This window comes from Vanellus vanellus (genome assembly GCF_965231255.1).
Source record: "Vanellus vanellus genome assembly, chromosome: 4".
Classification (NCBI taxonomy): Eukaryota; Metazoa; Chordata; class Aves; order Charadriiformes; family Charadriidae; genus Vanellus; species Vanellus vanellus.
In genome coordinates, this window is record NC_138909.1 from 52525422 (window position 1) to 52669600 (window position 144179).

The 144179-nt window shown below is 41.2% G+C and overlaps 2 protein-coding genes and 1 long non-coding RNA gene across 3 annotated transcripts; 1 reads left to right on the plus strand and 2 right to left on the minus strand.

The window, feature by feature from the left end:
- The first annotated feature begins 3587 nt into the window (after positions 1-3587).
- NSD2 (nuclear receptor binding SET domain protein 2) lies at positions 3588-78632 on the plus strand. The gene is made up of 23 exons (XM_082482220.1): positions 3588-3663; positions 18042-18667; positions 34260-34425; positions 39893-40059; positions 40434-40925; positions 45730-45874; positions 46886-46963; positions 48427-48545; positions 51683-51764; positions 52792-52916; positions 65738-65869; positions 66935-67058; positions 68097-68297; positions 69024-69203; positions 70268-70424; positions 71180-71385; positions 71833-71936; positions 72189-72458; positions 72554-72670; positions 74579-74720; positions 75444-75550; positions 77166-77370; positions 78305-78632. Exons 2-23 carry the CDS (start codon positions 18071-18073, stop codon positions 78571-78573), a joined length of 4185 nt encoding a protein of 1394 aa, XP_082338346.1. The 5' UTR covers positions 3588-3663; positions 18042-18070; the 3' UTR covers positions 78574-78632.
- An 11294-nt stretch (positions 78633-89926) lies between these two features.
- On the minus strand, positions 89927-94223 carry LOC309671559. Its single transcript, XR_014269159.1, has 3 exons — positions 94154-94223; positions 91701-91789; positions 89927-89961 (listed from the first exon to the last, which is right to left on the minus strand). It is a non-coding gene; the product is annotated as an uncharacterized lncRNA (long non-coding RNA).
- A 17587-nt stretch (positions 94224-111810) lies between these two features.
- Positions 111811-135120, minus strand: NELFA (negative elongation factor complex member A; the record flags this gene model as incomplete). Its single annotated transcript, XM_082482022.1, has 11 exons — positions 111811-112584; positions 114141-114240; positions 115339-115595; positions 117907-118018; positions 121600-121688; positions 122575-122644; positions 122831-122961; positions 124796-124885; positions 125831-125992; positions 127152-127323; positions 134869-135120. The coding sequence occupies 11 exons, from the start codon at positions 135118-135120 to the stop codon at positions 112400-112402; spliced, it is 1620 nt and encodes a 539-aa protein (XP_082338148.1). The 3' UTR covers positions 111811-112399.
- Between the last annotated feature and the right edge of the window lie 9059 nt (positions 135121-144179).

The window sequence follows — 144179 nt, forward strand, 5'->3', positions numbered from 1 at the left end:
ATTCAGAAAGCAATCAATCCTTAGGATCCATATAGGAAAGAAGTGTAAACACGAAGCTCCTGCCACAAAGATCTACAATGAGATTAAAAGTGCTTGGTAACTGCAGCATCGTTACAGGAGAAAGGCAACGCTTTAGTATAGGGACTGCTGATCTCCATTATTTCTAATAGCAAGTACCCCAAAATGTGCCCCATCCCCTTGTTAACAGGGCTGACCAAACTCTCAGGGGAGAGTGTTCTGCACTGTTGCATGAAGTAGCGCCACGCATGTAGACTTTGTTTCTGAGCTCTTCCTAACACAATGGAACTACAGCAGCTGCAATGTGGGCCTTACCCTTTCTGGCACTGTCTGTCCCTGTGGTGGCACCAAAAAAAAAAAGAATAATAAAAAAAAATCTTCCTTCAGCTTCAGAATTTCTGCATATCCTAACATATGCCTTAAGTCAGGAGGTTGTCACTGACAACCACTATTGCTGAATAAATGATCTCGAAAAAGTGTTTTAATTGTAAATTATCTTTCAGCCTAGTAACTCTTTGATAATCTCTAAAATATTTAAATACTTCTAGAACAATATGTCACCACTACATTTATTTAAATTCCTTTGAGTTGAACAGAGGGATATTGATCTCAATACTATTTCTTAATACAATATATCCATAAAAGTTGAAAGTAAGGAGCAATAAAATTTTAGATACCAAATGAAACAGGAATCATTAATAAATGAATACTATTATCTGCTCTAGTTGTACATCTTTTGGTTTCAATGACCTGTTTGGCTATCCAAGAAACATCAAACTGTTAAAAAATATTGGCTAATTCAAAATCACATGAAAATGTAATGAAAAAGAATAAAACCTCCAGGAGGTTGAGTCTGGAAATTTGCAACGACTAGAAATAGATTAGAGGACATTTACCTCAACTGCTTTGAAGCCATCTCTCAAGTATAATGCAGCGTGCCTGTTATTTGTCAGCACAAGCTCGTTCTGCACTGCATGTGCATTTACACTGTCAGAAGTTAAAACTTTTTTGGCACTCGGTTTTCAGAAGTGGAATATAACTATATCCACTTTCAACGAATCAGCCTCTTTGTGTCCTGCAGTGGAAAAACCGAGAGATTTTTATTACCATGATACGAGCTCAAGAAAACAGACCATTGTGTTTGAAATTAAAAAAAAAACTGCATGTGCAATTTCTATTTAAAAGTGTCATGACATCGGAGAAGTTTGCACCAATGTCTATGTACAGTATAAACTGGTGCTATTCCAGTTAAAGGTGTTAACTCCCAGCATAAGTTTTCCTGGAAATTTGCATGGTGGGTCTATCAGGAGGCAATTACATGGCTGCAAATCTTAGTCGCATAGACAAGGCCAGTGATCTATAGGAGTTGAAAGGACTAAGGAAGATTTGTTGTCACCTTGACCACGATAGCAAAATCCTACCACTTAAATCTTAAACAACTGACACAGAAGGCAAACATGAGAACTGCATTATCTGGAGGATCTTATGCATTAGTAATAAGTACGGAATAAAAATCTGTTTCTCTTTTATAACTCATACATTTATATCATTGAGCCTGAACACAGAATTTATTCCCAAGAGAAAGTAGATAATGCATTCGCAGCATGCCAATTATTGATAACTAACCTGGTTTCTTATGCAAGTTTTTTTTGGGGGGGGGGGGGGGGGGGAAACAGCAAGCACCCTTGCAAACGTGTCATGCTTTGTACTTTTAATACTTTAGTGTTACTGTTGAACTACAGAAGAAAAGCACACCTGTATATGCCCTTATGTAGCAAAAAAAACAGGATTCACATTTGTACTTCTATTTATTTGTATTGATAATAGTGCCTCTTTTTAATTAGAAAACATCTTTTTTTCTGTAAATGAATATAACAACTCTAGAAAGGAAGCTGAAAGATAAAGTTGTCATGACACTTAATTCAAATTAGCTGTTTTAAAATGTGATGACAGTATCTTTCTCTTTAATGCTGTAAATATTCAAAAGCTAAATCTTGTTTGTCTAACACCTTAAAGATAGTGTATTTTTTTTTTTTACAGAAAGGCTGTAAAACAAGTTAAGGTACCTTTATCACTACAGAGAGGTTTCCTTCAGCCACCTTGAGATTAGTTTTAATCAGTTGATGATTAAGTTTTGCATTACTAAGTAATTAAGTTTGCACTGTTCAACTGTTAACTGCCAGACTAAAAAAGGTGCACCCACCATTAAACACACACATAAAAACATTGACAAACTTTAGCATATAAAAGTAAATCAAGGATTATGTAAAAAAAAAAAATAGCTGAACCTTTCTGTAACAAATGGCCTAATTTCACCACTATCCAGAAAGCATGATGCTGGTGTGTTCCCCTCTTCCATTATCGTCTATTTACCTTTCACAGGAGTTGTGTTAGGCTCTTAGCTACCAGGTTAACACAGTATCCATAGCATCAGGAACTATATTCTCGGCCTTGTACAGAAAACACAGGCTCTCAGTGTTTCATCGAAAGCTTGGAAAAGTTGGCCATTACCTGCTTTACATTATCTGGTGCAAAGGGTCGTGAGAATATTTGTTCCTATCATAATAGGACAGATATTTAACGATTTGGCCTAAAAGAGAGCTGTGCTTTCAATTGGCAAATTGCAAGCACATGTACTTATTATGATGCAAGCTTTTTTTTAAAAAAAAAAAAAAAGAATATATATATATATAAAAAAAATAAACCAGGCTATACTTCGAGAAGAGACAGCTGGGGTAGTTCACAGCCAGGCACACTCGGGTTCTTACAACTACAAGACAGCCTCAAAATTGTGTGCAGTTGTAGGGAAAGTCAAAACATTTGGCTTAAATCAGGGTTTGCAGAGAGCGCACGTGTAGGGCTGCTGAGGCCAGCGGGTGAGGAGGGCACGATCACCAGGCGGGGCGGCCTGCGCCCAGCGCCCCTGTGCCCAAGGGGGAAAAAAATAGTTTTATATATATATATATTAAAAAAAAAAAAAAAACCAACAACAACCAACCAACAACAAAGTTTAAAAAATAATAAAAAAAATATTAGCTTTTCACCGACCTCTGCGGGGCCGGCGGGCCCTCAACGCGCTGTGGCCCACCTGGGGACGCCGCCGCGGAGAGCCCCCCCCCCCCCCCCCCCCCCCCCCCCCCCCACCCTCACCGCCGGAGCGGGCCGGGCCCCACACAGCTCCCGCCTTCGGCCCCACCTCGCCCCCCGCGGCTTTCCCTCCCCTGGCACCCGGCCCGCCCTCCTCTTCCTCCCCGGCGGCGGCGGTAGCGGCCCTGTCAGGGCGGGCGGCCCCGCTCCCGCCGTCCCGCGGCGCGGCTGGCGCTGCTCCCGGCGCTGCTGCTGCCGCGGCCGCCGCCGCCGCCGCTGGGCCGCGCGTGCGGGCGGCTCCGTGCGGGGGGATTTGAAACAGCCTGCTCCAGGGGACCAGCGCAGAGGCCGGCGGCGCGGCCGGGATTTTTCGCGCTGGTTCTGGCCGGAGGAGGGGGCGGGGCCGCCGCGCAGGATCGCCGGAGCCGCCGCCGTTGCCGCCGCCGTCGCTGTTGCCGTGTCGCTTCAGCTCCCGCCGCTGCCGCCTGTTCCCCGGCACCGAGCTACTGCCGCCGCCTCCACCCGGCTCTCGGGGGAGAAGGATGCGCTAGGGCACAGGTCAGTAGGCCGGGAGCGCGGCTGGCTCTATCCCCCCCCTCCCCCTCCGTCGCCCTCCCCCGCCTCCCCGGGGAAGGGAGGAGGCACCCGGGGCACGTTCCCGCAGGCCCCGGGCGGGAGGCGGGAGCGGCGGCGGCGAGGGGCTCCCTCTCCCGCGGGGATGCTGCCGCCCGGCCCCGCGCCTCGCCGCGGTCGACCGGCAGCTCCCTCCCCGGGCTGGGACCGCGGGCCCTGCCCGGCAAAGCGCTGTGGAGGCGGCGTGGGGGGGCCGGGGGTCCCGTCGCGGGGCATCCGCTCCCCCTCTCCGCTCCGGCCTTTTCCCCGAGGACACCCCTTTCCTCCCCCCCGCCTTCACCGGGGCTCCGCTCCCCTCAAACTTACCGCCGGCGCCCCGCCGTCTCCATCGCCCGCCCCTGCCCGGGCAGTCCTCAGCTCCCGTTTCCCCCTTCCCCTGAGGAGGGTTTTTTTTGTTCGCTCCCCTCCGCCTCCCCCCCCCTCCCCCCCCCATCCACTACCTGGCCCTCTCTGAGGGGTCGCGGCCCCCCCCCGCCGTCCTCGCCCCCCCCCCCCCCCCCCCCCCCTTTCCCCGGGAGGCTGCCGCAGGATTGCTGCCGCTGGCTGGGCCTGACTCTTGGGTGGCGGAGGAGCGGAAAGGAGCGATGCCGAGCCGGAGTCCCGGCTGTTGCAGCTTCATCCTCCCCCCCCCGCCCTCCTCCTCCTCGGCGCTGCGGGAGGTCGGGGGTAGCATAAAGGGGTGGAGGGCGAGGTGCCCACCCGTCCCACCTCCCTCCCCCCCGGAGGAGGATGAGGATGGGGGGGGAGGAATCAATCAGTGCAAATCAGAAAGAAAACGGGGGGGGGGGGGGGGGGAAGATCCGATGGGAAGGAGGGGGGAGGGAGGGAAGGCTCCTCCAGGGTTCAAACCGCCTCCTGAAGGGATGGGGTGGCTGCAAATGTCCCCCCCGTGGCGGTGAGGGTGTGGGGAGGTGGAGGCTGCTCCTGCCCCTTCCCTGCGGGTAGGACTGGGATTGGTACGGCAGCAGGAGTGAATGTAACTCTGGAAATGTATGGAGGGGGAAGCCATGTTTGATTTATTCCTCCACTAAACACTGGTGTGATGATCCTTCTACTTACACCCTTCTGCAGTCCATCCTGGACCTGTACGGGAGGAGAGCCTTGTTAGGAAAAACGGGAAGAAAACATTCCTGCGAAGGCGTACGGGGCTCGTTGGCTCAATCTTCATTAAGTATAAGAGGATAGGGCTCTTGTAACTTGAATTGATATTTGTGTGGTAAAAGAGCCTGGGGAACTTGTATTCCCAAGGCCATAGTTACAGCTCATCCGCTGTGGCTTTACCGCTCTGGGGGTGGAGAAGGGAATTTGCCACACTTCTTGAACATTATTTATACTTTGCTTTTTGGTTTTGTTTCTTTAAAATATGTCGGCTGAAAGGAGGAGTAAATACTAGTAGAAGTACAGAGACAGTAAACACCGTATTTAAACAGATTTCAGAGAAAACGGGCCTCTTGCTAGCAGGCATTAAAGAGGCGAGAGGCTGGTATCAGTCATTGCCTGTGTATTTTGTGTGCGTGAATAGTTTCCTTATTGGCATTTGCATTAAAATTGGTTTATAATGATTCTTAAATTTAGGAGCTAGTGCTGCCCGAGCTGAGTAAGCTAAACGAGGTCTGCTTAAAAAAAAAAAAAAATCAACAAACACCCAAACAAGGAAGATATGTTTGGCGTTTAGCCTTTTCAAACATCCAAGGAAGGTAACTGTAAACACTGTAGGGTGGCAATGAAGTTTGTAATAGATTTTGCAAAGAGTCCTTGCTGGTGGTTTGTGCGGACGTATATGGTTGCTAAAATTCCTTAAACACAGAATGTGTGGTTTCAGCTGCAAGAATAAATTGGTTCTTCACCAAAACGTTTGTATGTTAGTAGAATCTCTGTAAATTTGTCACCGAAGCTATGATTTGCTTGTTTTGCTGTGGGAATTTTACTCAGGAAATGCAGCATATCAACCTTAATAAACTCCTCAATTTCACAGTGTGGTATTATTTGACTGTTGGATGTAATCATTGAATAAAACCACTGTTTTGCAGGACTACTCAGGGTTCAATACTTACAGACTATGCAATTTTTGATTGTTTCAGTAAGCATCTATGTCCCATATTATGAAAGCAAGCTGAGATTTCCATCTAGTATGCAGCCACCAGAAAATGTGACATTTTTTTCAGTATTTGAATATAAAAGCTTTGGATGTTCCTAGAGACTATATGGCTAGTTCTTCTGTTAGTTATAGGAGTATCCACCCTCATACATGCCCAGAAAAATTCAGATATTAAAAGTATAGTAACACCTACTAATTTATCAAATAGTATTTGAAACTGTCAGAAGAAACTAGGTCATTATACTTTAAGGGTGTAGATTTAAAGTAGTTTAGAAAATGGAAATTAAATATAAAATATATTTTATTTTAGTTCAATACGAATCCAACAAATGCCTAGTAAGAATGAAAAAAAAAGTGGTTTTATATCTGTAACGCTACGTGCTTTCTCTGAAGCCAGTGGTTGTTTTGTAGATGAGACTATTGCATTTAAATTGCTGCCTGCATGCAATAGACTGGATATTATAACAAAAACAACCTTACTTTGTTTTAGTCTGGAAGCAAAAATGATTGTTGAGGGGGTTGCTTTCTAATATTTGGGTGGTGAAATTGATGTGTATGGGTATACACACTTGTATGTATATGTGTGTGTGTGTGTATATTTTTATACACACGAGTTTGTGCACAAAACATTGCGCTAACAAAATGGCAAAGGAATGGAAAGAAGGGATTTTTTTTCTGTGTCCTATTGTTTGTGGCCCATTCACCTCTCACTTTTGCACTGAGCCTGCTTTTTGTTCCACCGGTGTCAGTGTGTTTCCCAAGCAAGGCCTTATTTCTACAGACTGATAAATGTGTGTCTTTCCTTGTGGTCGATCAAAGCCTATTGACTGCATTGGGACTCCATGCCTATGTAAAGGTTCATCTGCTCTGGTCAGATTAGTGGATCAAGGTTGTAGTTCATGATTAGGAGAAGATACAAGCACAATTCTGCAGCATTTCGGTCACCTCTGGTCACTTCTGCTTACATTACTACAAGACATCTTTTAGGTTTTAGGCATAGAAGCTGGTTGAGTGCATGAAAATTGCGAGTGTTTTCTGTGTAGAACAAGGTAAAGCACCTAGCCTTTTCTGGGAAAAAAATGTTCACCTCTCCTCGAGAGCACTGTGCTGCACAATGGGAAGCGTCCACTAAGTGGTATTGCTGAAAACAACAGATAGGCTAACATTCAGTAATTGAACATCAATAAAGAAATGCTTGATGGGACTAACAGTAATGCAGTAGATGATGATGGCTGCGTATTTCAATACTAGGTTTGTGGCTCTACTATTTGAGCTCTTTCATTACTTTTCTGCAAAGACAAATGAAATGGCCTTACAGTTGAATAAATATGATAGATCTAGTATAATTTTTGAATCTAGCCTTTGGATGAAGGAAGAATGGAGATACTGAAGTGGACCTAAGTGGATAAGTAAGTCCGTGTTTCTAGGAGGCGTCGCTTTCCAGTTAGGATGTAGCTTTGAGAAATGTCTTCACTGAGGATGTGCTGGCGTCTCAGTGAAGTAAATGAGAAGGTGGATATGGAGTATGGCACCAGGATAAGCAGTTGGGAGGTAAAGTGGAGAGAGAAAATAATTTCCCATCAGAACTTGCTGTGGGAGTCTAAATTTTCTTTGGTGCATAGTTGTGGAGGACTTGGGAGAAAGGGGATGGGTGAGGAGAGCTTTGTTGACATGCCAGTAGTCTCCCTGCAGCTTGCAAATTCCTGCAGCTGGTTGAATGGGTCAGCTATTTTATAAAATTAATGGTTACTTGGAAGGCTTTGGTTCTGAGAACATTTTTGAAGGAAAAGAGAGAAACTACCTAAATTCACCCTTCACTGCACCTTCAATTTAGCTTCTCTATGAGCTGCAGTCATTGGAGGTAGTAAGACAGCTGTATAAATGTGTTTACTTTTTTCCTGTCAGTTTACACTGACAGAAATTACAAAAGCGATAAATCAAGTGCTATTTTTAATGTTTTTATCCAGTTGACGGTGTCCAGCATAGTTATTTTATATTTCCTAACATCAGCAGGAAGGGGAGTTTTTGGAATGTGTTATAAGGGAAACTTAGACCATACTCTATTCTGCTGCCCTTGTGGTGAATAGCAGGCTACAAAAATATGCAAGATTCCTGGAGAACAGATCATATATACTAATACCTTGTGTATAGTGATGATGGGTTAACGCATAGTCCATCCTGCATTACTTTGCTCATGAGCAACTCTCAACTTTGTTGACTCTCTGGTACATTTGGAAAGCTGCTTCTGTCCAAAGCATATAATAGATTATACCATAAACTGAATTTTTTAAACGCATTCTGTGTGCAATAAAGAAATACCTTAATCGTGGTTGAACGAAAAGCAAGGTTTCTACTATCCTTCTTGCTAATGTTAAGAAATATTGCCATTACATGGAAATGGTTCTGATAGTACAATAGTGTGATGAGCTACATGTGGAAAGTAGATGTTTGAAAATCTTTCTGAACGTTTCATAGCAATCAGATTAACTTGACTAAGTATGGAAAAGTAAAGTGCCATACGTACTTCAGAGTATTCTTATTTTGGGCAAAATTACTTTGCCCTGGGGCACCGTTGATCTAGGTTCTCAGATTTGACATAATCTGAAACTAATAAAATGTATAAATGACTTAAAGCATGTGTTAAATTGCAAGGGCTACTCAACAGGTGATGGCTCAGTTTCTAGTTTTGTCCCCATCCTTTTAACTTGTCCTATTTTTATCTTGGTGCAAGATAGCAATTTGATCTTGTTTTGAACTTTGGTATTCAGCTCCCCAGCACAAATTGGAGCTATTTTATCCATATTTGGGGTAAGGACACATATGTGGCAAATGATTGGAAAACTATAGCATGATGTGCTGTTGAAACAGACTTTCATAGGAGCTTTAACATTTTTCTTCTGCTGCCTGTGAAGGATACTGTCAGTTTTTTGTGTGGCTCTTCCAAGGAGCACAGGGTGGTCTTGTTCTGTTGGCTGTTAGAGATGGCCATTGAACTGTCTTTGTGAAACCTCTTCTGGCCCATGCCTTGTATCGAAATACTAAAATACTAACATCTCATGTCTGTGCTAAAACACACATAACAAATTAGAAAATACCAGTTTTAAAATAATAGTAATCCTCATATGTATTTGTCCTTGAGGGCTAACATCAGAATTCCACGTTTTCTTTGCCATGGTCAAAAACGTAACAGAGAGTGAATGTTGTGCTGTTCTCTGAGCTCTGCCTTACTAAATAAGAGATACACCAAGGAGCAGAAGATGAAATATTTTGTAACAAAAATATTTTCAAGAAGTCTGAGGCTAGGGGAGATTTTATTAGAAATGTGATCTAAACACCTTTTGAAATATTTTTGAAAAGCTACCGATAAAAGAAGCAATAGGAAGGAGATGCAGTAATGCATCCTTCTGTCATAATGTTCAGGACCCATTTCATTTATTTATTCATTACAAGTTGAAATGTAACTGTTCCGGCTGTGGCATGAGTTAGTCTGTGGAGCTGAGGTTCCCGAGATCGTGTATCAGATAAATCAATTGTGGAACTTGCCAGCCTTGGTGGGATGCCATTGGAGCAAGGAACCTGACTGCACTGGCACTCAGAAACATCTAAATTGGGGAGTTATCTCGGTAGTAAAGAATGCCCAGATTCTACTCTGATAATAAAGCCAGAGGGATTTAAGCCAAAGTATGAACCTTGGAGAGCAGTGTAGGATGAAAGATACGAATATGGATCATTTCGCCATATGGAGTAGTTGCCAAGAACTTTCAATCAGATACTTCAGAATGAAATTAATATTGTGATTTTTCAGTGGATGCAAAATGCAGACCATCAGAAGTTGTTTTATAGTAGTGCTCCTGAACAAACCGGAAACAAATGCTGTGATTAAATGTGGAACATGACTGAAATTCAGCAATAGTGCAAAAACCCAAGTAGTAGGCTTAAAATGTGTAGTAGAAGGGGCATGTACAGTATCTATTCATCAGGTGAATGCTTGTCTTAAAAGTGGTAGTGATAGTTGAGTCTTCAGAAATTCTGCAAGTAAGGGTAGCAACTACAATTGCTTAACACAACTTATTTCTACGGTCAAAACTTTTTAGATGTTCCCATAAGAAGTAGGTACCAACAGAGTTTGCCTCAAGAATGGAATTTGATAAGGCTGTGAAGTAATCCACAGAACTAATGCTGTGCTGAGAGAAAGGACAGCAAAAATGAGAAGGGATACCCTTTGCAAACCTCTCAACACGAAAGTTCTAGAAAGTGGACAAGAAGGATTTGGTTTGTTGGACAGGAAAGTGTTTAACCTCTCTGTTTCCAAGTTGAATGGGTAAGCTACACTGTATCTGCAGAAACATAAATCTTGCCTCAAATTCCAGACCTTTCACAGGTAACAGTCACTGTAATCTCTCTTCTGAAGAGATTCTTGATGTAGACATAGCAAAAGAAATAGGGAATTAAGAACCCTGTGAGTGGTAGTAATGCATTTTGGCAAGAGCATGTTAATGCCCCAGCACAGGAGGATACTTCAAATAATGTCTGAACCAGAAAGGCCACTTATTAGCAAGGATTTGGATTTGTTTGGAGAGGGTGTACTGTTCCAGGTCTCCTGTGAGCTCAGCCCTTGTTGGAGTGTTCCTGGCATAAGTCTGCCAGTTCCGTGTGTGGTTTTTGCTTCGAAGTAATACATCGATAAAATAATTAACATAATCACATGTGTATAGTTACAGTCTGTGTGTAAAGTAGGCCAGAATTAGTCAGTATGGCCAGGATTACATTAGAGGCAGTTACATTGATCACATATGGATATATAGAGTTCTTGATGAAGGGTGCAAGTCTGTAAATAAAATTCCATAGTACCGTTGCATCATTATTAACTACCTCTGAACTTTACCTTCCAGTTCTTTACTTAATGTTATGGGATGTGGAATTGAATGTACCGGGTGAAGGAATTCATATATATTTTCACGTGATACCTGTCTGCATTAGAGAGGGGCGTGATCAGTGCAACGTATTGCTGTTTTTATAAGCAACAGAAGACATGGCCAGCTCTATGATAAAGATGATGATGCTCTCCTGTGTGTGCGTATATATATATATATATAGCTAGGCTTTCATACTGTTGACAAGGCCTCATATATCACCAGTGTCACAGCGCTGCTTTTTAGAATTATTCCAATGTACCAAGTGTGCTTCTGGTATCTAAATCCACCCACTTGGGTGAAGAGATTTTAATGCCATGGCAGAGCAAGATAGCAGAGTTTTAAGGGTCTATGCAACACGATTGTATATTCTGTATTACAATTAGTTGCTGTCTGGTCTGGTGTGGGCAACATTGTTTATTTCTGTAGAGGTGTAGCAGATGAGGTTTTGTTAATCCTCCAATTTGATTCATTACTTATACTGATAACTTATCTTGTGGTGTCATAGATTTTATCTTCCCTTCTCAGAATTTGCACCATCAGAAATTTTCGTGATACTTGCAGTCAAGCTTCAGGTAATTGCTATGCTGTCATGACCGCGTATGGGAATAAGGGCAGAATCATTGCCCACAGTGAAGAGGAAACAGATTATATAGCATGTTTATTTACTGCAGTGAGTATTATGTAGAACCAGAGGATCCAGGTCCCGAAGTTATGGTGCAAGGAGCAGAGGTAGGATGCTGAAAAGAAAAAACAGTGGGATTAAAGAAGAGGTAGGCTTGAACCAGGTGAAAAAGCAGTGTAAATAAGGAAGGAACTCTGCACTCAAGTGCTGAGCTATTTGAGATTGCATTTGGTTCTTCATTCCCAAGCTAAGTAGAAGCCACATGCACAACTCTGGTCCACTTGAGAGGCAGAGCGAGACGTAATTTCATTGTTGAATAAAGACCTGGACTGAATGAGAGTGTTCTGGCTGTATTGAATTGTTGAGTCTGTTTTGCTAGAGAGGGGCCATTCCCTTCAGCTGAACCATTTGGAACTCTCCAGGAGACAGAAAAGTCTCAACTTTGCACTTGAAAACATAACCTTTTTTTTTTTTTTTTTTTTTTTTTTTTTTTTTTTTTTTTACTTTTAGCCATTTGTTAAGCAACTGTTGAGGGCTACCTTTTAGTGTTGTTTAAGTACGGTGGTAAATCCAGTAGTTCGTACCATTTTAGGCACCAATGTTCCTCTCTGCTTATCTGCAGAGGAGAAGCAATTCACTTCTGTTTGATTTGTGGTCCCACCAGAGTAGTATCTGTATTCTCTCTTCAGACAGAAATACAATGTTTTACAAGAATTTGAATTTACCCAAATCTATGTCCTTGCTTACAGCAGTGAAACTGACAAAATTCAATTTCTGCAGCAGTGAAAAAGTATTTCTTCCGATTTTGAAGAAAACAAATTAATGGGGAGGAATCCTGTTAGAGAATCTTCTAACCTTATCCTCAGCAGCAAGGGTTGGTTGCAAAAGCTTTTCCTGAGGAGGAACAAAAAGTCAGGTTCATCAGTTTTGTAAGCTTGCTTTCTGTGGTAGCAAGTAACATTTAAAGCGAAGAAATTCTTTGCTTCCCATTCTACAGTTCTTAACTGTGTAAGCTGGTGAGAAGGCAATAAATACTTTCAGTGGATGAAAAAAGACTGTAACAATTAAGTTCTGAAATTTTATCCATTGTGGGGGGGAGCAAACCCAAAACAAATTAGAAAATATCCATACTTTTTTTTTTTACCCCAAATATATTTGGTGGCAAATAAGTGTAAGCGCAACTGTAAGTACACTAACCTTTTTACACAATTTTCAAAATATGCTTGATATTTTTGTGTAAATGTAGATTACATCTCTATATAAACATTGTTATGTACTGTAAGTGTAAGGAAGTTTTCATGTATTCATTTAAAAATACTTTGTAGGTCAGCCTTAGCAGTTGACTGGTTAACTGAAATCATTGTATATCTACTGCAAGACTAATGAAGGCACTCTTAAACTTAAAATTGGCTCCTTTGGACTGAAGTTTCCTTTTTTTTTTTTTTTTCTTTTCTAAGACTAGTGGCAAATTGTTAAAAAGTTTTGGTGTAATTACTTTCAGTTCTCGATCAGCTACTTAGTTAATGGTTTTCTTCATGAGAGATAGTGCTTTTGAATTTGCTGGATAAAGCTGGTTTGTAACAATTTTTTTTTTTTTTTTTTTGGCAAACCCATAATTCAGTTTTCATTTGTGTATCTTCTAAAGGTAAATTCTGTTTAGATCATCTAGTAATTTTTCATTGTTTTAATATAGCAAAGAACAGTCACAATGTAAATGTGTCTCTACTCAAATTTGATATTTTAGGGTTTTTATACAAGATAATGTGAGTAGGCATACTCAAGTTTTCAAAGGTATTAGCAAGAATGCATTGTAACTTTACTAATGTCTTTAAGTGTTTTGTCTCATTCTGATCTGAAAATAGGAATAACCTTTGGTATTAAAATTGATGAGAGAATGGAGAAGACTTATCAGAAAGCTGTCTTTACAGGAAAAAGCAGCAGTCATCTATTAGCTTTTTCAGTGTCAGCTGAAAGCCTGATTTGTAGGTAACAAAAAAAGCTTTTGTGGATGCAGTTCTCTTACTGTGAATGTGTGTTTAGGTGTGTCATCTTCCCATCTTCTCCCCCCCCCCCCCCACCCCCAGCCCCCCCACCCTCCCAAGAAATTCACCTGAAAAATGGCTTTAAGAAAACCCTTAGACAAAACAAAAGTGTTATTTAATAATGATGCATGTTGTTGCTTACTTACTCTGTTCACTCCCTTTGGCAGAATTGGAAGGAATGTACTACTCCATTATTTCTGACACACAAGAAATGCATCTCTGAAATTGCAGCAGATGTGGAAGAAATGAATGATAAATATCACATAAATGATAGTGGGCTGGACAGTGAAGGAAGAATCTGACATGCAGACTAACTGTATTTGACTCAACTCCTATCAGATGATGGACCTTCATGTAATTAATAACATTTTTTAAAACATCTGCAAAATAATTTGCCTTATGTAGAACCAGCTTTTTTAGTATGAAAATGTGTACAAAGCTATTGCAAGGATTGTCCAATTGTCATTGTCCAATTAAAATACCTAGAGAACTTTCTCTCAAGTCAAATCTTCATTTTTACTGCAAGCTATTTTTTCACAAGCCAAAATATCATGTTTCTTCAGCAGACTCCTTGGCTATCATGTTTTTTCGTCTTTGTTAGTGACAATGGTACTTGTTGGGTCACCACACAGTCCATATGGGACAATACAAGCTTAAGCTCGTTAACTGCTACCAGTGTGTGGTGCTTTTGTCCCCTTCCTTTTCCTACCCTCCCCCCAGTTTCCTTTTCTATAGATACAGAGTCATCTAGAAAAAGATAAGGGATTGCTTTTGCTTCTGTGTGATATGGTGGTCCAGCATGAGTGCACTTAATTTAACTACCAAATCTAATCATATGCTTAGCTGCTTCAGGACTTCACTCTTACAACTCTGATCAACCAGATCTTGTCTGTGATCTATCTCACTTCATTCTTTCATGTCCTGTCTTCTAGATCTCCTTGCATTAATTCTGAGCTCGCATTACGGCTTGGTTATCTGTGGCTGATCATTTTCTTTCCTCGCCCTTTTTCTTTTCTGCTCTATTGTCCTCTTCTCACAAAGAGCCTAGTCCTTTTTCTTGCTTGTGGTTTTGTGCTACCATGAGTTTTAGATAGTAAGGTGATGCAAAATTTAACTAGCTTCTCTTTTGCCCTTCTTTCTTAAAAACCCTTCGTTATTCCTGTGTGTAGATTTGCTAGCTTCTTCCATTTAACTGGATCCCACAACGTAGGGTTTTTTTACGAGTAGGACTGAGATGCATAACGCCAATTTCCCTCCATCGGTTGTCCCAGAGATGGTGACTAACCTGCAAGTTGCTCTCTACAAGTCTCACCTCCCCAGTGGGACTATATTTGCTTATAGGTATTCACACCTATTATCTTTGCCCATTATTCTGCTTCTCACTTTAAGCCTCTTCTCATCTACTTCCATTAAATCTTTGTGCAAACATGGCCTGTTTTCCGTATTCTATAATCTGTATCTACGGATTCTGATAATCTTACTATTTCAAATTCCTGCTTCTTTCCTCATCTTCCCACATACTATTGGCCTGGGTGCATTGACTTGCTTTTACCAGTTATACTTCTGGATTTGCTGTCTGTCTAGGCTCCCGCAATGTGAGGGGCATTTTTTAGTGCTTTCAGCTGGTGTTAGTGTCCTGTATAAGTGAGAATCATTAGCTGAACCTTAACTCACTGAAATTCTAAAAATCTGCACGCTGTGTATCTTCAGATGTATTAGGCAAATCAAAGTAACCCCTAAAAGTTCAGGGTCTTTTACTGCATGATATTACTGGTTTTCATATTTTTATGACAAGGAATTACTAGCCTTAGGTTTATTAGCTAGGTAGAGAGTAACTTGATTTCTTTAAGCCGTGTCTTTTTACTTAGTATTTACTGGTCATTGTCCACACAAGGCCCTGAGCAGCTTGATCTGCATTGGCCCTGATTTAAGCAGGGGGTTGGAATAGATGATTTCAGGAATTCCCTTCCAGCCCAGGTTTTCTGTGACTCTGTGGCGATTTTTATGTTTTGAAACTCTTAAGCTATCACTTTTTTAATGCATCCAGTGTTTTGAGATAGAGCACACCAGTAATGTAGTCTAATTTGATTATTTGTGGCTTTTTTTTGCGTTGTCCTGGTCTGCCTCAAGCTTGATGGCTTACTAGTTTAAAGAAAGAAGTGAGGAGAGTAAGAGTTATTATTAAGCAGGGCAAAAACATACTAGTACAATTATGGATTAAAACAGAGTTACAAAATGCAGATGTCTCGATCCAGAAATCCAGGCCCCGGTAAGAAGGTAATAGAGCCATATTAAAAAATGTTTTTCAACTTCACCGTGCATTTGATGGAGAGGAGGAAGTCGCACAAGGCGGTTGCGGTGCTGGTCCTCTTGTGAGAAGCAGTGATTAGCAGCAGTCTGTCAGGCAGGCAAGCGGGGAGCTGCGGTGTTTGCTGCTCTGGCTGGGTCATGCAACCGCTGGAGGGCGTCTGCAGCCGCAGAAAAGCTGCTCACTTGAAGGCTTGTTTTTTAGGTAGAGGGAATTTAGATGCCCAAATCAAGTCTCTGTTTTGCATTCTGGTTTACTCTGTTAAGAATCTGTGGGAAGGAAGTACAGATTTTGCAACAATTCAGTGTTTTGGGGTTTTTTTTTAAGGAATTTTGCTGTAGTCTCCGTAACCGTAAGCGTCACATGTTCCGTAGCGAGTTTGCCTTTTGCCTGGTGATTTATAGAATTTGTCATCAGTTGTTTCTTAAAATAAATATGATTTCAGTTAAATTTGCTGAATCACAGCTTGAAACATTGTCATATTATTAATTGGGTTGAGAGTCTGTCTCATGTCCATGTTTTCAGGGAAGATCTTGTGAAAGTACATAAGTTCTCTTTCGGTTTAGTGAGTTCTTTGTTCTGTTCTGGTGGCATTTTGAGTTTTCTTTTACCTCTGATTCCTCTTCAAAAGGGTTAATAACAGCTGGCTGGTTTCCACTCATTTTTATCAGAAATTTTATTGGTAATTTAGACTCCATCTGTCTAAAGAAAGGTTAGAGCCTTTCCTGTTGCAGATTCACTTGGAGTTCAGGTATACTTGCTCTTCTTACCTTGATTAATGCCAGCTTTTCAGGCTGCTGTTTGTCCCTGGAGAATGGTTTTCATCTCTCAAATAAGTCTATATAGCTTGTATGGAGAGAGCAGCACTTTAGGGAGATGGGAGCATTTGCTAAGGAGTGATGGAGTTTTGATTTTTAGATCGATATTTTTCTGCATCTTTGTGTGTGAAAAGGTTTCATGTTGGCTAGTTGCTTTGAGTTCAGACTTGACCCCCTTAAGAAGCTTTGCTTAGTTACAAGCATTTGTACATTGTTACTCCTGATGTAGAGGTAGCAAATATGCAAGTTTCAGGAATATGCCGGTTGTAAGCGTTATAACCATGTACATTAATAAACAAGGCGATGAGATTCAGAAGAGATTTATTCCGTAGCAACTGACAATTCAATAGTTATTCATCGTGGGTTTTGCTGCACTTTTTTGGAAGCATGTGAGACTAGATTTGATGAATTTTTGATTCGATGTGGCAGTTCTTAGACTTAATCATATATGAAATCGGTTACCTTGAACATGGATGTGATGATTATTGTGCTGAGCTTTCATAATATTTATGATGGTGTATTTCTCTATATCATGTATACACTAGACCTGGTAATATGAAGAGACTATGCATATGAGTTTTAAAAATGAAAACCTATCGTCTTACCTGGTCTAGGAGCACAAAGGAGCCATTCTGCCAGATTCATTTCTTTGCTACAATAGTATAATGTTGAAATGGACAGGGTTAGCTTTCAGAACCCTCGGAAAACCTGTCTAGGGCAGATGATAGTGCAGTTTTAGTTTGTTGGATGTTTCCAAACTTCTGTATGAAATATGAAAAATGGGTGTGAGATGATGTTGTTGTCATTAACAAGCTGAAACTCCAGCAGTTGCTTGGACCACACTGGCCTGCAGGATCAGCTGTTTCCCAGTGGGCTCGTGTTCGTGATGCAAAATGCTCAGCTTTTATTTGTTCTCATAGCCAGAATGCTTTGGGATATGGCTGAAGACTGAGCTGTGGTGTTGCCTCTGGAGGTGTGCTCAGATGGAAGGTTGAGGGCCTCTTTGTAGAGCGAGGCAGAGAAGCTCGTGATGCTGCTGTCCATGGTGTAGGTGCTACAGTAACACAGCCTGTGGGGTTTTTATGCTGGCACGACCTCTTAGAAATAAACTCATCTGTTTTACATTGTTATTAATGATATTATCTTAGGTCTAACTCTTACTTGTTTTAAACAGTGCAATACCTTAAAGTAATTAGTGTGGGTAAGACTTATCCTGTAGATTGTTAACAGATTGTTAAAATGAAAGCCGTGATTTGAGCTCTGCTTTTGTTTTAATAAAATTGAAGATTCATCAGTCTATTTTTCTTGGTCTTTTTCGTAATGCGTATTAACAGATATTGAAGTATTTTGATTATGAAGATTGTAAGCAACGTTTTCTTTAGTAAACCTTGATTGAAGTACATTGAGTGTTACATTAGTGCGAACGTATCTGAATATTTGGTAGCTTTTGACATCTCTGTATTATTAATAATGTTCTCTATCCTTTTGTCTTAATATAGCAGTGTAAGACTGGAAACATCTGGGCTGAATGGACTTTAGCATCAAAAGAAGTTCTCAACTGTTAACTCGAAAAATTAACTACATCAAAATGAAGCAGGTACCAGAGATCCTTGGAAATACCAATGGGAAACCTCAGAATTGTGAAGTGAATCGTGAGTGTTCTGTCTACTTGGGCAAAGCACAACTTTCTGCCACTCTACAAGAAGGTGTCATGCAAAAATATAATGGCCATGAGGCTCTTCCGTTTATTCCAGCTGATAAATTGAAAGATCTGACCTCTCGTGTGTTTAATGGCGAGTCTGGGGCCCAAGATGCCAAGCTGCGCTTTGAACCCCAGGAAATAAAGGGAGTTGGAACACCACCCAACACTACTCCTATCAAGAATGGCTCTCCAGAAATTAAGCTGAAAATCACTAAAACCTACATGAATGGAAAACCTCTTTTTGAATCTTCCATTTGTGGAGACAATGGTGCAGATGTGTCTCAGTCAGAGGAAAATGAACAAAAGCCAGCAAACAAGGAGAGGAGAAACAGAAAAAGAAGCATAAAATATGACTCCTTACTTGAGCAGGGTCTTGTTGAAGCAGCATTAGTATCAAAGACTTCAAGCCCCACTGAGAAGAAGGTAGTACTTTTTTTGCATTCTTTCTTTTGTTACGTTTGTTAATCATACTGAGATTTCATTTGTTCATATGCTAATCTTCATTACAGGTATTTAAATAGATGCTTCCCACAAACAAGTCACTTCTTATGATACTCTCTCTGTCTCAGCAAAGGACAGATGCACTCTAGTTCTGGTCTCTGTTTCTTGCCTAGGCTAGGACTACCCTATAAATTCTGTTCCTATATAAGCAAAATAAGTCTCCAGAGCAAATCAGGGCATGTGGTAGTATGGGATGTATGAAACAGAAGCTTCATCCAGACATGGAGCCAAGACCTAGCCAGGATATGCACCTGGGCAAGGGAGCTGGGGAGGCCTCTGAATTTAGAGATGGCCTTTGACTGTTGGAGCATGAGGTATCCTGGCTTCCTAATAAACAGATGTTTCAGAAAAAAATAACTATTTCTCTATTCCTGGTTCTTAATTAAAAGAAAAATGTACTCAGCTGTCAGTTGGCTGATAAGCTAGGCTCTTTACCTTCAGATTTTGGCAGCTGGAATGTAGTCCTGACCCTTATTTGTCATTGAAAAGGGCTGGTTTTGCTTGCTATAACATAGTGAATTGTATTCATTGAAAAGGTCTAGATATTTGTATTAAGTGTCGTTAACTTTTTTGATCAAGCTCATCTGTTTTTTACTTCTTTTAAACATGGCAGAAGCGGGAATTTCACTTTTTTAATTTGCTTTACCAAGTTGTAAATAAGAATGCTGCTGGCAGCCCTTTTCCCCTTTTATTTAGTTTTTGTTGCTGGACTCTGTTTAAAGGAATGTGGTTTGCAATCATTTTATCTTGGAGGAAGAAACCTATATAGCAGGGATACTCTCAGTGAGTAATTCAGAATAGTGTTGTATAACAATGGTAAACATCGATGAATGCTTTGGCTAGTGAACAGGTCCTGGGCTCGCACACCTGAAACGCAATATGTATGTTACAGTTTTCTGTCAACTGGAGGTTTACTAGTTGATGTTGATTCTTACTTTCTGCCAAGGTCACACGTGCAGAGAAGAACCACACACATATCTGCTGTATTACTGATTTTATTTACCCATATTTTCATTGAAAGTGCTTAATGAATGAGTTTACAGAACTGTAAACTTTCTTCAAAGTATCAGAAATTTATCATTTATTTGTGATTTCAATATGTTATTCATCCCAGAATGATCAATACTGATTTTTTCAGGAATTTTATTAAAGAGCTTGTTTATTTTAATTTTTGTTAAGGAGAATGTTTTAGCACTATTTGGTTCAGACTTTTCTGAATCATTACTCAGAGGTAAAAAGTATGGGCACAGTCCATAGTTGGAGTAATTCTTTGTCCTGTTCGTTGTTAATGAGGATAAATTGGACTAAAAGATGGTATATTTATTAGCATCAACAACTCTAGCATAGTTGTGTGGCTTTTTTTTTTTTTTTTTTTTTTTTAAGAAAGAGGGGGCAATATTTAATATCTACACAGTTTATTCCGAGGCCTTTCGCCTCCGTTGTCGATTAAGGGTGGCCTTTAATTTTTCCTGGTGAGTGCTTCATTTAAGATTAAAAGGAAGGTTGGATTGGCTTCTCTGAGTTGTCTTTTGGCCAGAAATGGTCAGGAGAAAACCATGTCAAGACTTTCCCAGAGTGCTTGAGACCTCATGGCTGGAGAGCGATAGGGTTATTTGCTCCTGTGCCAAAGCAGTGAGCTACCAAATCAGGACATCACCTACTTGATCTCAGACTTTGCAATATTATAACGCTATTCTTCTAGAGCACTTGAAACAGAGGGTCACGCTTCTGGCTTTTTTTTTTCTTGCGTAGTGCACTTTAAAGCACAAAGGGCAAAAGCATTTGAAGGTCACGAGATGTTGTTTTATGATATAGCTCCTTGATTGTAAAAGGTCTGGGGCTTTTCTTTCTCTCACGGGGAGGGTTTTGCCAACTGTGCAGGTTTAAAATAAAGGAAGAAAAACATAATACTAGGGAACATGCTGAAGGAGATTTTTCAAATATTTGTCCACATGTAGACTAGTGATACACGTGTTCTCTGTGATCATAACTGTAATATCTTAATATCAATGGTTTTGGTTTCAGGCCCCTGCTCTAGGGTTATTTTATCATCAACATCCGAAGCCTTAATGTTAGCACATCATACTGTGTGGTTTTGTGTAGCTGATTGTGGCTGCAAAGTGGAAGTTAATAAAATATCCTTGGAGTAAAAGCTGATTACTTTTGCACTTGGATACCTGTTTATTGTGGGCTACAAGTTAATGCAGAACCTGTTTATCTGGTTTTATTTCTGGGCTGGTTTCTCACTCAATTTCTCGTTGTCCAACCTCTTACTCTTTTGATTTAGCAAAAATCACCACAGTTCAAATACTGCCTTTTGTGTAAGGTAGTTATAACTCTATTTGGTGGACATGGCAGATTACTGTCTTGCTGAGGTGAGAGGCATATCGTTTAACAAATGTTCCAGTCCTCTGTTTGTTGCGTTTTCTTGTTGTTGGGGCTTTTTTTTTTTTTTTTAACATAAAGGAAGGCTGTTTAAAGCTTAATCTGCCAAGTCACTTTTCAATTGGGAATAAACATGATCTGCCCAGCTCTGACGTGAGTTAGATTGCTGTCGGTAACCACCACCTTCTCCAGTCCTCTTGAGAAACAGCTGTACGGCTTTCGCTTTCCCGAGGTAAAGGAGAGCAAGCGGGAGAGGCCATGGCTCTTCCCTCCCTCCTCTCCCGCCTCTCACCCTTCTCCCCCCACAACCCCCGTATCTCTCCACCTGAGGAGTTTACTTTAAAATCCAGGTCTCTGCTGATAAGGCCTGGTTTAGCAACTTTTGCGCCAAGGCGCTACGCTGGTAGGGGTCTGACACCACCTCCCAGCGTTCAGCGTTATTGGCGGTAGGTGTCACGTGTTAGATGTTTGAGTCCGCGCCAAACCCATGGACTCCGATAGTCGCCCACTGGCGCACGGGAGCGGCAGTGTGCTTCAGTGCCAGATGTTGCGGTGGCTGCTTTTTGAGTCATTGCTTTTGTCGGTTCTTGCAACGCCACCAGTTAGGAATGAGGACTTTCCTAGGTTTTTCTCACGGAATGCTTTTGTTAGCAGTGAAACAGTCCCGTTTGGAGGAGAACGGCAGAGGTTTACTTTGTATACTAATACGAAGTAATCCAAGTCTGGTCCCTGGAGCAATCCAGAGTTTCTGCATGGGAGATGGAGAGAGTACGCATACCTGCAGCTCTCATGCTGGTGGTCTCAAAGTAGGTCTGTGCTCTCTAACCCTAAGAACAGCTCAGTGTGTGATACTGGCACATTGGAGCTTGTTCTGCATAAGCCGTTTTGGGCCTACAAGTGGCAGTTTGCCCTTTTGGCACGGCTTCCTGGCGTGACTCCCGAGCAGGGGTGCAGTAGCTCAGAAAAGCAGCAGCCCTGTGTCCAAGAACAAACCTGGAAATCCACACACTGCTATACTTGCTAGTTTAGGGATTCCAGATGTGTAAGATGTACGTGATCCAAAAGCTGTACCTTCCACACAGCTTCCTATCCAATTTTCTTGTAGCCCTCCTTTAGTATTATACCAGAAACTTGGCGGTTTGTTGCTCTTTCTGCCTGGTGCAGCCTATAATGAATTTGCAGTAGCTATGTGGGGGGAAATTGTGATTTACTGGAGAAATTCCACTAGTCCTTGTCATGTGTTTATGTTGCCATTTCATCTTCACAGAGAAAAACTGTTCTGGCCAGTTCCATTATATCTGCTATCTACTTAATGTTATAGTGCCTTTCCCAGTAAATGACAAAGATTTAGAAACCCAGTAAGGGTAGAACAGAAGCAGTCTGAGGATTATCTGCTGCTTTTTATGCTTCTGTGCTAACTAAATACGGGAAGGTGGGGACCACTGCAGGTGGTGATGTTGCCCTGATGCTTGCATCTAATCAGTAGAGATGAGCAGAAACCAACAAGTTCCCTCTGTAAGACTGGAAAGCTGTGCTCATCAAATATTTGATTATCCTGTTGCAGCCAGATCCTGAGGTGACTTGTTTTGTTTTAATTAAAAAAAAAAAAAGGAATAAAAAAAAAAAATAGAGTCAAATAAATGTGCCTTTTTCAGAAGGAAGACTTGCTTGATTGTTTTTCATCATCAGTTATTGGGAATTCCTGGTCAAGCATGATTACTGAACTTGTCATAAAATGTGCAGCTAAACTACCATGGGAGTCAGGGAGTAGGGTAAAATGAACTCAATTACCTTTTCAATAGGCTGTTCTTCAGGTATCAGACCCTGTCTTCAGGCAAGTGATAGCACAGGCTGTCTGGCTGATGTCATCAGAATCCCAAAGGAGCAGGAGTAACCCTAAAAATCTCTTGTGGGTGATCCTTTCAGGAACAAGAGAAGTAACTTCTTATCCTTTTTGGGAGGGTTCCTGAGCTACTGTTTTGCTGTTTTACTTTAGTAAAGGATTATGTTTAGCTACGCCTTGAAAACTTGTTTGTGCTAAGCAACTCGCAATGTGCAGCAGTAATTGTTACTTTGGAATTTTAAATTGTTTGTTCTTAACGCCTCTTTGGAAAAGTATCTTAAAGAACCACTTGTAGGTTAAGAAGCACCAAAAAGCATACAGTGTCAAGAGTATACTGGGTTGGGGGGAGATTAGAAGCTATAAGTAGTCTCAGAGTGGCTACAAAATTAATTACAGAAAGCTTAAATATTTTTTCAAGGCGCTTCATAACAAACTTCTGTTCTTGTATGTAAAAGTGGCTGAATTAAGTACACTTTCTCCGTAAAACTGTTGTCTCAATATGTAATGTGTAAATGCTTTTTTTTTTTTTTCCTCATGAACACGTTGGTGGAAGAATCCAAATCAAATATGAAATAATATCTTGAAGTGATGACAAAAATGCTATTTAAGAATAGCTCTACCAAGTTGGATGAAGGAGCCCTTTAATTCAGCGTCTCAGCTCGGGGCTGAGGTTCAGCAGAGGGTGCATAATGGAGACTGTAGACATGGCAAATCACAGAGCGACGCTTTCTTTGAATATGCTCAGCCTCCAGCAGTTTGTGACTCAGAGGATTCTAGAGATGGTGACTTTGTATTTAATAGCTGTAGATGGCTAAATTCATGGAAGAAAACCTCAGTTTCTTTTTGAGCCAGTGTGAGCTTTTTACATCCATGGCATTAAGTAATAGAGCAGTAGAGCAGCACTTCCTTTTCAATTTGCCACCTGCTTGTTTCACTTGATGCTCTCATATAACTAGAAGTAGGAATCATTGACGAACTTGTCTATTACTTAGAGTTTTATAGAATTCTCACAAACCTCCTCAATTTTTAATTTCAGCTTGAAGAGTCCTAGTGTGTAGTTCCACATGCAGGAGCCACAGGAGCCATTCCAGAATGTTACTTCTTGTTACTTTCCTTTTCTGAGCTATGATGCCCTTTGGGTTCTGCTGTCTCTATATTTTTTTTTTTTTTTTTTTTTTTTTTTTGAGAGTGAGGGACCAGAACAGTACAGGATGTTCAAGACACAGATGTCTTGTGGATGCATACAGTGGCATGTTCATGATTTTCTATATTGTTCTCAATTTCATTCTTTTTCATTATAAATAATCCTTAGCATTTGATTGATTCTTGACCGCTTCTGAACACTGAGGCGGTTTTCTGTGGAAAAGAGTTGACCAGATGCAGTCAAAAAATCAAAATCTGAAGCACGTCAGCAACTGTTGCATTCTTTTTTACTCATCTTTGGTTTCTGCATTCCAGGGCTTTTTTTTATTTTGGTCTTTTGGGCACTCTGGTGGAAATGACAGATCAAATAAAGTGGTGAGCAGGCCATCTTCTGGAAGAACTAACTTCCCTTTACATCTCAACAGCAGATTGTGTGCCGTAACACAGTTGAGAGGTTGATGACACTTTTTTGGTTTATTTTTTAAGTTGACCAGACTTATTCTCAGTTGATGCACTGGTAGTGTCATGATTTAAATGAATGCTGTCATCCCAGGATCTCCTCTTCACATTGTATTAACCATTACTGGTTGGCGCGGCAAGGAGTTTGCTTGTTTTCACTTCATTTCTGTCCAAGAGATGTTGAAGCCTTTCCTTTGCTCTGCTCGGTGTTCTGTTTAACCAAAATAACGCATGTCTAACTTCTGTATTTAACAGAGAGTTATATCTGCAGTTCAGGGTTATGTTACTTGGACGGATTTACAGGCAGATTTTTGGGAAACTTTAGTGATCCATACCAGATGTCATTTCTGGTCCTTAAAGCCTCTTTTTGTTAACAAAGAAAGATGCTTTGTAGTAACTCTTAGGCAAAGGAGCGAAGGCAAAATATTTTGATCTGTCTTGGAACAGTGATATTGGCCTCCTTCGCAAGTTTCCTTGTTCCGGAGTGGATTTCATGTAGGGCACATGGACTTTAAGATCTCCAAAAGAGGTCTTTGTTCACAGACACTATTTTTATGTTTGGCTATTACTATGTTTCGTTATCCTCCTATTATAAATAAATAGGTCCAACCACTCTAATGTTTATATTTCTGCTTTTTGTGAATACTTGAAGTACCTACAGGAGTTGTTCTCTTGGGCATCATAAAATAGGCAGTGACTAAAACTATAATTTGTCAATAATAAGGAACTAATGCCTTTCTCACAAAGAGAGTTTATAGAAATGCTTTACTTTGGAAGCCCAGTGCAAGAGCGAAAACTGGATCCTGCACAGGCAGTTGTTAAACAAGCACTGCTGCACACGTGTGGAGAAGGAAAGTGAGTCTGTGGGCTCCTAGCGGTGACTAATGCTAGAAAAGATTGATTTTGTTGTTGTTTTCTCTGTTTGTTTTGGCGAATGAATGTCAACTCAAGTGTTGAGCATGCTGGTGATGAAGTAAGATTTGGGATCTTAGTTCTTGTAGAATTGATAGCACTTTGATCGTGTGCTTCATGATGTTTTACTGCAACAACCGCTCTACTTCAGTATTCATATGGGGTTGAGGCATTTCTGGTTGGGGCTTCCCCAGGTTTTCTGTACATCTTTATTCCTGAAAATAAGGAACGTTTCAGGAATATGGTTCGGTATTTCCAAATCAAGGTAATATCTGTATGTTTAGGGTTTTGGGGTGGTTTTTCACCCACTTGCCCCTAGGCTGATTAACAACAGACATTTTCTTGCATTTCATCTCTAGAAGAGGAGGACCTACTAGGTATATGTAACAACACAAACTGGAGGGAAACCTGGTATATCTGCTTTTACGTCTGGGGATTAATTTTAAAGGTTTAATCTCAAAGGCAAAGTAGTACTTGGACTATGTCAAATTGTTAGTTAACTAACAGAGCCCCTTTGTGCCACATATTTGTTCTATTTCAGCCTAGACAGCTTCTTTCAGAAGCGTTCTTGTTGCAAAAAAGTGTAGAGATAACTACTGCCTTCACCAGAAAGCAAAGTTTTGTATATCTAGTCGCCTGTTGGCAGTATTATCTGGGCTTGGGTTTCTCTGTTTTCTACCACGAATATTAGGATTCAGAACATCTACCCATGCTGCCTTGGATGTTTTTGAGCTACTATGAGTCAAAAATCTGTTAAGAAAGTGTTTTGGGAAAACTCTTTCCTACTGAATTCTGTAAGGGCATAGGAGAGTGCTAAGGGTAAGGCTCTGATACAGATTCTGATCTTGAAAGTATGTGAAACCATTGTACATGCAGGTAACAAAATACATATGGATATGGCATTCTGAAAATCTGTAGGTACGCTGAGATGATGTAGCGTTCATTCTGTTATCCTATGTGAAATAACTTTTTCCCGTGCCAAACTTCCTCATGGCTCGACAGTCATGCTTTTCCATGCATCTCATATACCCCATCAACAGTTTAAAGTTTTGAGGGTGGGTGAAGGTTACAGGAGTTGGATGTAAGCAGAAATCCTTTCCTAATACTTAGTATAAAATAAGGTTTCATTCATTCCGATCAAGCCTTACATAATTTGAATACCTATTTCTGAAACATGGAACCTTTCAATAATAAGCCAGTAACTTACAATTTAAGAGGTCATCTAAATGTAAATGCAGAAATTCAGTAAAGCAGCTGAAAGAAACTGCTCTCCACGTTTTTAAGAAAGATTGAGGGTTGGGAAGTGTTCCAGAACTTGCATCTTACTCAATCTATCTATGAATGATTGAATCTGTTTCTCTTCAACTCTTTACTCTGCAAAAAGGGTTGTATCCTAGTTACTCAAATACTGTGTTAAGTTTATTTCTAAAATACTTGCTCATATAGTGTTTGTGTAAAGGAAGATTGTTGATTTGGATAGACAGATTTGGGTTTAAATGTAAAAGCATCTTAAAAAAATTTCCCATCTGCCGGAGACTTGCTAATGAGGGAACCAAAGCCAGAAAAAAGAACTGAAGTGTAACCAGGAGTTTAGTGGTTGATTTGAAATACAAATTTGAGGGTTTATCTCGTTTTCAAATCCATAATCTACATTATGAATCCCTGTCAAAACTTAAATGAATTTTTATTTTATTCTGCTTGCTTTCCCTCTTGGATGGGATGGTCCCATGTGGTGATATTTATTCAACATGCTGTCCGTGAACTGCTTTAGGTGGGTTTGTGAAAAGAAATGGAGGAAATAAACCTATTGTCACAAAACTTATATGTGTTTTCAAAGAGCCTCAGCCAGCACAGAAAAGTTTTCAGGGTATCTGCAAGTAGAGCAGTGATTTTTCTTCAGCCTTTTTTGTCCTCTTGTTCTATAGCTTTACCATCTAAGCACATTGAAGAAAAATAAACAAATCCTGTGGCAAGAAGGTTCAAACTTAGTGTCTTCTGCAAATGTAATTCTTCACACTGCTAGATTTGAGCCCCTTTTAGTAATAGAAGAAAAGAAGTTATTAGTAATAGAAGAAAAGAAGATTAACTTGAAGAAATACATTTAATTTAATACATTTTAATTAAATCTCTGGCTTGGTATAAAACAATTAAAAATCTGAAAGATTAACAAAGCAACCCCCAGTATAGTTTGTTCTTTTCTTTGCTTTGATCTGGCCTTTTTGTGTCCTCTTCCCCCGCAGTCTTTACCTTACTGCACAATATAATGCATGTGTTACGAGGGTGTTGCAGATTAAATAGCGTAGATGTTGATGCAGTGGCCTTTTGAGGGCTGCAGTCTTTGGATGCTCTACTGAAGTGTCCCTTTCTGTTTGACTAAAAATGGAACACAATATTTTGCCAACTCATTGCCTCTTTCTTCATGTTTCCTCACCCTTCACCATTTTGTAGTAATAACTCAGCATTTTCTCTTACCTTCTTGCGCGGGTCTGGTTTACTCTTTAGCCTTCCTCCTGAAATGTTCTCTCTGTAGGCAGTGGTTTGCTGAATGTGGATTTACACAGCATTCTTCCATTAGATAATAAACAGAATATAACAAGGCAAAGTGAAAAAACTTATTTTCATTCTTAATACAGTCAGTTACTTGTGGTTTACTATCTAAATATACTGCCTTATATCGCAGAAGGTGGGAGCTATTTGGATAAACATAGGGCCTCTGAGAACTTGTCCTTGTGGAATAAACAGATTTACTGTGATGTGTGAATTACAATCTTAGAGAGAGAGAAAAAAAAAAGAACAAAACACTAAGGCAGTTATGTTTGTGAGGATACAGTATTTTTGTAGGCAGAATCATGTGTAATGAGCACTGGCCAATTCTTAACAGACTTAAGTTGCCACCCTTTTCATTTGAAGCAATAGTATATATTGAGGCATTTGCGTCAATTTTACTCAGCTGTAGTTGTAATTTTTGGGTCTGAAGTGATTTGACTTTGAGATTTGTGTCCTCAGTCACAGAGTAAGAAGCCATTTTCTTTTCCTGAATGACAGAACATCACTCATTGGGAGATGAGCTGCATCCCTCCATTCCTTTGCCTGAAGACGGAATGCTGATTTGTCTTTTGTCAGATTCCTGATTTTTTCAGGAAGCAAGAGCTTTCCTAAGAACATAACTGTGATGGTAGATTTTCAAGGAAGAAATGTTTGGAATCGTCCTATTATATAGTTTGTTTGTTTGCTTGTTTATGGTGTCTTTAATCATTAGTGAATTCAAGTGACAGAACAATGTTACAAAAATAATCTTTTCTGTTCTGCTGCTCCCTTTTTCTCCAGACTAGGACAACCTCTCCTGAGCCTATGAAAGGAATGGAGATTGTTCTACAACCACTTCCTTAGTTCACTATCTTTCCTGATAGAGAGGCAAGAGAAGACAAAACATTTTTACTTTTCTTTTTATTACAGGAGTCCATGATAGGAGTATTAGTGAATGAAACCCAGCACAAGTAGATAGCAGGGCCAGAAAAATACATGGTCTCGGTCAGCAAGCGAGGTTATCTTTTCCATAGTAAAGAAACACGTTTGACTGTCTAAGTTTGTGTGTTCTATCTTTGATTCAAAGTACATTCTAATTGCATGTATTCTGTTCAGAGACCTTGATTATTTTGTTTTAGTTTCTTTGTAACACTAGTAGATTTATTTTTTTTTTTTAAGTCTGGAGTGTGAGCAGTCCGTGTTTGTAGCATGGCCTTCTGTTATAGTGCAGTGGACGTTCTTTGATACAGGATGGAACTGAATTGAAAATGAAAACGGAAAGGGAGATAGCAGATATCTGCAAGTTGTTCAATATGTACTTCCCCGATATGTTACACAGAGAGCATTTACTGTCCTCACTTGTTTTAATTGTTCTCTTCTTTTTTCTTGTCCAATATTAAAATCTGGTGGTGTATTCTTCACCAGTTCTCAACACTGTGCTTTGTCTAACCCCGTTTGATAATTTACAGTTAGATTAAATTTGGTTTTAGTCATTTCTATAGCACTCCAAGTTTGTATAGTGAAACACTAGCTTTTTGATGCTTTGAGTAATTTGCATTAATTTTGAGGGGTTATAATTCCTTGCACGTGTATGCACACATGCATATATACACAAAATAGGTAATATTAGTATCTCTACTGTACCACTGATCATTTTTAAAAGGATAGTTTTCTCAGTCTGACACCACCTAGTAAGCCTTCTAGGTGTTTTTTTTAAAGAAAAATATTACCTTTGTCCCTTGTTTACTAAACACTCGTGGTGTTTTCTCAACAGCCTACAAACAAACCTAAAGCTCTCAGTACAGTAAAGATGCTGCCCTTAAATGCATTTTGCTTTGGTCATTTTAGGATTGTTTTAAACTTTTGAAATTACACATCTCTCATGGTATGTTCTTGTCTCGTCATATTGATTAGTCAGACCACAACTAAATGGAAACCGATTTGATTCTTTTGATCAGATGAAGGTAAAGTTAATTGAATATCAGTGTTTTCTATGGCTGAGGCGCTTATTTGGGCTGGTAGAATGCTGACAGCAGTGTCATAAATTCTTGTCAATCTGCCTGTCACTCGTCGCTTATGAAAGTGCTGAGAGAAATGACAAACAAATCTGTGAAATTTTAAGGGAAGAAGAAAGGCATGTTAAATTTTCTTTTCTTTTTTTTTTTGGTCCTTCTCAGCCTATTGCAGCTGCTGGCCCAGATGAGTTTCTCAGGATGCTGGTACTCTTCAAGGCATAATTTCTCACTCAAAAACTCAATTGCAGTAAGGGAATTACTCCATTCCACACTCCATGCCCCCCTGGACAAAATAAACTTAAAATCTGTCTAGCTGCCTTTCAGAGCTAGTCTTTCACTAGGATACTAATCTAGAAAGTCGGGAATTTCAATGTCTGCCATACGGAGTAGTGCAGAGCCTGTCAAATGGTGTGCGTTTTCAGTGTTAGGACTGATCCGTGTGCGAGTCATCACCTCCTCTGCCCGATTCTGTGACTTCTCTTCAGCCTAATGTTTTAAAGGGGAAAAAACAAACAAACAAAAAAACAAACAAACAAACAAACAAAAAAAAAAAAAAAACAAAGACCAAACAAGAATTCATTCCCAAAGTAGAAAAGAAATGTGATCACAGCCTTTTTCCTTCTTCTGTTTAGAATAACTGGTTTAAATTATCACTGGAAGGTGATTGAGGTGGTAGCTGTCTCGGAGACTGCAGAGCTTGCCTATAATCAAGGAAGGAGAGGGAGGGGAAATTCTGTAGTTAGATGCGTATGTGTTTACTTTTGTCAAAACTGCAGTAAAAGGTAAGGGGATGGGGCATCCACGGAGCAGTCCAGGCTTACGTAGCACTGATGGCAAGCAAAGGCTGTTCTGTCCTCCTCTGCAGCACAGAAAGCCCAACAGGCTTTACTTTGTTGACATTTACGAGTAGGAGATCTAATTAGAAATGAGAACAATTTCAAGAAATAAAAAGTCATCAAAAAGAGGCAAAGAGCCAAAAATTGAGAGGAAGGTATTTTAAAATAGTTTGATTTTGTGTGAGCTCCCCTTGCTTTACAGTTGCACTCTAAACCAGGAGTCTCCCATCTTAATTTGCTTGCTTAAGTATCGTCGCGTAAAGAACTGATGAGGTGTTGCAGGAGGGGGTATTGCCTGTCTTCTGGTGCATTCACACTGACCGCCAAAAGTGCGCTTCCAGTCCTGCCTCTCCATGTTCCGCGGGTGCACAGTCAGATGCCCTGTTCTGTCTGACTACGTATTGTTGGGAATCAAAATTTGCCTAAGCAACAGTTCTGTTTTCTTCTGGAGGAACAAAACCTGCAAGCCACATGACGTTTTTCTATACCGCTTTGTAACTTGAGTGGTGGCTTCCTATACTTAAAAACTGCAGAGAGGACAAGTGCCTCATAAAGAAGCCCCAGCTCTCATCGTATGAGAACACAGATGCCATCAGCGGACTGGGTGGCAAATTTGTTTAGAAATGCTGCCTTCCTCCCATCCATTCCCATCAATAATTAAAAGAACCCCACCTGGATACTGAAGTAAAATTGATGCATGTGACTGACTTCCAGTATGTAGCATTTTCTGATGTTTTTAAACAATTCAAATACTTAAGCATTTAACGCTAAGCTGTCAGTTCGCAAAAATATTTTTGAGAGGAAATATTGAAAAGACTGTTGATGTCCTACAACTGCTTGTCTCGGAAGAATATGCCAGGAATTTCACCTCGCTGTTTACTCTTGAGATACCTATTAAATAGATCAGAGTAATTCCCAGAATGAGAACATCAAACTAAACCAGAATGATGTGGGAAAGTAAGATGGAAATGAGCGATTTCATGGTTATATTTTCCATAGGTTTTTAAATAACCTCACATGAGAGCTCTTAAAAAAAGTTATAGTATTCTGTGCTGTATTTTGCCATTCTTTTAAAGTATGCGCATTTTATCAATGAAAGAAAAAATAATACTGCAAGTGGTGTATAGGTAAACCTTGCAGGTTTTGTCAGAGCCTGTCATTTTCACTTTTTTTTTGTCACGATCCAGTAGAGTAAAAGAAGTCTGGGCATTTTTAAAATTTGTGAAGTGCTTGTAGATATATTGAAATGTGATGTTCACCCCTGTACTGACTGCCACCCATTTTTGATTATGCTGCAATAAGAAGCACTGCTAGAGCCTTTTCATTATTCCAGCCAGCTCCTTCTCAGACTGTAGTCATAAATCTTTGCAGCTTAGTTGCACTTTCTGAAAAATACAGGGACTCAAATTAAAAATTAGCTTCAGAATCCTGAGTAACTTTTACATTTCTGAAAAGTTAACTCATTGAAAAATATTTTCATCCCACCTATTTAGTTTAACTGAAGTCAGTTTGTGTGTGTGTTAGGATGAATGTTTTTCTGGATCTGTTCTTGGCATATGTATTTCTTAATTTTTAGCTTTTAAGCATAACTCTTCATGTCATGTTTAACTGCTAGAAGGAGCATTTGATTTTTCACATCTGCTTGGAATCTTTTAGGTCTATTGAGAGTGCTGGACTTGAGGCAAGCTCAGCGGGAGGGGTTTTCTGACAGTCTTACAAAATCCTTAGAGAGCCAAAAACCTTGAGACATGGGAACATGGTTCTAGCTGGAGGCACATGAACCAAGTCTGAATTAATCAGAAAAGCTGAATCACTGGATGACTAACTGTCCCTAACAATCAGATGACATAGCATCATGTGTGTTTACCAGGCATAGCTTTAAAAGCTTTGAGGAAAGGAGTTTCTGAGTGCATTAAGCTTTAGGTTTTTTGATTGGATGCACCTCTATGTCTGAGTTGCAAAAAAATCTCTATGCTGTTGCAACACATCAAAGATTTTTGTTGGCAGTGGTTGGCAAATAAAGTGTAATTAGTAGTGTCTGGATTTAAAAATCTGTATAAGGTAACGTGGTCTACTCTGATTCGACATAATGCTCCAAATACTTGTTTCTGCATTCTAGATTTCCAGTTTCTTAGCAGTGTTCTTTCTTTCCTTATGCCACTTTTAATCAATTAAAACAGAATTTTGCTCCAGCTCTAACATTAAATCCCCTGAAAGCCTGAAGCTCCAATCCCCCCTCTGTGTGTCGAGCTGGTACTACGCAACATGAACGATATAACGTATTGCGCATACATTTAGTGCTAGAAAAAAAACAAAAAAGCAAATTAAAAATATATGCTTTTTTTTTTTTAACAGATACATGTAACGAGACACGTTCTGTGCTTTCTTACATCCAGAGTTAGTGCTTACCTAGATAAAGGCGTTCATTATTTATATCAAGTAGAACAAACAGATGAAGCCAAAAAGACAAAATGTAACTAACTTTGTGAAATGGTTTTTGTTGGTGAATAAATGTCTATTGCTGAACTTTGTTATGATGTAGTAAAAATGTGTGTCTATCATAGGGGAACACAAAACTCCCTTGTAGTTAAATCTATCCCTTGAAGTGGAAATGGTTCTGTAATTGTTTTCCAATAGCTAAAGTAGCTTTAGAGCACCAGCTGAGCACTTGTAGACTTTTACTGCTAGAACTGGAACAGAAGAAAAGTCTGGCAAAAGGGTGTGGGGAGGGGTTCGTGTCGCAAATTCTCAGTGTGCAAAATGACAGCTGAAAGATGCAGAGTTTGGGGTTCTTAAACTTCTTATTTATGTAGCTTCTATTCAGACAAAAAGACAGTATTTCAGTCTATCCTAGTTTGGGATTTTTTTTACTTTTATTTTTTTAAATCTAGGAAGACAGTTGTGTGTATAGAGCTTAACTTGATTAATAAAATTCAATACAGAGGGAGGTTGGCTCTTCCACATTGACATCCAGTGCTCAGTTAATGTGTTTGAAATTAAAGTAAGCCTTCCTGATGGTTTCTCAGCAGTTATTCAAAAAGATAAAGGCAAACCGCAGCTTACTTGCCAATATTTCTAACTAAAAACAAAAGCATAAATGGAACTTGGGATTTTTTTTTGCTGTGAGGGAACAAAAATTGTAACGTAAAGTTTTTATTATGCGTGAAATATAATTATTGTTTGTTAGCTAACATGATAGCTCTTTATTCTGATGAACTGTTTCTTATTTCCCTCCTTCCATTACCACTCTGTGTTTTTACATATCATGAGAATGTTTAAACAACAAACTATAGTTCATATTCTGTTTATTTTTGTGTGCTATTTAGTAATCCTAGTGCATATTTGAAGATATATGATCATAGTTGTGGGTTTTTTTTTCTTTTTTATCTTTTAAGGCTCCGGCTAAGAGAGATCCAACTCAAAGTACCGTCAAAGAAGACAAAGTCCATATGTTGAAGTATAATATAGGAGATCTAGTGTGGTCAAAAGTGTCTGGTTTTCCATGGTGGCCATGTATGGTGTCTGCTGATCCTGTTCTCCATTCCTACACTAAACTAAAAGGTATGTCAGTGATGCTACAAACATCCAGATTTCTTCAAGTATACATAACCATTATTTTGGGAAAATTCTGTTCTTCACTTTATTTATCAGTTGTATCAGTAACTGAATCAGCTCTGTGTTGTCAAGAGGAATGTTAAAATCATGTAAACACTATTCTTGAGCACATAGCGGACAGAGCTGTTTTTCCACTGGGTCTTTTTAAGTCTGAACGTTCTCCAAAAGATATCAAAATTGTGATCTGTGAAACTGTGTGGAGTCTTATTGAAAAAATTATCTAATGGTATTTTCCATTGTTTTTATGGAGATGCTTGAAGAAGTGATATGGGCTGAAAACTTTATTGAAAGCTAATAGGAATTGAATATTCCTGATGATTAGGCTTTACTAAAAGCAATCTGTAATGCATGCAGCTAAATTTTCTGTGACTCATAGAATCAATACTGTTATCTACAGACAATGTTAGTTGATATTAATGCAGCAGCTACAAAGTGTTAATGAAATTTTTAAGTAGGAATCTCTACGATTTCATAATCCCTTTTGCAGCTTTGTTCTCTGTTCTGATACCTGAAACTCTTGAGGCTTATCTGTGCTGGTTGTAGAATGATAAAATAATACAGGTTGGAAAAGACCTCTACAAGTGATGCGGTCTTCAAGTTAGAACAAGTTGCTCAGGGCCTTGTCTAGTCAAATATTTAATGTCTTTGAGGATGGAGACCACAGCTTTTCTGGGCAACTTGTTCCAGTGACTGGCAGCCATTATGGCAGGACGACACTTCCCTTTATCTAGTTGAAATTGCCTTTGTTTCAACCACTGCCCATTGCCTTTTGTATTAGCACTGTGTGAATCAGATTGATTGGGCACAATTTGCCCTTGGTGAGTCTGTGCTGGCTCTTCCCAGACACCTTCTTGTCTTTCATGTGCTTGGACATGTCTTTTAGGAGGATTTGCCCCATAATCTTGTAGGCACTGAGAGTAAGCTAGTCAGCCTAGCTTGCAGTTCCCCACGTTGTTCTTGTTTTTCTTGAAGATAGGTGTGATGTTTGCAATGTTTGCCTTTTTCCAGTCATTGGGTATCTCCCCTGATGGTTGTGACCTTTCGAAAATTATAGAGCTCAGCCTTGCAATCACATTGGCCAACACATTCAGCTCCTTGTGAGGCATCCTGTCTGATCCCGTAATCCCATAGATGTCCAATTTGATTCAGTGCTCCCTGACTTTTTCTTAATATGCTGTGGGTAGTATCTCAATCTTGCAGCCTTTACTACTAGACTAAGGGACCAGAAGGCTTGGGGCCAGATGTTACAGTTTAAAAAACAAACAAGCAAAACCCTGAGACAAAGAAAACATAGAGTACCGCAGACTTCTCTGTGTCCTTTCTCACTCAGTCTCCTGCCTCAGCGAGCGTTCCTTAGCCTTTCTTTTGCTGCTGTTGTATTCGCAGAAAATCTTCTTGCTGCACGTTGCATCCCTAGTTTTAAATCCAGCTGAGCATTGTAAACTATTTTTACTACGTTTATGCCAAAGTGTACTGAAAGTTTAGAAAACCTGAAAACTCCAGCAGTCTTGCAAATTAAGGAGAAAAGCAAGAAGGTAATAGGAATATCAAACCAAAGTAGCAGCACATAACTTTGTTTTGATAGTTATGCTTCTAAATGCTTTCATGTATTTTATTAGATCAGTGAAAGTGTTCGCTTCCGTTGTTATGAAGGGAGTAGGGCATTCACTTGTCACTAGAGATTTCAGTAACTTTGAACAATGTATTTCCAAGTCTGGGAAAGGAGCGTTTTTGTGGTTTTGTATTTATGTAGTTTTCAAGGGTTGCATTGAGAACTTAGATGCATATTCTAGTCCATTTTCCAAAATTTGCATTGGAATTACAAGTTTCCAATGTGGAAGGACTGTAAACATGTAGGATTGGAAGTCAGAATAATCTTGACACTTTGGAGGTGTGGTCTGGAAAAATAATGCAGTTCAGTTAGGAGTAAGTGTTGGATTGTTACAGTGGTAGGTGATCAAGGTGGGAAATGAGTTGAAAGCTGCATTTTCACAGAAAGGAATGTGAGAGTCGTAATAACCTGTTGTAGTTTTCTCTGCAGAAGGACCAAAGTCACACTGACGTAAATTAATAGTGCTGCATATAAAAAGCATGAAGTAGATCCTTTCCTTTTCTGGTGGTAGCATGACCTTAGCGGGAATAATTTTTACATTTCATCCTGTTTGGGCCATCTCATTTCAAGAAACATGGACCAAACAGAGAAGGTTCTGAGGACAGCATGAACAGAAATCTAGACGTCTACCTGCATGGACAGACTGAAGGAACTAGGCCTATTTAATATGACAAGGAGGAGCTAAAGGGGAACCCAGTAACTGGCCTTAAATAACTTCAGTTACATGTGAAGAAGAAAAGGCATAAACTCTTCTTGTTCTGGGAAGAAGAGAGCTTACTGGCAATGAATATTTAGACTACGTATTAAGAAGAACTTGGAAGGGATAAAGATAGCTAAGCATTGGGGTGGATTGCCTGGAGAAGTAGTGTGATCTCATTTGTAGGAGGTATTTAAGAAGAAACTGAATGAAGATCTTTAGGGTTATAGCTAGACTCGATGTTGGTGGTAAACTAAATGGTTTCTTGAAAACCCTTTCAAGCATTCATGCAATTGCTGGAATGGTTATTATAGACTCCTCAGACAAATTTCTCTTGTAGCAATCTTTCAGAGTTTTGATCAGGCAGTCCCTGTGACTTTAGTCTTTGGGTTGTGATGTCTATTATGAGATGACGAGCTGGATTTTGAAAGAAATAAAGCTGCTTATTTATTCCTAACTGAATTACTGTGCTCCTTGAATGAAGCAAGGTTTATCCTTTGTTACCAAGAATCTCTGTGGTAGCTTTTTATAAGAAACTATAGAAGTAAATCTAGCAAATACCAATGTCATATGTCTGAACGCAACCTGTGGAGTACTAACCAAGAGAGGGGCCAACGTACTTTGAGATGATAACTTCCATCTCTTTGAAGTAACATGGATGATGGACATTTCTGATATTTGCTCTAGAGTTGGCTTGGGGCCTGCCTTTTCCTTCAGGAGTTTTGACTCGGTCTGAGCAGCCATCATAACTGATAAATGCACGCTGATGTGCATATTTCCATCAGTACACATTTCCAGTCTTGTATTATCTTCCACCTATCGTTTACTATTGAGGCACTATCAAAAGTCTCCTGTTCCAAACAGCAGGGTTCTTGTATCTGGGAGTTGTAGAAATACTCAGCTAGGTCTCTATTTCTCATTTCTAGGATTAGGATCAACAGTGTTTATAAACAGTCTGAATTTCTGGATGCCAATACTTGATTTCATCATTCCAGCTGGTTATTGAGAAAAGTTTGCAACTTTCAACTTGCGGGAAGTACACTGTCATGTAAGAAGGCCCATACTGACTCAGACTAAAGCTCCATCTCATTCAGTATCCTCTCTCTGACTGTGGTCAACCACAGATGCTAGGATACAGAAAAAGGAAAATAATAGTGTTGGGTCCCCAGAACACTCTCCCAAACCTTCAACAACTAGTGGTCCAGGATTCTGTGAGCCAAAGATTATGTCTTTGTATATACCAACCCTTAATGAATTCCATTATTTTATCCAGGAGCATTGATATGAATTCAGCCCACAGAAGATGCCTGAAGATTCACAAAGAGGTTGAATGATTCTAGTGGTAGTTACTGTTCTTTAGACTCCGTAATTAGGCAGTTATAGCTGTCCCGTGTTACACTGTAAAAGGAATAGAGCGTCTATGTCTGATTGGAACTGTGCTGTTGGCTGCTCAGAGACACATCTTTACAGGTGGTTGTAGATGTAGTCTGTGCTATCTCTCTGTCTGCAGCTAGGACATCCTGGAAAATACAAAAATTATCCTTTATTTCATCATAGACAGATTAAGTCACTGGAGCTCTGTAGTCCCTAATTAAGCAACATTTTCTTGATGAGGACAAAGTAATTACTGTGTGGGAGAATTGCTCCTGACTGCATTACTGGAACATGTATTAGACTACTAGATTGGATGTGTGATGAATACAGCCCCAAGACCTTTCCCTATGCCATTCCTCTAGATTCTCATATCTGATGTCAAATGAGTCATTATTGTTCTTGTCGCTCTCATGGGTAGTTTTTTTAAATATATGTATGTAATGGTTAATATATACATATGTAATGGTTAATAAAACTGCACATACCATTAATTAGGTTGATTTCATATTACCGTTCCTGATGCCACATCTTGGGACAAGATAAGCCCCTTTGAAAATAACTATTGGCTGTGTAATTACAAAAAGAAAGCTCTTGCTAAGTCTAGAAACCCCGGGAATAATAGTACATGAAGCAATCAGCTAGATGTATTTGCTGATTAAGGTAGAAGACATGCAGTGTATGAATAACCTAGCAAAATCTAGACCTAGATTGAAGACGTCTGTAATGGAGAACTGTGACTGTTACTTGTTCTTACTGGGTACACATCTTTACCTGATTTCCTCTTCCTCCCAGAGTATACATTAGTGTATCTAATGTGGTGAGACCTTGAAGAACCATAGATACCATAGGGGGGTAACGGATCCTTTTTTAGCAGGATTGAATTTAGGAACACAAAAGTATAGGTCATCCCAGTTAAAGCCTTTTCTGTTTTTAAATAAGAGCCTAATTTGAACACTTAGATAACAAATATGTGAGTTTTAATGAAGGAGGTGCTAGAGGATGTCTTAAGTCTGATTCTCTTGCCTCTGCCTTCAAAATTGGAGAATTTTGAAGGTGTTGTCTTCCCCATTCACTGTAGAATAGCTGAGATGTTTAGAAGGGGAAGGTTATATGCCTATATCTTACTACATGAGACAGTATTCCTCTTTACAATCTTAGAAGAATCAATGTTTCTTGACTAGGTTTCAGAATTCTTCTCTTATCCTCCCGCTCTCCCTTCTTTCCCTTCCACCAGCCCAAATCCTTTTCATTTGTTGTTTTGATTTCCTTAAAAGCTTGGTTAAGATAAAGTTGTGATTGCTAGTGTTAAAAATAGCTCAAGTATGTGTTTCTGTTCAAGAATATTAAAAGATAAAGTTTAGGCAAATCAGAGATGGGGCTGAGTGCACAGGCTATCCAAGCTTTGGAAACCTTTTCAAATGTAGCGTTTTCAGAAACATCTGGGCCTACATGTAAGCTAATATACAGGGAAAGCACTGACAAATGATTGTAACCTGAAGTTAATTTAGCAAGGCATATTCTTGCTTGAAATTAAACTATTGGGCTTTTGTGTCAAACTTCATAGATTAGAGCTCAGAGACTTTCAAGCCGGTTAAGTGGGTTTTTGAAAGGTTAACCGGTTGTACTGTACTTTTGTCATGGTAACTATAGCAGCCTACAAAAGACTTCAGTCTGAAAGTGCAGAGAACAACCTAAGTTGTACCTTAAATACATTCATTTTTAATTTTCAGGACAGAAAAAGAGTTTTCGTCAGTATCATGTTCAGTTTTTTGGAGATGCCCCAGAGCGAGCCTGGATATTTGAGAAGAGCCTTGTGCCCTTCAAAGAAAAAGACCAGTTTGAACAATTATGCCAGGAAAGTGCAAAACAAGCTCTCACTAAAGCAGAGAAAATAAAGGTAAGAGGCTACCAAGTCAGACAAGATTTGCAGCTCTTTATTTTACTGTTACAGGTATGTACAGATGTAAATAGATACTCTAGAAAGCTTTAAAGACAGCTTGTTTTACAGAGGCTTGTAGTCATATTTCGCTTACAGGTGCAAAGAATGGCATGATTTACCACTGTTTGTTATTTATTAAAAACCAGTATTCTTCTGCTTTGTCATTGATTTCATGCATGGTATCAGTACTATCAAGTACAATTCCATTTGAATGTTTGAATTAGAATTAGACATTACAGTATACAGTACAGTCTTGAAATTGTTTTGTGTTAATGCTGGCATTTTGAAATAAAAAGAGGGCAAATTTCCCACTCTGTTGTCTTATTTTGCAGATGTTAAAGCCTGTTTCAGGGAAGCTGCGGCCACAGTGGGAGATGGGTGTTAAGCAAGCAAGTGATGCAGTAGGCATGACAGTGGAAGAACGGAAGGCCAAGTACACCTTCATCTATGTTAGGGACAGACCTCATCTTAATCCTCGAGTGGCAAAGGAAGTTGGCATTGCTGTGGAACCATTAGAGGAGATAGACGAGTCATCTTACTCAAATGAAGAAACCACTCAAAATCTGAAATCGATGAAGGAGTCTGGCATTCCTACCAAGAGGAGGAGAAGGACATCAAAATTGTCTGCCACTGATGATACGCAAGAAGGCAGTCAGTCGGGGACTAAGAATACTACTCCTCAAAAGTCATCCGAACAGGCAGAATCCAAAAGAGGGATAGGCTCCCCTCTCAGTAGAAAGAAAACTCCAGCATCTACTCCACGAAGCAGAAAGGGCGATGCAGTATCTCAGTTTTTGGTCTTTTGTCAGAAGCACAGAGATGAGGTTAGTCTCTTCCAGCTGTTACTGTTGTTGTTTGCCTCTTCTCATTTCTGTACTTAAAGAAACTTTACTTTAGTTGACAAAAAATAGTTATTACTGTAGAATCCATAATACTCTGCGCTTGACAAGGTATGCCTGCATCAAATCTTAGTGTAGACAGGAACATAGAAAGAAGGGAATGTAGATGAGCAATATAAACAAGATAGTCATAATGCCATTGTACTTCTAGCCTGAGTTGTGTTAGTATCTTCCTACATAATCTAGTAGTCCTTTGCATTAGCCATATTTATTTTTTAATGTGTGTAAAATGTAGTAGATGTGCATACATATGCTCAGGCAAATATAACAAAGGTTATGCTGTTTGTGGCAATCTCCTTGTAGTTAGTGTGTGCATTCTTTCTGAAGATGTGGCTCAATTCCTTTGGTATGTTTCCTTGCCTTTGAACTCCTCAAAAACTCAATTTCCCTACCTAGAATGTTTTGCTGAGCTTCAAAAGAAGGTAGTTACCAAAGCTTGTGAAAATCACTGTCAGTGTGCAATCTGCTGGGACAGAAACTGGGTCCTCTTGAGAGGATTACACTCAAGGTAGAATATCGTATTCCTTGTATTCGACAAGGTAGAATAAATAAATACCTTAGTATCAACATTTCTGAGGAAGACTCTTGAAAGTATAAAAGCAGTACTGCTGTTCTAGCTCATTATTTTAAAATCATGACCGTCATTTTTCTTCCTTACAACCCTCTGCTCCATTTGCAGTACAATTCCATGCAGTGAAAGAAGCATGCCTTCTCATATTTTCTTGTAGTTATACTGTTCCATAATACCTACTAAAGGACCAGTAAGTCAATGATGACTTTGCCAAACTCTTTAGCTACTGAGTAGTTGACTTCATTATAGGATATTTGTGATAGAAAGCATTAATAGATATGAACTTTTTATAAAGAAAATTTTTTTCTTTTTATAAAGAAAAATTGAAAGGCAGATTCTGTTGTATGGAAGCCAATTAGTTGTGGTTCAACTTAGGATCTTTTTAGATCCTTGCAACTTAAGCTAATACTGAGAATGAAAACACAGTGTTACATATAGCTTTTACTGGCTGTGGTTAAATTGAGAAAAGCAGTGGCAGTTCAGTTTGCTGGCTCTTGAAATGGAAGGGGTTTGTAGCCAGACGACTAAATATAGATTTTCACATGGTCATTATGAAAATCTGTATGGGTATATCATGTCTCATATATGAGAGACCTGAGTTCTATTTCCAGTTCTTCTATAAGTAGCCTTGTGTCTTGTATAGTGGCAAGGGGGAATTTCCTTGACCTTTAACATAGGTAACAAGAAGTCTTGTGCAATATTGAGGGATGTGAAATTGCTTCTGTGGAAGAAATGAGATTATTATGACTGGTTTCATGGACTCTGAGCCAAACATATCTTACCACAGAAGAGACATGCTGAGTCTCTGATGTTATATTTCTATTTTCTGTGCCAGTTATCAAGCTTCATTCCCTACTATGGTTACACTGCAATTCTCAAATTAATAGATGGAAAATATGAAGGCTATTACAATATTTGACATTGAGGAATTGCTTTGTCTTCGGTGCCATTTTGGGAAACCGAAAAACTTGCATAAATTTGAAAATCCCTCTGATGATAGTGGCTAATGTTGCACGTAGCTTTAAGTAGAAGGAAGCTAGTTTCAAATATTATATATATTTAGAGAGAGGATATCCTGCCATATCTGCCTAGAATACCTTTTAATAACATCAGTCATGAAAACCCAAATCCACCTGATTGTGTGATCCATTCTAATAGGTACAGAAGCACTTCTCTGCATGGAACAGAAGTAGGTTACAAAAACTGCAGATAACAGGTAACTGCAGATAACAGTCCCTCTAACCGATCAGGGCAGTAGAACCTGTCTTTCCTTTCTCTTGATTCAGAGTTAACTGGCAAAGTGGAGAAATAACATTTTAGATCTTCATGTTTCTTGCGCAGAACCTAAGTTACCTGAGTTTAGTTAGCACTTCCAGCCTATCATGTTGCTTCTAAACTGGCAGGTCTGTGCCTTTGGTGGAAGGCGGAGATTGTATCCAGACTAGTATTCGGAGTTTCCACGTCTGTTGGGCTTATCTGGTTCAACTTGCATGGTTTGCTTTCCATCTAAGAGTTTGTTTTGTTGCTGTTGTAGATGTCTGATGCTTTAGGAGGAGTGATAGCATTGTCTAAAAAACAAACGTGGTTTTGAGCTACTTGTATTCCTGGCGTCTGAGAGTTTAGTGTATGGCTGCTTTAGTATTTGCGTGTAGAAACCTAGAAGAAAGGAAGACTGTGGATCCAGAAGAGGCTGTCTGGCCCCCAGACTTGGGAAGGGATGGAAGTGAATGGAAAGAAATGACTATAGACTTCTCTTATGGGGCCTCTAATTATCATGGCCCCTCTGCTAATCATGGGCTCTTTTAAAAGTAGAGCCGTTTCTGCTGTGTCTTGCTTGGAGCCTGGCTTTGTACGGTACTAGGATTCAGGTATCGGTTTGGGTTTATTAATCACCACTTTTTGTGTTGCTTTTTCTGGGGGTAGGAGGGTGAAGAATAGTTGAAATTTTTAGAAATGAATGATGGCTGCAGGAAGACTGGATGAACTGCTGGAAAACGTTTTTAATGATTTAAGAGGCATGCTTCCCCAAGGGAGGTGTTGAAAGCTTAGAGCACTTTAAAGGTTGTAGTGACGCATTAAGTATTTTCTGCTGTTACCAAAGGAGTAAAGATGTATTTTGTACTATTGGCATTCCTATGCGCTTCCTCAGTGAACTATAACCATAGTAATTATTAGAAGGGAGTGTCTGACTTGAGATGAAGGTATCGTTCAGTGAGAGGCACACAGGCCCTCCTTGAGTCCGTTTTGAAGTAAATTAAGAAATAATTTCACTAGTAGGGTTTAGAATTGAAGATTCTTGGATGTGTAAGGAGTTGTTGAACATCAAGACAAAGTAAGAGCAAAGGTAATGTACTTGCTTGGATGGGCTGGGATGGTCCTGGTCAAAGTACCGTGTTTTCCACACCTATAGTGATATTAATTTCCAGATCCAAGAAAAGATCTTCCATGAGTTCTGTAGCATAGTTAGACTTAGATGTAGCTGGGAGAAGTGCGTGATTTTCGTGTACATCAACGTACTCGATACATCATTTCCAGTACGTATGCCAGGATTGAGTATCACGGTATGAAGACTTTGGAGAAGACTGCCAGGCTTTCTCCTTGGAGGCTGCTTTTTGCAAGGATCCCTTAACCATTAAGAACCATGAGTGTCTTTTGTTTGTCATTTCACAGCGCTCCTAGTCAGTTGAAAGTTGTTTTTATTAGTATTTCAGTGGGACTGGAGGTCATATTAAAGTGTATCTCATTTGGGCGAGCAAAGCTCATTTTTTCTTAGAGAAGTAAATAACTCTGTGCCCTAGTTGAGCGCAATGAACTATGCACTTAGCAGCTAATTTCTTTTTCTAAAGAAGTGAGATTTGTGGGAGGAGTATCTTGTGGGTCTGTCTACATTCCCCCCTCTCAATAACTTTTCTGACATTGTTGGATTTTAATCAAACTTTGAGTAGAGGCTTCCGAAGGTAGCTGTGTTCTCCAAGCTTTACCTGGTGGGGTTATGCCAGATAGAAGCAAGAGAACTCATACTACTCTACTAGGAGAAAAACCACAGCATTAATTTCCCTAGACATTGAATAGTCCCAATGGAAGGAAGGTACTACAACTGTTCTAACACCTGGAGAATTTCAGTCACACTTATATCTTGTTTGACAACAGGAAATGCAATTTGAATACACTAAGTTCTAAGAAATTAGGTTTAATCATTTACACTTATCACAGAAAATTTGTATTTCTATTCTGTTGAATGGTGTTACTGTTTGAACGCCTGGCTTTGTTGCCCTAGTATTTATTTTGCTCTATGATATTTGGGTATTGGTTGCATCACTCCAGTTACAGGATTTTGGACAATGCTGAGTGGTGAGATGAGAGGAGTTGTTTTTAAAGCTACTGTTTAATTTCTGCAGTTCGTAAAGTCTTAGAGCTTTCTGACTTCTATGATTAATCAGATCTGGTTTTCCTTAAGTAGAAGTATGGGAATACTGAAGGAGTTCAGCGGGATTTTTTCTTTGTTTTTAATACTGGATTTTCTGTTTGTGTTGAACAAACTTCTAGAAACTCTTAAATTCCACATTGATAGCTGTTATGTGTCATGCTTATATTATTAAGAAAAGATGCACAGCTTTTTGAGTTCCTAATATTCAAACCCATAGTATAAAATGATGAATGAAGACAGGAAAATGTTGCATCAAATGCTAGCTTGTGTAAATCTCTCTGCTAAGATAGGTGTAATGAGTTCTATGTTTAATGACTTCTCCTATGAATTGATGGATCTCTTTGTAGGCAAACATATATTCCAATATTGCTTGTCTGTCTTTTGCGGTATAGATTTAAACTTCATCAAGAAAAAATACAAATTTTTTTGACTGACCACAAGACAAGTTTTACACTTACTCCATTTTTTGAATGTTAAAAGGCAAATCGATACTTCCAAAATTATTCTTAATACTTCTGAATATGCTAATAGATTTGTTTTTTGAGAGAGACAGAGAGAGAAGTGGTTATTCAAAGAAAAACTGGATACAGAAGGCTTTAATCTAGTTCTGTCTACAGCGAAAACATTAGGTAACTTGTTTGTATCTAGTTTTCCAAAGCAATAGAAGTACGTACGCCATTCTTTTCAATGGTCACCTGTTTTTTAATACAACCCTGTTTCTGTATGTGTAGGTGGTTGCTGAACATCCAGATGCGTCAAGTGAGGAGATTGAAGAATTGCTCGAATCGCAGTGGAACATGCTTAGTGAAAAACAGAAAGCTCGCTATAACACAAAGTTTGCCATAGTGACCTCTCCCAAATCTGAAGAAGACTCTGGTAAACGTAAAACTGTGCTAGTGTACTCTAACTAAATTTGATATACATAGTGGTGTTAACTAAGCACATATTTGAGACCTGTAGGGAAAACAGCTTTCACTGTTTTCCGGTTTTAATTCTTGGTGTTTGTGCCAATAGCAAAGGAATGCCAATGGTTACAATAAACGCAACCCATGAAGTCTACATTTCTTGCTCATTGTTCTGAAAAGTTGTTATATGTAAACCTTCTACTGTTTAGAGATTGCTGATTTCTCATTCTTCTTCTGCCCATAAGCAGCTGCCATTGCATCCACTGCCTGTTACGAGTGGATGGTGGGAAGGGAAGACGAAGTGTTACTATTAGTAAAATTTGAGTTGTTTTTTTTATGGAATAGTTAGGAAGTGGTTTTAAAAGTTGAATCAGTGCTACACCTGTTCTTCATATATACCTAAAGTTTATTACCTCGTGTCATCATCAACTCAGGAAGAAGTATTCCAAACTTTATTCTGAAACTTTCATCCGTTTGGCATTTTATTGTGCTACTCAAAAGTTTTTAGGACATTGTACAAGATTGCAAATACTTTTTTTTTTTCTCCTTTTATTTTTTGTTGCTGTTGTCTAGCTTTTGGTTTTGATAAACGGTCACAATTATTTTGCAAAATATTGAGGGGTTTTGGAGTCGCTTATTTGAGAAAGAAGGAGGAAGATAGTTATGCATTTGCACGAAGTTTATCAAATTTAACTAGCTATCACTTTTCAAATTTAAATAGTTTTACAGCACTGTAATAAGACTTATGAAAGTATTAGAAGCCAACAGGTGCTGCTTTGGGCAATGACAAGAATGAGAGGGAGTGTTTGAAAGTTTGTGAGACTTGGAAAAACTTGTATAAAAATGGCAGTCAGTTTTGTTAACTGTGTGTGTGTGAAATAACATCATTTTGTGGAAAATTGAAAAGTTTTTAACTTTAAAATTTAAGTGTCAAATATTTGGATATCAGTTTTAAAAAAAAACACATTCTGTATCTCTCAAGGTTCATCATTGAAGAATATTGGAGAGGCCAAACGTAAAGTGTTTCAAGACTCACCTAAAAGGAGATCAAGATCCAGAAGTAATTGAAATTTGTGTTGTGTGCAAATAGTTCATCATTATAAGTAGCTATTGAGTGTATTTTTTTATGTAATCACCCACGTATCATAATCTCTTTATTTTATCTCAGATGTTGTCTTCCTTGACGTTAGAGTTTTAATGGTTCCCAAATTAAATATCTAAACACTGTAGTGCTGAATTTTGTTCACCTTCCTCAGTGTCATATTGCAAGAAATGTAATTGAAATTGTACCTGTACCAGGTGTTTCTAGTACATATATTGTGTACATTTATAGTTATCTACAGATGAAAACATGTCAGTTCAATCGCTCCCCTACCCAAATCCTCTTATCTTAACTTGGAAGAATATTGTGGGATTTCTTTTGCTGGCTTTTTGTAAGTAGCAGGTTCTCCTGGAGCCATTTCAGTCTGCTTTGTGGATTCAGAGTATGATAATAGAATATGTCCTAGATTGTTTAGATGAGAACATTAATTTGAAAATTACCCATATTTTCAAGTTGCTATATTTTTAATATTTGCAGCTATTTGTTCCCACTGGAATAGAACGCTTGTAGCTGTAGGGCAATTTTCAGTTAACGTATTTGTGCCCCTGGAGCTTGCAGTCTTCATACTAATAATACTCGGTAGCTTCATAAACTAGAGAGTACTGGAGAGTGTAATAATGTTGTCCTTTCATCCCGATGAAGCAGACCACTTCCTAAACCTTCGTCTATCTTCTCGAGGTAGAGTGAGTGCAAACAATAGCTGAACCTGTGGAAGGGGTGTGTAGGTTAGTCACTGACCTTTTGTAATTTAGCAGCTGCTTGAACTTTACAGTGAACGATCATCTAAATATGTGAATAACTCCGTTGGTTTAAAATGGCCAACGTGATTCTGTTCTTAGGATTTTGGTTCACAAAGGAAGGGGATCTTACGGTCTCCTGTAAAACACAAGTAAGCTTGTTAGAGAGTCTGGAACTGCCATACCAGAAAGAGAAAATTAATCTGTACAGTCGGTGATATCTTGTCTTTTCCAGAGGCCCCTTAATAGATGTCACCAGTATCTTCATCTGTATCATTTGGAGAACTTAAAGGAGACTTAAGGAGGGGACTTAAAAATTCATTTCAGTGATAAGACACTGTTACAAAGTGGCAGGAGAGTTAAAAGCTGTATAGATCAATCGTGCAGTCTGACGATATGAAACAGTGATATTCAAATCTTAAACTAGCACTTAAACAAGTAGACTCCTCTTTCGAAAACAACTCGAGTATGAAGCCGTTGATTTGGACATGTTCTAGAGTTAGTCTTCAGCACCAGAAACCAGACCTTAAGTGTTAAGAAGGCACCGAACTGTGTTAATGTTTAACCATGTTTTAAAAATAATGACTGAAAGAAAAGTAACAAATAACTAGATCAGTTCAAAATAATTTGAAAGTGGGTTTTAGATTATTTTTCATGTAAGTTTCCCCCATCCCCCATCCCAAGGTAACTTACATGGAAATAAAAGAAACCAAAAAAAGAGGACAAAGGAGCCTACAGAAGATTTTGAAGTTCAGGAGGCACCTAGGAAAAGACTCAGGATGGATAAGCAGAATAATCGGAAGGTAATTATGTTGTTGGTTTGTTTGGGTTGATTTATAGCAGCACCAATCACATTGCTGTAGTTAAGTTTGTCAGCATTTCCGTTTTCAGGATTAAAAAAATAATGTCTGTATATCAAATCAAACTGTTGTAAATATTCAGAGATACACGTGAGCTTGTTGCTTTGGGTTTTTTTTCTTTCTTTGGTTTTGAGGATGGAGGTACGACAAGTTGCACTTGCTACTTAAACTGTGGTGAAAATGTATGCTGAGAAAAATCGGTTTCCTAAAGGAATGTGCAGAGGCGTGACCTTTCCATGTTGTCATGCTTTGTAGTTCTTTTTCTTTCCTCCTGAATTGGAGTTCAGAGATGTATACAAGAATGTAAAAAAAAAAAATATATTTTTAGTCAATGCTTAATTTAGACAAAAGTGGGGGGAGAGAAGAAAGCCAGTAAAGCGCACCGGAAAAACTACTTTTCGAGAACTGGAAGCCTATAGAACATTTTAGAGTGGCATGCTGACCCATTTCTTAAGTTAGGAAACTGCAGTAAATATTACAGTATATTTATTACACAAATCACAGGCTTCTTTTCAGTTTAGCTTGCCTGGTAGAATGAGATTTTTCCTTACATAGGTCACTAAAACTATGTATATACAGCCCAAATTTTGTAGAGACTTAAGCACAGATTCATTCAGTCATGCATGTAGACCAGTGAACTTCATGGATTTTACTTGTGTGGAAGGCTTAGCTCACAAGTGTTTTCAGGTATGTCATTACAGTATCATACTGTAGTGTGAGAATCGCAGACCTCATCTCAGGACTTTAGAGGTACAGCAATTAAATGAAACAACCTAATATAAGGAAATTTAATGGATTTATTTTTTAAATGAAATATTGAGGTCACATTCGTAGACGTCAGTTTGTTTGGTAGGCTGGTTATTTTAGTACCTCTGTTGATCTTGTGGATATTCAGACAACTTGTTTAGAGTTCAGTATAAAAAATAATGGCTTAATGAGCTCATCGCTTAATGAGCCAGGCTTAATGAGCTTATTGCAAGGGACAGATAATTCTGAGATAAATGTTGTTACCTTTGCAGACAGAAGGGCCAAAACTGGTTTTTGTACTTGCTCTAACGGGTTAGTCGTTGAATATTTGTCTTATATTTTAGAAGGTTTTTGGACCCTTTTTGAACTTGCCTAATTGATTTGAATTCACTGTAATATGCTAGATCCACGGAATAATTAAGTTTACTTATTGTAATTAATTCCTGCTATGAAGTCCTTGTTTTGACTGTCCCTAAAGTTACTTCTTTACTGTCCCACTGGCATTGGTACACTGCAATTAGTCTACATTATCACAAGTAGAACGGAAGGTGGTTGCAGTATAGTTCATGCAGAGGAGATTCTGGTATCTTGGATGCTGTGATGCAGATGTGAATATTAACAGGAAAATAAATAAATAAACGAGACGAATGATTCCCATCAGATACGTACCAGTAGTAATGCTGACTTAGTAATGTGCATTTAAAAAGTGTTGTCCTCTGTCCGATCTGTTTATCAGAACTAGTTAGGAGGAATCTGGTGTGTGTAAATATTTGGTAATTTGGAAACTAAATGCATATAGCAGCGTTTGTGCTTCTGTCCGCAGAAGGGTCAGATACTGTAGACTGGTTGCTTTGCGGTTTCTTTTATGAATTATCTTGTAGTCTTTTTCCTGCCTTCACCAGCCCGGGGTACTTCTAGCTGTATATGCTGCTGCATACATTTAGTGGATGACAGTGGAAGCGTCTATGTAACTATTCAAAAAAGCAAACACTAACCATACACCTTCCTTCTGCTGTTCCCAGTTTACCTGCAGGCTTTTGTTCCAATCGTTTTGGATAGGAGAAGCTTTAAGGACTTTTTTTCATGATGTTTTACTTCTTGCATGAGAGTTGTGCATTATCCTCTCCTTTTTGTTGGTAATTCTTACTTACCAAATCTGGATGTTTCCGCACAAAGTAATAAGCACCCATATGGAAGTTTTGAAAAGCTAATTCATTCATTGGTGCTCTCACGATGTATATAAAATGCACATTAACCAAATGGGGGTTCTGTAAAGGATGCTTTAAATTTAAGAGTGAACTATGCTGTACATTTTCTTTCATTTTTACACGGAAGTGTAACAGTAATCTTACAAAAGTGACTTTGTGAGCCTCCGGTGGCGTTAGCGGTAGGGTGTCTTCATCTACTTAGGAGTCAGAAAAAGCACAGTGTAGCACATCTGTCGTGCAGTAGCCATTCATATTTATTTTTACAAAGGAAGCCAGTTCTCTGGCCTTTGGGGCGTTCACCTGCACATCTTCTGTAGAACTGAATGCCAGATGAAGAATATGAAAAAGTGTGTAAAACCTTCTGTTTAGTAGAATTACTCTTATGGATCAGGTGAGCATTTGTCAGGGTTAAGCATTCTTGGCTACAATTTTAGTGGCTTATTACTTGAATGAATTTGTAACCTACAAAAAGAAAAAATAGTGGCGTGTGTAAGGAACGGTGTCTAATTTTGACAAAGCTTTGACAAAAACTTCCCCAGTTTTCGGCCTAAGCTTCTAATGATGAATCCTCAACCCGGAGCAAATTTATGTGTTGTTTATGCTCCTGTGAAAATAGTGCTTTTATTTTGGAAATGCTGAAACAATCTTAACCATAGTAATTTAAAAAATGGCACTGCTATAAGTTCTGGAGTTGAAAGCAAGCCTCTCTGAGACTTAAAATTCTGCACAGGGTTTATTCTCAAATTTATATACTAATTCTGCAGTTTACCTTTAATAATTGAAAGTTTTTATTTGACCAGCTTAGACGAAGAATAGTAAGGATAATTTACATGTTTTGTGTTCATTTTGAGCTCCCCTTTTTGATATGCTGAGTTTGGGATGGATAAGTGGGATGCTGGAATACTGTGTTCTTTATTTTTTCTCATTTGTTTCCGGGTTTGTACCCTGTGCTGTAAATGAGTTTTAAAAATCACTTAAATGGGGCTAGCTTAACTACATTACCATTCAGATATTTGTAAAGACACTTTCTTTTTAATAACTTAAATCCAGAAGTAATTGCCAGTTTTATCCAACCACTCATAAATTAGGAGTTTTTTTATTTTTTCATATTTTTTTTTGTGACAGAGGGAGACAAGCAATGACAAAACAGCAAAAACAAACTCTTCTAAGGTCACAGAAACCTCCTCTTCACAAAAGAACCAGTCAGGTAATGTGGTCAGAATAAGTTTTAATGTAACTTTTTCAATTAAATAATTTTAAAATAAACAGGTTGTCTGAGGCAGCCGGCTAAATTTTGCTAACGCAATAACCAGTTACAGCCACTATGCCACAGATGGGGGGGGGCGTGCCCTCTTCCTTCACTACCACCATTTTGCAACATTATACTCGACTGAAATTGTGTATTGCTGATTTAGAGCAGCAGTTCACAAGTTCACCATTTGATGGCACCAAATTAAAGCTATTGCCCTGTGATCTTGGCGAGCAGTGATAGAAATCCTACTGCTCCAATTCGTCATTGTGCATTAGCCCAATAAAACAAGTGCAGTGACCATCAATGTAATCAGTTACTATGCGATTTTAGTCCTTTTAAAATGATGCTTGATGGGAGGCAGTGTGGAACGCGAGAGGGAATTCTAAATAACCTTGGACCAAAAGCCGAAAGTCGGACTTGTTAATGATGCTCAAGTTTAAGGTAACTCCTGTAAGAGCATGTCTCTTTAGGTATTATAATGATATGCCAAAGACAAGTAATCTTCAGTAAGTTCTGCGCAATGTAGAAGTGGTGACGTGCCATAGATCATGTCTGGTACCTGGCTCTCCTGTGTATAACCTTTCTCTTAACGAAGTGTTAGTGGCACTCGGAGTGTGATGAGATCACGTAGGCCTTCTAATGTTTCTCTGAGGAGATAACTGTTACCTCTGCTTTAAAGAGGTCATAAGTCACAAGATATTTTGATTATAATAGAGATGAGCCAAAAAAAAAATAAATGGGGAAAACGTTTCTTAGCCATTTGTAGTACATATTTGATTAACAGAAACCTCTTTATTTTTAAAATCAAGCCAAAACACATGGTTTCAGAAACTTACTCTGTGTTCTCTCAGCCCTACGTAGGTGCCCAGAAGACCTACCTAAATCGTTCCTTCCTTTATCTGAAGGAATATTTTAAATGGCTTCAGGGAGATAAGGTTTTAAAGTTCCAAACTTCACTTTGTAAACCAAAATTATTTTACAGCAACGAAAAATCTGTCTGATGCATGTAAACCTCTGAAGAAGCGAAATCGGGCTTCAGCAGCAGAATCTTCAACTCTTGCTTTTAGCAAGAGTTCATCTCCTTCAGCTTCCTTAACTGAGAATGAGGTAAAAAAAAAGTGGTGTTTGCACACAGCCATTTAATTACAGAAATTTTCAGGTGTGATTCTTGTTTAAAAACAAAAAATCAAAGGCGAATTCTCTAACGTTGGTGCTCTAGACAAGTTACACTTTTGGCCTCTGTGAAACCTGTTAATGTGTGCATTGCAAATTCATTTATTGTAATACGAACGTCTGATTTGGGGACGTCGAGATGATATTGTGGTTTTTAATGTATTTACCAACAAAGTTTTAGAATTGTAACCTTCTATTAGAGGCAAAGTAAAATGCCAGTGTGTTCTGTATTTTCTTCTACAGACTTTATGTAAGTGTACTACATTAGTTACATTATGTAACTCAATATTGTCATGTTGCCATAGCTTTTATATTGAAGCAAGTTTCCTAATCCTCTGTTTGATCTAGAACTGGACAGTTTTCTGAGCAGAGCCCCCTTTAAGCTCAAATTAGTTTTCAGGCTCTTTCAGTGCTATTTCTCTGTGATGCAAATAGCTTCATCCCCAGTAGAGTTCAACAGGCAGTGAAGGATGTATCTTTTTGATACTTACTAATCATAGTCTTAGCTCGGCGTATTTGGAACTGTAATTCTTCTCAATTGACATACAATAAATGAAACGTATGTACCAGAAGTGTATTCATACAATCCATGAAACCATTCCCCAAGACATCTGTGCTATTAAAACCAATTAGCCAAAGAGTGGCAGCATGAGGGTGAAGTATGCATGCTGTTTTGCAGGTGGATTCAGAAGTGTAGTGGGTAGGATTTAGTAAAACATCCGTAGACAAACAGCTCCAAGCAGTTTGTATTACAAAAGCTGTAGAGAAAATACTTGCCTGCTAACAAGGGAGCAGGGCTTCCAGCTATCCGAGAGACTCTTTCATCTCCCCTAACAAACGCATGAGGTGCTTAGACACCGTAAGGAATGCAGTTAAAATATCTAGACGATGCTCAGTAAATGCTTTACCTTTGGGTGGGGAAAAAAGTTTGCATGTTGATGGCTGTATATCTTGCTGTAACTGGAAAAACATTGTGACACCAAAACCCAACAAATTCTCCCTCCTGTACCCCAATAAAACAAGCGAAGGCGGTCCCACGGGAAATAATGTCCCTAGCAGCAGTCCAGTAAAGTAATGCTTGTTCTCATTTTGTTCTCCCAGTTGAGAGACTCTCGTCTATTGGTTTACCAGTTTCTGCCGGTTTGGCTTTACTGCTGGGACTTGCTGCGTGATGGCTGTTTGTGTTTGGGACCATCTATTCAGCCAGAGCAGATTAAGGAACATACTGCCTTTTTGGCTCTAAAGACGCATCTCTAAATATTGTAATCTCAGGAGAAAGATTCTTCTATCTCTAGATGGGGTCTTTATAAAATGAAATCTCCAGAAATCTTTCTCGACAAAAGGCTCGTTTTTGTAGGATTTTGGGTTGTGACTTAACGGTTCACATGTAAAAAAGGATATGGTTAAATAGGCCGAGATGGAAATTTTAAAACTTAGCTCTTAGTTTACTCAGCTACTGCTAAACAGCAAAATGTGAGAAAAAATAATATCATACACTGATCACAAAACACAGATACACAAACTAGAAAGTGAATTAACTGCTTCCAAGTGTTGAAAAGACTTTATTAAAACAATCACAATCAACACAACAGAAAATACACCCTGACAAATAACAGATTTTGCGGAGCTGGGTGCAGGGGGGAGCAGACAAGTGGGCTAGATCCTTGGACGGTTTAAAGCTACACTGACCTGAACTTGTACCAACTGAGGATTGGACCCAGTTTATTTCCCATGATATTAGATATATTTTGCCTTTAAATGCAAGAAAAACATCAGGCATGTATTTCTGAACGTACTATTAATCTGTTCTACAAAACAAGGAAAGATATAAATTTTGGATTGTGTGGGTGGCTTTACAAACTTTTTCCCCTTTTGTATTATTATTTAGCACTTATCTAAATGGCTAAATATGTGTGCCCTGAGACCATTCATCCAGAGAGAAACCTTCCGAATGTTAAGGGAAAGAGTTTAAAAACCAAACACAATCATGCAATGATGAAAGCCTTGCACAGCTAATTGAATAGGATGTAATTCTTCTCAACATTAAATACATTTACTGATTAACTTTTATATTTCTGTGTTCACTATAATACTTTTAAGTGTTGGCTTAGATGCTCTCTTAACAAAGGTAGAAAAAAACTCTGCATACTCCACAAGCACATACGTCTCCCCAAGCAATACTAAGTGGATTCCGGCTTTTTTTTCCCCTCGCTTCTTTTCCTCCAACACTATTTGTGACAGCTGGTTCCAGAATGGAAGTTGGATATGACTGTTATATGTCAAGGACTGTTGCTAGCTGCACACCTCTTAAAATATCAGTCTATTGCAACTCAATTCTAGGAAAGAATGTAGGAAGGGTGTATTCAGTTTTTTCTTGTTTGAAAAATTATTTGGCATTTTTAAAAAAGATATTGGATGCTTTTTGTTGTTATTGGCGGTATTTTTTTAGTGGGGTTTACTTGAAATACTATAAAATTAGTCAAGGCCAAATTTTCAATTGATAAGTTACTTTGGGTATGTAATTTACAGGGGAGAGAGACAGGGGTGGGGGTGTGGACATCTGCCTTAAGAACAATGTCATAGACCTGACATATCAGAGTTTAAAAGGTAGGCTTTCGCTCCCTTCAAAAAAATTGGGCTTTGAAGTTGTTTTAAGGTGGATGGATAGTAGCAGTAAGGTGTTTATACATGAATAAATAAACCTACATTTAATCTTGAAACAAAATACTTGATTTACTTCGAGGCACTTGACGTCATTTGCTCAAGTACTTCATGTGAAATATGATTTTGTTTTTAAATCTAATTCTTAATGAGCAAGAGATAGGGCCAAATGTAAGAAAGAAACTCTCAACACTTCGGAGTCTGCAAAAGCTCGGAGCAGTTTATAACTGCCTATGTAAGACTTGGTGTAACCATCCAAAAGCTCATGATATTTGTGAGAAGAGATACAGGTGGTGTATTCTCGTTTCTTTTTTTTTTACCTTGGCCCTCCACCCCCCAATAATGTAGTAGGTGCCAGTAGAATGTAACCAGTATTTTTTTAATAAATAAAAAGGCTTTACATTACCATTACTGCTGGATTATTGGCACACTTTGTGTGTTTGCATGAAACGTACTTGCTTTAGCTTTTCAAACAATTTGTGGTTATTGGCTGGCTTCATTAAATTGGATGGATTTGTTGACAGCAGATAAGTGTCATAGTATCCTGCAGAGTCTAGATACTACTTCTGAAATTTTTCAAAGAAATTGTATTTTTTTTCTGAGAGAGGACAAAATAAAGAACATGTAATACTCTAAATTCTTAGCTAGCCTGTCATTCATCATATCCTCATGAAGTATGAGCTGACCAGCAGATGGCAGTTTAAAGAAGCCCATGAAAGATTTTGACGGTGTTGCTCTTATTGTAAGTTCCTTATATCTTCCCTAGACGGAGTTCTTTCTTCTTTCTGTAACATCCAGTGTCAAAACAAGCTCGGTTGCTGCTTATAGCTACAACTTCTTGTGTTTCCAAGGCCTAATAATGCAAGTTATAGTAATGCAAGCCTTAAGTTTTGCTCTTTTTCTGCATATTAAACAGTATATTTTTTTTGTCATTACGGATTTGAGGCAGATTTGTTTTATCTGCATGTTTTGATGGGTATTGGGATGTGTACACAATGGAGAAAACACAATTCTTAAAAGGTAAGGTATTTGATTGAGAAGGCAGTCATGAGATATGTACAACTTGCAACTAAAAAAGTACATCAGCCCTATCGACCCTGGAGACTAGTTGTCCTACAGTATACAACTAAAATATTCTAGGTGTGCTTACTGAAGGTAAAAATAAATACCTTTGAGATCCTAAGAACAGGAAGGAAGGAAGGAATTTACATCGCTTTAAACAAACTACTGCCCTAAAGAAAAAATAGTTGAAACTAACCTTGCAGGTTGTGAAACAAAATCGGTGTGGTTCTAGTGTTTCACTCTAGCTCCTTTCAAAGATAATTTTTCTCTTCAAAATAATACTTACGGATAATATAATATTTAGTGCCACTTTATATCCTCTGACTTAGCAGACAGTTGTTTCCTGTGTTTGTTTCTGTATGCCTATAGATTTTTTTTATCTTCCCCCCCCCCCCCCCGTTTCAAAGCACCAGTAAGCAGTCAGGGGTACGTTTTTATGGAACGCTGCAAGTAATTGGATTTGTTTCTTGCTAAACCTCTGCTAAAGCCTCTTAACAATTGAAATGACCTGCCTCGCCCACCAGATCATACAGTTTTGTTACGATGCTTCTACTTTCACATGGAAAAAAATTCTAGGCTTGACTCTTGTTCTTTGGCAGCACATTCTGTGTAGAAAATTAAGTTTCTTATGTAATTATTCTCATCTTGTGTATTTCTTAGGCTTCAGAGTGCAGAGAATCTGTTTACTGAATGTTTACATGATGTAGGTTTTTATTCCACATCCCCTACCAAAGTATCATGAGTATCTGTAGGCAATTTTATGTTTTAAAATGTTCTCAGAGTTTTAATTAACTTTCCAGGCAAATTCAGAAATGCATAATATCCTTATCTGAAACGTCTTAACTCCTGCTAATAATAAAAATGAAACTTGTCCCAGGCCGTCTTTTTTGCTATTATAGTACTGTGTACACTTGTGGCACCGCATACTTAAAGAATTTATCTAGTCTAGCAGTATGGGCCAAAATATCATTCTTCATTCAGTTCAGGAATTCTTATACTGAAATAAAGGAAATGTTAACTGTAACTCAATTGGCTCTGTCAGTTTTTCTGTCTCCGTGTGGGTGCACGATAGATTGTCTTTTGAATACAGTCTGATCTGTTGTTTGTATGTTGCTTATTGACTTATATATTAAGTTGTGCTTAGATAAAAAAAAAAAAAAAAAACACAACCCAACCCTCTAGCCGCTGAGATTTTGTTAATAAGAAAAAAAAAAAAATGCAGTTGGGGTTTGTTCGTGAAAAGACTAAAGAGTTTCCTTATCAGAACATGCATACTCCACGCTTTCTAGAGAAAGCTCTTAGCCAGCCCAGACCACTTCCTCCTGCACGGCTGTGGTATAGCAATCACCGACTCGGAATTCACGTCAGGAAGTCTGAGCTTGTAGCTTGTAAAACTTAGTTTTAAGCAAAGTGGAACTTAAAAAGCCAACGGCATTCAGAAGTCGTGGAAACATGCTTCTAAAATGCTTATAAAAAGGTGCGGCCTATCTGTCAAAGATAGCAGACGGCCCGAGAGAGGATGCCTCTTAAGGCAGTGTGTGTCTTAAGACAACTCTGGAAGAGTGGTAGGTCACTCTTTGTGGGCCCTGTCTCTTACGGATCCTGCTGATCCCGCTGTGGAGGTGTGTTGCCTACCAAACAGAAAAGCAGAAGGAAATAATTTTCTGCCACGCTTTGTTTTCATTTTATATACCCCTAGCTTTACAATAAGAATACATAGTGGATTTTGTTTCCATTTGATTTTCGACAGCCGGGATTATAAAACAAGAGATGCTCGAGTAAAACAAGGGGAAGCGGGAGGGTTAACTTCTTTGGCTCTGGGAAAGATGGCCCTCTAGTTGTTTTTATAACTGCTTAAGCACAACGTGACAGAAGAACACCGTTGTCTTGAATATGACTAAGACCAAAGCTTGTGTTCTTAATGCTTAAGAAGTGCTGTTAAGCAAGCATATATGAGTAATGTAAGAAGTGTTTTTATAAGACTGAATGAGTTAATAAAGTCAGTTTTCTGAGGAAGAATATTTTTATAATGAAAATTGCGCTTCCGTAGCTAGAAAAGCATGAAAAGGTGTGACTGGCGGAGTAGTAACTGTTGGAGCACAGTCTGGTGTGGGCACCATAGACGCATAAATGTTAGCAACTTTTTCACTCAAAATTTCCAAATTCGTTTCGAACCTTCAGACACTGGGCAGGGAAAGTTTGTCTCAATTGGATCTAGGAGAGGAGAAGTCCTAGTGAAGCTGATAAGCACAGAAGTGTGAATTTTGTTCACTCTGCAATTGCTAACACACAGTATTTGAAACTTGCTTCTGCTCCACGAGGCATGAAGTTTTGCCCTCAGAAATACTGATGCTCTAGTTCTTCAGGGCGCCCTTTAGCCAGGACGTGCTTACAGGGAAGAAAAAAGACACCACTACCACTCCTTCCCCACCCCCAGGATAACATTGAGCCAGCAAAGATGCTTTTGTAGATCATCTTTTAAAAATGAAGACTTAATCTTAAACCTAAAACTAAAAGCACGTTTAATAGCCAGGTCGTCAGCTGATTGAGGACCAGTCTTGACAAACAGAACAGTTGCATTTTATGTTCTTACTATGGTAACTTTCAGGCTGCAGATAGGATGAGTACAGCCATGTACTTACAGACCTAGAATTTCTGAACCTCTTTTTTTGCATGGAATTACAGTGTAAGGGTTTTGCTGGCACTGGTGTTCACTATTTGATTTTGGAGCTGTCTGAAAGGAAGTAGAAAATTTTAAATAGAATTTTTTTTTTTTTTTCCCCTCAAGTGGGTGAGTGGATGGAGCAAATGTCCACGTAAATATTTCACTTCATCCTCACCTGCTTCTTTGAAACACAGAATCGTTTGAATTTTTAACTTTCAGGCTATCCTTTCTTGTATCATGTATCAGTATGATTGGATGCCAACTGAGAATATGTCAGAACCTATCCCTTTTTTTTTTTTTTTTTTAACAAGTGAAATTTTAACCATCCAGCTGTGGAACTAGCAATGCCGTTTGCAAAGTTCACCCACGTGATTCTAGAAATACGCAAGCTGAGTGTACATACCAGCTTGCATCCAACTTTTTTTTTTTTTTCTTTTTTTTTTTAAAAAAAAGCCAGAGGGAATGAAGAATTGGCTCTCATTACTGCTGAGGTGTGTGGCTGAGACTGGAATCAGGTACCTGGTTACAAAAAATGCTTAAAAAGTTGTTGTAGACTTGAACTCGACATTTAGATGTACTGAATGGTGTGACAAATGTTTCCCAATGTTAGTGCTTATCCTTTCACCTTTGAATGCTTTAATTGACGGTGCAGTGAACTGTGCAGTTAACTGGAACTCAGCGTTGCAGCTGAGGAAAGTCTTGGAGTAGGAAAAAACATGTGAGAAGTGATTTTGTACACAGTGCTTCTGTCAAATCATCTTCCTGCCCCCTTCCCCCTCAAGCTTTTTAGAGAGCTTCAATCAAAAGGCAAAAGTAAGAATATAAACATAGAAACTCACAAAATGCACATAGCTGACTCAATTCCTTTTAATACTCGTGTCTTAAGTCTTATTTTAAATGCACACATTCCCTCCTCTTTCTTAGCCTGCCCAGCAGCCTCCATCAAAACCAAATTCTTATTTACTCAACATAATCGTGAGAAGGAAACTTCATTGTTTCACAAACAGTCCTTGCATCTGTATGTATACTGTATATCCCTTTTGCCCAAAACGGGAGTAGTAGTAGTTCAGGAAGCAGTAAAAAAAAAAAAAAAAGTAAATCTCATCCTTATATTTAGCAATTAAACAATTACCCAGTATTCAGTGGTGGTTGCTGCTGTAATCTGGCTTTATACATCAAATATTGCAGTATGCAAAGCATCTTCATTCAGTTGAGAATTAATGCTGAAGATTGCTTTTATAAGCATTCTTGTGTAGTCTTTCTAAAAATAGGTTGATGTTTGTCTGAAAGATTCCAGTAAACACTTCTTTTGGTTATTGTGAACAGGGAATTTAAATTAAAACTACTTTGGGAATACAAAGTCTTGATATGCCGATTCCTGTAACCCTGTGGGTCTGAGTAACTATTGCCCCCCCCAAAAAGTTGTATAAAATATACATTCAAAATACTTTGAGATGAGTAGACCTAATTCTTAAACTAATGACACATTGCCACAATTTGTATCTCTTCGTGGGTAAAAATATAATACTAAACCCAAAGAATTTTTAGAGACGCGAGGTTTTGTCCCAGTTCGACTCAGTAACGAGTACTTTTCCAATGACAAATCTAGAGACAACTTGGAAGATTGCAGTAATGTGTCCTTACATGTTCCCTTCGAGTCTTACGTGTGTGAGTAGTGAATAATAACTGATTCACGCGGGAAAGGAAGGATTGCCTTGGGAGCCGCATGGGAAATGTGTCGCTTCTGTGAGCAGCTGTATTCTGACCCGCGTTGATCCCTGAAGGAAGTTCTGGCCCAGCCCAAACGAAGAGCGAAGCTCACGATTTGGCTTTTAGGCCAGTTTTTTCCCCTTTCCTTCGCTTGTGTACGCAGATGCGCAGTTTCCAGCAGACAGAGCGGGATTTGGTTTCTGAAATGCCGCCCGGTTGCTCTGTGTTCAGGTGCTGCAGTGTGAAAGCCTCTACAGGCAAGTACGCGCAAAATAACGTTGACAGTCAGTAATTGAAGGAAATGGGAAGGAAAGGCTGACCGATGCGCAAAATGTAAAGTTTGGTGGTGCTTGCGATGATGATCACTTCAGCAGAAAAAGGGTATCTTCTGTGTTGCAGCATCAGTAATTGCTAATGAAAAGGGGAGGCGATTACAGAGTTCGGGTGCGATTTCATTGCAGAAACTTGTCGCTTGCTGTAAATCTGAACAGCCTTGCCTTTTCCCCCCCTAAATTTGCACTCTTAAAAATAGTACTTTGCCTTTATAAGAAATAAGAAATTACTCAAAATGTAAACCAGAATAAAATAGCAAACCGGCAATTGCTACAAATTGCTCATTGACAGGTTTTGCCGCTAATGTAAATGTTGACTGCTTTGAACCTTGGCCTGAATATCAGAAGAGTTAATTACATGTAATTTACTTTGCTAAGGAGATTATATTACAAAAGTAAGGACAGGACAAGCTCTGGCATGATCACAAGGGAAAGATTTACTTTTGTGCCTTTACAATTAAGGACAAAAAAAAAACCCAAACCCCCCCCCCCAAAAAAAAAAAACCAAAACAAAACAAGAAACCTGTGCTGATTTTTATTGAATGCTGTGATTTGGGCACCTGTATGTGAACTTTCAGACCTTCCATTATGGAAAGTTGTGTTAAAAAACCACAAAAGCGTTATATTTAATTTTAGAGGTGGCTGTTCCATGTCAGCGTGAACTGATTTCCAGCAATCGTCTTGTTAATCGTATTTAGTTAGTGACTGTTTCAATCTAAAGGTATTTTTATTGTGAAACTCAACTGTCCCCTTGGTGAATCAGAACCTGTTCGTGCCGCTGCAGCTTGCTGGGGGTGCAAATAGAGTCTTCCCAACCATCTCGTGCTCTACCTGTCATTAGGGTGTAAGTCCTCTCTGAGAAACGTTAGATGAAGGTTGCCTCAGCTTCTTCTGCGCTGGCCTGAAGGGACAGGCGCTCGTTTTACTTCCCTGATATTTCCATCGGCTCTTCTGGGATGACTTCAGGAGCTGAGGTGTTGAATTCTGCCTCTCTTCATAGAGGGAGCTATCCCAAAAGATGGTTGTGTAGAACGGGGGTTATTTGCAAAAGGAGATGGCTGGTAGCGAGTGTCTCGCCTTCGGCGAGATATAAAGAAAGATGAGATATGGGTCAAACTCTGAATGATCCTGAAGAAATGCTTCCCTCTCTTAGAACAGGGAATCTGTTAGCCTCCCCCTTTATTAGCCCTCTAAAATCAGCCGAGATGGAAACTCTCAGCTGATGGTGGAGTGGATGCGCGCGGTGCGTGAGTTAGGCGTAACGCGGCTGCTGCGTGTGATGGCTGAACCTCTGGTGGTGGTAGCAGGGGTCAAGAGATGCGTCCCGCAGCAGCAGCCTGCCTCGGGCGGCAGAAGGGCATTGCTGAGCTGCTTATGAGAGTTGCAGCAGCCACCAGCAGGTATGCGGGCTGGTCTGGCTAGTGCAAAACTGGTGGTTAATGGAGCGTTTGATTTGTGAAGTGTGTGAGGCTCCTGACAGCCGTAAAGGGGAGATCTCGAAAGATACTCGCAGTCTGGTAGCCATGCGGTTGAAGAACTAAAGGTATTTCGTTCATGCTCTGTGTGTTGGTGTTCATGCTTGAAATCCGTCATTAATCTATAGGCGGGTGTAAATTGCCAAGTTTTATCTTGAATGGGCTGACGGAATTTGGAGTTTGTGGCTGCATTTGTGACGTAGAGCTTGATTCTTGCCAGCGCTGCTCCTTTTTGGCTCAGTCAGTGTTTGATTTCAATGAATGGTCGGTGCGTTAATTCTGAGGCAGTAAAATCTCAGTTCTGTAGGAAAACGGCTCTCGACCTACGGTTCACAAATGGCTGGGATTTTGCGACCTATATCTAGGGGGTTTCTGAAAAACTGTCCTCTGCCAACAGGGTTAGCTCTCCATATAGAGGTCTGCATCCTTCGTTTGAACATTTTACAAGTGTATAAACCAGAGAAAAGCCAGGGAAAGAAACCTTATTCTCTTGTGGCAATGTATTTGTCACTGGCTGTGTTCTGCTTCTCTGCTCTGCCTTCGAAAGTAGTGAGCTGGGGGAAAAGGAGTGCTTTCCTCAAGAGCAAGACTCTATAGCTTTTGCTGCTGGAAAGAAGACTATCTTAACTCTTAAGTTGTGCTCCACAGATGTTTTTTCTCAGGGTTTTAGGTGTACTTTGTGATGTGGGGAAAAGATGGGGGACAACCGTAGTGTCAAGTTAACGTAGTGTTTTGCTTAGAACCTAAAGCGTACCTTTTTTTTTTTTTAGTAGAAAAGAAATGCAGATCTAAGACCTTCCAGTTTATTTTTTCTTTTTTTTTCTTTTCTAAACGTGACTAATTTTGGCTAGTTGAAACAGGAACGTAATGAGGTACTAAAAATGTTAGAGCAGTGCGCTGCTTCTACTAATTAATGTTTCTGTGGGAAGAGTTTAAACAGAAATAAGCGTGTGTGTAAGTTTACTTAAACCAGGAAGGAAAATGTTTTTTGTGTTTTTGCCGAACTCCCACGCTGCCTTTCTTTATCTGCCCCATCCCAGTAAGAACTGGCTGCCCCTGGCCGTGCGCTCAGGTTGTGTTTGCAGTTTACTACGTCGCCGCTCCTTCCAGGGGACAGAGATTTCCTGCCTGAACGGAGCAATGATTTTACATGCAGTTTCTTTTAACCACTTCTGAAACAGTTGGGCAAAATCTCCAAATCACTCCAGTTATAGAAATATTCATAGCTGAAGCGTAGGTATGAATCGCTTTGGTAGTATGCATTTGCACAGAGAAAATGCATTTACACCCTTGCAAGTAATCTGGGGGGGGGGGGAACCAAACAACCAACCAGCCACTGTCAATGTGATCCAATTTACAACATATTTTTAGACATGGTCAAGGAAAGCAAATACTCAATGGAGGAATGCAGGTTAGCTGGCAGCAACGGTGAGAAGCGATCGCTTAAAACCAGTGTTTCAAAAGGGATTTTATGAAGACTAATGCTAGGCCTGGTTCAGCTTTACATTTCTCTCTCTGATTTCAAAATAAATCACTTCTAATATATTTCCACATTCTGTGGAGATTGGCTGATAGGGAGGTTGCACGTAGCTGTCTCCATTACTTGGTAAGCTGGGTCATTTTTAGTAAAACGTGTTTTGCTATAGATAAATATGAGATCGTATGTCTGAAAACAGAAAGCCAATTCTTCATATAGAGCGGGGTGTCTGTAGCCTGACAAACGGCTATTGGCAAAATGATCTCTTGAGTACCGCGGCAATTTGCAGTGCCTTCCAGTGCTGTATTGAAAAAAAAGACTTAGGGAGATCCTTACTCGGCGCAGCAGAAGCGGCGAAGAGGGGTAGCGTGTTGGTTTGCTTTGGGTACTGTGCTCGTGAGACTTGCAACGGGCCGTTGCCTCCAGTTCTCCCGCCTGATTTTTCAACAGCCTTTTTAAAGTACAGATAAGGTTTAGAGAAAAGCCACCAAAATTCTCTTGATGCCGGAAGAAGTTCCTTAGGGGGAAAATTAGAGGGCATTCTGGCTTACCAAAAAAGGATTGAAACGGGCTTAATTGCAGCATGCTTCCGCAGGAGGGAAATGTCTGGTTCCAAAGGACTTTTAACGTAGCTGAAATACCTGGAGAAGGCATCATCACCCGTGAGTTGCGGTTAGACAACTCAGGAGGGACATGAGGCAGTATATGTGATGGTATGTCTGAATAACCATTAGAAGAAGCTGGAGGAGAAGTGAGAGGTTTCTTTTGCCGTTCCCAAGTGTGATGCTGTCCTGGAGAATGTACTTAGTGGAACACAACTCGCTGAGTACTGTCAGGGGGCAACAATGTGAAATTCTGCATCTTCTGGTGTAACGCGAGATAACACAAATGGCTCGGTTGTCTGTTCCCTCCCTAAATTCTATTGAACTGAGAACTGCACTATATTTTCTTTTACATATGTTCCTAGGGTTGTTTTTTTTAAAGTAAGTTACGTATATTTTTTAAAATCCTCCATCTTTAATACGTATCCAGGGATTTGAAGATATCCCTGTGTTACCGGCTAGGCGCTTCCAGCTAACTGTATTGCAGAACTGAGTATGAATAAAATGCCGTGTTACAAAGTTTTGGTGTTTTGTTTTGGCTGCTGTTGAGCTGGTGAGGATGATTGCTACGTAGTCCTTTTGATGAGACTTCCACAAATGCATACTCTGGTTTTAATCAAGCTGGTTTTAAAGGTGGGGGGGAACCAACCCGAAAGAGCGTGCCTGACTCTGCTGGTCTGAATTGCGGTCTGTTTGTTTCCTTCAGTTGATATTCTGTACAAAATTGACCGTACACGACTGCTTTCTCTAACATGTATGTTTAATCTTCAGATCTCCGATGGCCAAGGAGATGAGCGGTCAGAGTCTCCCTATGAAAGTGCTGATGAAACTCAGACTGAAGTGTCTATATCATCCAAAAAATCTGAGCGAGGAGCAGGAACAAAAAAAGAATATGTGTGTCAGGTGAGAGCTGTTAGCTGGGACAGCGAGCCACGTCTTCTGAGGGTTCCTAGAAAAGGTGTTTTTAAATACGAAAATGACGATACTAGGCCAGAAGCAGGCTATCGTGTGTGTCCGAGATGTCTGTTAGCGATGAGGGTGCCGTGCTAATAAATGGCATTCTTCATTCCTAATTAATTTTTTTTTCTTGACCTTCAATAAGTGACTTAGCCTTTCTGCTTGAGTTTCCAGATCTCTAAGAGGAGCATAATTTGTACCTCAGAATAAGTGCATGAGCGTTGCCAGGTAACTGGTTAAATGACTGAGAGGAGCTGCTCGCTTATCTGCTAATAAAGAGGAGGAAGTAAAACCCAGTGGGTTTTGTGCTTCTGCGTGCGGCAGAGATTGCGGTGATGCATCGGTAGCAGCGTGCGTGCGGCATGCTAATTGGAAGCAAAAAGCTCTCTCAAACTATTCTGGAAGAGTTCTTAGATTACGAAATGATTACACAGTGCAAATGGACAGATCAAATTTGTTTCCACGAGACTGGGCAAGCGCTTACATATTTCCATGTCTTGTACATAGTGATGATGAGGTTATAGCTATCTTTAAATGTTGGCTAATCTCTTAGATTCTGCCAGCACTATTGTTCGGTTCATTTTTAGTTATGCATGTGCCATTGCTAACCGCCCGGACATAGAAGTATCATTGTGCCACCTAGATTAATTTCCTTTTGCCAAGGAAAAGGAAAATAAGGATGCTTTTTAACCCTACTCGGATGCATCAGTGTGCTCAGGGAAAATTTCTTAAAGCTTTTTTTTTCTTTTCCCTTTTTTCTGTCAGATTGTATTTACTCATGAATTATGGTTCTATGAGTGATATTTCTAGCGGTTTAATGGCTCGATTATCTGTTTCGACTAGAAGCCAGGGCATGCGATGATGCTTGTAAAACTATCTTTCACTTGTTAAATTTTATTTCAACAATGGGGAAAGAGATTTTGAGGAGCAATATATGAAAAGGAATAAAGAAAACAGTTTTTTCCACATATGAACTTTTCTTTAACATTCAATGCCTTTGTGTTGTAAAAGCTGTGTGAAAAAACAGGTGATCTCCTACTGTGTGAAGGACTTTGCTATCGAGCTTTTCATGTAAGCTGCCTTGGGCTCTCTGGAAGACCAACAGGAAAATTCATTTGTAGTGAATGTACATCAGGCAAGTTTGTCCCTTTCTATTAATAAAAAAAAAAAAAAAAAGTTGTGGTTTTCCCATACATTGTTCTAGGAAATCCTCCTGGATAGAATACGTATCTTTGGAGAAACCATATTTATCCTTTGGTGCCCGACAGGGTGGGAGGTCATGTAGTACCCTTAAGCGTGCCACGTTTTAGAAAGCTCGCACTGTTTTCAGTGAGAACTCTCTTGCAACTTGGCTGATTTAGTCTGAATTCCATTGCCTTAATAATTGCAGAATATTTGCTCTCTGAGTACAAGTACAGATTAGATTTAAAGTCTGTCACAAAGACTTAAGAAATCCTAGGAAGAAAAAAAGCAGCAAGTGAAACTTTTTAAGTCCTTCTTCAGTCCTTTGTCGATCTTTTGCTTTTCCTATTAAAAGACTACCTTATTGCTATTAATTTCATTTGCTTCTCATCCTATAATAACTGCTTGGAGGTTCTTAATCTTAAAACTTTACGTAAAAGATTTGCGTTCTTGCTCATAAGCTCAGTTCAGTACAGGTGGTAAACCTTGCCGGAACAAGGCTGCTTCGAAGTAAAGCTGTTCCAGGCGCTCCAGAGAGAAGATTAGAGGATTCTTGTCTTTGGTTTGTGGACCTACTTCAGATTTCACAGGGTCACAGACAACCCATCATCCTCTTTCGTTGCTTTAAAAAAAAAAATAAATAAAAAAAAAATACACTGTCGTCCTGGCATACTGAGGCTTATAAATAAGAACGTAAAAGCAGATCAGTGAGGCTTTGGGTGGTGTTGTGTACACTTTTGACAGCCATTGGTTTGCATTGGAACTTTATTTTATCTGTATCTGAACAGATTAATATTTAACACTAAAGAGTTAAAGTAAATGGATTGCTGCATCACATAATAGAATTTGATTTGTGTTTGTTTAAAAAAAAAAAAAAGAAGAACAAAAGCAACTCCCCCATGCATAACCAGAACTCGCAACAGAAGCGTTTTAAATACACAGGTTTGGATGAAAAATTCGTTGAAATTATTTTTATTGCTTTTGCCACTAGGTGTGCATACCTGTTTTGTGTGTAAAGAGCGAAAGGCAGATGTGAAACGCTGTGTCGTATCCCACTGCGGAAAATTCTACCATGAAGCTTGTGTGAAAAAATTTCATCTTACTGTGTTTGAGAACAGGGGGTTTCGATGTCCTCTCCACAGCTGCCTAAGTTGTCATGTTAGTAACCCCTCGCATCCACGGATTTCAAAAGGTAGTTTCATTTTACGTTTTTATGACTGATGAATTAAGTCTGTTTATGGTATGTTAAGGTAAGGAATCTGTCCGTTTAACAGCTGCTCGCTGCAATTTTTCTGGCGTGTGTGGGCTATTGATTTATTCAGGTGTTGGGTTGGTTGTTTTTTTTAAATAATAACAATCAAATAATTTTCAGTCAACGCTAGTATTTACTTTGTTTGTGTTCTTTCTTTTTAACTAGCTTTCGATTCTCATAGTTAACGGTGATTTCTTCTCACGAGAGAATGAGATCTCGAATGCGTATATGATGAGGAGGGACAGGCTGAGCGGAGCGAGGGCAGCACCCGTGAGCGCAGAGCCGCTGCAGCAAGGCTCGCCCAATGTGGACGCGTTCATTTCTGTGCATACTTTTAGCTTTGGGCAACATCTGTAGACAAAATCGCATGACTGAGGAACGCTTGTCTACCCTGGTGTGCATAGTCAGAGCCCTCACGTTTAAATGTTATAGTGCTTTAAACTCATTCTAGGGTTCTTTAAAAACCTTTTGTGAATTCGGTATTGGTGCTAAATGCAAATATGCAGACTTTGAAAACATAAGAGAGAGAGAGAGAGAGAGAGTGTGTGTGTGTGTGTGTGTGTGTGTGTGTGTGTATTAGCTACCTCAGACAGTACTGCTGTTTTTTAGCTCAAATACTAAAACAGTTCTGTTCAAAAATAATATGGCAGTATTCTGCTTTGCTAGGAAAGATGATGCGTTGTGTTCGCTGTCCTGTTGCATACCATGCTGGAGACGTTTGCATTGCTGCAGGATGTGCAGTCATCGCTTCCAACAGCATTGTTTGTACGAATCATTTCACTGCCATGAAAGGAAAAAGTCATCATGCGCATGTCAATGTGAGCTGGTGCTTTGTGTGTTCAAAAGGTAAACTGCCGTAAAACTCTTTCATAAATGCAGCATCAAAACTTTGATTCTCCAATTTAAATTTTATTTCACTATTTTCTCTTTGTAGAAAATTATTAGAAATGTGGCATATTAAGTTAGGCTCTGTTAGATATTGAAATAACTTAAGGTTGGCTTGTACTGCTTCAAGTTTTTGAGTTTTTTTTTTTTTTTTGCAGATGTAATTTATTAAGGAATGTTTTTACTTGGACTTTGTCCAGCAACCAAAAGCCTGATTTAATTCTTTACCAGAGACACGTAATGAGAAGTGTTTCTCTGTTCTTTCCCCTGTGTTCAATGTACTGAGGCTTTTTGCATTTCTTTATTGCTAATGCATAATATTAAAACATAAATATTTTAAGAGCTGCTTTTAGTTTAGCAGCAGACAGCAAATTGAATCAGTATTAGTTGTTGCTGGGAGTGCCGCTAATTAAGGGTGTTTTGGTTTACGTTGTGCAATAAATTTATGTATTATAAGAACCACAAAGTGCATAGTGCTGATTAAACTGTAGCAGTGAAAGTTTACCTGATTTGTTAACAAATCAACACGCAGCATAGCAGCTTTCTAAGCTGCAGCTAACTTTCCACTTGATAATTCATGGGACAAACTAACAACCTCATTCCCTCCCCCCAGGAAAAACAAACATAAGAGAAATCTGTTGTTGTTAGAATCTTGCATACAGTGAAATATTAATATATATGAAACTCTGCTAAATACATTGTAGTCATTAAAGTAAAACAAAGTAATTATAACTTGCGGTGCATTATTCTGGCTCTTTTATCGCTAGCTTGCTTGTTGTTTTGTATGTATTACTAATTGGAGTCTGCCAGGCATTCAAATTAGTCAGGACCTTTTGGGGTTTGTACACAACTAGACGATACGCATTTGTTGCAGGCCAGCACGTTTTAACCGTTTATTTTCTAACTCAGCCTCCCACATGTGTATCGCACTGCTTTGAGCCTGGTTGGAATGCAAAACTTTTATTTTTGTCTTGATGGTTTTCAACCTTTTTTTGTTTTTTTTCTCCCCCTCTCCCTCCCTGAAGGAGGAAGCTTGTTGTGCTGCGAGTCGTGTCCTGCGGCATTCCACCCGGACTGTTTAAACATCGAAATGCCAGACGGGAGCTGGTACTGCAACGACTGCAGGGCGGGGAAGAAGCTCCATTTCCAGGATATTATTTGGGTTAAACTGGGAAATTACAGGTCTGGTGAACGGATTTATTTTGTTTTACAGTACTGGCATGTTTAATTAAGGATCATACAATTGGTTGCTTCTGTAGGCCAGCCTTGATGCACGCAGATTTCTCATTCCTCTGTGAACTAGGGACCTCATCTCCTTGCAAGCTTCAAGTTCAATGACTTGCGGCTTCACTGCTGCTCTCGGCCAAGGCATTACCCGTACAGGACTCCTTGTAGGCTTCTGACATCTGCTTCCCGTGTATGAGCCTTCAATCCCTTTTGTTTCTGAAATCTCTTCAAATAATTAAGCTGGTGTAACTTGTAATTGGCTAAATTACTACCTTGCAGGCTGGGAGATAAGTCACTCGGGCTGTAACTTGAGATTTGAGTGAGACTGGCGGGGGGGGGGGGGGGGGGGGGGGGGGGGGAGGGTTTATCCTAAATGGCATTGATCGCTATTATCAGCCGTCTCTTCATCTTTGACAATTACAGTGATTGCAGGCCTTGTTAAAGATGCTGGTTTTGCTAACCAGGCGCAAGGAGCTTTATGGGTACGCTTATCTTGCAGGCGGGCAAAAAGTCCCACAAATTTGAGTGTCGGGCTTCCCTTTTCTAGTCCTGTCTTCTCGCCTGAGCGGGGGGAGGAAAGGATGGAAAATCCGCTGGGATCTTGGAAATAATAATCGGTTACTGCTGTTTAGGGTGATTTTGTTAAACTGTCTCATGCAGAAAGAGCTTGACTAAAATGCTGTATTTTTTTATTTGTACTTCTGTGCTAGATGGTGGCCTGCAGAAGTTTGCCATCCGAAAAATGTTCCCCCAAATATCCAGAAAATGAAGCATGAAATCGGAGAATTTCCTGTGTTTTTCTTTGGTTCTAAGGATTACTATTGGACGCACCAAGCGCGGGTGTTCCCTTATATGGAGGGAGACAGAGGGAGTAGATACCAGGGAATCAAAGGAATTGGAAAAGTCTTCAAAAATGGTACATAGCTTAAAGCAAACAAAAATAATCTTGTGACATGCGTGCTTTCCTTTCCTCACACATAGCCTTGGGACTGGTTTTGTACATTTGTTGTACAATATTGAATTAAAAAAATTGTTTGTGTCCCGGGCAGCAGTCACTATTACTAACTTTGAATGAAAGCAGTCCTTTTGTGGCTTCGAAAAGACTCGCATCTAACTGGAATTACTTCTGACGCTTTTTGCTTTCTGGAAAGGAAATGATGAGTGTCACTGGGAGACCAAAAGAGTAGAATTGAGACACCTGTTAAGAGTATTAACACTCCCGAAGCATTGTTTGCAAGAAAATTGAATGACGGGACTAGAAAGTAGATGATTCTTTGTTTAACACACATGGGAACGAGCAAGTCAACTTGGGGGGAGTAGTCCTCTTTCGAGCACTTCTGTTGATACAACAAATCTCTTTTAGCTTTGCAAGAAGCTGAAGCTCGATTTCGAGAAATAAAGCTACAGCGAGAAGCCAAAGAAACCCAAGAGAGTGAACGTAAACCTCCACCATACAAGCATATTAAGGTAAAGTTTGAGGAAATTACACTGGATACTCAAAAGGTCTGAGCCGGCGCTGGAGAGGAAGAGCTGAGTGGTGAGGTGGGGAGGAGAGGTTGTGATGATGTGCTGGTAATTGTGCTTTTACAGTCATGAGATGATGAAATTTTGCTTCTATTGGAACATCTAGTGTTGCAAAACCAAGTTAGTAACGATCGTAATAACTCTTACGATAAATGTTTTAAAGTGATGGTTGAACTATTTTAATGTGTTATTCAGGTGAATAAACCTTGTGGTAAAGTGCAGATATATACTGCTGACATTTCTGAGATTCCCAAGTGCAACTGCAAGCCCACAGATGAAAACCCTTGTGGCTTTGATTCTGAGTGCCTAAATCGGATGCTGATGTACGAATGCCATCCACAAGTTTGTCCGGCGGGAGAACGGTGCCAAAACCAGTGCTTTACAAAACGTCAATATCCTGAGACAAAGATCATCAAAACCGATGGGAAAGGGTGGGGTCTGGTGGCTAAGAGGGATATCAAGAAGGTATGAATCGTTCTTGCCTAGTAAAGAACCGGTGGCTTGTGATGCTGCTTGTGGGTTTGGTATATACTTTACTAGTGATGCTTGGTATCTTTCAGGGAGAGTTTGTGAATGAGTACGTCGGGGAGCTGATTGATGAAGAGGAATGTATGGCAAGAATCAAATATGCACATGAAAATGACATTACCCACTTCTATATGCTCACTATTGATAAGGTAGAGTATTTTAATTTTTTTCCCCATTAATTGTAGCATTTAATACAATTTTGTTATTTCCTTCTGATGATCGTCTCGGTAGGGCGCTCTGCTACCTTTGATGTTCCACAGTTTCACGTGTTCGCAGTGTTGTATCTTCTGTGCCTGCTTGCTCCATTCTAGCTGTACAACGCGTCTCATTTGTTCTAACTGCATAATGTAATAAAGTAGATATTAAGGTCTATAAATTGTGCTTTGTTGCTTGAAATCAAGTACAGCAAAAATACTTATCTGCCTGGTCTTAAAAGGAAGTACGACGTTTCAGGAAATAGTAATGACACAGTTGGAAGAATTACTGTTAGCAATCCTTTCCCTAAAATTTCAACAACAAAAAAAAATCTCACGTGAGAGTAGTGTGGAATATAGTTGTGAAGCTATGTCCCATGTCGGGCATTTAATCTTTTTGCAACTATCCGTCCCTTTCTTTGTTTATAGCAAATCTAAGCTTGGGCTTTTGTAGAAACTCCTTTCTGAAAGCATTATCTGCGTTAGTAGCCAGCCAGCACTCCGCAAATTGATTCTGCAGCAAATTAATCCAGCAAATTGATTAACGCGGCAAATTAGTCCAGCATCTGTGGTTCTCTGTGCACACCTCTGAGTATTTTATTCCCAAGAAGGGGGAAGTAAGTGGAGAACCCGCGCAGGAGGGGGTGTTATGTGTATGTATTGTGTATGATTATATATAATTATGTATTATAATACATATGTATTATATGTATATATGTGTATATATATATGTATATGTAGACATATTATGTATATGTATTACATCGTTTCAGTCCCCAAACAGCTACTTAGGAGAAAAACAAGATTTGGCTGTCAGTCCTGCATGTTTTTTCAGTCCTAATCACCTTTCTTTTGCCCGAGACTGTCCTGCTCTGCATTTCCACAGCTACTGTTTTCATTAGTCCTGTAACCGAGGAGTTCCCGCACTGGAGTTATCAGCTAAGAATGTTGAAACCGTGTTTCTCTGAACGCTTAGGTTTTCCTCTACTAAACTCTGACATACAGTGTCAGTGTGTTAAATATCTGAACGGAACGTGCATTTGACTCTTGCTATAGTTAATAAATGGTCATCGTCGTTCTGTCTTGCAAAAATGGCCATGCGATTACGAGGCTGAGCTGCGCATGCAGCTGGATGTATGTGCACAGAGTGATGACAATCATACAAGCGCATTATAAAAATGAGTTAGAGCTATAATAATATTTCATAAATAAGCAACGCTTGCTTAAGTGGGGCTGCAAAGAAACATAGTTTGGCTATTCCAAGACTGTATCTTATTTTGTTAATGTCTAGTGTGTTTGCTGGAGATAGAAATTAAAAGGCAACTGTGTGTAGGGATGGGGTTTCTTTAGTTTACCAAGAGCTTGTCTTTGTTTAAACTAGGCTGATTTGGGCAAAGCAAGCTGGTGAGAAACTGGTAATCTCTGCAAGTAATCATGCAGTGACTTGGTAAATACCATAAAGCACAGTATTTGTAAATGTGGCACAGCTTTGTGAATGCAAAGTAAAAGGTAACTGGACCGAGTTTGAATTTTGAGGCTTTTTGGAGGGAGGGAGTTCTTAACACGTCCACCACAGTGCTCACAAGAACACTTGTCCTGCCGTGTGGCTGCGATGGGTTCTGGGAAAATGTGAGCTAGAGCAGGAGTATTGCTTTGGGAGTGTCACATTCCAGGCCACATGAGACACTACAGTTTTCAATACGACATGTACCATCGGTTTGCTTGTGTGCTGCGGGGTAGCAATACCATGTCTGCTTTGAATGCAACTACTGAAATAATTTCTGGTTTGTTGGTTGGTTGGTTGGGTTTTTTTTGTGAGGGGGGGAGAAAAAACATTCATTCTGTTGCTGGTTTGATCTCCAGGATCGTATTATTGATGCTGGCCCCAAAGGAAACTATTCTCGTTTTATGAATCACAGCTGCCAACCAAATTGTGAAACTCTAAAATGGACAGTAAATGGAGACACTCGTGTCGGCCTGTTTGCCGTGTGCGATATTCCTGCAGGTATATCAGCATATGTTGGTTTTGGTTTAATTCACTAAGTTAAACATTTTGCACAGTTCTGAGTGGGACGGTCGTGGTTTAACTGATTCAGTGCAAATACGATTTTAAAGAACGCGGCATGTGGAAGAGATGCTTTGTGATCTGCCATTTATTTAGTGTTTCTTAATAGTGTGTGTCCCATAGCTGCTTTTTGTTGCTTGCTTCTAAGGGAACACCGAAGGACCCCTCGGCAGTATCCGTGCATTCACTCCGTATTGTGGAGCATGGTTTTTGTTTTAGAGATCTCAAACTGTACTTTGGTATCTTTTCAAGTGAAGATAATAAGCTTAAGGAGGGGATGTAGGAGGCTGTTTAAAAGTATGTATGGTCTAGTTTGTGTACACACGTGCACACACACATATATGTATCTATCTATAGCAATATCTAGCTATATAGATATATATATATTATATATCGTGTGTGTGTACGTGTAGACCAGACACATGCGCAGTTTTGTGAAGTCAAACCAATTTATTTTTAGGTGTAATGGCATAAGTCATCGTGCTGTTAATCATTGTCAGTGCTTATGAGCAGTAAAGAGGGGGGAAAACCCTATGATAATAGATCAGCAAGCAAGGACAAAACCAGAAGACAGATAATGAAAGCTTTATTTGTTTGTAGTAATTTTGATAGACTTCGTTGCCTTGTCCTTCATAATAAAAGGGTACGTCTTATCTCACTCAGGGACAGAGCTGACTTTCAATTACAACCTTGACTGTCTGGGCAATGAAAAAACAGTCTGCAAATGTGGTGCCCCAAACTGCAGTGGATTTCTTGGGGACAGACCAAAGGCAAGTAATATGTCGAGAGAATTTGACGGTGTCTTGTCAAACTACACTAGCCTTGTTTTTCTTTTGTGGTATGCGTTGGTGGACCAGTTTTATGTTATGATACGGGTTAGTGCTGCTTGAACAGGTGCTGACTGTCCTCCGAGGAAAAAACTTACTGTTTCCCTCGCTGGGAAGATGGAAACATTCTTTTGCCAAACATAACCTTGGTGCTAAAGAATATGTTTTTATGCTGTAATAGTATGGCAGGCAACACTGCTTTGGGGAACACTCTAAAATATTTTCTCCCACTTTCTCCTATGAGAAATTAATTCCTTTGGTCCTGAATAAGAAATATTGCTAGCTACTGGCACTAGCTTTTGGAATCAAAAGCATATAAAAGAAGGGGTTGCAGAGGGAGTAACCTGCCCAGTTCTGTTCGAAGTATGAAGGAGGGGAAGGGTTGTAGGAGCTAGGAACTGACTAAGAACGAGCCCAACTATAGCCAGTGAGATTATTCTGACATTGCAGTTCATATTTCCCCCATCTAAACCTTAAAATATGATTATTTTATTAAGATTGGTTAAAAATCTTTCAGCTGAAGAATAAAAAATGCTGAGTTTTGAATGAGAGAAAATAATACCAAATTGTGTCAAGAAATGGCCTGTATGATTCGTGTCAGGTTAATTTAAAACCTATAATGTAGCAGAAGTTGATGGGGCTTCCTGAAGGGCTGGCATAGGAGTGCGAGGGAAGGCACAAGTACATTCCCAAGAGAAAAAAAAATCTGAGCCATGGGTGTAGAAAGGCTGCACCTTCACGTGGTCCTTCACGCTGCTCAGTGTCAGGCACTTCAGTGGGTGGGCTTAAAATCTCCAGAATTCACATAGCTGGTTTGTGTTAAGGGAGAGGCTTAAGTGGGGTTTCACATAAGCCTGTGATCAATTTATGCGGACAGCCATGAAGAAATGAAATGTTACAGTTCAGTTTTGCAGGGCTGTTTGCATTGGTAGACAGAGTGGGCTAATTTAAAAGAAAGTAGGTAATGATTACTGGGGTGGGGAATGATGGTAGGGATGCTGAAGAAACATCCAGAATGAATTTTATGTGATTTGGTGAAGGAGAGTTGAAGTGCAAGCAGCAGACTGTCAGATGGAAATAGGGATAAGGCTTGTCATATTCTTTCTAGCATTATGGGCACAGTTACAGTTCTTGAGATTCTGATATCTGTTCCTCAAAGAAGGGAAGTGGAGGCTCTTTTTAATAATTCCAGCATAAGCGTACACAACTGGAAGAGAAAAGTGGATATTGAAGTGATTTGTGGTATAAGAACAAAACGGAGGTAAATGAGCTGCGAGTGGATTAAACTGGAAACGGGAAGACCTTTTTTCAGTCATAAGAAAGTGGAGGAGCTTTCCAATAGGAAGGGGTCGGAGGCACAAGACCTGGTTTCAAAATTACTTTTTACAAGGGTCGGCCTGTTTTTTTAATCAACGGAGATAGGCACTGTGAGGCTCTGGGCAGGTCAAATTTTTGCCTGTGTGTGCAGTCTTCCAGGCATGTCAACAGCTTTGCTAGGTTGTGTAATATTTTTCCTTTGCGAAACGGGCAATTACAGATTTGCGTCTTACTCTTTTAGAATTCTTCCACTAATGCCTCAGAAGAAAAAGGCAAAAAGACCAAAAAGAGAACACGGAGACGCAGAACGAAAAATGAAGGGAAGAAAGAATCTGAAGACGATTGTTTCCGTTGTGGTGACGGAGGCCAGCTGGTATTGTGCGACAGGAAATCTTGTACTAAAGCTTATCATCTCTCCTGTCTTGGTTTGGTGAAACGTCCTTTTGGTGAGTCGCGTTGCCTCTTAAACTTGTGTAAATAAATAACTTGTGCAGGTACGTCATTTTTTGCCCTGAAACCTCGTCAAGAGTGTCTTCTCGAAAACATTCTTTTCATATGGCAAGAACTTCCTTCGTGCATCACGTAGGAGCTCTTCTTGAGCATGGAGGCAAAACGATGGCTTCCTCCTGCCTCTGGCAAAATGAGCCTTTTGTTTTACAAACGTCGGTAATTGAGTACATCACTCTAGGAGCGCTGTGGCCCTGTCACAGGAAAATTGGCTACATCTAAGAAATGCATGAAGCCAGTTGAGTTCCAGCCAAAAGAACAGCAGCAGCATCTGGAACAAGGCGAGTAGGAAAATGTTAAGGGCAGCAGATACCTCAGGAGTTGCCCGGTTCCATAGTCAGCCACCTCAGGTGGGATGTGAAGAAGTGAAGCAGGCAAAGCCTGTTACCCCAGAAACAAGTAAAACGATGACTGGTAAAATATGCTGGAGCAAAAGAACATCTGTAGGTAAAGCCCATCAGCCACCCCTGAGCAAAACTTGCATAAAATAGGTGAGCGTTGTAACGGTGGGCAGCAGTTGACTGGATGTTTGCGTACTCTACCAGCCTGCAAGTTCTGTAAAATGCTCTTGAGTAAAGCCTGAACAATTTCTTCTAGCTGGACTTCACTGCTGTATTTAAATGAAAGGGTGTCACGTCTGCTACTTACTACTGTCAGTTGAGCTTTAGAAGTACGATGTAGCAGTTTGATTTTTCGCAATTAGCCACGGTAGTTGCCGGCTCGCCTAGCTTTGTCGGGAAAGTGTTGTGGTTTGGGCCGGACTGGCCACTAAGGTGAACGACAGATGCGTCGTTCAGCTGCTAAAACGCAAAACTTTAAAAGACAATGACACGTTTGACTCCCTACTAACGCGCTCTTTGTTTTTGAACGCAGGAAAGTGGGAGTGTCCTTGGCACCACTGCGATGTTTGTGGCAAACCTTCTGTCTCTTTCTGCCACTTCTGCCCAAATTCTTTCTGCAAGGAACACCAAGACGGGACAGTACTAAATTCTACGTTGAATGGACAGTTATGCTGCTCTGAACATGTTCTCGGGGTGGATTCTGTTGAAACTCAGAAGACTGAGAAACCCCGCAAAAAACTGAACAAGTTGAAGCCTAAGAGAAAGCAGAGGAACAGATGGATGAGAGCCGAATGCAAATAGTCATGGACTGCAGTTTCTGCTGCCAACACTATCTTGTAGATAAGTTGTGAATATGACCAGGGAAGGACACAATTTTACATATATTCTGTAAAGGTTACATGGGGGGGGGGGGGGGGGGGGAATGTTTTGTTTTGTTTTGTTTTGTTTTTATAAATCCACTGAGCCAACCACAGCAGTCTTCTGCTGCTTCTGCACTGATAACGAACTGCATAGTTCAGAAAACTTCAGGACAAACCAAACTTATTACTCAGCATTACAGTTACACTTGAATTGTTACGAATGTACAAGGTTCCCTCCAAAATACTTGCAGATTGGAGGTAGGTTGAAATCAAACCAGGTAGATGTAAACATAGGTTTTTGAGATAGTATTTGTCAACCAACAGATGTTAAAAATAGTGTATCCTTGAAAGAAGTTATTAGCTCTCAAGTCCCTTTAAGTAAGAAGTGGCTCGGTCTGTGGTCCCGATGAGATTTGCTTGCCTTGTGTGTTTTTGAGCAAGTGCTTGAATGCCATTCATGATCCAGGTGCGTATTTCTCTATAGCCACACCCATAACAATTTGTTTGTGCTCTTATAAAATAGCTCTCGAACAATTCTTAAACAAACAAACGCGTTTTTAAACATCCTTCCACCAAGATTTTTTTCTATACTGTTTTTTCCTGTATTTCATCCCAGCGAAACAGAAGTGACTTGACCTTACAGAGCTGTACAAGTCTGGATTTAAAGGGATATTGTCTTGCAGTCTAGGCCCAATATTCTAGGATTTTTTGTGTCTTAATAAAAATAAATCTTACAAAACCTATTATTTGAAAAAATTACTTGATTTTTTTTTTTCCTTAATGTCAAGTAAAACGCAGAGGCAAACATTTCTTTGGAATGTGTGGAGCCCAAGCATTACAACTTTGTGATAATGCAAAAAATGCCTGACAAGAAACAAAAATCCCCCACGAACGAAACAGAAGGTGAAACTTGACTGAAGTGCAAAAAACTAAATTCAGAACAACTAATTAAAAGTGAAACAGATTTTTGGAGAAGCACGTAAGGAACAATTTTAATGTGAAATTTAGCCTGACTGTTCCTTTTGCGAAAGTTTGTGTGAAACTGGCTACTTGACTTGGCAGACTGTTTGAAAGAATTCTTTTTGTTGTTGTTGTTTTAGGAGCTCTGCTCTCAACTATCTATTGCCACTGTGTTGTGTCAGCAAAGCTGTTTTGAATTCTTTGCTCCCGTTAGGTTCTCACACTTGCAGTGAGATAAATATACGAGATTTAGTATTGATGGAAATAATATTAGAACTAGGAAAAAACGGTAAAGAAAAATGTCTTTACCTGTTTTCTTCCCAGTGCATGTCATCGGTGTGTGATTAGGCAGTGTTACAAGTAAGTTTTGACTTGTGCCATTGTTATCTAGCCACAATGTGCGCCTTCACGTCCATTTAGTAATTTGTGTGTGTTCTAGCTTAGTTTGCCTTTAATAGTGCAGAAGCTCTTTGTAGCCCCTTTGAAAATGAAGCCTTGCTATATCATGAAAGAGTATGGTTTTTTCCAAAGTATTTCTTCAGGATGTGATTGCAGATTTAGTTTTTGGAATTATCGAAATCCCCATTTGTTCTCAACGCCTAAAAACTTTGATTTTATTAGTAGATATTAATTGAAAGAGGTTTTAAATGTAGCATTGCCCTGTCCTGAACTCTGGTTTCTATTTTGTGACCAAACTGCTTTGGTTTTTTAATGAGTTTTTATAAACACTGTTGGAAGGTTAATTTTTGAAAAAAATTTTGAAAAAATATCACAGTTCAAAATAGGGGGAAGCGTTACGTGTTTGCATTTTTTAAAGTGGTATGCCAAGCCTTGCACTCAAGGAAAAAAAAATCAAGATTTCTTAATTGATTTGGAGGGAAACTTTCCCTCTGCTAGAGGTATGTGTTATACCAGGACTGAAGCGTAGGCCTGTGCCTAAAATCAAAACCAAAAAATGGTATTATGTATGTTTCTCTAATACTGGGGTTTTCAGGGGAGGGAGGTGAGATCAGGTAGTAAAGCAGAAAGAGTCTCCTCATCGCTTTTAAACAAAATGAAGGAATTTGATGTTATTGGGACCGTTCTTTGAATAGTATACCATGTAAGAAAGGCTTTATAAGAATACCTTTAACTAAGTTATTATAAAATTTTACCTTTACATTCCATTGCTTTTATAATTTGCTATTTTTTTTTAGTTGTTTCGTTGCTTTTTCCTCTTCGTATGTAGGTGTAACAGCTCTGGCACCCTGGAACAGTTATGCCCCAGGTCCTAAGAGGCAGATACCCACTTCCCGAAGCCACCACCTCACATAGTTACCGACTGGCACTGCTGCAGTAACACCATCAGTTTTAAGATCAGTCGTGGAGCCTACAACTCCTTGCCTGCCCCTCAGGTGGGCTCACAAGCACATTTAGTATGGCAGGATGCAGGACAGCCACTCATTTTGTATCTGTGGGTAAAAAGACGGATTTTTTTGGTGTTCAAAGCAATCCCTCTCGGCACTCTGTTCACAACGTCGAGTTTGCACATACAGATCTTAGCGAGTGGCTGTTGGCCTTTCTGCTTCCTTCTACCTCTTCTCTGCTCTTTACTACTCAACGCGTTGGGCCACTGAAGGTTTGCATCGCTGCGACTGCAAACTAGGAGTTTGCTTTTGAGTTGCGACGAGTTCATTCCTTCTGCTAATCGCGTACTTTGGAGATTGTTCTTTGAAAGTAACGATGTGGACCGTGTTCTTCCCCGGTATGTGCTGACCATGTAACCCCATGAGTTCAACTAAGCCACTCAGGTGGTGATCTGGTAGAGTTTTAGCTTCTGATTCAGGGAAGGTGGGTTGTAGGTGTCTTTTTGCTGTACCTTACTCTGCAGCACTGGGAAAATAGGCTTAAGTTTCCTTAAAAAAAAAAAAAAAAAAAAAAGAGGGGAAAAAAAAAGTTGTTTCACTGTTTTCCTTCTCCCACTGTTCAAATACCAGGGAAAACAATCTTGAAAAATTAAGCTTTCTCATGATGCAACTCACTACTTTTTAGCATTCAGCAACTTAAAAGATTTTCTGTTATAAATTCACCTAAGTAATATCAAAGTATGGCATATTATGTGGCATTAAATTATGTATTTGATGTCTTGCCCATCAAAGTAGAAAGATGTCTTTCCTTTTCTAGGCAACTCTTCAAAGCTGGTACGATAGCCAAATTCAGAATTTGTTGTTCTTTTATCACACGAGCAAGCATGGAAACGATTTTCAGTTGAATATGTTAGATGTATTTTCATACAATCTAGGAAGAATTGTCAAATTAAATGTCTGTTTTGTTCAATAGCTTTGTGTTCATGGTCAGTTTTTAGGTGTTTTTTTATTTTATTTTAATTTTAATTACTTGGAAAAGCAAAATATCTTGAAAGACATATTAATGGGATTTTTCCATATTGTTGAGTCACATTATTCCGTGTCTGACTGCTTGAGAAACTTCAGTGTCTTATTAAATATTAAAATTTATTCCTAGTTATTTAAAAAGTTGCTAATTCTTTTTTTTTTTTGTAAAACAGCTCTATACAGTTATTTTTGCACCAAATTTTTTTTTCTTTAAAGAAAGAAAAGGTGAAATGATATATACTAGGCAAGCGGGGTTTGGCAGTGAGGGAACAGGATGTTGCTCCAGGATTTCCTAAGAGACTCTGTGGAAATAATGTTTTAGGTTTATACGGAGGTAAAAATGACTGTGCTTTGGCTTGTTTTCACAGTGTTGCTTATCACAAAACTACTGACATCTTTTGCAAATGTCAATTTGTGTTTCCTGTTACACTGCTGTTTTCTGTTGCTCGTAATTTTATAGGCTTTAATGACTTTTGAGCTTGGGGTCATGCAGTCCTACCAGGTCCATTCCCTTGGGTTCCTTCAGCTGTCACAGGTGCTGTTCCTGGTTGGTCAGCTCTGACTTTGACTGTGTTTTGCTTTTCCAGTCAGGTTTTTGTTTGGGTCTGGTGTGACTTCAGGTGTGGAATCTCCCATGTCTGACAGCAGCTATGTTTTATTTAAGAGCATTTCAGAAAATTGCTATGATGCTAAAGGATTACCGTTCTGCTGTGAGGTCATGTAGTGCTGTCAGTTTTGTGTCGCTGCCATGAAAAGCCATGATTTTTTGCCAGTTGAGACACTTAATGCATGTCTGCTAAACTTGAGGGAGACTGCTGAGGTGGCTGCAGGGAGCTCTGCCCGTGCTGCGCAGTGGAGTTTGGGGTATGGTCAGAGGTACCGTCCGTGTTGCTGCTGATCCAGGTTAGAATCGCAGAATGGTTTGGGTTGGAAGGGACCTTTAAGGACCATCTAGTCCAACCCCCCTGCCACGGGCAGGGACACCTCCCACTAGTCCAGGTCACCCAACGCCCCATCCAACCTGACCTCGAATGCTTCCCCAGGGATGGGGCATCCACAACTTCTCTGGGCAACCTGTCTGACTACAAAGGACGATGTACCTCTCTTCCCATCCATTTATCTATCCGACATAGTTGAGAGAGATCAGAGAACTGATTTTTTATTTTGTTTTATTATTCTTTTTTTTTTTTTTTAACACAGTAACACTGCCCCTGGGGAGAGGAGAATGAGCAGCTGAGGGCAGTAGCCACTTAACCCCCCCCAGCTGGGTTACTTCAGCTGACTCTGCTGCTGCACTAACCCAGTGAAAGACTAATGTGAGAAGGAACACCTGCCTCCACCTCAGTGTACATTCATTTAAAGGCAGAGGTCTTTTAATCATAGATACTACTTTTACTCGCGCTTGTAGAGCTGGTGAAGCACAGCGCTGTGACAAAGGGTCACAGCTGGCTGGTCTGTCTGGGGTTACGCAGCACAACTACTCGGTGTATGAATTCTGCCCAAGGAGGAGAAGGAAGACAACGAGGTGGGAAGGTTAAGAGACCCCGGGTACCGATACTCATGGAGCAGTTGAAGCTGGCTCTGTTAGAGTTGATGGGCATTTCTGTGTGGCTGGTATGCAGTATGCTGGTGAGACCTCAAATGGCCGTGAGGACCAGGTGCAGAAAGGTAAACATCACTGGGAGAAAAAACATGATAGGGAAAATACACCAAACAACAACTTTAGGAAGAGAAGAGTCAACTAGCCACACAAACACCTACACAATTTGAAATCATCCCTGTAAAATACAAATACATCCGTTTAACCAGATGGTTGAACTGGGGCAGCTGCACAGGAGAAAGCTTGGACTGGCACAGCAAACAGGTACAAATCACAGGCGCTGCTGCCGCCGCGGGTGGGAGATGAACCACGTGTCCGGGTAAGGGTGAGAACTCTGTACAGGCATTTAGGCAATGGCTCTAGTACAGGCACATCTGCTAGGTGTGCAAAAAACACGCGAGGCGTCTTCCGTGGCCGCAGCATGATGCTCCATTTGGCTCCAAAGCACGGCCACGGTTTCACATCTTACTGGTGTGCCTTGGCAGAGAAACAAAACAACTCCTGGAGGTTTGCTGGAAGTTTTGAGTTGCTTTTGTAGCTCTAGTATGAAGCACCACCTTACAGCAGGAAACAAGAGGGACTTATTTGTCCTGGAATCAACCATTATTTTAGTTGCACGTGTTTTCCCACAGCTGAGAGGAAGGGGAAAGCTTGGGGATCTCTTGCTTAAAGTAATGGTAAAGTTTGGAGAATGGAGAAAAAACTGTTAAAAAAATGCATATACTTAAAAGGTAGCACATTCATGTTAGTTCCTGCTCAGGTGGAAGTGACTGTTCTATCACAGGAACCTCAATAACTGGAGCAGTCAATCCTCACTTAATTTGTTGAGCTGACTGTTGAAATAGAGGGAGACACAATTGTTTGCTCTTTGTTTGCTTTTTTTGTCCCCCTGAGGAAAGGAGAAAAGTATTTCCTCGTGAATGAAGCCAGGAATTGAAAGGGGAAGAGTTTTTCCATCAGTCCATTTTACTATAGCAGTCAGCTGGATCGGTTACACGGAGCCACAACTCAAAAATTGAGTCTCGTTTCTCAGCGCTGATTTTAGCTATACAGAAATAGGTTGCTTGTGGTTAAACATCTTGCCCGTATGCACACATCTGTATTGTGCCAGGGCAAAAGAGAAGCGGGTGCTTGCTGAGGGCACATCCTACGCTACCAGCCAGCATAGACTGGTTCTGTGTGCTCCGTCCCCCCATAAGTTGTGTGTCGTCCTGAGCCTCTGGGTAGCAATAGAGACTTTAAGGATTTCTTGCCATATTCTTGCCGCCTTCTCAGAATTAATAGAAAGACAACAAGGATTCCACCTGAAAGGCAAGGAAGGGTAGTTATTTTCAGACAGGAAGGTAAAGCGTCAGGCATCGTTTGCTCTAGGGCTTCCCGACTCAAGTATTCTCATCTAGGAAATTAAGGGTTGTTTTTTTTTTTTTTCTCCTGCATATTCTGCACAAAAAAAAAAAAAGGTTTGGCTAGCTATAATAATAAATACTCAACTTTGGCATTTCACCTTTGTTCTGGAAGCTGTGGAGAATCCCAGCAGGTTTTAATGAAATAATTTAGTAACTGGCTTTGCTACTCGCATTTACTCTCTGCTCTGTGGAACTATTGTTTTCTGCTTTGCATCTCATCCATTGCTGATCCCGCCGAAGGATCTTGTTGAGAAACAAGTTTGCTCTGTGCCGCACTTACACCAAAGCACAAGAAGTAACTGACCTAGATTAACTTGGAGTCTAGACTGAAATGAGGACTGTCAGGAAAAATTACTTTTAGATTGGGCATAGACATGGAAATAATTGGCAAATACCAAGTACTGCGACGTTCTGTTTGTTTGTTTCTGGCAGAAGCATAATCAGGGAAAATTGATCTTAACAGAAGAGCACAAATCTGTCGCTCTGATGCAATATGGCCAGACAAATATGTCCAAATTTAGGTTGCGTGAGCAGACAGTCTCATGGTAAACAATTGATCTGTTAGACCAGCCGTGAAATACTCGCAGGTTCCTGTGAGGGCTGTTTCTTTTACCCCTCTTCTGAGCAAGCTCTTTGACCGGCAGGACTTCCCTGAAAAATGTTGGTCTGTGACCCTCAGACTTGTTTATCAGAAACGCTGGTTAATCGGCCGTTGTCTCTATGTGCACAGGCTTTTCATACACTTCATTTTAATTTACTTTTTCTAATTAATACTCACTTCAGATGGCATCTGTTTTGGCAGATTTTTGGACTACAGCCTGGCACTAGGGAACATGGGGCCAGCGGAGGAGCTTGTGAGAACAACCCTCATCTGCTCCCACCAGGGCACTTCAGCCCTCTGGAGAAGAGCAGTCGAGCGGTGCTGCTAGACCTATAGCCCCTCCAGCCCCTGCTGTCATTTTCTCCTGTGTGCCCCACGGAGTCCTCTCCTCGGGTGCCAAGAGAGGAGTTTGATGAGAACAACCAGCCCTGCTGTGTTGTTGGAGGAGCAGCTTTGCACTCTTATTCATTCCGGGGAGTAACACATCTATTTTATCTCCCCCCTGCCTTTTAACAGCAGTGAGCTGGACCACAGAATGGGTCTTTCAGGAGGCACATGAGGGTTGCGCTTAAAACACGGAAACCATGGATATGAGGCTATAATTCCTTAGAATCATAGAATGGTTTAGGTTGGAAGGGACCTTCAAGATCATCTCGTTCCAACCCCCCTGCCCTGGGCAGGGACACCTCCCACTAGACCGGGTTGCTCAGCATCCTCTGGTAAGTCCTATGACTTAGAGGTTAAGATGTTGTGTCAGAGGAGCTGGTAGCATAAATGGCACTAACAGTGGGGCTTCTGTTGAGCTGCCTGCGCCCAGCAGATGGGTCCCTCTTCCCAGCTTGCTCTTCTGCTCTTTTTGCAATCCATAGCAGTATGCATTGCTCACTTGCATCGTAACTGTTATCTCTGATTAAACCTCCCCCAAACTTTGGTTAAGAACTACACAACTCTTCTTTTTTGCCTTTGCTAAGACTACAAAGGCATATTCACTGTTTTGGAATGAATATTCATGGTGTAGCTTCCAGGTGGAAAAGCTCGTCCACCCCATTGGCTTACCCTAACGTGCTAATTATAGCAGGTGGCATCCGGGCTGAGGGATGCTCCACATACTCAGTAGGTGCCGCTTGTCTTTCATCCTGTTGGTTCCAAGGTGCACCACAGCATTGATACAACCAACGGTGCAGAAGCTGACAGCACCCAGTCCCGCTGGGTGCTGCAGCAAGAGGTTGGGGGGGGAAAGGGAGCTTTTAGGAAACGTCAAGTCTCACACCAAAGGAAAATCGTCTGTTTTTCCTACTTTTGGGCAGCCAAGAAATTCCTGTTTTGGGGTCCATACACACACACCTGCTTCCCAAGGACAAACCACAAACATTCAGCATTACGCTAGCCTTCCTTCAGAGGAAGTACAGCCATATCCCTACTTACAAACGGGGAAAGGATTATCATTTGCAGTGAAAGCAGCCAGGAAGACCTTTATTAGAAATCCGGGTTTTCAGAAACATAAAATACAGCATCCAGAGAACACTGTTGGCCTAACGTGAAGGTGCCCAGCTGCAGAGGGGTGTGTAATTTTACCAGAGGACAGAGAAGACCAGCACTTACCTGCTGAGAAGACGGCCAGGAGAACCACCACCAGGGGAGTCAGCTGGCAGGAGTCCCCCGCCTTGTAAAGAAAGAGCTCCATGCAATACCCTGGCTCGGCACTGCCCGCGGGGCAGAAGGCATCGGGAGGACACTTGACTGGGCTCACGTCTGGGCTCTGCCGGAGAGAAAAAGCAACTTGCTCAACGCCAGCAAATGAGGAAGACCGCAGAAGGTAACTAGTGCGAAGGGAGGTGACACCGCAGCATTGGAAAAAAAAAAAAAAAAAAAACACAAAACAAAAAAAAACCAAAAACCAACACAAGGAAAAATAACCAAGAAATGAACCTGCCGACATTAAATTCAGCTCGTCTGCCCCTGTGGTGCTACTCAGGGAAGGGTGAAGAGCAGAAGGTGTCATTATACACCACGTCCATACATCAAACCCCCTCATTAATGGATACACCGTCCTCTGACGGCCCAGTGAGACCGGGCAGCTCCAAGGGTGGCACAAAGCCAGACTCCTGGTGTCGTAATTTTAACTGTCTCCCTCCATCAGAGCTCTGTCTGCGTTTAAGAAAAGGAAACAGGCTCAGATTAAAAAAAAAAAAAAAAAAAAAAGGTGTTAATTGCAAGTGTATTTAGCTTGTTACGGGACAGCTATATGTGTTAATCCAGGCTGCCAAACCAGCTGAGGGAGACTCACAGGGCAGTAGTGATTTTCTGGGCACAGGTCACAGCTCTCCTTGCCCCGCTGTAATTGGTACTCTCCTGTCCTGCAGAGCTTGCATTTGTTGTCGCTGGGACCTTTGAACGTACCTAAAATGGCAAATAAGAACAAAATTAAGATCTGGGACTAGACCCCGGTGCCTTGCAGTTGCAGATGGATGATTCAGCTTTCCAAGCCACAAGGAGGAAGACTATTAAATACTTCATGTGCATAACAAAAGCTGAGCCTGGGCTTTGGTCCTTGCTGGGTGGCAAAGGCGCAGAAAAGACAACAAAGAGGGACAGAGGGACTAAAGGACATCAGAGGTTAGGTCTGGCAGAGTAAGTGTGAGTAGGAGTACGGTGGGAGGTGGGTTTAGTAGTGAGCTCTGGCTTCAAAGCAGAGGGAAGGTTGGAGCTGGAGGTCAGCAGTGTTTCATCCTCTCCAATATCTGGATTCAAATGCCTTTTCCGGCTGTTTGAAACTTGCTGAGCAAAGCTTAAACCACGGCTCAGTTTCCTAAGCTTTGTGGGACTGACGGGTCAGAGAGGTCCCGGCTCTCAGAGAGGTAAATGCTTTTTTGCATGTCGAAAACACAACTTGACTATGAGAAATCCCTGGTGCTGTCTTCGGAGAGGAGGCTCACCATAGTCATCAGTGGCTGCAGGGATGACTGGAGCGCTCTGCCCTCCCGCTGACTCACCCGCTGCGGTTTGATGTTATTTAAGACATGGATGGAACTCATTTCCTCACTCTCCCCCCACCACTGCTGCTTCCCAGCCTCGGGCAACCCCCTGTCCCCAGGGTCCGCTGGGGCAAGGGAGACCAGTCTCAGGAAGAAGTCATTCCTCCTGGTGCTGAGGCCGTGCGTTCCCAGCCGGGCTATGGCAGCCCCCCACCCTCCGCCACAGAAGTTACCTGGTGGGCAAGGTGTGCACTCCTCCGACGCCTCCCGAAGAGCCTCTTGCCCACCAGGGCACAGCAGACACCCCGTGCAGCTGGTGGTGCTGGGAAGGGGAGAGGAGACAGATGACGTTGTGGGACAAGCCCTTCCAAGGCCAGCCCAGCCCACCAAAGCCAGCTCTCCTACCTATGCACAGACAGAAGTCTCCAGGGTCTACCAGGAACTAGGGTTTTGCCATTTTGTGGGCATTCATAGTGTCTCTCTCATGTCTAATTAGAGCCGAGCACATGATGGCATTTCTATCCTCTCTTTGGTTGCTTACTTGCATGAAACTTGTTGGAACTTGCTCTCCCAGAAGTCGCTATTCCTTAGTGAGCTCGGCTGGAACTGGTCAACGGGTACTGAAGGGAGTTGGGAGAGAGCCCGGAGATACAGCGGGTAAGCCAGATCTGGTTTTGTGGCAATTTAACCAAATTTCAGCAGAGATCTGCTGCATAATGTGGACAAGCGGGGTCAGAAGGAAGGTAAGTATTCACATGCCAATTCACCTGCTTTGGATATAAACCCTGCAATCTCCGTGCAGGCATCCCTACACAGCAGGGTGCGGAGCCCATGGCCAGGTACCCCACCAGCACCTCTCCCAAGACCGCTCTCCCACCCCGAAGGTGACAGCACAGCCTTGGGGCAGTTTAGCTGCTGCCTTCTGCACCTCCTGACTCAGGGTAAACAAACCATCAGCTCAGCTTAAATCTACAAAACCCAGAGCGATTCTCGGCTCCATCCCTGTGCCAGTATCCCCCTGTTTATCAGTGGTGTGCAATGGCCACGCAGCGCAGCAACAGTGGCAAGAGGGGATGGCAGAGGTGGGCTGCAAGCTGATGCTCTACCACCTCATTCATCCCAGGGTATCTCCGCATCCAGCCAGGATCCCCCCCTCCATCATACCACCCCTCTCTCACCAGGGCTCAGCACCAATGTCCCTACAGCTGAAATGACAGGTGACTTGACTTTGGCCACTACATTGGGTCTCTTAGCTCAGTGGCGGCTACCAGAAATACACTACTCCCTTCCTGTTGTTGTGTCCCCACCACCACCACCCCCTGGTGACCAAGCTCACACGTGGATTTCTTACTTGCAAAATGATCCAGGCAGGCAAGGCAGACAAAAAGTTGCATTTTGTTTGGAGCTAAAATACCCTGAAAAGGAGAAAAGTGAGACTTCAGGATCTTTCCTCCACCGTCACTGCCCCACATCGCTGGATATTTGCTCGTGTCCACTTTACATGCAACCAAATCAACTCCCCACAACACGCTTCAAGTGGCATTTCATGGGCAAATTCAGGACGCTTGGTTTTCTGTTTGTCAAAAGCCCTGAAAGAGCAATAAAAGTCTCCTAATGACCTCTGCCGTGCCGAGGGGAGCATGGAGGGCTGCGACAGATTTCCCTGGTGTCACTCTTGCATCCGAAACCCTGCCAGGGAGAAGGAGACCTGTTAACCTTCCCAGCATGACAGGTTGAACTGGAAAGAAGCCGAAATAGGTGATCCCCATACCAACTCTTGGGTTATTCAGCTGCAGCAGGTCTCTGGCCAGGGGAAACCCCTCTGGTCACCCCAACCCCTCCAGGAAGTTGGGGTGCATCTCCTTCCCTGAAAAGGGAAGGATGCAAGACCCACCAACCAGGATGGCTCTGCTTAGCCCAGCAATCTGCTGTTCGCTCTCCGTCCCTGCACCACCAGGATGGGGAAGGGCTGGAGGACACGTACAAACCCTTCCCCAAAGCACAAAAGTGGTGAAATGCCCCAAAATGCCCATGGCGGGGGCAGGGGCGGTAGGCAGGACCCAGTTTTTGAGTCCCTGACACACCGACAGGAACCTCTAAAGGCAGGAGAACACCACTTGGGAGTTGGTTTTGGGAAGGTGACTGATGATGCAACGACACTGGTCACTGCCATGGGTCCACATGGGACAGAATTAGGGTGCCTGTGTTCAGAGAGGGGCTGGAAGTGGTGTGGGTGAGATCTGCCTCACACCCTTCAAACCGGCCCCAGTTTGCGACAAGCGGCAGAGGCTGTGGCAGAGCAGCACGAAAACAAAATCACCTCCCTCTCCCTGCGAGGAAAAAGGAACTTCGTAAATTTATAATTGCATAATTTTGAGGGCCACCCCCACAGGCTCCTCTGTGGTCGAACATGGTGCTCAAATTTGCTGAGTAAAGGGAGTGACATACCACAGCGCTGTCACCAGTTAGACTTCTTCCCTCCCAAACTTAGCAAGTGGTAGCCAAGATTTAGGTACCAGCCAAACAGTTTGGTGCGTGGATTTTCAGAAGAACAGTTGTGCGTGTGTGAGGAGCACTTAATTTGTGAACAGAATAGCTCCTGCATTGCATGTGTTAATTAGGTTTTTGCATAAGTAAACGCTGGTCTGTTTTGAATGTGTTGTTACGCTGTCTGCGAACACACTGCACCAGGCTCACGCTGCAAACCCGGTCTTTAATGTCTGGGGAATAAAGGAGAGTATTACACTTAATATTCATACTGCAGAAGATTGCCTAACTGAAAACAAAGATTGGGTTACACTCATTTTTGCCATTAAAAATAGGGGAATACTTTTTTTCCCCGACACCCTCCTCCCCCTTCTGCTGTAACTGAATGTCATGAAGTTTCTTTCCTGACTTTCTGGAAAGGGCTTTCGTTGCAACAAGCTGATACGAACACTGCAAACAGAAGCATGACTCCGAGATCTGTTCTTTCCATTTTAATAAAAATGTCAGTGACAGAATGGGAAGAGATCTGCTATTCTATTTTTAGCCCGAACAAAATAACCTGTTTACTCTTTGGTGCTTTTAAGTTACCTGGTAATTGCATCTGGCCATGGGAAAAAAGCATCACCTGATGAAAATGCATTTGGGTTGACGACAAATCAAAGCCTACCTTTCTCACATGCACTGCAGGCTGCGGCCCCAGACTCATTAGCGTAATTGCCAGGCGGACAGGGAAGGCACACGGTGCTCCTTGTGAAGCTAGGAGAGATGGGAGCAGAGGTGAGGGCTATTTTAGGTGACCCGAGCCTCTATCCACTTTAAGGGGAAGAGAGCAGAGCACAACTCTCTGTTTCACTAACAAGTCTGGAAATAGGGTAATAATTATAAAGGAGTTCAGGCAGAAAAACAACGATTTGACCTCACCTGAATGTCAAAGGCATTGGAAAAAAAAAAAGTTTTTTATATTGGTAACATTAGAGCTGCCCTGTGCCCGTGGGCTATATGGAAAGGGATGGGTTTCCAAATCTGAATTCTAGGTCTTGACAAATATGTTGCAGCCAGGCTTAAAAACCTTGGTTTAAAGTCAGGCTCTTAAATCCACACTTGGAAATTGAATTGTATTGGAAAGGTGCTTCACGTTCAGCATCCACGAGCAATTTTAAAAGCAGCTGCTCCATTGTTGAAAGTCAGTCGCTTTGGAGTCGCAAAAAGGAGCGAAACCACAGGCACCGAAGCGCGAGAGTCCTGACCTTAAATAACAGGGGCTGTGCAAAAGGGGATATAATATGTTAGACCTCCGGGAGGAGGGGGAGGAAAAGAGGGAAAGGCAGAGAAAGAGGCAAGCTATTGCATTCATCACCAACAGAGCCAAATCCCCAACAACGAGCATGTGGGCGTAAGAATTTGTTAACATACTCAGGGATGCTTTGGAGGAAAACAAGGACACACTCTTTAGCTCCTTCAGAAACCCCAAGGCTGAGCGGGATTTGTGGAAAAAATAAAAATCAATTGGAAACATAGATTTCCGTATAACCAACCAATACGGGGCCTGCGCCAGCCAGACCCACTGAAAGCTCAGGGGAGCCCAGATTCTCCAAATACCACAAAAATGTTAAACGATCCCATCGGAGCCCTGAGGCCCAGGCAGCTGCCATGGAGATGGTCACGCACACGCTGCATCTGCTGGACCACCTCCTCTCTGCTTCCCCGCATCCCCCTTTCTTCTGGTCCCCCCTCTCCCCCCCAGCACACGTGAACCCAGTCACTGACCCTTTCTGGTCTCCCACATCCCAACAGCGGCGTTTGTGTGGTGCCCAGGAGACTGTTCTTGATTTTTTATTTTTTTTTTTAGAGCACTTGAGGGTAAGGTAAGGCAGGTCCTCACTGCACAGACAGCATGGAGGGGAGCATGGAGGGGAGCATGGAGGGGAGCATGGAGGGGAGCATGGAGGGGAGCATGGAGGGGAGCATGGAGGGGAGCATGGAGGGGAGCATGGAGGGGAGCATGGAGGGGACAGCCGGTGGCCCCTCAAACTCAGGGGCTGCTGCAAACAAACTGCACGGTCAGGTCCCCCTTTCCCACAGCCAGATTTTGTTCCCTCTCCCCAACGTTGATCTGAACGGAGCTGCTCTGCGAGGGACATGGTCCTGGGAAGCTATTGCCACCCCTCCTGTCCTTGCAGCTGCCAGAGGGACAAAATCCACCAGTTGGTTGCAGAAGACATTGGGTACAGCAAAGGAAAACGTGATGGGAAATGGTGAGGGCAGCTCGTGCGTGTGTCCCCACAGCCGGAGGCCGCTCCCCCAGTGTCCCCAGGACGAGGCAGCCTGGTGGAATTGCAAGACTGGGCTTCGGGCTGGGATGTCTTCTGAGCTTTTCCCCACTGTATCAGCTAAGGATGTTGCTTTAGTTGCCAGTGACTTAAATGTAGTAAGAACTCCCAGAGGCAACGAAATAGAAACCGAGAAAGTAATTGGGCAAAGTGCAGCAATGAAGCCAGTTGGGCAGAGGTAGCCCACAGCACAGCTGTGGAGATGAACCCATGCTTCGCTCCCAAGTGTCTCTCCATCACCAAAAAAAAACATATTCTCACCTAATGCATACAAAAGACCATGGAAGAAAGGGCAGCCCACCGAGACCTGGGGCTGGCTGCCCCTCACCAGGGCTTCCTGGAGAGAAGAGTTTGGCAGCACTGAAGAGGTGCACACCTTCACGCCTCCACCTGCCCCACAGGGACCTCATTTAAAGCACAGACCAAAGGCAGCCTGGGGCTTTTCTCTAGGGTTTGGACAGTCTGTAGGTTAGTTTAACAGGCACATGGCTATTTTAGCTTTGCAGCGAACGAGCTCCCTGACCCAGTTTGCCACAAAGCCCTGTGAGAAACTGGGGAGCAACACAGCTTCTCGCTGCTGCTGCCACCGAGTGTTTTCCACCACGGGTGGGTGCTGGGGCAGCGAGCCCTGAGCTGCTCTTTCTCTCGGGGAAGCAAAACCCCACGTTCCCCACTGAGAACCCACCCTGGCAGCACTTTTCCCCTAGCCCGAAGGGAGGGGATTTTGCCGGCTGGGAAGTGTTGTGAGGTAGAACATCCACCACCCCGTGCCAGGGGCTCAGTCACTTACTTGGCATAACGCCCCTGCGGACAAGGCAGGCACGACGGTTGCCCACTTTCGGGTTGGTAGTGGCCCAGCGGGCAGGAGATGCAGGCACTGGGATCTGTGCACGTACCTCCCACGCAGCACGAGCAGCTCGAGGTGCCTAAATCAGAACAAAAAAGGTCAGCATCAGGATGGTGAGACTTGACTTAAACCCCTTTGCTCGTCAGGGCAGGTCACTACAGTGAATGTTCCGCATTGGGTTGCAACCCCTCCAGCAAGGCAGTCCCGGGGGGTAGAAAACTCTAATGTTAATGCTAATGATGCTGCTGTGCATCGTTAGCAATCTGAAGAACAGCTGTAAGGTGATCTAAGGCCTCAAGTCTATCAATGTGGATTTCTGATAATTAAGATGACTCCTTTTCTCTCTTAATTTGAAGGGCCAGGAGGGTTGTCCTTGTTCTCCCTCCAACACACAAATAAAAACAAACAAACAAACAAAACAAACCCCAAACAACATACTCCTTTGGATTTCTGACAAGTTAGGCTTGAGGGAAGCAGAACTGAAGAGTAAAACCCCAGAGCAGAGGATCTGCCTTCAGCAGCAACAGCTTTTCTTTGAGCGCAGGTACCACGGCATTCCCACCACACACAGCCTCTAGCCCTCTCTGCTCCGCAAAACAAATCCAGGCTATCCAGAGTAATCGTGTGGGATTTGCTGTAGCTGCACACACCAGACCTGCCATCCCACTGCCTGCAGGAACCAGTCCTTGGTGCCGCAGCAACCAAGCATGGGCAAGAGGAGAACATCCTGTGGATGAACATCCTGCACATGAGGGTGGTGGGAATTGCCTCCTGGGCTTCTGCAGATTTACCCTGAAGCATCAGAGCTGCTTATTCCCTTCTTTAAAAGTGCCCTGCAGTGGGGGAAATAAACAAAGAGTACATGGCTTGTATTTTAAGGATTTTTTAATTTGGGATTTTTGGGGGGATGGTGTGGTGGTGTTTTAAAAAACCAAACCAACCACATTACAACACATAAATAACTTCTGAAAGAGGTAATAGTATGTACTCCTGACCACAACACAGACACCAGGTGGTTTCTCAAGCCCAAGTGAAAAAGGCTGTTTCGGTAGCAGAGATTCTCTTTCAAACATTTGAGAGGGATAGTCGGAAGCTGTCCGTATATTTGGCACTGTACCATGAAACAGCATCCTCCTGCCAATAAATCAGGTTGCACTTGTGTTACACTTTGCAGCCACAACCCTGCTGCTTCTTCATCCTACTGGGGAAGCCTCGGAAAAACCAATGAAACAGCACAAGGCCAGCAAAGGCCACATCTTTAACTTCAGAAAGACATCTTTAACTTCAGAAAGGTGCAACAAATTAACTCCCACTCCTGCTACCTGTCCCATCTCCAGAGTGAGAACGTGTGCTGGTTTTGCCTCCCTTGACAAGTCACTATTCCACCTAACGTGACAGCTGGGGCAAACAGGGACTCTTACCTTTGTTGGGAAATGTCCCTGGGGAGCAGCGGGCACAGGATGTCACATTCACTCCGCTGCAGTTTGAGGGCTTGGCGGTGGTGAGGAATGGAGCTGCTGATGGGACCCCAGGAGACGTGGTCATGCCTGGAGGGGACACTGAGGTGCTAGTGGACACAGCCATTGATCCTGTAGACACCTGAGAAGTGGCCATGCTGCCAGAGGTGAGGACGGTCATATCGATGGTGGCGGACAGAGTCTGAGCCGGCTCTTCTGTGCCTGGATTAGCAGAAGGCACTGCCGAGGATGTGACAAGGTTTGCAGTGGTTGATGCCACTCCAGTTGAGAGCATTGCAGAGGCAGCTGGGGGCACAGAGGCCATGGTACTGGTTGCACTGGGAGGCGCTGGGGTTGATGCAATGGGGACCTGTGCAGTGGTTGCACTGGGAGGCACCGGTGTTGATGCAATAGGGACCTGGGTGGTGGTTGCACTGGGAGGCACTGGTGTTGATGCAATAGGGACCTGGGTGGTGGTTGTCTGGCTTAAAGCAATACCTAAGAGAAAAAAACAACTTACTTAGTGGCCAAATTATTGTCTCCTTTTTAATGGAGGCTTCCAATTAGGTCTTTACCAACTGCTTAACCCATGTATCCTTGCTCAATGTCCAGGAACTCCCTTCAGCTACGGTCCACTATGGAGCAATACGGAAGCAAGGAGGCAAACAGCATTGGCAGCATCTGAGCATTCCTGCCACACAAGGAAGAGACTAATGAAGGAAATAAATTAGAGGGTCCATGAGGCGACAAGTCAGTAGATGCCAATGCCCAGGAGGTCTGACTCTCCTAGATAAAATGCCGTGAGAATTGCCTGAAACACTTGATTTTGTTAGCTGCAGCATGAGGCAGTTTACCCCGAGATCCCACAACAATCTGATTCGAGATGCTTGTCGAGCAGCCGGCTGGTTTATCCCGTCTCTGTTAAAGGGATCAGCAAAGAAGAGAGTCATGGGTTTGGGATTATTTTTTTTTAGAAAACTGTTCTGGAGATATATCCAGTAACCAGAGGGGAGCCTGCAGGCCAAGACTCACTTTGAGTCTGAAATCTCCCTGTCAGAGAAGGACAGCTGTAATCGTCAGAGAAAGGGAGCGTTACTGCAGTTCCAGTTATGCTGCGGTGATACGCAGTGGACTGAAGTGCTACCTGCTGGTGAAAGCCATCTCTCGGCACACGCACACAGGGGATGTCTTCCGCTCCCAGAATGGGGGAGAAACCCATAAAACTAAACATGAAAAGCAGCAAGTTGCTTTTAATTTAGCAGTGTGGTACTAAGCAAATGAAGCAGAGCAAAACCGAAATAGCCAGCACCTGCCACAGCAAGTGTCACATCAGCTTGGGTCAGAAACTCAGGGCAGGGATTTACTCTAAAATAACTCCAGCTTCTCGACACATCCAACTTCATACAGCATCAGTATGCGACTGCGGCTGACAGATGTTCACAGCCCGCGCGTATCTGCTAAGCCACCCCGGTAGAGGGTCTGCTGAAATCACCTGGCCCTTGGCAGCAAAAATAAAAGGACTATTTTAAGAAATTGCTTTATGGGTTTTTAAGGAGCCCAAAGAGCACAGCTGATATCCGACAGCAAGATGTTGATGAAGAAGGACACGAGCAGGATGAGAAGCTGGAGACTTGCGGGGGGGACGGATGGACACATCTTTGAGTGGTGACAGCACAAGTGCCAGGTGGCTGCAGACCTGCAGGTCCCTGCAGGCTTTTTCCTAAGCCCGGTTCTCCCCCAGCCTTCGATTTCTTGCTCAACTCGGGCTACACCACGTGAGGCCGGGCACCATGGGTGCCAGTGCTTTACACCGCCATGGTAGGAACAGCAACACGCAGACCAAGATGACTAATAACTCTAGTTAAATTTCTACAGAAAGATCAGGACACTGAATAAAAGAGTTCTTACAAAGTTGTGATCACATGGAGAGAGCCCGTTGGGAGTGGTCCCCCCTATTGCATACTGTCTGCTTTGTACTCCACAGAGAAGCACATCCCCGTCTTTCTGTAACTATTGAGTGAAGCAGCAGATGAGCACGCAGCATCTGGGCCCCTGCCCACATTCTCTTGCTGTAGCCCCCAAAACAGAAACACCGAATTTAACAACAACAACAAAAAAATGAATTCAAGTGACCTGGAAATGCCAGGGTTGTTCCTAGCCAGGGAGAGCAGCTCTTCAGTACCCACAGAGGACGCTGTGACCTCGGCTGTGCTTCAGCCCAGGACTGAGATGCACAACGGGGCTTTGGGCAACCTGGGCTAGTGGGAGGTGTCCCTGGCCATAGCAGGGGGTTTGGAACTAGATGATCTTTAAGGTCCCTTCCAACCTAAACCATTCTATGGTTCTATGATTGCCCTTGCCTAACTCACCTGCCTTAAGGACTGAAGCCTGGCAATGAGCCACACCAGTCCTGCATTTTATTAAACTAATCTCAAAGTAAACACTAGCAGTAAGTCAAGGGCACCATCAGGTTCTCCTGGGAAAAGCTCTCAGAAGGACCGCTGGGATCAAAGTCTGATCTCCCACAGAGCAGCCTCTCCCCAGCATTTGCTCAGCTCTGCCAGCCTGAGACACTGCCATGGATTTAAACATCTTGGACTGCACAGAGCTAGCTGAGTGTTCTTGTTCAGGTTTTTTAAAAAGATTTTTTTAGTTGAATATTGCCTCTTCGGTAAGCTTTCCTTGGTCGGTTGGTTCTGGTGTTACACAGTGGTACTGTTAAGATGGATTTTTTTTTTTTTTTTAATGGAAAATATCTTTTCATAACCAGTTACTAAAATAGGCATTAAAGAGTTGCTTGCAAAACTTCAGTAGCCATCAATAGCCTTCAGTAGCCAGTACTTCATAAATTCATTGGAACAACTTCTGGAGAAAAAAAAAGAAGTAGCCAGGGTGGAAAAAATAGCTTTGAGCATCTTTGTAAAAATGGGCAATATCTTGTTTTACCAGTTACAGTATCACAGGTGTGAAAAAGCAAATTCAAACCACCTTAGCTGCATCAGACCATCTTCTCTCCTGCACTTACACCACCTATGACAGGGAGACGTGATTTTGCTTTCTAGAGGCTTTTTTTTTTGGGGGGGAGCACTGTGAATCAAGAAGCGTATGTCCAGAGACACGTCACGGATGGGTCTTTGTGTGACACCTTGGCACGATGTTTCACGCCGAGAGCCTTGAGGATGTCAGGGAAGGTTACTGAACTCTTAACTACAGAGCTAATCCTTCCTGATTTATAAGGCGGGCAGCCCTGCCGACTCATGAGGCTCATGGACACTGGCCGGGAACTCACAAAACGCAGAAATAGGATGGACACTCCCTTTTCTTTTTTTTTTTCTTTCCTCCGTCTTGCACAACTGCCCAGCCTGCCATTCTGAAAAACTAACCCTTCCAGCCAAACAAAACACAACCAAGTCAACAGTTACAGATCCAGGTAAAGATAATAATCATCGTCGGTGAATTCCACAGCTGAATAATTGGCTCCTGAAATGGAGAGGTTCCCCAAATCGTTTCATTCCTCGAGAGTGCCAGACTACTGCTCGCACCTCCTTACGTGCTCAGGCTGCCCTACACGCGCACAGTTAAGATGAGGTTCTGCAGGTAATTGCTCTGAGCAGTTTTACCCCTTGCCAAGGAACTCTGAAAAATGCAAATTGTTCTAATAGGGCTGACGGGTTCAATATCCCCAAAAGGGGGGCAGCCGCAGGGCCACTGGCAGCCTCCGAGCCCCCAACGCAGGTGGGCTGCAGTGGGAAGGGGACAGGGCAGCACCTCACCCTCAGTTCACCTTCCAGTCGCACGTGGGCAGACCTGTCCTGGCAGGTACACGACCTGAAGGGCAACAAGTTTTGCTGATCCCACACAGCAAAAAATATTAATTATAAAAACACAGATTTTTTTTTTTTTTTTTTTGTATAGCTAAGCAGTACAAAAGGCTGAGAAGAACAAAGCCAGGAGCAGATAAAGGCATGATTACAAAAATATTCAGGCGTTTTTATATATGCTCTTTCTCTTATGAAGACCCAGTTAACAAAACAGTCCCAAAAAGTGAACATACTGGGACATCCTTTTCCTTGGGGTTTAAGATAAAGCCGGGAAGAGGCCACTGCAACTCCTCCATACGCAGAGTTATAGGGCTCTATTCCTTCCTTTTTTCCCCTTGGAAAAAAAAGCTTTTATACTTACAACCTTCAGCCCCCTACCAGCACTGCATCTCTTTCAACACTTCTTTCCTTTCCTGCCTTTCCCCCACCCCCACCCCCGCCCTGCCCTCCTGCAGCACCCCCAGACAGCGAAGCCCAGGGCTTTCCCAAGCCCCTCATGGCTTTGCCCACCTCCAGGCTCAGCTGGCGGAGAGAAACACCACTTTAGGAGGACTTACCTGTTAAACACGCCGCAGTTAAGCTCCAAAGCAGAGGAGGGGGCCAGGCACTCATTTTTCCCTGAGGAGTATCACAGCTGGTCAAAAGGCGGGATCAGCAGCTGATCTCCTACACCCAACTGTTTATTCTCCTACAGTTTTGTGCCCAATACTGTCACCTGACTCTGATCATGCGGCTCAGTCCAGTCAGCCTCCTCCCCCCCCCAACAAAGCGGGGTTTCATATTCGGAGACCGCAATGGGTCTTAAGACCTTACCAACCTTCTCAAAGCATAGCGTGAGCTAAGTAACGAGCAGGAGAGCAAATCTAAGCCTCTTCTCACGGCGTGCAGAAGTACGCGCAAGAGAGGCGTCCTGGAGGAAGCAATGGGCTCGTGGAGAGGAACGGGCAGAGCTGCGCAGGAGCCCCATGCCTAGCTGCTGGCCAGCCCCCCCGTGACCTCGTCAAGTCAAGGGATTTCTTTTTTTTTTTTTTAAAGACACCCCGGATTTCCTGCAAGAAGCAAAACAAGAAGAAAAACCACCCCAGGGGAGCCTGCGGTTCAAAGCAGCTCCCATTTTAACTGACACCAACCACGCCATAACCAAAATTCCTCCTCTGGTGCATGTAGAGCTTTACCAATCAGCATTTAACCCCTGCCTTGTTGCCCCTGAGGTGTCAAGCTTGATGCATCAAGTAGTTGTGAGCAGGATCCAACGCAGTGGTCCCGATGATGGTGATATTGAGGTGAGCGCATTAAGTTTAGTGAGGCCCCGTGCCATTTTCCCCGCATTACCTGGTGGCTCTCCTGTTTGCTGGTCATGCCCTGAGGCCGGGTCCTCCTGCCTGTGCCCCTGCTGCCCGAGGACACAGGTATCCCTGTGGTTTCCTCACCTTGCAGCCCTGCCCCCCCCCCCATTTCCCTCTCCCAAACCAGTCAGTAGTCAGCATTGCTGAGCCTCAACCATGACAGAGGATTCCCTTTCACGTATGGCTGAATGCCGTGTCTCATGTATGTCACATCTTCCCCCAAATTCCAGTAACAGCTGGCTACTCGTGTGGGACTGCGGATGCTCAGCACACAGAGCACGTTCCATGAACAGATCAGGCACCGTCACATGCAGTCCATGTCTTTTTTTGCTCCAAAATCCTCCACAGGGCTCGACACGGCGAGCCAACCGTCAGCATGCTCTAACCCAGGCCCCCAAGCTTTCCCCAGTGGCCCAGGGAGGGTCACTTTGGCATCACACGCAGTGCCCTAACAGCACCGTGGCTGCACATGTGGTTGCTCCCCCATGTTGTGTGGTTGCTCCCCAACATTGCACGGCCACCGCAGGGGCCGGGAGGTTGTGCAAGGGAAGGTTTCTCGTGCAGTCCCTGCCCGCGCAGCCCAGCGGCGCTTCCTGCACCAGCTGCACAGAGAGGCATGGACCCTGCTTACGGGACATGCAAGCACCTGCCAGTCCCTGCCCAAGGACCTTCTCTGGTACCCGCAGCTCTGCTGGGGACACTCATGTCCTTCTGTCTCCAGCAGCAAGAGGCTGTTGCTGCTGGCATGCCTCAGTGTAGCTGTAGGGAGACAGGACAGCCTCCTCACCTCTGGTATCACCTACTTGGGTGGCTGTAGGTCAGTTAGCTGGCAGCCCACTGTCAAATATCACAGAATGGTCAGGGTTGGAAGGGACCTCTGGAGAACATCTAGTCCAACCCCCCCCCGCCAGAGCAGAATCACTGACAGCAGGTTGCACAGGACGGCGTCCAGGCGAGTTTTGAATGAGACTCCACCACCTCTCTGGGCAGCCTGTTCCAGTGCTCTGCCACCCTCAAAGTAAAGAAGTCTCTCCTCATGTTTAGATGGAACTTCCTATGCTGAAGTTTGTGCCAGTTACCTTTTGTCCTATCACTGGGCACCACTTAAGAAAGGCTGTTCCCATCCCCTTGGTACCCTCCCCTTAAGTATTTATAAGTAGTGATAAGATATCCCCCTCAGTCCTCTCTTCTCCAGACTAAAAAGACCCAAGTCCCTCAGCCTTTCCTCATAAGAGAGATGTTCTAATCCCCTAATCATCTTTGTAGCCCTTTGCTGGACCCTCTCCAGCAGTTCCCTGTCCTTCTTGAACCGGGGATCCCAGAACTGGACACAGTTCTCAATATAACCTTAATCTGAACTGCTTGCTGCCAGAAAGCAAATTACCAGACTGAAGGCCCAGGCCCAGCACTCGGCCCCTGCAGCTTTGCAGCTCTGCAGGAACAGCCCCTTGAAGGGCCGCTGCCCAGCTGCTGATGGCAAGGCAGCCATGGAGCTCTGCCCTGCCCCTGCAGGCCCTCAACACGATGTTTTCTCACCTTGGCTTTATAGATTTTACAAGTCTCCACACAGCATGTTTGATCTCAGCCTGTGTAAATAACACAACGACCTGATCCACCCACACCTGCGTGGGGCCATCCATTCGGCAGCCCCGGCTGAGGGTCTGCAGTGGTGGGCAACTTCTGCGTAATCATAGGGTCATTTAGGTTGGAAAAGACCTTTAAGATCATAGAGTCCAAGCACCAACCTAACACTGCCAAGTCCACCACTAAACCATGTCCCTCAGCACCACATCTACACGTCTTTTAAGCACCTTCAGGGATGGCGATTCCATCACTTCCCTGGGCAGCCTGTTCCAGGGCTTGACAATCCTTTTGGTGAAGAAATTTTTCCTAATATCCAATCTAGACCTTCCCTAGCCCTGTACACTGATACAACACAGCCAGCAACCATCCAGTGAGATTTATTCTGTGAGAGGAGCTGATGGCAGATTGGTCCCCTCCACACAGTGACCTGCACCCCTTGTTTGCAGGGAGCCTCCCTGACACCCCCAAGCCCCAGGAGCAAGTTGCCCATTTCCTGAGCAGCTGCGGCACATGTGCGCACACACACAACTGGAAAAGCACTTAAGAAGTGGACACCGCCACTCACCACTATGACAATGTGACTTCACTTCGAGTCTCAGCCCAACATGTAGAAGGAGAAAGAGAAATTGCATTTTAAACCCCTTTCCGTGCCCTCAAAGCCACCTTCTCGTAGGAGCTACCAGAGCCCAGCTGGGAGGCGAGACAGGTTGCTTTCCTCTCACTTGCTTTAGCAACGGGGCAAGTTGGAAATACTCTTCCGACAGGAAAAGTCTGATGCCACTTCAGGGCAGAGAAGTACTAACAGGTTAATTTATAAACTCCTGACCTGCCCTGGCTCACCTCTGTTGAGATTAAATGCTTTTGCTAGTTGGTTCACAGAGAATAAAAGACAGTGTCATGGCTGATCAAAAGCGAAGTCCTAGGCTGGCACACAGCCCTCTTCTTGTCAGTTCGGTTGCTCTTCCACAGGCGGTGAATCTCGTGTCCCCAAATAAACCAGACACTGCCCTCGACTCTCAAAAATTGGCTGGCTCCTTACAGGGCAGAGGCAGCAGAGGTGATGTTTCTCCAAAGAACATGGCATCCTGCTCAAACACACCGGCAGTTCATGTCAACTCCCATGCGTTGCCTAGCCTGGAGAGGACAGATGCTGTCCAAGGCTCCCAGAACCACATCTCCATCCAAGCTGGACAAGTGAAGGAAGTGCCCTTGGAGACTTCATCTGCTTGGATGACTTGGATTTCTGAGCTACCCAGGCATTACAAACCTAAGGGCCACCCCAGGACCATGCATCAGTTGGCTGCAAGTCACCTGGGTATTAGATATCCAAGTGATATGTGTTTAGAAGGACAGCTACTGATTAAATAAGAAACTGTGAGCAGAAGAGTCTCTCAAACACCAGCCTTCTTCGCAACGTCAAGCATGAGCTGCCACCACCCCAGCTTTTGTTAACTGGGACACGACAGTAAGTGCTGCAGGGGTGAATGTCTCCAGGTGAGGTCCCACCTACAGCGAGGATAGTGAAAAGGAGAGGATTGCATGAGCTGAGAGTCAATGGACATATCCATCAGCCTGAAGATGGTAACAGTCACTGGGTGAACCTCTAAAGTCAGAGAGTCCCTATTAACTGCCAGCAGATGAGAGCAGAAAGATCGCTTTATTCTTATATCTTTATGCTCTTCCCATGGTTATCCACCACCATCCCTGCGAGGGCCCTAGGCTTAACAGACGCTTGTTCTAGTGCCAGATGACTGTCATGCTCCATGCCAAGCAAGCTACTGCAAAACTATCTTGTTCCCCTTCTGCCAGGGGAAGTGATGGTCCTTGGGGTACTGCACCAAGCTGTTTGGCAGGACTGCTCGTCCTTTGGCAGCGTGTTCCTGATTTGCACCCTACTGCTGAGTGAGCAGCAGGGAAGGGAGGGCGGGGGGGGGTGGAGGAAGAGAATGGGCTGCAGCGGAGCTGTGTCTACTGCCTAGGAAAGAGCAAGATAGTCAAACTGCAAACTGGCTTCGCTTCTGACAGGTGCTTGTCTTGGAAAGCAACTTCCCTTCAAGCACTGCAGCTTGCATGCCATACCACAACCTGGCTGTATACAGAAGAGGTACTGGCCAGCAGGTGCCACTTCCTCCTTCACAGACCAAAAGAGAAAGCACTGAAGTATTCCGACACCCACGGGATGCACTGCCCCACAGGCTGGGTTGGGAACCAGCTGTGGGTCCAGAACCCCCTTTCCAGATGCAAGGTTATTCCAAGTCCCTCACATATAAACTGACTCTCATAAAACAGCACAGGAGCTCAGACTTGAGGAACACCGGTCCAACAGCAAGTCAATAGTCTGCAAGTCAGCAACGTAAATGTAGCTTCTCCTCTGAAGTCTCCTCAGTAGCTTACCTGCAAAACCACTACAAGCATATGCAGTGGATGAGCCTCCCAAACAGGAGGACCTTTGCTACAGAATTATGACCAGACTCCTCAACAGTTCTGGGTAGACCTTGAACTCTAGGAGGAGGCCACCAGGAGTTTCCTTCATTTCAGGTAAGGAGAGAAGTTCTGCCATACTGTGCTGCTCCTGCACGATATGAAAACCAGCTTTGTGCCCAAGAGGAGGGCCGAGACACTTCTACCCGGGTAAGAAAAAAAACAACCATGCCAAAGCCATCAGTGCTCCTGAAGGAACACACACATTTCTGTGCTCTGAACAGACATCGAAGCTTGTACCTGACCAAACGGCCACTTGATGGCACCGCAGCTTTGGGGAGCGAGGACACACCACTATGCTTCAGTCATGACTAAAAACCTCTTAACCAAAGAAAAAAAAAAAAAAAAAAAGGTAGCGCTGCTCTTCTCAAACTGCACCAGCAGAAACCTCCATCATTGGTGTTGCATATGTTGCATAGATGGAATAACAAAACCCACAAAAGGGAGCTGAAGGAATTTAAGTAATAAAAAGAGTTATTACAGTCACTTTGAAACAAGTAACTTGAACCTCTTATTTTAAAAGTGTTTCTTCTGCACTTGGATTTAAAAGGAATAATGACAATTTAAAAAAAAAAGTAGAGATAGACAAAGGAAAGGTGTGGTACTGCAGCAGAGATCTGATGGTTTATCCAACCGTGATAATATATGAACTAAGTCCAGAGGTTTGTTTTCTCAGAAGCAGCACTAAACATTTAATTCTTAATTAGTCCCCATCAGTTAAAAAGAGGATCTTAAAATGTGAAGAACTTCAAAATGGACCAGCGTGTCTTGGGTGCAGTCAGTGTTGAGGTTGCGGGTCCTCTAGGCAGAAAAATTAAACAAATTGGTCAGCTGCCTTAGAGCAGAATACACAGAAGAAAAGCACGATTTAATGAAATAAAGGCAAAAGAGAGTAAGTGTGGTTATCTGAAGCGCAGCTCTCTAGGATCAGACACGGCTAAGACACTAAGAGCATTACCAAGTCAGGAAGGTCACTTCAGCAGCAGCTGGAGACACACTAACACACTGCCCATATTCTTGTCGGTCCTGTGGGGATTTAAACCCCTGAACATCCCAGGCTGAAGATGCTGGATTTTCCAGCAGCAACTCCCAGGGCACACCAACAACCTGCCCCCTTCATGAAAAAAAACGACACATAAGAGAATGGGACCTTCCTACAGTGCTCCAGCTCTACTGGATTCAAACCATGATCCAGAACAAAGGACTCTGTAGAAGGGGAGATGGATGTCAAGATAAGGTGACTTGCATTTTCCTTCAACTCATTGCTCACATATACATATTCATTCTGTGGGCAGGTTTCAGGCATCAAAAAAACCCAACCAACCCCATAAAAGCAGCATGGAGAACTCCTCTGGCAGCAATTCTTACATCTATCATGCCCACAGCTCCAACTATTACCTCCCCAGGCCTCAAACTTTCAGAATGCTGACAGGGTAGCTGGCGGTCTGTAAAAGAGTAAACCAAAAGACTTCAGGGAGAGGATTTCACAGGCACTGTATCATAGAAGACACAGAAAACACAATCTGTTTATAAGCCAGTGGGACAGCTTTTAATGGACAGCACCAAGGTCTTTGCAGAGAAGAGCCTGAAATGTTTTCCTGAGGAGCTATATTCTACCCAAAAAAGGAGACTGGTACTTAAAGTTCAGTGCAGGTAGTGCTGCCTCTGCTGTCAGTGCCTGTAGCATTTGAGGGAGGGAAAGAGAAACAAGGTTGATCTTCCATTTTGGTACAACTTGGGTCCCATCTAGCCAACAGCTCTGCATCAATGCAGATAACCACAAAAATTTAGCACAAGCAAGATCAGTCATGATCATTCAAACCTGAGGGTTTGAATCAACCACTCTTAGAGAAACGGATTGTTTCCTGTTGTTCGTGAAATTTCTACCAGAAAGGAATAAGGGTATTTTAATATCAAATGCTATTCAGGACCATGTTCTGAGAGCCAGATGAAGGAATCTCCTCAAGCTCCTCAGGAGAAGGTCTGGTACCACGCAAGTGTCTTGAAACAGAGCAGGTTCTGAAAACTATGTTACCTCATCTGCTTTAGAACCATCACTTTTCTGCTTCTTGCTTTAGTTTTCCTTTCCTGCTCCCAGGAGAACCCATATAAGCACACCTGCATAAACAGGAGCAGGGAGAAGAGCGAAGTCTGAGATGTTTTAGTTTCTGTCTAAAGGCATTAACAACAGAGGACAGCTTTAGGACAGTATCTGATGCTAGTTTGTCTGGGTCTTAAAGAGGTCAAAGGTTTGGTCAATCATCAGTCACAAGAGCTAGTATTAGAGCAGCATCCTAAACATTAACAAAACCTACATGCTTGTACCTGCTAAGCCTGTCCAAAATGTCTAGTGACACAGAGATCACTAAAAATAGATGGGTCCGATTCTGCATAGGCCATTCTCAGAAGACCAGCAAACTGGCACGTGCCTATTCATATAAAACACTCATTTGGGCACTTTGACAGAGTAAGTGTCCTATGAAATAACAAACAAAACGTGCATCTCATAATTCTCAAAACTTTGTCCCCAGTGTTCTACCAGAGCAGTTGACCTGGAACAGAATTTCCTTCCCAGCTATCTGATAAGGTCGATATGACACAGAAAAGAAAAACCTCAGACTGTCTGGCACTGCACCAGCACAGACAAGTGTCACAGAGCCATGTCACACAGCGGTACATAACAAGATTGGAATGAGACCAGCCACACATGTCCACGTAACTCAACATTGTAAGATAAGCCTTCATGTTTATCACAAGATTTAGACCGTAGATACCATAAATGGTATCTCTGAGCATGAAAACAGTTTCTGGGGAAAAAAAAAAAAAAAAAAAGAAATCAACAAAAACAAATAAAAAAAAAACAAACATGAAAACGAGAAAACCACACCCCCCCAACCAAAACACACCCACCTTCCACACCACTCCAAAATTGAGAGAAGTCGTTGCTGAAATTCATCTAAAGAAAGCCTTAAAAAAAAAAAGTTTATTCCACACTTCCATGGATACTACATGGGTCATTCACAGAAGCCGTGCATGGCACACCTTCCTTCTACCACCAGGTCTAGGCTATGGCTCAAGGGCTTCAGTATATGCACACTCACACGCTACGGAGACACATCACCCAAGGTTAATCAGCTTTCAGTGAATCTGCCCAGAAAGCACAAGCAGGTATTTTGGTAACACCTCCTACTCCCAGCTACACTAACCAGCAAAACTAGCATATGTCAGCTTTGAAATGTATCTACAGAAGCCATGTGACATAAATCTAAAATGGATACACGTTATCATGCAGTTTGTCTGTTTGGTCTCAGGCCAGTGGTACACATCACCAATTCAACTGTTAGTACAATACACAACTTGATTATTAAAAAGAGTATCAGTCCATCTCCTTAGAAAATCTAAATTTTTATTATACATACTGTATTACACTGAAAATACGTACCCAAAGACAGAATATTTTGAATTTACAACTGTACAAAAAAAACCCCAAAACAATAGAAAACATACGGGCTATGCTATAGACGTAACATTTTACAAAATGACAGTTCTTGTTAAAGGCACCAGATTCCCAGAGGGCTCTGGCTTAACATTTTTTAGTCTTTTTTTCCAGTCAGATCTTACTATGAAAACATGATTCACTCTTAAAACTGTATGTCAAAGTCTCAAGCTTCTTTCATCTAGTCAAGTGGTCTGCACTTTGACACAACTTAGTGAGAGTAGTGACCAATTTCAAACTGAGGTGTCAAGCAACTACCAAAGGCTCCCCCACATTGCACCCAGCACCCTATGGTATTTAACTGAAAGATTAAATGACAAAGCTAACAGTAAAAATCAAGTTAACCCACAAAATACTGGCCTAATCCCAGACCGTTAACCATACTAAGCCTAGACTGTTTTGTATGGAGGTAACTACAGAGCAACAGAGCAGGAAAAAAATATTCTGTCTAAATGGAAGATGGAATCTATGACCTGAACCCTAGCTCAGCTTCCTCCTTGGGCTCACCTTCTTCATTACACTCATTTTCACTCTTTCTGTTCCTCACAGCACTCGTGAAAGAAAATGGAGCCTAAAGAAACTCAGCACTTTGCTGTAGGACAAGTTGTTAAAGAAGCCTGGGTATGCATGTATCTTTCTCCCCTAAGAATAAAAATTTTGGGTAAGACAGGGAAAAAACCACAAGCCACTTTCTCTGCTTCTTTCTCTAGTATTCCATGCTCTTAAAAAAAAAAATAATTCAAATGAGCCAATCCATATCATGCATAGGCTTGCACAGACAAGTGCTTCTTTACAAGCAAGGGCAAGAGAAGCTGGGACATCCTGCCTCGCTGGGGTACAGTAACACACTTCAGAAGTTTGGGCTTGCTATTTCCTACAACTTCATGCTTGGATAAAGGGAAAGAGAAAAGGACACAAACTCAGCTTGAAGAAAACTCTGAACTACTTCTCTGGTCAATTTGTCAGTACATCTGCAAGTCATTCTAGAGTCAACAAATGTTTTTGTTTAATCTTATGGCACACACATTGAGCCTCACTGAATAAAATCCAGCTAACATCCAAGTGACTGAACATTCAAGACAAAAAATATTAAGTTCCAGGGCCAGATTTTGTTCTGTATGCAACAATTCCATTATATTAGAATTTAAATGTTGATGATGCCCTTTCTCAATTGTCTGGCATTATCCCTACTTACAGGGCACTGGTTTGATGATTTCATTCTCTGAACCAGAGAGCTCCATGTAGTTTTACTTCTTACCACATCATTTTAACTATGTTGCAAATGCTTTCGTTTCTTTAAGCATCTAAAAAAAAGTTTCTAGATTCACAGATGAAGTTGAAGTAATGCTCTGGTACTGAGGGTCATAAAGTCACTTTTAAAAATAAATTATTTTTGCAGTGTTAAATTGTCTCATCCTAATGACTTAACGGAATTAAAAATATACTATGCTTCTATTTAAAATTTCAATTTATTGCATATGACTGACTTTAGACAAAACGGCCTGGAGACCAACTTTGTTATGCAGCAAGTACAAATAGGTAGCAGCATCGTTAAGCTTCCTACACACTACCGCACGCAAATGACTCAGCTGCATTCTAGAAGGGCTTCTTGAAGAGGAGAGGGACAGCACAGGTCCGAAATGCAGATGTCTGCGGACCAAGAAAGTTTAGCCATCACACAGCAGCTCCTGATCACTACTGAATTGCAGAGTCTTGCATCAACGATTAACAGTACATGCCCCTCAAGTCAGCCGATTTTCTAAAAGTTCATTCTTAAAAATTTTATTTGGTACTTGCAGCTTATCTAGCAAGCAGGAACAGAAGTATCATACACGTTTACAGAAAACTGGTCATCACAAGAAAAAACTTTAAAAATCTGAATGCAGACAAGAAAAGGAATGTCACTTTTCTTTAAACCTTTCTTTTAAAAGATGAATACTTTCATGTAATATTGTTAGCCCTTACCGTGTAACATACTATAATCAAATAAGTTATAATCATAAAAACGCATTTCTACTGAACTCATTCTAAAAACTAAAACCCACTACTCATCCTCACTTGTCAGGCTGTTTTCTAGCTGTTTACAGAAGAAAAAAAAAAAAAAAAAAAAAAATCACAATCAGAATCAATCTACATTGCTTCTGAAATGGGATAAATATTTGGAAGAGAGCTCCCAGTGTGACAGCTCTATGCGAGTAACTTTCACACTAATACATGCATAACACTCCGTAATGGTAGCAGGTACCATCAAATAACTTGCTCGCTACAGGAGCAAGAACATTCTGTATATTTGATTAAATAAAGTTAAAAAAATCTATACTTTTGGTCACATCTTAAAACACTGTAGAATACAGATTTTCTTATTATTTATACTTGCCCTGTCCTGTTGGAGAATTTGTTTGAAAAACTAAAAATAAAATGCACTAAAAATTCCCCAATACAAAAAGACTCTAATCAATCACCTAAACGTCTTTGTTAGTATATAAGTGTATGTATGGGATTTGGTCTGCTTTCTTTTCAGAAAGGAAAAAAAAAAAAAAAAAAAGAAAAAGACTCATTTTGTCGGAAGAGTTCCACTTTAACATGAACCTCTAGTCAGCCCAAGGTATCTCCTCAGCACCAAACAACAATTATACTACTCATCTTTGCATTTCTTCCTTCTAGGCACCACTCCCAACCAAGCACAGCTCCACATACAAGTACTGGCAGAAACCAGATTTTTAATCCAAGTCTCCAAAGGATGAATCCTGAACTGTGTACATAAGCCTTCTCATAAATGCACACTTTATTTATACTGGTAAAGCCAGATTATACCAGTGGTGTGAACACAGTTATAAAGATAGAAATGTGCTTCTACTAGGAGGGGACAAGTATAAGGCACATTTATATGCTAGTATAATTGTGGACACATTAGTGATTATACCGATATAACTACACTGGTAAGAACCACAGCTACAGTCATTCAAAACTTTTTGGATCAGGGCTTGGCAATCAAACACTTTATGACTGCTCAACCAAACATAAATTAACACTGCCTCAAGACAACAAGTCTTCCCAGCCATCTATATTCAGATATGTGTCGCTCAACCACTTCTAGGGCCATTTTTAAATTAAGCTGCAATTGGTCTTGAGATGCAATAGTTTCAGTTCCTCCCAGGTAAGTTGTGTTGTTCAAAGGGCTTGCTATGCAAGAGACATAGATCAGCTTCTACTCTAAGATTTACACAGCAAAGACCTGTCACTTCCACGCAGTGACAAGCCACCACCACTTTTTTCTTAATTTTGATTTTTTTTTTTCTTCAGAAAGTTACGATACTCTGTTTCTTTCAATCTCAAATAATGCCAAATGTAGATTAACTCATGCTGGGCATGGACGTTGACAATATAGTGACTTAAAAAAGCTGCTCAATCCCATCCTATGACCCAAGCATAAATAAGCTAAACATACAGTGGGTACCACTAGACACTGGACATCTACCACCTGCAGTACGTAGATATACTGCAGCTGAATTACAAAATAATCAAGCACCAACTTGTGGTGCTTTAAGTGTCCATTCTTACAACAGAACCCATGTAGCCAAAGAAAATATTTTTGCAATAAAGATCTGTGCCCTCGTTTAATGGTAAACCGTGAATGACTGCACAGTAGTCTTCTCTTCGAGTACTCAGAAGTAAACTGCTCTCATCTGTAATCTTTCAGTTGCGATCTCCTTTTCTGCCATCTGGAACTGTAGGAAAACAAAAACACACCAACAACTTTCTCCCACTAAGATCACCTTTCCCTCTCCCGAGATTTAAAAACAAACAAACAAGAAAAAAAAAAGAAAAGCAAGTTTGACACCATCTTCTTCTGTGTTCACTGAGCCCAGTTAGGTTGAAGAGCCACAGCTTTTACTCTGGAGGGTAATAAATGTACACATGAATGCCATTTTGTACAGTTGAATTACTCTATGAGCTGGTTGACTCTAAGCTTGATTTGGTCCAGTCTGCTGTTGCTGTATCTCTTAGGAAACATTAGTTATAGGTTTGTATTTCTTGAATCTGGTCCATTCACCAGTAGCATAGTTCATTTCAAAGACCGTATCAACCAACATAGTGGTACTGCCAGTGCCATCAGCCTTTGGTAAGTCTTCTGTATGCTCACTAAGTTTGATTTGGATGATGTCACCTTGCTCTTGGCAAGGATTCTCTGTGAAAACAAGAATAGGAACAAATTATACATTTAATCACTGTATTATAAAAGGTAAAGAGCACTTGATGGAGATTCTAAACTTTATGCTGAAGAAAAAGAACCCCCAAACTTAACAAACGAACCCCAAACCCAAACCTGAGCAAGTGATGTCACTAATACACATACCCACACAAAGGTCTTCCTCCCTCCACACATGCATCACAGACTGAGCTTTAAGTATAAAAAAAACCAGCCCCCAAAAGATGAACCCCAAGGCTAACATAACTGGAAGAACAACAGAAGGGGGAGAAAAGCATGCCAACATCACTTCTGCCTGCCTCAAGAACCATAGAGAAGTTTATATTTAAATGAGAGTTGGTAAACTTGAACTACCAGAGTTACTTTATTTGGAACACATTTTGTAGTTAAGAGCTTCAATAATTTTCAGCTGTTCTGGAAGCCCAAACAATTTCACTGAAATCACTTGTCCAACACTCAGTTCCATTCCAGCAGAAGTATTCAATGTTACATTTCAAGGTACTAGAATTGCCACTCAGGAAGCTCAAGAATATCATAGTTGGCAGTTATTTACCCAACCTTCAGAAGGTGCCAACATTATTACTGAAGGAACTCATATTGTTATATACTTATCTATATATGCATATGTGAATATATATAACACACATATGCACACTTCCAAAATAATATTTTACCTTGCATTACAAAAAACTGTCCGTGTAGATATTAAAGTACACCCTCCTACTGCATCTGGTACTAAGAGCACCATCATTAATGCAAAATCCACAGAACTTTTTTAAAGCCCAGGGATCATCACAGTAACTCTACCCTGGTCATCTTCAATAATGTATTGCATTAATCCTAATGCGTGAGCCACATTTAGGCTCCAGCACTCCAGTGATAAGAGCCCTCAAATACCAAATTAGAAACCAGAGCTAGTGCAGATGATAGAGTTCACTTAAGGACTCTTAAGCCCCTTCTCATCTTACATCTGATAATCTTCTGGGTAAAACAGCCTTGGTCTATCAAGGCCAATATATGACAGGATCTAGCTATAAGACAGCTTATCTCCCTGCACAGCACCTGTGGTTACCTAAAGTCTCCGAGACAACAGTTGCAACATTTCTAATGCTAAGGAATTAGCGCAGAGGCTCTGTACTACCCAACTTGTACCTTGACTTTCTGTGAAAGAACTTACATTCATTGGTCTTCTAGACAGACTAGGACCTAACCAGTCTGTTCACTGTTTTGACTGGCTGCCTTGCTTCTCCTCAACCTCTAAGCTATGATATTACGTGTTCAGTTATGTATATATTGTATTTAGCAACTGCTGTGACAGACTGTTTGACTTACTGGAAATAGAGCCTAAAGCCCCTTTTCCAGGTAGTTAGAACTGTAATCCATAAAACTATGTACATTTCAGAGTAAAGCAAAGAATCCAGTACATACGGAGCAAAGCTAAAGCAAGAGTCTCGCACTCACATACATATAGAAACGCTAGGCTGTATTTCAGATTTGGGTATTCAAAAGCAAGCTAAATTAGTCTTAATACATGCCTCTGGATCCTGCCATGAATCCAAGTATAAGAGCCTTTTCTGGCCTTGTAACTTTGTTTGCAGTCTTGAACATTTCCTGTGCAGCATACATTTGCTCCCTCTGCAACAGATAAAACAAATATGAATTCCAGTGGAGAAAACACTGCCAACAGGTACTGAACTAATACCCACAGACAAGCACTGGAGTAAGGTAGAAGTCTGTAGACCTACAGAAAGTAAAGAAGAAAAGGCTTAACCTCAAGGCTTTCCCTCTTTAATGCTTACACCTAACACTTACAGCAGTGACAACTGATTTCTGCAACTGGAAAAAAAAAAAAGTCTTGAAATAGTTACAGAAACACGTGCTAAGAGACTTAATGTTTACATTACCAATTTTGTGTTCTTTATGACATTAGGAAAAAAGAAGAAAAAACCCAATGCTTACTCTACAGCCCAACAAACCCAGGCTTGCAATAATTTCAGATTATTTTTTTTTCTTCAATAAGTGAAGTAGAGGTACTGAAAAGAAAGTCACCCAGCTTCTTAAAACTCCTATCTTGCAAGCCAGGCTTATAGATGGAGACTTTGCTAAGCACAAATCAGCTGCATCTTGAATTAGTTATCTGCTTAACTTCAAGCATGCACATAATATATACCAACATAGCAGCACTTCAGGATGTTAGTAATTGCTGTTGAGTTTACTCTCCTCCCCACTCTCAGATTTTAAAAGATGTGTAATGAGTGTGTGTGTGTGTGTGTGTGTGTGTGTGTGAGGGGATGAAGAAATAAAGGCTTTCACCTTAGAATGATCTATTTATATCTTTTCTCCTACCACCATAATGACAGGATCCTTTTTAACAGCTTACATTATATACAATTGGCTGGGCAACAGCTCTGCTGGAAATACACCTTTCTCCCCAAATTCTTTATAATGAGTAACACAACATTATTTTGCATAATAAATAGCAGCAAATAAAGACATCCTACTGTAACATTAACACTGCACAACTAAAAGTGTTGTGATTAACATTTTTAAGACAGCAATGCTAACAAAGCCACAAAACATTTTCATTAACTTTGGTTAAAAAAAAAAGCAGCCTCAACCCCTCCATGATCCAAAGGCCTTGAACCGCCAACATACCAAATGAGATCCACAATAAAAATTTGCGTTTTGCAGTCTACATCAAACAGCAGTCAAAAAGAACCTGGTTTTACTTACTGTGAGAGAGAGGCTTTTTTTCGGTGGTGGCTGTTGCTGAGTTTGAGGGGTCACTTGTGGTGCTTGTGCCGCAGGGGAAATGGCAGGAGGTGTGGTAGGTGTTAGGGGTGAGGTAGGTGTAGTGGCAGGTGGATTAGAGTTACTGTTGTACATGGGTGTTCTTTGTTTGAATTGTGCAGGAAGAGTTGTGGTAGCATTTGGAGCTGCAGGTTCTTCAGTCTGTCTGTTAGTCTGCAAGGCCTCTCGTGCAGAGCCAGCTGCAAAGCCCAATCAGGATAATTAAAAACATTATCATCCACAAACAGGGATTAGCATCACCAATGGCCTTTAAAGAAAACTAAGAATTCTGATTATTCCGTTTTAGCACCATGAATCAATATGCTATCTAATATCTAGATGAAAAAAACAAAGAGCTAATGCTTTTTCCACTCAATTATCTTTAGCAATAATTAGACAACTGAGTGACCAGCTGTCCAATATGGATTACACTATATTTAACATCAAATTTTATTGTTAATGAATATCAGATTTATTAAATTGAAACTGATTTACTTTTTACCTTATATTGCTATAACAACTGTACTCTGACCCTACCAGGATTATTGCTGAACTGTTATGTAGAAGCCAAAACCATAAAAATATTTCATCAGTTTTTACCTAATGTAGCAGAAGCTTCCAAAGGAAATGGTAATTAAGCCTCACCCAGTAACAAATACTGAAAATAAACAAATACTTAAACGGATGACAGAATTAAATGTAGTCTTCACAAATCACTCATTTAAACACTAAGAGGTTTAAAACCCCACAGTATTGCCATGTCCTAAGTCTGTTATTTCTCAAAGTTGACCCGCTCACGTGCATTTAAGGGAGTTACTATTCTGAACCTGGCTGCAGGTAGAGGTTAGACGTATGATCAAGTTACTGCAATTTTGTAAGTTACCATCTGTCCAGCAAACAGTAATTACCCAGCACACACTTTAGCCAGTTACATTCTTTTGCAGCTCTCAGACACAGGCACAGCTGCTTAAGCACCTTTCACAAATCTCACTCAGTTTAAGCTAATCTATTCACATTGTGTTCACAGTAGACTAAAAGGCAGATACAGACCAGAGCTACGCTGATGACTTTCAGATCAGATTTAGAGTGAGGTCTACCACTCTCCATCTAGTCACAGATACACCATGGGTTTTAAGAATATGGCTATTATCCAGCAAGACGTAGGACATGATTGTGAACACTTAAGAGGACAAACGTCTGTAATGATTCTTACCCCTTAATTATGTACAAACGTCTTAAGTTTTATTACTGACTTCATCTCATATCAGAATAACTGAGTTGCATAAAGTAACGTCTTAATTATGCAACCTCAGATTATACGAGACCAAATCTGTAAATCTTCTGTGTGAATCTCTTATCAAGGAAGCAGTTTTATATTCCTCGTCCATAAGAAAAGCTAGATACCCCATACTCCAGAAGGAAAAAATAAGTTAGGAAAAAAAATAGAGAGCAAAGACAATAGAGAATTTTAAACTAGGCTTTTCCTGCTGTTGAATACAACGCCAAGGCTCTGGAAAATAATACTAGCTGCTGACAACGCTGATGCGCTCTTGGCTGAGTTCCTTCTGGAGATGCCAATTTTCTGCCAGAGAAAGATTTGCATGGACCTTCAGAGAGATTCTGAACTGTTTCAGCGCCAAGTGGAGCGATCAGGTTTTGCATTTGCATTTTTCTACAGTGACCAACATGCTAGAGCTCACATACATAAAGACAAACATCACAGTACCAAATTGCAACAAGCAAGAGTAAAAATAATGCATTAAACTGAAACATTAGTTCTCTATTAACTACAAGGTCCAGTAATGAATCCCAGTCATGCACATCTGTTAGTGCAAACTGATACGTTCCTTTAAGACTTTACAGGCAGCAGAGAAGAAAAAGTAAAATCAATTTGTTAAAATAAAAGGTGTAGAAATAAAGGATTTGTACAAACACTCCTTTTTACTACAGGCAATTTTCTAGAATTGAAAATAACGTAGCACTTTTCAAAATATACAAGAGCACAGCTATTATTTATCAGACTGTTACAGAAAAGTAAAAGGAAAACGGATGGCTTGATCCCAGTCTGTGTGAAAGCTAAGATGTACTTGCCTCTAGAAATTTATCTGACTCTTGAAAGCAACTCTTTTGTAAGTGCATGCATATGGATATGTGAATGTACTCTACTTATATGTATTACTGGTGTCTCTAGAGCTTAAAAACCAAACAACTGGATTTTCTATTACAGAGTAAGAAAAAAAACCCAAACAAACAGTAAATTGCTTTCCTTGCTTGACTCAACTAGCAGTCATTTTAAGACTTAAAAACAACAAGCGTTTTCTTTATTTAGGCTAAATGACATGTCTGGTTACCCAAAACCCAAAGGCTGGGTTCCTGCAATAGATTTTTAGACTGCTAAGGTTAAGTTTTAGTAGAGTTGAGGGGTAATAGGTTTGTAAATAAAAGAGCTAGACAGTAAAACTCTATGGAGTTGGAGGTATTAGGTCCCCAAAGCAAAAAAGAATATTATACCTGGCTGTGTTTCAGAGCTTGGGATATATGAGGAAGATGGCACCACACTGGGGGTAGCAGGTAAGTAACTTGTAGAAGGTAATGCAGGTTCATTGTTCAATGAGCCAAGTTTCTGTAAAACAGAAAAGAAAGTGTTATAGCCATACTGCACATATTCATGTGCTGTTTCTGCATTTTAAATACATTTTCAACATTAGTTCTGCTACGATACTCCTTCTGGGAACTGAATTATGGATTCCTCTGTTAGGGCAAGTTTGCCCTTTCACCCGTATCTTCCTATACAAACTTCAGACATTAGAATTACCCTAGGAGAGAAAAAGCAGCTTTTATCTCCCCTAATTCAGACCAAAGTTGCTTCCAAAGGCACAATCTAAGCCAGGAAAGAATACTGTTACAGAGAACGTACTTCTGCAAAGAGAGTCAAGCTGCTGTTCCTTTGTCCCATTCCTCAGTTAATAGCGTGGAGACCAGATGACGAAATTTGCGCAGATGGTGCTCTCTGAAGAATTACACTATAGAAATAAGTGATCTTCTACCTGAGTGCCCTGGTTGTAAGGTAAACCAGGACCAATTTTGTTCAGTAACTTTACTTTTTAGCTAGGTCTCTTCTCGCTACTGAAATTAACAGCGTATTGTGAAGACACTGTTCACTCTCAGAGAGATGAGACCTATGTTTATAGTTGATGCAAAGGAATGGTATGCAGAGAGGCTCTTGCTTATACTTATTGCTATAACAACAAAGGCCAGCTTTGTTATTTGCCCCATTGGAGGGTTGGAAGCGTAGAGGGGTCCCACCTGCGGGGAGGTGCAGACAGGACAGGTGACCCAAAACTGACCAACAGGGTATTCCATCCTATCTGTCTCATGCTCGGTATAAAAGCTGAGGGATCAAAGGGTCAGCCTCTCTCTTCAGTGGCCGGTGTCCGAGGAGGACTGTGTCTGTTTGTCTGCCTTTGATCTCAATCTTGAATACAGATCCAGAATCCAGTTCTTGTCCATCACTGAGTCCAATCTGGGACTTCCCCAATACCAGCCAGTGACGTGATTGTCATCCTGGGAGCTTGATCCAGTTTTGTACTTATTTCATTATTTCCTTTTTATTTTATTATTAATATTTCATTAAAGTAGTTTAGTTCCTTCTAAACTCATAAATCCTTTTTTCCCTCCTCTGCCTCTCTTTGAAAAAGGGGAGCATCTGTCGCTCGCCCAGTGGCCAGTTCAGCCTAAACCACAACAGATTTATTGGCACCCAACATGGGGCACGAGCAGAGCTCGACCAGAACTGTGATAGATTGCCTGAATAGTTTGAATTCCAGCTTGCTCAGAGATTAGAACAGACAGCTCACATCATGTCATTCTAAAACAAAATGTTATACTGTGCCTTGAGAGTGCTTTGTTTGCGCTTAATTGAGTCAATTCTGTTTAACCTGCCAAATGCATTGCCAGTTTGGCCTAAACTACAACACTGAGGAAAGCACGCTCTTCACTATTAGCAAGCAGAAACCTGTGTTCGTCCATGGACAAAAGGCCTACTAAAATATCACCCAAGAGAATAAAAAGGCCTCTGGGACATAAGCAAGCAGAAGGCAGCAATAAAAGCACAGGTAAAACCCCATTTCCACTGAAAGAGGCAGTCAACACAAACATGATGGATGTCATCTAGGACCAAGCCAAGAAAATGCCACATTTTGTACTTAATCATACATGACATTGCACACACAGCATAAAGACAACAGCACAGTATCTCTATGAAAATCTTCACTTTCGTCCAATCCATCCTTATAAATGTAAGGGGTTGACAGATGAAAGAAGTTTTGCAGAGCGAATCTAGTAGACAAGTCATTTAAGGTAGTGTTACTATACAAAAGTAAGGTGGATATTCTGAAACACGTGGAGCTTGCCAAAAAAAGATACTCTTTGCTGGTCTTTCTGCAGAATACTATGACCTTCACTTCTGACACAGGCCTACCAATATCTGCCTATATGTTGTTTTTGGCATGTGTGCCATAGATTGCTACCCCCATAACCATGGGACCAATGTTGCATGTGTTTACTACTAGGCTCTAGAGAAAACAATGCCTGGCTTACCAATCAAGCTACAGGTCTTTTAAATAGAGTGCTCTCCAAAAGCAAGTGTTGTATGTCAACACATAGACTTAAAGAGACAGCTAAGCATGACCACTTAAAATTTTGAACAAGAAAAGGCACTTAAGATTTGAGATGGATTTCTATCGTCCTGAGAGGCTTGCAAACACTGGGTGCAGCAGCTCAAATTATCTATTACTATCTAAAGAACCCAGTTGTCCAAATTAATTCCAAGTCAAGGCTTGCTGGAATAGAACAGTTTCTAACTCGGAAGCCGGGGGAAGACCTAACACTCTTGTAAAAAGCTATGCCCTGACTGAGAAAACAAAGCTTCATTGCATTTTTTCCAATGCACCATATCTGAAAGGACGGGGGGGGGGGGGGGGGACGGGACGGGACGGGGGGACGACACCTACACAAAATTCCTCCCTCCACCCCCTGATTGAACTACAGGTTAGCTTTTTCAGTGGATGCTTAACAACTTTTGGATCAAAAAGGAAAAAAGAACTGTTAAGACAAGCAGTAGCCACCTCTGAACTTTATGGGTTTTAATAACAAATTTATAAGCCATGGTTAAGTTGGACAGAGATCAATTCCACTGTATTTCTCCTCCCCTTTCAGTAGCATTGGGTGTGGCTAAGCCTAGTTACAGGCAGGTTTGGAGACCTCAGAGAAAACTGCCTTCTGGATTAAGCATCAGTTCTCAGACTACAAGCTAAAAATGCAGAAAAGAAACACAGAAGGGTACTAGCTTTTCTCAAGCCAGAAGACAGATGAGTTGTAAAGACTTCCTTCTTACTTGGGTGCTTATATTCAGCTGTCCCTCCTGGGTGTAGGCCAATGACAAGTTCTCACTGAGACTTCTGTGGGCATTACTCCACTAGGGTCACAAAGGATTCACAGGCACAAAGTAAAACCTGCAGGAACTCCCCCAAATGATTCTACTTCTCTAGGGTCAGAGAGCCCTCCTATCCCTTTCATCTCTGACAGAAGACTACAATCCTCAGTTATAGAAATGCCATACCCCATCACAAACTTAAAATAACAATGAGAAAACAATCAAAAACTTTACTATCATAGAATTGTTTAGGTTGGAAGGGACCTTTAAGATCACTGAGTCCAACCATAAATGTAACACTGCCAAAATCACTACTAAACCATGTGGACGGCAATTCCACCACTTCCCTGGGCAGCCTGTTCCAATGTTTGATAAACCTTTTGGTAAAGAAATTTTTCCTATATCCAACCTAAACCTCCCCTGGCACAACTCGAGACCATTTCCTATTGTGCTATTGCTTGTTACTTGGGAAAAGAGATCAACCCCCACCCTTGCTACAACCTCCTTTCAGGTAGCTGTAGAGAGCAATAAGGTCTCCCCTGAGCCTCCTTTTCTCCAGGCTAAACAACCTTGACTTTGAATATTTTACGTAGTTGGGTGAAAATATAATAGAATTTTGAAATAATTGTGTAAAGATTTTTACCTCAAGAGGCACATTTCAACAAGTTAGTAAAATATCATTACAGTGTTTAAGTGCTTTAGAATAACATGCATCATGGTTTCCCTTTTTTGTTGTTGGTTGTTTTTTGTTTGGTTTTGTTTGGTTTTACCTGTGTAGACACAAGGCCAGCAGCATAATCTGGTGTAGCATTTTCTACTACTGTTTCTTCTTTGGCTTGCTTTTCCACTACTTCTGTATCTATTGCATAAAAATAGAAGTCAGTTCAAGGAAGCTTTCTGAAACATTGAATTAGATACACTTTTTTAAACAAAGATACAAAAATGCATTTCTCAAAGTCTGCTAAAACATGCTTAAAGAGGTAGTTGCTGAAAGGCTGATAGATACAGTAATCTTCATACACAATTTTATAATCAACCTTATTATGAACTGAACATATATATGATGTATATCCATCATGATACAGTAATTGATTAATTAGGCAGAGCTGGCTAATTTTGCAGTATTAGAAAGCCTCAAACCCCAAGCAAAAATCTAATTGCAATTATGATTTTGTTCTGAAGTGGTACTCATTTTTTTTAGTGACAAATACAAAAAGGTTGTTTTGGAGCAACTAGTGTATCTTCCTGATATGGTTAAGTAGAGCACTGCACTGTCAGTTGACTTAAGAGCAGTACATCAGATATTATTCACTTGTTAAGATCTCTCAGACAGAATTCTGGAGAACGCTATAAATTTCTTCAACATTACTTTCAATTAATTTACTTGGCCACATAGCCAGTAGAAATAAGCATACCAAAATATATCAGAACAATTCCAGTACTGAAGCCATTCACCTATCTATGTGCTGCCCAAAGTACAACTGACTCGTTTAATCCTTGTTAAGTTATTACCTAAACACATGGTAATATGATTAGAAGCATTGAAAAAAAAAAAAAAAGTGAAAATTCTCCCTTAACGCATTTTTGGTTGGTTTGTTGTTGTTTTTTATTTTCTCTCCTTCCCTCCCCTTTTTTAAAGTTTTGCTGAAGGTAAGTTTTAACAAATTAAGAACAAAATGGTACTACGAATCTGGATCCTATTTGCAAGAATATAACCACCTTTGTGAGTAGCATGCTATACCAACCTAACGTCTTTCTTCTTCTCTTCGCTTCACGGCCAGCACCTACCATATCCAGCTCAGAGATATCTAGAAGCTAAAAAAGAAAGACCATAAAGAACTTAATAACCATCGTTAAATTTATGTAGTTGATCTCTAAATATTGTCCTTAATTTTTTCTTTAATATATTGATACTTGATTCAAAACAGCATCAGCAATTCACTTCAGATCAGGGAGGAGAACCAAGCAGGAAAGCAAGTGACTAAGAAAGAGTGCGCCTACCTTTACTCCTCTTTCTTTGCGCAAAGGTGTTCTTGAAGGAGGAATAGGAGTTCTGTTTCCAGAAGGACTAAATACACTAGGTGCTGAAGTACTCCTGAACGGAGCTTGTTTTGGTATTCCTTTGAGTGGTGCTTAGAGAAGATCAAAAAAGGCAACAATTGTAATATATGTTTAATTAGTTACAAAAAAACAGTAATACGGAGTTCTTAGTCTTTTCCCCTTCTTAACACCCCCCCAACTTCAAATGTTTATAGTGTGGAACTGTCTATAATTCACTATGCGTCCTTCAAAGGTCAGATTAGGTTTACCGTTCAAACAAGGAGTAAGGGCCAACCTCTAGGCTAATGCTTGCAACACCATTCTACAGAAAGTAATCAAACAGGTGCACTGCTATCAAAATAGACTTTTCCAACATACATTGATGCTTTCCTTACTTATAAAAGATAAACTTTTAACAGATAGAAAGGTATTGGGCACAAATGTTCTGAATCCAAAGCTGCTCTTTCAACTTTAAGATTTAGTTACTTGGTAAAACTGTATTTAATCAGAGATTCTTAGCCAAGCTTCTGCAGGGCTAAGGGCTCATAATCTACTGGAAAGGTAAATTACTGCTTCACACAGGGGTTTGAAATTCTGGAGCGGCTGTTTGCACAAGAAGGAGGACCCAATTTGGGTCTATATTGCAAACAGAAAACCTGCTGTCTCAATACTCAGTAGAAACTGCACACCTAGAAGCAGCTGTTTTCCCTCAACTTTACACCATTACCCTTCTACCTCATGCTTAACATAAGCAGTGAAAATAGCATTCTTTCATCAACTACTAAAAACTTAGGGACACATATACATATTTATCACGCCTTTGAGCCTCCTGACAATCTCATCATACTCTACAATTTGAAGATAAACACTGAATTTTAGTTTGAGGTTAGATACTCTGTATTCCTCTATATGTTGTACTGAAAACCTTTTTACCATAGGACAATCTAAACCTCAGCTGGTCCCATAACTCACATTTCTAGAGACTCCCAGCTCTAAACACCAAGTCTAAAAACTAGCTTTATTAGTTCAACAGCTAAAAAGAATGTCTTCAACAGCTAAAAAGAATGTCAAGAAGAGCTAATAGTTAATTTCTACACTGCGACAACTTTTAGTTCAAATTAAAACTACACTTTTTGCATTTGCTGCATGAACATGTGGCCAAACATGTGGTGCTCAAAACCACATCTTAAATAGCATTGACACAAAGTATTTCATAGCTTCTAGCCACCGCACCAAGAAATCGCTCAAGTTTTACACCTCAGCATCATATCAGTGGTCAGAAAAGTTATATCTGTGCAGTGATTTAAAAGTATGTAACTAATTTTGAACCCTCATCTTCCTCCTAGTCAAAAATTTATTTGAAAAATTCAAGCAGCTCAGGAACTTCAGCAAACAGTTGAAATCTATTAATGCAAAGCTGAAGAATGATTATACATCTTTGTCATGCCCATTAAATAGAAACCACTGCACAGCCTTGGTTGCAGAAAGGACACTGTCCCCTCTTCTTTCTCCATGCCAAATTATACAAATACAAAATAGTTTCAGTCTACTTCACAGCATTTCAAAGAGCACAGCAGATTACTGTGATCTACTCTGCTCCCTTTTGGAGCAATATGGCTTAGTCAGGAGTTATTCCTGGAGTGATGCAAATTAAATTCTTACCAAACTCTACAGGCATGATTTAGCTACGTACATTTAAGAAGCATGGCAGATATACTTGTCATTTAAGAAAAACCTCACACTCTTGTTCTTTCTGACAAGACATGTCAGAAACATTTAAATATCAGGAGAGAGGAAGGCAGAAAGGGAGAAATCCTTTGCTTCAAAAACAATTAAGTTTTTGTAAAAACTAGACAGTAATTTTAGTCTTCATCAAGGCTATTTTGTCAGATTTTCCTTCCAGGAAGTGATGAAAGTGAGCCATACTTGTCGTGTCTATCTTTTTGACCAGTCCCCTGCCTTTGGCATGGAAAGGCACTCCTGCAGTCTTCTTCAGCTGTTGTGCAGTTTCTGTTGCTAAAAAGAAAGAGGGCTTTAGTTATTACAGAATCTGTGCTGAAAAAATACAATACATTCCTTCTTATATGAAATGTTATTAACTCATGCATAAAAAGATGGGAATAGTAACAAAGAAAGAATTATATTTTAATTAAAATCCAGGTCATTTATGCAAGGTAAACACAGCATTCGGAGAAAATGCAAAATCAATATGACTATGCAACTGACAAGATGGTCTAAGCTAAAAGAAATGACCAGAGTAGGCAATTTACTCAGTAGAGACCAAAATAATTAAAGAAAGTTCTATGTAACATCATAAAAAGTTACAAATCTTGTATTTAACCAGACCAACTACTCGTCACATGCAAAAAAGCAGCAAGCTGCTGCAACAGAGCTGCAAGTACTGTAAACTATTTTAAGACCACTTAGTTAAAGTGGTTACCAATACATATATGCACATATATGTTGCCTTTTGTTAACAAACCCCCTCTTGGCTTTCACACCCTATATAGCCATACTGAGCAAAAGAAAGCATCAATTAGCAGCTCTTGCTCCCTGTTGCAAAAACATATGGCGAAATAAAACTAGGTTCTTATTTTGGTTTTGTTTCAGGAGCTTTAACCAAAGCTGTCCTTCACAAGTCTTCACAACTGACTGTTAAAATACACCCATAAGAGAATATATCTGTGCTTTAAAAAGCCACAGCTTTTTGTATGTCTTGAAATCTGAACAGCATTTAAATCAAGATCAGCATTTTAATGTAGTCATGGCCAGAACGACTTGCACCTGCTCTTCCACACATCAGTCTATCAAAGAAAAAAAAAAAAAAAAAAAATCAGCCAGCAAAGCTCTTAGAAAATTTTAATGTATATACCCATGCTGAAGAGTAAGACTGAATATAGATTTTCCTACCACCATTTAATTTGTTACTCAATCTTATCAACTAGCTGTAATACTACTTACACTTCTGCAAGAGTTCAGCTCTGAGAGTGGCACTTTTAGGCTTTCTTTTCAGCTGGAAGTGTTTCACTGGGGGAGTAAGTGGCCCAGCTAGTGTTGTCAAGGCATTTTTGTTTAAGTATTGGCATTCCAACGGCAACATAGCTGAAGTTTCACATTCACTTACTGCATGAAGAGTTAACACAGTACACATACATGGGTATTAGCACCTCTTTGACAGCTAATTACAAAACATTTTACAACTAGACTCTACAGGTGTTTTTAAATTGTAGATTACATGTTTAAACACCAAGAGTAATTTAGTTCTAATTATTACACAGCATATAACCAGTTATTAGGATGTTTGTTTTTTACATTAGCTTCACAAGACTTTCCATGTTAATCATACTTATTCAAATTATAGGAATTTTAAATATGCTACTATTGTCAGACTAAAAGACAAAAATTACTGAATTCTCAGATTCTTTATAAATTACACATAAAAAAGAAAGTACTAAACAAAAGTTCAAATCAAAACTGTGAACAGACAAATGATCATTTGTTTATACTAAGAAAAGAAAATGCTTCCACCTCCAAGTTATTTCATTACTAGTGTGCTGCAATCCTAAATCCAAGACCATGTCTGTCCATTGATGCCTGAGGGCTTTTTCTAGGCAATGTGCTAAATCAAACCCACTGAAGTAGGAGTAGCTTTGCATCACCAGTTACTACTTTGTTTGAAGCAGCAACTGTGCAAGTGCCCAAGTGAATATTTTCAGCTGATAGGCAATCCATAGTTAGTTGGACATCAGCAGCGTAACTCTTCTTGGGATCAGTCTTCCCCCAAGCACCTATCATTTGTTGGCTATAGGAGGACTTTCAGCAGAGATGCACTCCACCACAACAGTGGTGCTTCCACACAAAACACTGCAGAAACAGAGCCCTACTGTTGTCTTTAGTACTACAACATATGAGACAGTGCAATATATGAAAAAGCCCAACTTACTAAGCTGCAGTAAGTCAGTTACTACCTATCAGTGCACATACAGCCTATGATACTAATGAATCCACATTAACCTGCCCTTCACAAACATTCAGGGTAATACCTGACATGCAAGTTCTGATGATGTGTGAAAAGATAACTTAAGAAGTTACCATTCCTCAAATATCACAGTTCCCGGTCCAGTAATATGCAAGGTCATGAACCGTGGCAGTGAAGAGACAAGACATACTGCTTGCTCTGCTACCAATATTGTTAAGATAGCAGGACTGCCTGTAAAATGGCAGGTTATTTCTGAAAAAAGGCATCATACTTCTGAAATTTTCACCGACCAAAAAGGCTTACCTTTTTCTCTAAGCTCTCCTAAAATATCTTGAACATTGGGATTCTGTTCTTCAAGATCAAGGTTAAGGGAGCCAGTATCTGGAAAGGATTTTAAAATATCAGCTACCATTAAGACCCAGGGGTCTGAATCCAAGGTAGCGAGCTGGACAATTTCAGTCAGTGCCCCTTTCATCTAACAAAAAAAGAAAAAGAAAATCAGCCAATTGGAGACAGTTTTAAACAGGTTATACTTGGATTTTTTTTTTTAATTTTAAAAAGACACTAGCATAAACATGCACAATGTTTTACTACTGGGGAAGGGAAGAGGGAGACTGCTTCAAAACAGTTACACATTAACTCTAGAACTAAGTAAAGAATGAACCAAGATAATTTTTTTATATATTGCTTTCGGTCAGTCTAACCCAAGTTTGTTTTCAGCTTTTGGCAGCTTGAAGCTTTGTTTAGCGCTGAACATTTTTACTAAAAGGAGACAGTAATATAAGAATCTGGCCTGTTGCTTATGTTCTACACTTACACTCCCAGTGTACCCCACACCTTATATTCAGTGATAAGAATATACCACTAGAATGCAATAAGTTATTTAGAACAGGCATCTAAATGAAGATGTGCCCCTTTCTGGGCTACAGATTAATACAGCAGAGAGACCGAATCTGCATCATATGAACACAAACTAACTCCTCAGAATTGTACTTAAGCTTTGGCCAAAATAATGTGGTTTTGTATTGTTTGAAAAAAAATACGTATTACAGAAGTAGACCCAACCCTCTATTGTGCCACAAGCAACAAGATTTTCCATCTACCCAGTTTCTATAATCAGAAAAAATTTTCTTCAAGCATGTATCTTGAAAAGGGTGATATAATGCATAAGATTAATTAAAAAAAAGCCCGCATTGTCATAGTAATTTTTTTTTAATTATTGATCAACATGTCTGTTGGCACCACAAAATGACATTAAAAAAAAAATAAATCAAGGCAACTACAGCCAGGGTTTTACACAGTGAATCTTTTAAATTAGAAATTTTAAATTGTTTTACTTCATTCACAGGTAAGCCTAAGCCCCCCAAATAAAGACTAAGTAAGTAAAATTTTACGTAAGCATTAGCAGTATCAGCTTCACAAAACAAAGATGTTTTGAGATGTACTGTGTGTCTATCAAGTCACAAAACATAACAGAGTAAAACCACATAAAGTATTTAGACATACTCTATCTGTATGGTATTAACATCGAAGTATTTACAGGCAAGTATAGGGAAATACTTGAATTTTGATTTTTCAGAACCCACTGTGGCACATATAGCTTAGTTACAGTCTACATGTTTCTGAACACATGGAGACAAGCAAGATATTCACCTTCATGCTGTATTTCTTTCCCTTTATTTAGAACCAGCCCTTTCTTCTATGAAAAAGTTTCATAAAATAAGCTTATTCTACTTATGCAACTTTAAGAAATAAAAGTTAAATTTCTGCTCTCCTTTTTTACCTCCCAAACACTTTAAAGCCTCAGCAAACATATTGACAATTCTCAATTCTTTTCACCTACACAATGTTATTGCCCTCTCACTTCAGAAAGGTTCACAAGCGCAAGATAGGGGCAATTTGTCCTTTACCCATTGTGTGTTTTAGCACTCATAGTAATATGCTTGTGAAATGAACCAGATCAGTTCATCTGACTGAGAACTAGCATCTCCCTATAGCTTTAAGCTTGATCGGCCTCCTGGTATGGCTGACTACAGTCACACACACACTAGAACCAGGAAAAGAGTAGAGCAGAAAAGAGACACTACAGCAGTTAGTTACCATCTTCAGCAGCACTACTGATTTGCTTTGGATTAAAACTGACCACATAACCATGACCACACACTGTTTAATGTGTTGTCAAGTTTAACCAACGCTTACCCAAATGCAAAGAATCAATTTCTAAGGTTCTAGTCTTTGTTGTCCTCCATTGCTCATTTCTTTCTCAGTAAATATAAAAAAAAGCCCAAACCTACCCAGACTCTACACAGACTTGTCAATCTCTCTAATCCTGAACTGCTCATCACAAGTCACTTACACTACAGTGGATAAGGATCAGTGTGAATACTATTGAAACAAAGTCCTTTATTGTCTTATCTATCCTATAAGAATTGCAGTACTGATTTACGCAAAACACCTGAAAATTTAAAACATGCCATAAAAGCTGATGAAGCTATGTCTTTCTTATAGTTCTTTTACAAGCTTTTGTCTGAACACCACTAATGCACGTAAGCGTATAGAATGTAATTTCCTCCATCAAAGTAAACTCAGGTAATAGTTGGAAGAAAGAGGTCTCCTGCATCCTCCCAATTTACCCTTCATATCTGCTCCACAAAACTATTTGTAGCAAAAATTCAGAGCTACATGCCTATACTATGTATGTTCCTATGGAGCTCTTGTCTGGGCACGCTACATCCACACTGCTTTCAGGGCAGGTAAAGTTCAGGCAACCTACATATGCTACAACCCACCACTTCACACGATTTTGGTTCCTTAAAGAAAGGAGCCCAGCAACAAATTGTTTACCTAGCACTGGGCAAATAACATTATCACAAGGTCTCACAGCAGAAAGAACATGGTGAAAGAACAGTCACTGTCACACACAGGGAAGCAAAGCACACTAACATGTACTGTGAGCTAACCAGAGACCTTGCCTGAATATAGGTTTGCATTTAACAAGCCTGGATTTGAGCTTTGACTCAGGTTTGTCTTCAAATGATGATTTAAATACATGTTCCCAGTTTGCTGTTGAACTGGCAGCTGAAAAAAAAGCTTAATTTGTGGTTTGAGAATGCATGAAACAACTCAAAATAACAGAGAATCCTACATACAGTTTTTCTGTTACTTTACAGAGCACAGCCATAATCTCAAACTCTTAATTGTGTGAGATTGCAACACTAGGTCAGTAAGAGTTCCATCAGCTCCAACCAGCATCTTGTTAAGCATGAATGTCAAGATCTGATGCAACATGTTCTAGCATTTCTCTCATCTAAAACTTAAGGATCTTAAGTATTTTTCTCAGCCTGCTGGCACAAAAAAAAAAAAAAAAAAAAAGGATAGGGCATGACTAAAAACATCTAACAAGAAAGGATCAGGCAGGATGGAATAAGTCTGGGAACAGAGACAAACAAAGGGAAATTAATAATGGCTGTGCAGGAAGAACACACAAACAGCATCATGGGAAGGTGTAAAAAAGGAAATGTTACTAGAAATACACAAAGTGATAGCTCCAAGATTGACTTCTTGCAAAGAATTTCCATTCATTTGCTTTATATTATGCCTAAATTAATGTACGTGACTATACCTTTAGATAATTGCATCAACAGCTGGCTAATAAACCCAATCAAGTTTTAATCTTTCAGGGGCCACAGAGGACAAGATATTTAATAGGTATCTGTATTATTATAGAGCATTTTCATTAAGCTAAAAGCACTGGATTGAAAGTATAGTATTAATATTTATGCAACACAAAACTAGGATGGATCAAATATCACTATTATATACATTTCGTATTTTAATAATGAAAAAGAGTAGAAGTGGCCAAGAGTAATATTAAATTAAAATATACCATATTACACCACAGAAAAAAATTAAGAACACTAAATGCAGGTCAGAAAGATGCATAGCAGCCTGCCTGTTCTGAACACAGAGGGAAAGGCAAGTGTCTGTTGTCCTCTTACTACTTTGCACTAGTACACCACAACTCCCACTCACATGAATAGAGGACTCCTGATTCACACAGGCAAGCAAGAAGAAACAGTCTTGACCTTTGCTCTCTTGCAGCTACTGTAATAAAAGGGCAGGCCACTGCCGGGATAGGCAGCATCTTCTTCTCAAGATAATTCAGAGAGCACAGGAGCACACAGTCCTCATTACAGACTTGGTTATAACATTGCAGTCTAACCCTGAACAAATAAATGAAACGCTGGCACAAAAAGAAAACTTGCACTTGCCATTGTGAATCAGGTTAACAAGAATACAATATACAAAATAAACAGAAGTAACTGTTCTGCCAAATACACAACTGAAACTCTGGTCAGCACTACACTGAGCTTTCAGCATCATTTCAAATAAGCATGATTATGTGGAAAAAAAATAGCAGATGAAAAGCTGGGGGGCAGGGAGATTCAAGAGTTAGCAAATTCTGCCCAGAGAATAACAGTGGGGAAAGGGTATTTTTGATAACTGCCTACAGAACACACTTAACTTAAAATGAAAATGGGAGCCAATTATTCTTACTAGTCAGCGGGAACAAACAAGCAGTAATGAGGTTCACAGCACGATAAAAATTTCAGTTTATTACCTATCCCACAGGAGTATTGAGGATTAAGTCACTTATATCTATACAATTTTGGAGTGTTGAATGAAAACATTATGAAAATTGAAGGAAAAACACACTTAAGCAGAGAACTGAGCTTTCAAGAGAGCTCACTGAAGTCTAGATTGAAGCTTTAACAGAGATTTAGAAAGGACGAGCAGCCAATGAAACCCCTTCTAAACCAAATACCACCAACACTTTTCTTGATTCCCACATAACTTTTTACTCAGATTGCTGCTCCCAAATGATTTCCATGTTACTCTATGCCTCAGTGAAAAGGCTATTACAGAGAAAACAGGAAAAAAAATATTGAAGAGAAAACAACTAAATCTGATCTGTTATCTAGAGAGGGCAATATGATTTAACATGTTACATAACAAACCAGTAACATATACTGCATCTGCTATCGAGATTCCCAAAGCTTTACAAAGCTGATGCGATATATTTTCCAATATTATTAAATTTCCAAATGCCAGCTCAGTGCTTCTCACACATGATTGATACAGACTGGCACATGGCATGGAAAACACGGATGACTTTCCAAAGAGACTAATGAAGTACTTTCACAGTTAAGTTTAATAATTTTCAGATATGGGAGTGATTTCCAAATGACAAATTCTACTTCCAGGCAGTATCCTATACTGATGTACTTCTGCTAGCAAAAAGACATGTGTTCAGCACTCCCCAATACACTGAGTAAAGAATATTGCAGAGAAGTACACACCATAGCACTCATAATACTGAACACAAGCATATTTCCATATATGTTCTCGGTATCATGTGTAAGATACCCAATGCCAGTTAAAACATCAAAAATCTCGACAGTAAGTTATGTAACATATCTTCACAAATACAACCTATTTTAGCAAATTCGCCACAAACGGCAAGTATCTGGTAAGACAACATCCCTTTCTGTCAGCAGTTTGGTTACACCAGCTATTTCTACCATTTATAGAAGGAAGTCTATCATGATAATAGCAGACTTACTAGCAACGTTAAGGGTTTCTGCCTCATGAGTTTTTAACAATTTTAAGTCCTGTTAAAAAAAAAAAAAAAATAATCATATGTCCCTGAAATAATTAAGATGTTACAGGTACTGTGCAAAGGACTGAAAAAGATGCTAAATCCCTAAACCTCAATCAAATGTGCTCTGTTTATAATGAAAGATTAGATTTATGATTGAATTCACAAACTCTACCAAAGAAGTGAAAAAAAATCCCACAATATTTTTTGTTACAGAAGTAACAACAGCATTATATTTGGAATACAACTGGTCACTTTAAGGATAAACTAAAAGGCACAGCAACTGATTTGCTCTTTACATACACTTTACCTCCATGGCTAACAAAAGCACAGATCAAGTAAAGTTGCCGACTACCATCATCCTCAGAATCAGTCTGAAAAGTTCTTTTACCCACCCAGTGAACACTCCTGCAGCATATCAACAAATTATTTCAGTTTGCTTGAACACTGCTCCCTCAAAGAGCTGGCATAAGTATTAGTTAAGAAGGTCCCTAAGCTTTTTGAAGCTCTCTTTGATCTAAAAACATCATTAATTTGTGAGCTGCTTCTAGACACTGCAATACTCATTTCTTCTAAACTACTTGGATTTTCACACTACTTCAGAAGAATTTTGCATGCTCAAAGTTCACATGAGCTTATGCATAACTCCCCATCCCCCCTTCTGGCCTTGGTTATTTTGTTTGTCCAAAACGCAACTGCATTTGTCACATTCTTCATTAAGATAGCTTGTGCACCAGACAGGCACTAAATATGAATATCATGTTTTAAAAATTAATGTAAATATGCTGAACAAGATTTTTTTTTTAAGTGACACCAGTTACATGTAACACAGTGAGCAATCATACAGATGCATGCAGCAAAACAGACATCGACATATGCTAAACTATTGCTTTAAATGTGATGCTTGTGCATTTTCTGCTTAGAAGTACACAAAAGCTGAGCATACAATAATCCAAGTTACATATTGTCTCCCCACGCCCTGCCTGGTATATATGTATATTAGGCCTAAGCAGCAGCTGTGTCCTAGCCGAGAAAGAGACGAGTGTGAGCACAGCTGAGGATACTCTACACAAGAAGGTGGGGATTAACTACACACCACCTCCATGATTGTTACTGGGATCCAATACCATACACAGCTGAAATAGGAGAGGAATTCCTCGAACCTGGCTGAAGAAACTGAAATATTTCCCATTCGTTCTCCAGCTATTGCCCCAAACATCAGTAGCTGCCTACTGGTAAGAATAAGTCAGCTGCAGATGAGGTATGGTCCAGGGCCAAATGAATAAGCTTTTCTGGATCTATGATGACTGCTCGCAGAGCCAGCTCAGACTTGAGCCAGCCAGCTTATTAGCTGCGGTAGGACAGCAAAGGAAAGCACCAGCCTTTCCCAGAAAGGTAAAGAGAAGCAAAAAAAGCATGGCAGTTTTCCTCAAGCAAGACCTGACTGCAGGAAGGTGGGGAAAAGCACTGTTTGGTGCAGACCCTAGATCTTCCATTCCCAAAGTTTCAGCACTTGCTGCTGTCCTTCCTAAAGCTGAGATGTTCAACTTGGGGACACCTACACAGCTGCCAGTATTAAGGAAGGAGAACGAAGGAAGTCTAACAAACAGGGCTGTTCCTAAATGATCATGACTCTCTGTCCTAACCTTAGAGCAAGCACCGCCTCAGAGAAGCCCTCTTTCCCAAAGCCACCTAAACTGTATCAAAACACAGCCCTACAACTATGAGTCCGTGTGGAGGCGTAAAGACGGGTTTCAGGTCAAAAATGCTTTCAAATGACTAGTGCCAACCCGCGATTTCCCGAAGGGCAGGAGGGGCAGCAGCAAAGCTCCCTTACCACGGGGAATCTGAGCACTCTCTCCTCACACCGAGGACCTCCGAGCTGGGGCCTCAAGGCACCATTCTGCCAGCCACCACCACCTCCTGCATCCCCAATCCCAGGGAGGCTGCAAGGGGGAAGCGGGGAACGTCTGCGGGGACCAGCCGCGCCACACACCACCCCCCCTCCCAGCCCCGGCCGAGTGCGGCCGGGCACCTGCCCTTGAGGAGCCGCCACCGCCACCACCGGGCTTCCCGCCCCCGCGTCCGCTCCTCAGGGCGGCCGTGGGCAGCTGCCCGCTCCAAGCGCCCGCCGCGCGGGAGGGGGCAGCGCGAGGCGGCGCGGCGCGGCGGGGTCTCCCCTCCCCACAGACTCCCTGTGAAAAGAAAAAGGGCGGGCGGGCGGGCGAGGGAGGTGGTGCTGGCGCTGCCGCCCCCTTTCTCCCCTCACGCCATCTCCAACTTCCCCCCCCCCCCCCCCCAACACACATAGGCACCCCGCTTCGGTTAAGCTTCCCGCGCAAGCTCCTACCCAGCTCTCACCTCATCCACCGCCCGGCGGGGCAGGTGCAGCATCCCCAGGAGCAGCTTGAGCTTGACGGCCGAGGAGAGGCCGTGGAAACAGAGGCGGATGTTGTCGATCACCGAAGCGGTGAGCAGCGAGGCAATGCTCGGCGGCGCCCACAGCTCGTCTGTGGAGCCCAGTTTGTTGTGTAGCCACAGGCCAGTGTCGCTCTCCCGCATCGACGCCATCTTGGGAGCGGGGCGAAAAAAGAGGGGATTCTCCACGGGCATTTTAAGAAGACACCTAAAGGGAGGAAGGGAGGGGGTGAGGACCCCTGCGGGTCGCCGTCTTGTTCGTAAGCCAAAATGGCGGCGCCCAGTGAGGTGGCGCTAGAGAAGGCGCAGATCCTGCCGTAACCTAAAATGGCAGCGCCCACGCGGTGAAAAACATCTAGGCGCTTCTCATCTCTCGTTCAGATGCAAAATGGCGCACGCCGCAGCTTTTCTTCCGTATTGCAAGATGGCGCCGCCTCACCGCCGAGAAACCTCTTGGTCAGCCCCGAATGGCTGTTCCTCACAGTTCGCCCTAACTTCTTTGCAGCTCCCCTAGGCAGGAAAGGGCCAAGAACCAGGAGCGGCGTGCCGAGCCACTGCGGGGCCGGGCGGCACGGCTCAGAGGCAGCCCTTTTCCCGCCCCTCCCCGCCGAGGAGGCTGGCCTCCCCCCGGCCGGCGGCTCCCACCTTCCCCTTCCTTTGCCCGGGGAGCCGCCTCCCTGGCTCGGCGCGCCCGACGCTGAAGGCGGGAGAAGGGCTGAGGGCCCCGCTGCCAGCCCGTCTTCCCTCCCTGCGGCTGGGCCGGCCCCCGGGCCTGCTGCCGCAGCGTCTGCCTGAGCACCACGTCTCCTTCCCTCACGGCCCCCCGTGTCCTCGAGGGGGCGGGTAACGCGGTCCTCTCGCCGGGGCGCCGCCAGCACGCCTTTTGCTCTGTCTCGGGTCGGCCTGCGTTGAAAAGCCAGCCCGTTTATCTCATCCAGCGCCACGGGGAGCTTATGGGCACCGATAAAGCTTTAAAGCGCACCCACCTCGGTGGATTGCCTCAGGTCCTGTCAGCCCCCTGGGGTTGCTTCTTGCCCGGATCGTGGTGCGAGATGGTGAACCCCCTCCCCCCGCCCCGCCGTGGTGCTACGATTCGGCACAAGTAGAGTTGAGCGTCTTTTTCATTATTTTTCCCAGAGGTTTTCGTGTTGGGAGCTTCAGAGGTGTAGGTTACCTCAGTGTCTGTAACGGCAACGGGAGGCACTCAGAAGTTGGGGGCTGCTGTGCGTACATTGGCATTCCCTCGCGACTCAGCTCATTGTTATTTAAATATGAAAAATTAATCAATTGCCTAAATCCCAGAAGACTCAGCGCATTTCAAGTGCGGCATAAACGGTTCGTTTTAGTGTCTTCTCATTTAAATGAAAGCACAGGAGTTGTAGGAGCGCGTAGCAAATTCACCTTCTCTCTTTTCTAAGTTTTTGAAGGAAAACGTGTTCTTTACAACATTCTTCCTTTAAAGGAGATTGTTTGCAACTGATTTCTCTAGGAGAGCTGAGCAGTTGTTGCTGACGTGCTTTGTATTTCCTCAATATGGCGTTGTGGAGTGTTATATTTTATTCTTGGTCCCAACTTTTACTAATAGCCAAAATGCCGAGTGACTGCAACTTCTGGGTGCTATGAAACATTGACTTCTGTCAGTGTGGAAGTGTTTTAGAGGAAAGAGTTCCCATGTAAATAAATTCTATATTAGTACATTTGTTGTCCCTAAATAAGGGTTCCTCACCCGGTGTGCAAGAACCAATCAACACACTGAGTCAAGATATTTGTTTTTATTTCAGTTCTGCAAAATCTGCCAGGCATTTAACAACAGCTGGCAAAACTCATGGTTCAAACCACCCAATATTTATAACGATAAAATACAGCTGTTTGGTCAATAATGATTCATTACTCCTAACTACACATGTGCTTCTAAGCCCAAGTTTAAAACATTTAGGGAGGTTACCTGATTAGCATGCTCATTATTCATGAAGGGGTGTCTATTTTAGCATTATAATTACCCAAGGTTAATTTGGGATATGCTTTTGGCTCAAATTTGGTCCAGAAGTTATATTTTTTGCTATCTGATGCCTAAGTCAGCAACTACAAAAGAACACATAAGACAAATTGTTTCATTTCCTATGCTATTCAAGGTTAGGTACATTCCTTGATGCCTCAGCTATGTCCTGACCAAAACTTTCTTGATAAATTTTTAACTTTTTGCTTTAGACATCACATTGGGATTTTTTTTTTTCCACAGCTAATCATTTAAAATGTGTGTGCAAAGGCACACGTACATTTTGCTGGTACGATCAATATATACTCAAAACCAGTGTGGTTTAAGACAGAACTTTTGTACACAGTCAGATGATGTTTTAGAACAGCAAAAACAGAGTTGAGGCAGTTTGTCTACCACATAAATTTTTCTGTCCAGAATTTCACTTGACCTCTATCTCAGTATGTTAGTTCAGTACATAGTTGTGGGAGAATTATTTATCCATGAGTAACTATTTATTGGTTAGTTTGTACAGAAATAAAATGTAAATAAGAGACTAGGATAAATAATTAAATTGAAAACAGAATAAGAAATGAATTAAAGCAAAAGGTTTGGAAAACAGCCGTAAAGGAGTGGTATTAGTTTAGACATATAATTAACATGTCACTATCACTAATAACCTTTACCCTCCATTAATTATACCCAGCTATTTAAAGTAGGCACTGATATTTGTAAGACTTAGGTACATGCTTAACTGTAGTGCAAAATCCCATCGAGTTCACTGGAACTATTTATTTTATGGCAGGAGAGTGAACTCTGGATTGCAGGTTACCTGGCATGAGAGCATGTGTTCCTGTACCTTATGTAGCCCCTCATAGATTTAAGTCTGATTTTACTTAAGGGTATGGAGTCTGCACTGAGCATTCTGAAAATAAAAAAAGTGCAAAGTGGCACAATTGTGACAAAATTCCCCAAACTGGTTGGTGAGGCATAGCTTAATATCTCACCCCTAACTCTGCTTTCTGCTGTCAGCTGCTTTTGAAAATGTATAATCCATGAGATAGCGTAATTAAAAAAAACCCCAACCCTAGTTAAGCAAGGAAAGCTAGCAGTGTTTTCACCTTCAAATGTGAGGAGAAAAGTAACCAACTGCTTTTAAAGGTGGGTTGGATGAACTAAATCAGAGTGCATGCACTGGTTTGCGCAGCTGGTTGTCTTCAAACAGTAGCTCACACAGAGAGTTAACCTGGTTCCATGAGATGGCACAAATGTTTTTTAAGCATCAGACCTGATGAACACTCTACAACTCCGTAGTGCAAAGTGTGCCGTTGTGCAGCCTTGCTCTATCAGTTCACATGGACTGAATGCTATTTTGAAAGGGTATCTTTGTTCTGGTAAACTTTGTGTGGGATTAGGTACTGGCTTTCTCAGGCAATGCCAAACTGCACAGTGATGGAAGCAAAAGCAGTGTTATTACATACTTTCTTTGTTCCTATGAGTTCCTCGAGGCATCTATTTTTGGACACTGTCTAGTGTTAAAGCACTGAACTCCCTGGCTATCTAGTCTGAGCTACTGTAATCACTTTTATGTTCTTATCTGAAGTATGACTTGAAAAGGGAGCCTATTCTGTGATATGTATCTGGAATATAAGGTTTGCATAGTCAGTTTGGCTCCAGTCCTATCGCCTGCAAATTTGTCCCTATCAGCTGTTAACTGAATGGGCATGCAGACGCTGTGGAGATGAAGACAAAGTGCCAGCTAGCTAGCTGTAAGAGCATGCTTTTGTTCTGTCTAGTTACTAGTACCTTAACTTTCTGTTTGAATATAATACAGCTTTATTTATTTTTTACTTTATTGTAGTTATTTTAGTTTGGGTAGTGATTTTCTGAGTAATATGCCAAATATAAAAGTGCTCATTCCTCAGGGATTCCTAGTGCTAGAAAGGATCTGCTTGATTTCTCTGGAAGTGCTTTATATCCCATGTGATGTTGCATTACAGTTAACTGTTTGCAGATGTTTTCTCCTCTAAGTTGCAACTTTTTCAAAGTTGATGATGTTGAATATCAAATTGTTGAGAAGAACTGGAGGGAGACACCCTAGATTCACTTGCCCAGTTGTGACAGTATTCAAATAAAAAACAGACATAGGCAAAGATTCATGTCTTTGAATCCACTTTATTATTGTTTCAAGAGAGCTATTACTTTATCTCACACCAAAATCAGTGCTCCAGGACTTTCCTAACCTGCCATTTGTCTCACTACATGTTGAAAAATACATATGCTGGGGTGAATTAGTCCCGCACTACTAAGGCCAGAGTGCTGTGTTCCCTATCAGACTCACAGTAACTGTGTATACTCAGAAGGATGTTACAGGAATAGAGCCTGGTGTTTTCTGGTTCAGGGTTTTCCTGGTTTCAGCTGGGATAGAGTTAATTTTCTTTCTAGTAGCTACTGTGTTTCAGATTTGGTATGAAAGGAATGTCCATAGTGCATATTGTTTTAGTTGTCCTTAGTCGAGGACTTTTTTCAGCTTCCCATAGAAGCTGAGAGGGAGCACAGACATAACAAGCTCACCAATGTAATATTCCATACCATAGACCTTACGCTCAGTAGATAAATAGGGGTTTGAGTGTTGGGCAGGAATCCACTGCAGGAGTCCACTGCAGGGTCACTGCTTGGGATGGGACTGGCAACCAATTCTCACACGGTGGTAACGACTTGTGTTATATTACTTTATCTTGTATATTCTTTTACCATTATTATTATTGTTGTTGTTTTTCTTTTCTGTTATTGTTCTATTAAACTGTCTTTATCTCAACCCAAGAGGGTTTTTTTTCCCCATTCCCCTCCTTTTCTCCCTCTTCTCCTTACCCCTCTGCGGGAATGGGAAGAATTGAGTGAATGGCTGCATGGTCCTAGCTGCTGGCTGGGGTTAAACCACAAGGGTAACCAGCAATGCATTTCAGCTGGCCACCCCAGTTGAGGAGGGGTACACTGAGATTTCAGATTGGTGTTGGCATTGAGCTCTCAGTGAGCAAGAAGCTGCTTTCACTGTGTTTTAGGAAGCACTGACACGTGTGCAATAAATACATTAGCATTAGCAGTGGCACTAAGTTCCCACTGGCATCCCATTCTGCAATGGCAAGTATGGCAGTTTCTGGGCCAACAAGGCTTTAGGTTGTGATTCATGTCATGCTGCCAGGGGCCAGCCCAAGGAGGTAGACAAAGCAGTAGATTATGTATTACCATACAATACACTCTCCCACCCCCCCAACATTTCCATTAAGGTTGAATAACTGAGCTTTTCTGCAATTTTATTTTTACTTTCACATTCGTATCTGGAGTTCTAAACACTGCAACTTTTTAGTACATCCAACATTCAATATTTCAGTATGTTTTTAAAGTGCAGTTTCCTCGATTTTTGAAGCATAAGAAGAAAATTTTATCATGTGGTATCATGTTGACACGAGTTGTATGCATGGTTAAACCTGTCAGGGGCACTAATGGAGTAACTGGTAGTAGTAACAGGCTAATATCCTTTATGTTAACTGGCAACAGAGTTTTGTCAGTGGGTCTAAGGTGCACATAATTTTAAGGAAAATCCATTTCACTACCTTTACGTACACAAATTATCATTAAGCAGTAGGTGATTTTATAAAGTGGTATTTACTGTTGGGTTTAATACTTATCAATGCATTTTTAAACTGATTCGGTTCCTAAAATGCTGCTTATTATGAATTTATGCATTTTCATTTTGTGGTGGGTGTATCATTTTGTATGGGAGTTTATTTGACCCATGCTAAAACTTTGCTGTAGTGATGGGATCTGAAAGGAAACACTGTCTGAGAATTTACTCAAACAAAACCATATTATCTGACTTCCTCAAATCAAATGAGAAGCTTACTCATGGTAACCTCTTGTGTGAGGTATGACACAGCCAGCTACCTTCCCTGGCAGGCAAAGTCTCTTGAAACTGATATAACTCTATTCTGGCAGAAATAAAGATAAATTAAGATAAAAGCTATGAAAAGTGTCCTGGATACATCTTGTCTTGTGAATGGGCATGGCATGATGGGCAGTAATTATTGCAATGGTGCTCCATCTGGCTACCTGTGTCCATGATTGTGCTTACATTGTCGTCACACCCTCTTATGACTTCAGCTACACTGTTCTCTGATTATTTTTTCCCCCAAATAAACTTCAAAATAGTGTAGTGACTTCATCCCAAAGATGATAAATGCCCACAAAGAGTGAGAGGTAGAACTCAAAACAGTCATTTCCTTTCTATCTTGCTCTAGAGCAGTTTCATTTGATACGCTGCCACTCTTGGGCTCTGATGTCTAGTAGTAGCTAATGGGGCCTGAAAATTGAAGGTTATCAGCAGTGATGGAACAATTTCCTTGAAGTCTCTGCGGAGCAGCATACCTATGTGACAGGTCCCATCCCTGAGGAAACACAGCCATCTGTTTGGAAACTCTGCTTCTACTTTCCCCCATCTCCATGTGTCACTTATCAGCAGCTAATCAGTGTGGTGGTAGTGTATCCTCCTTAGGGTTGCCCTGGCTTCTTTAGTATGTGCTACTTTGAAGAAGGTGCTGCCCTCCTAGCTAGCAGGGCACATAGGGTGATTAATGGGACTTTTAGATTTCACTGGAGTCTTATTTGCTTCCCATGTTTGACCTCAGAGGTCATCAAAAGTGTGTTTGTTCTCAGGGCTGGTGGGCCTGGCTGAAGAGTATTCTTTTAGCTTTTTCTGGACACCTCTGACTACAGCCATTGCTGCTGCTTTCACTAACATAGCAGCACTTGCCTTTGCCACTGCCTTTCTTTCACTCTTGATTTTAGTAAGTTTTTTAATGTATTATTGTAACAAAAGGAGGCATTTAAATAGTTATTTAAAACATAAAACTATGAATGCAGAGCTCAATTACCTTCTCAATTACTTTCTAATAAACAGGAACACAATCACTGTGAGCAGTACGAATACCATTAATTAGGCATAACAATGAGCAAAATTAAAAACCATTAGGGGGTTTAAAAAAACACTAGGCCCTAAATTGTGCTTCACACAAATGAACTTTTTCTTTCAAAGTCGTGTATTTGTGCATGTGTGGTGCCTCAAATTGCCTCTGCTTATGATGATATGACCAAATGGTAGAAAGGCCTTGCTTTGTAGATAAGGAATTCAAGGGAATCGTTCAGGATCATCTGTTACTTGACATCCCACAGCACACGCAGTAAAAAACGTGGCATTGCTGTTTTGCTAGAAGCAGTAGTGCTTCTAGCAGCCATCACAATTAAATTGTGCTCCAAAATGAGAGTTTTTAAGGGCAACGGCATCAGGCCACAATGTTGTGATATCTGACAAGAAAGTCATCAGGTTTTCAAGGAAGATTGCTTCCCTCTTCATTACCTCCGTGGACTTTGTTTGCCAACACCCATATGTTTCGCTCCCCTTTTCTCTCCCTCTTTATTATGTTTCAGAAACTATTTTTCATCTTCTTTAATTTTTTATCACTTTTTATGCATGCAAAATCCAGGAATGTAGGGCTGGATGAGACCTCCTACATCACTACTTGCTGTCATGTGCAACATTGGTCTTTTTATAAACTATTACACTCCATTTTGCAACTAGTTTGATGTTTTATCCTGCTACTGAAGGCAGAAGACTATTCCAGAAACTCACTGCTCTGGTGAGGATTGCTAGCTTCTAATTTCCCAGCTAGATTATGCCCATATTTATGAAGAGGTGCTCTTTTTCTTTCTATGGATACTGGATAAACATTTAGTTAAAGTAGAATTTGTCAGCCTCCGTGAAAATTTTTGCTCCTAACTTCTCTGTTTTAATGACTATGGGATAATACCTTCCCTGCCACACCTCCCTCGATGGACTCCAGGGTGCAGTTTGCTTTATTTGCAGTGAGAGTGCACTGTTGGCTTCAATGGACTCATGCTCATCCTGGCATCACTGTGATTCCCTGGTCCTTTTCACGGGCTGATGCTCAGCCAGTTTCCTGCCTGTCCTGACACCTGGGGTTATTCTGCTCTCTTGAGCTTAAGGTATCTGTTGGCCCAATCCTCAAATTTATTGAGATCTCTGTGGATTAATTTCTGCCAGTCCTCATGTCAGCCACTCCTTAATTTGTCGTCCATAAATTTGCTCAGGGTGCATTCTGTGCCAGCAACTGGGCCTCTGATCAAGATGCTGAGCACTGTGTTCTTCACTAGCTACGTGTCAACCATTCATCTTTACCAGCTGAGCTTGGCAGTCCAATCAATTTTCAAACCATCTGACAGACTGGTGGCCCAGCCTATACTTTCTCAAAAAAGACCAATTTTGTGTCACTGTATGAAGTAAAGTAGAAGAGAACTGAAAATTTGTAATTATTTTTGGCACAGATCCCACACTGAGCACTTGGAGAAGATTTAAAAGCCTAGGAGGCAGAGAACGGACATGCTAAAATATCCAGACAGGTATTATGGTATCTAAGACTTATTGTATTGTACATACTTTATTCCACTGTTTGAGAGACTCCATGTGTGATACAGCTGGATTTTCTAGATGTGTTTTAGGAGTGGTAGGTATCTGGGCCTGAATCTCTTTCCATATTTATGAGTCAATGGAGAACCTGGATTTCACAGTCCATCTCTGCTTGCTCTGGGTCCTGCTTAGTGCCACCATTGGTAGTGACCCAAGATAGAAGTACTTGAATTTACAAGTTGATAAATCCCACAAACAGAATTTCCTACTTTTAATGGTAGCTGCTGACCCAGTGAGCTTTCCAGAGTTACTGCTGATGTATTTCTTACTCTTACAATTAGAAGAGAGATTCCTTATAGCAGTATTTGCTTATGTTCCAATTGTTTCCTTCATTCGTTCATATTTGTTTCTGTATTTGTGCAGTTTGTTGGGCTGAATTCCAATGGGACAGCATGTACTCCTTTCCGAGGACAATGAAATCAGGATCTGAGTACCAGACCACACTGACGCTTGAGGCTTGGCTGCACAGACACAAGTCTGCTGGTATGGGAATGTGTCAGAAGCTGGAACACCAGTAGTTCAGGCTGTAGAGGCAATTGGTAAGTGTGATAGAAAGGACAATCCAGGTAGCCAGCAAAATCAGGGTTTTTTTATCAGTGGAACCACTTAGTAGTTGCAGAACGATGGCTTCAGGATAGTATTTCAGTAAGACATGCTTGGGCAGATGGGCGTTGTTTGAGTTATACTTTTTCCAAAGAAGTTCTAATAGTAGTGCGTATAAAGCTGGAGAGTTCACAA

Excerpts from the sequence above, each read along its gene's own strand:
- NSD2 (XM_082482220.1), top strand. The coding sequence starts at position 18,071 with ATGGACTTTAGCATCAAAAGAAGTTCTCAACTGTTAACTCGAAAAATT. Across the intron at positions 69,204-70,267 it reads GTGCTTTGTGTGTTCAAAAG|GAGGAAGCTTGTTGTGCTGC; the intron begins GTAAACTGCCGT and ends CCCTCCCTGAAG. Across the intron at positions 72,459-72,553 it reads CTAAGAGGGATATCAAGAAG|GGAGAGTTTGTGAATGAGTA; the intron begins GTATGAATCGTT and ends GGTATCTTTCAG.